The 121,777-nt window shown below is 40.0% G+C and overlaps 5 protein-coding genes across 12 annotated transcripts; 2 read left to right on the top strand and 3 right to left on the bottom strand.

Annotated features, from left to right (window-relative positions):
• Nucleotides 1-810: 810 nt before the first annotated feature.
• On the bottom strand, nt 811-16,198 carry LOC139581041 (membrane-spanning 4-domains subfamily A member 4A-like). Its single transcript, XM_071410367.1, has 8 exons — nt 15,856-16,198; nt 15,645-15,761; nt 15,136-15,192; nt 14,766-14,854; nt 14,509-14,599; nt 14,031-14,153; nt 8,980-9,069; nt 811-1,289 (listed from the first exon to the last, which is right to left on the bottom strand). Exons 1-8 carry the CDS (start codon nt 16,024-16,026, stop codon nt 1,194-1,196), a joined length of 834 nt encoding a protein of 277 aa, XP_071266468.1. The 5' UTR covers nt 16,027-16,198; the 3' UTR covers nt 811-1,193.
• Nucleotides 16,199-17,019: 821 nt separating this feature from the next.
• Nucleotides 17,020-41,352, bottom strand: LOC139581023 (nuclear body protein SP140-like protein). 4 transcript variants are annotated; one of them, XM_071410355.1, is made up of 16 exons: nt 41,007-41,352; nt 39,587-39,634; nt 36,050-36,176; nt 35,596-35,823; nt 34,765-34,905; nt 34,464-34,597; nt 32,472-32,519; nt 25,525-25,573; nt 25,080-25,295; nt 24,268-24,407; nt 24,007-24,075; nt 23,711-23,838; nt 23,433-23,550; nt 23,177-23,251; nt 22,890-23,033; nt 17,020-18,042 (listed from the first exon to the last, which is right to left on the bottom strand). In XM_071410355.1, exons 1-16 carry the CDS (start codon nt 41,148-41,150, stop codon nt 18,025-18,027), a joined length of 1,827 nt encoding a protein of 608 aa, XP_071266456.1. In that variant the 5' UTR covers nt 41,151-41,352; the 3' UTR covers nt 17,020-18,024. The 4 variants fall into 4 exon arrangements, with proteins under 4 accessions (XP_071266456.1, XP_071266427.1, XP_071266447.1 ...); XM_071410326.1 differs by lacking the exon at nt 17,020-18,042 and adding an exon at nt 21,349-22,299; XM_071410346.1 differs by lacking the exons at nt 17,020-18,042; nt 32,472-32,519 and adding an exon at nt 21,349-22,299.
• Nucleotides 41,353-54,827: 13,475 nt separating this feature from the next.
• Nucleotides 54,828-63,526, top strand: LOC139568114 (membrane-spanning 4-domains subfamily A member 12-like). 2 transcript variants are annotated; one of them, XM_071389825.1, is made up of 7 exons: nt 54,828-55,045; nt 55,144-55,260; nt 57,237-57,293; nt 57,605-57,736; nt 58,066-58,188; nt 60,228-60,317; nt 63,077-63,526. In XM_071389825.1, exons 1-7 carry the CDS (start codon nt 54,875-54,877, stop codon nt 63,161-63,163), a joined length of 777 nt encoding a protein of 258 aa, XP_071245926.1. In that variant the 5' UTR covers nt 54,828-54,874; the 3' UTR covers nt 63,164-63,526. The 2 variants fall into 2 exon arrangements, 1 of the variants encoding a protein (XP_071245926.1); XR_011673522.1 differs by lacking the exons at nt 54,828-55,045; nt 55,144-55,260; nt 57,237-57,293; nt 57,605-57,736; nt 58,066-58,188 and adding an exon at nt 59,874-60,013 and having other exon boundaries at nt 63,077-63,125.
• A 1,363-nt stretch (nt 63,527-64,889) lies between these two features.
• Nucleotides 64,890-87,826, top strand: LOC139580996 (membrane-spanning 4-domains subfamily A member 4A-like). 4 transcript variants are annotated; one of them, XM_071410302.1, is made up of 9 exons: nt 64,890-65,168; nt 65,875-65,958; nt 77,312-77,482; nt 77,594-77,710; nt 78,087-78,143; nt 78,455-78,586; nt 78,845-78,967; nt 81,711-81,800; nt 87,392-87,826. In XM_071410302.1, the coding sequence occupies exons 2-9, from the start codon at nt 65,923-65,925 to the stop codon at nt 87,476-87,478; spliced, it is 813 nt and encodes a 270-aa protein (XP_071266403.1). In that variant the 5' UTR covers nt 64,890-65,168; nt 65,875-65,922; the 3' UTR covers nt 87,479-87,826. The 4 variants fall into 4 exon arrangements, with proteins under 4 accessions (XP_071266403.1, XP_071266378.1, XP_071266386.1 ...); XM_071410277.1 differs by lacking the exon at nt 64,890-65,168 and adding an exon at nt 65,262-65,773; XM_071410285.1 differs by lacking the exons at nt 64,890-65,168; nt 81,711-81,800 and adding an exon at nt 65,263-65,773.
• Nucleotides 87,827-96,217: 8,391 nt separating this feature from the next.
• LOC139581015 (membrane-spanning 4-domains subfamily A member 4A-like) lies at nt 96,218-102,251 on the bottom strand. Its single transcript, XM_071410315.1, has 6 exons — nt 102,043-102,251; nt 101,829-101,945; nt 101,396-101,452; nt 100,953-101,084; nt 100,572-100,694; nt 96,218-96,648 (listed from the first exon to the last, which is right to left on the bottom strand). Exons 1-6 carry the CDS (start codon nt 102,211-102,213, stop codon nt 96,562-96,564), a joined length of 687 nt encoding a protein of 228 aa, XP_071266416.1. The 5' UTR covers nt 102,214-102,251; the 3' UTR covers nt 96,218-96,561.
• Between the last annotated feature and the right edge of the window lie 19,526 nt (nt 102,252-121,777).

Genomic DNA, 121,777 nt, shown 5'->3' with positions numbered 1-121,777 from the left:
AGAAAGGTCTGGAACTCACCTTTCTGGTAATTAAAAAATAAATAAATGCTGAGGTGTATTCCCTTTTAAGGGTACAAGCTCAAGTACCCTACCCTTCAAAAGTTTACCTACAAAAGCATCCCGGAGTCACCTCGTCACTGTTGACATTGAGACTGGTGTTTTGCTGCAACTTTTTAATGAAGCTGCCAGTTGAGGACTTGTGAGACGTCCGTTTCTCAAACTAGACACGCTAATGTACTTGTCCTCTTGCTTAGTTGTGCACCGAGGCCTCCCACTCCTCTTTCTGTTCTGGTTAGAGCCAGTTTGCACTGTTCTGTGAAGGGAGTAGTACACAGCGTTGTGTATATTTTGGTGTATATTTTTTTGTGTATATTTTTTGGGTAAACTCAGATTCTCTTTATCTAATAGTTGACTTTGGTTGAAGATCTGATAACATTCGATATAACAATATGCAAAAATAGTGAAAATCAGAAAGGGGGCAAATACTTTTTCACAGCACTGTAGAAGCAACAGTCATTTTTCATACTTTGGTCATCATACTTTGGTTTCTTAAAAGATCATAACATTTCATGAAACACATGGTTTTGACTGTTCATGAACTTTAATGTTGCACAAACTCAAGATAGAAAGGATATAGGCTAATACCCAATGTAAACATCCACGCACCACTCCCTCCTTATAAGGATGTTTTCAGACCCTTCAACCACATTTATTTAGGTCTAGCATTAGTTTAAAGATCAATATTTACCCGAAATATGAATGGCATTAATTACATTGTATAGAAGATAAAAGTGACTCCAAACAAAAAACAAAATTCTGTCAGTTTTATTGTTTCAAGACATTAAGTTAAATATGCATTTGTGTGTTATTAAAAAGGATGCATCATATGTGATATAGCAGTGGTTGATTTTAGTTGATAAATCTATTATACTTTTATATCAGAAATGATGATGAAATTATATCAATTAAAGAAAGATAGAAATGACAAAAACATGAAGTTATAAAATCAACCATATAGTAACCTAAACATTATACTGAAACATTGCATTACAATACACTATCAATATTAAACTGTCAAATTATTCAGATCAGTAATGTGGTGCTAACCGTTGCCTGGCTTGGAGCAGAAAAATAGGCCTAGAGAACACAATTTCAACAAGAAAAAGAACAATGTATTCACGGAGGCCCAATTCTCAAGGGATGAGAGGAGTGTATTGAGGAGGCAGGTGGTTCTGTTGAAACCCTGTACCCATATCGCCTCCCTCAGGACCCTTTGGGTAGTTCACAGTCTGTAGAAACAACACAGTACATATATGACCTTAACTACTGTATAGTTATGTTTCAAATGGCACCCTATTCCCAATATATAGTGCTCTACTTATGACCAAAGCCCGCACCATATACCCTATATAGTATACTGGGCCAAAGTAGTGCACTATATAGGGATTAGGATGCCGTTTGGGTTGCATCCTGATAAAAAAAAGCAACAGTACACATGCTCAGTATCTTTAAATTAAACTGATTACTTACTGGGTTGAGCCTGTAGAGTGCCAATAATGCATGATCATCACATCCTTGCAAGGTTATTATATAGTTTTTACGTTTTAAATTACATGTATTCGTTTTCAATGTTTATTTTGAATTTAGTGTCAGTTAGGTTTTCAGAGCTATATTGTTCGTTTAAATTTAGTTTACGTTGAATTAAAACATTTATATTTCGTTATTATATTATTCATTTTGTATTTTTAGTGTTAGGTACAGAATCAAATCTAATTTGATACATGCTTCGTAAACAACAGGTGTAGACTAACAGTGAAATGCTTATTTACGGGTCCTTCCCAGCAATGCAGAGAGAAAAATAGAAAAGGTTTTGAAAAATAATAAAACAAGGAATAAATACACAATGAGTAATGCTAACATGGCTATATACACGGGGTACCCGTAACCCTGCACAGAGTCGATGTTCAGGGGTACGAGGTAATTGAGGTAGATATGTGCATATAGGTAGGGGTAAAGTGGACCAGGCAACACAATAGATAATAAGCAGTAGCAGCAGCGTAGGTGATTAATCAAAAGAGTTTGTGAAAAAGGGGGTCAATGCAGATAGTTCGGGTAGCTATTTGGTTAACTATCTAGCAGTCTTATAGCTTGGGGGTTGAAGCCGTTCAGGGTCCTGTTGGTTCCAGACATGGTGCATCCGTACCGCTTGCCATGTGGTAACAGAGAGAACAGTTTATGACCTGGGTGGCTGCAGTCTGAATATGTTTAAGGCCTTCTACCACCGCCTGGTATAGAGGTCCTAACAGGTCACTGCTATTCTCCTTATAGGCTGTTTCATCGTTGTCAGTGATCAGGCCTACCACCGTTGTGTCATCAGCAAACTTGATGATGGTGTTGGAGTTGTGCGTGGCCACGCAGTTGTGGGTGAACAGGGAGTACAGGAGGGGACTGTAGCAAAAATCAAAAGAGATCAGACCCCTCCCTCAGTAACCGGTCCAGATCCAAAGCTACACCCGTGGGCTCTAGGACCAACTATTGACTGGGGAATGACTGCCACAACAGAAATCAACCAGCAGAGGGAGCCAAATGGACAGGATCTAAAAGAACTGGACATAAAACAAGAACCAATCGGCATGAAGACTGAGGGAGAGTGGTATGAACAGCTCTACCAAACCGACGCCCCAACGGAAGAAGACTTATGGGCATCAGTGCTGAAAGACTTAACATTGGACTGAGTCCCACCAAAGTTTGAGTATACTGCAAGAGAAGTGGCACAATGTGATAAAATTGATTGCACTCCCAAGTGTCTTCCCCAAACTGAGTATCTAAGAGAGGTATAAAAGAAGGAGAGGTCAGTGCCTAGGGCATGATCCTCGCTATACATGATTTTGATATCATAGAGAATCATCAGACAAGGTAAATTACTTTTCACTATACTCTGCTTGTATTGACTACTTTGACATTAAGGCACGGGCAATATATTGACTGGTATATCTTGAGAATTGTGTTGTATCCTGGAAAATCACTCCATTTATAAAGAGTAAAAGGACGCGGTTGTGTAGGAGAGAAATCTCCTGGAGAGCAACAAGTTCTATCTTTTGGAGTACCAGAGACAATTTCAGTTTGAAGGATTGAAAAAGCCCAGATATAAGTAAGCCTCGTAGAGAGCCAAGGGTCATCAGAAAGGGGTCCATATCTAGGCAGTAGGCAGTGAAAATTGTGACCATAAGAAATTTGGAGACAATAAGAGATTGAAATATTATACACAGCAGAGGCTGCCAATATCACTCTTATAGACACCAGTTTCGGGAAGGACCGAGGGAATAGAGCATTAAGGTAAATATATTGTTATTTGCTTTGTTTAAGAGTTATAAGAAGTGTTTAAGCTGATTATATTTGCAATATTATCTGGCACAGCATAACGCATTAAGGATTGATTGAGCATTATTGATGTATTAGGACTGTATAACCATTTAACTGTAATAACGTGTATAAGACAAAAAACAGAGTGACTTAATAAAAGCTTGAAACTTTGACAACTAGGCCAGAGTAACGTTCTGTAGAGCAAACGCCTCTGACACTCTCACTGAACGGAAAGTGACCCTGGTTATAGGTTAAAGTGATTGCACTAAAGAATATTTCATTGTGTGGACAATAATATATCTTTGGAAAAGTCAAACATATAACAATACTAGTTTCCAAGTGACTACTAGCTGACGAGCATAATAACTAACGGAAGATTAGTTATTAGGTATTGATATATAAGAGAGGAAGACACTAGGTAAGGGAGTAAAGGAAGAATCTATAAACATAAAGTAATAAAGTACTCATCTATCCAAGGCCCCACACTAGACCAGGGAAATAAGGGAGTGACAACGTGAACGAAGGAACAAACCCAACTCACGCGAAGGGCCAGTACGAATAAATAGAAGGGTTGGTAGGGCCGCACGGCTAGGCCCTTGTTACACCGAAGTAACTAAAATCCTAAAGTACTCTGCCTAGCCAGAGGACGGAGGCTTTTGCTGCAGGAGACGGGCAAAAGTCAGCACCGTGACCTACCCTCACCACCTGGGGCGGCAAGTCTGGAAGTCCAGGATCCAGTTGCAGAGGGAGGTGTTCAGTCCCAGGGACCTGAGATTGTAGTGTACTATGGTTTTGAATAGAGATTGCGTCATCTGTGGATCTGTTGGGGTGGTATGCAAATTGGAGTGGGTCCAGGGTGTCTGGGATGATGGTGTTGATTTGAGACATGGCCCGCTTTTCAAAGCATTTCATGGTTACAGATATGAGTGCTAAGGGGCAATAGTCATTTAGACAGGTTAGCTTGGTGTTCTTGGGCACAGGGACTATGGTGGTCTGCTTCAAGGTATGTAGGTATTACAGACGGAGTCAGGGAGAGGTTGAAAATGGAAATTAAGACACTTGCCAGCTGGTCAACACATGCTCTGATTATGCACTCTTTCAATCCGTCTGTGAATCCGTCTTTGAATGTTAACCTGTTTAAAAGGTCTTACTTATAGTCGTCCGGAAAAGCCGGTGCTCTCATGCATGGTTCAGTGTTTCTTGACTTGAAGCGAGCATAGAAGGCATTTAGCTAATTTTGTAGGCTTGTGTCACTGGGCAGTTTGTGGCTGGGTTTCCCTTTGTAGTCCATGATAGTTTGCAAGCCCTGCAGAGCATAATAAGATTCAATCTCAGTCCCGTATTGATGGTTTGCCTGTTTGATGACTTGAGGAGGCTCTAGCCTTTAGCTCAGTATGGATGTTGCCTGTAATCCATGGCTTCTGGTTGGTATATGTACGTACAGTCACTGTGGGGACAACGTTGTCAATGGACTTATTAATGAAGCCGGTAACTGATGTGATTAACATTGAGGAGTTTGATGAATTCCGGAACATATTCCAGTCTGTGCTAGCAAAATCGTCTTGTAGCTTAGCATCCGCTTCATCGGACCACTTTCGTATTAAGCTCTTCACTGGTACTTCCTGTTTGAGTTTTTGCTTGTAAGCAGGAATCAGAAGGATAGAGTTATGGTCAGATATAGAACAGAGGTTAGGGGCGGTTTATTTGCTTGCCAACATAGTCTTGTCAGGATGCCGGCTCGTTTGGCTTCTCTTGTGCCGTCACTTCCTCTTGAGTCCCGGGGCCTGGTCTGGAGTAAGCAGAACGTTCAGAGCTGCCGACCTCTTTGAAGTAGAAATTGCCATCCAATTCGAGGTTAGTGATCTATGATCTGATTTCCAGAAGCTGTTTTTGGTCATAGGAAATGACAGAGACATTATGTACAGCAAAAGTTACCATCAATGTAAAAAAATAAAACACAATAATAGCAGAATTGGTCAGTAGCCCGTAAAATGTTTGCTATCCACTGCAGTGCCATCTGGTACCCAGAAAGCATGGCGTGGGAGGATAGGAGCCATTTGGATTGTATAGTTTTTGAGTGCTTTTTGGGATATCACTTCTTGCAAACGGGCAGAAGTAACACATAATGTGATGGGTCAGGTCATAGGTTTGGTTAGCCCTTTTGGGCTCCCGAGTGGCGCAGCGGTCTAAGGCACTTCATCTCAGTGTTAGACTACAGACACCCTGGTTCGAATCCAGCTGTATCACAACTGGCCGTGATTGGGAGTCCCATAGGGCGGCGCACAATTGGCCCAGCGTTGGCTGGTGTAGGCCGTTCATTGTAAATAAGAATTTGTTCTTAACTGACTTGCCTAGTTAAATAAAGGTTAAATAAATGTAAAAAAAAAATTATCTGTACATTGGAGTCATTCCATGTCCCTTTTGAATAGCTGAGGTGATTTGGTCAAGTGTAAAATGCTCCATCTACAAACAATTGATTCTTGATTGCGATGTGGTTTTGGATACCATGAACACTCAGTTAAATTGTCATCCAAAAATAACCGTAGAAATACAAAAAGATACACTTACTGTTTTCTGTTTTACCACACATTTCCACTGAGGTTTTTTGTGTAACACAAACTGTAAACCCCAATGTGCTGTCATTGCTATTTTATTTTAAGAAACCTGTTGCACTTAATATTCCAGAGTACAGTTACTTGGTGATTTTGTTGTCATTACTCAAATCTGGACCCTGTAGAGCAGGGGTGTCAAACTCAAATACCCAGTGGGCCAAAATGTAAAACCTGAACAAAGTTGCGGGCCAACATTGAACAAATGAACCTTTTAATATGGACCCAAACAAGTTTTGCTTTAACATTGAATATGGAACAAGCATCGCTTATTACCATACAATATATAATTTAATAGTGGAGACATGCAAAATCGAATTTCAAATGAAAAAACACATCAATGGCATTCATTTATTAAATAAATAAAATTTAAATAAAAATCGTATGCCTCTTTTCTATTTGCAGCCTTCTGATTTAAATACCAAAATAAACATTTTCTCCACTGGCTAATAATTTTACAAATAAAATGATAATAAATCAATCAACCATTCAAGCCCATTAAAGGGCCGGGCTGATTTTGCGATCTCTGCTGCCACTATATAACTAGCCTTTACAGCAGCCTCACTTTGTGATGTGGCTTTTTTGAACATATTCTGTTGTGAAACCAAACTTCTTTTCATTTCCTCTACTTTCTGGCTCCTTTGAGTCATGTCCAGGTCCTTGTATTTGTCATGGTGTTTCGTTTCATAGTGTCGTCTAATGTTGTACTCCTTACTTACAGCCACGTTGACTCCACCAACAAGACAAACAGGTTTGTCTTTTACATATGTAAACAGATATTCTGCCTCCCACTTGTCCAGAAAGCTCCTGTTTTCTGCCTTTCTTTTCGCCATTTTTGGGAAGGGATAGCGCGCTGACAGTTGTAGCGTCTATGTTGCTATGACTACTGTCACAGAGGAGAGGGCGTTTCTGGGTCCTGTCCTGATTGGCGCGCGAAAACAACAGCAGAGCATTAAGGGATTCGTAGTATTAGCGGTGAATGCGCTGTATAATACCGGCGGGCCAGCTCTAGTAGTAATTTGGTATTGTCTCGCGGGCCAAATATAATTACCCCGCGGGCCAGATTTGGCCCGCGGGCCAGAGTTTGACACCCATGCTGTAGAGGGACCAGATTTGAGTTATGTCAACTTGAAAATTCTGAGTAACCCCCCCCCCCCCCCCCCACTACCAGTGTGCCTTTTCAAGTGAATTGTAGAGTTACCACCCATAACTGTATTTGTTAGTGACAGAGATGTGGTTGTTACATTTTTCACTTTCACTCTGTGACCTTCACCTGTGAGTTGCAAGGCAAATGTTATCATTATATTTAAACTTCATGAAAACACACGAGGCCTATCTTTACCCTATTTCAGTGGCCTGAAATGCATGGTTACAGACCACATGAGGCCTGCAAGTAAGGTTGCAAATTTCCAGTAACATTCCCAAATTGCAACTGAGATTTCTGAAAAACCTGGGAAATTTACATGAAATTTGCCACCCTACCTCATGCTCTACTGCATGTAGATTTTTGGGGGAGGAATAAAAAAAAAATGCATGTACCTTGATTGATTCATCTTGTGCTACACAAAGATAAATAACATTACACATTTTCTAAACTAATCCAATCATTTAGTTCGATTTTTTGCTTCCATTACTGAAATGGTTGTTCTAGTTTATTAATAAATGGCTTAGGTTGTCTCCTAACCCTGGCAGTAGTTATTCATTCAGGTTGCAGGTGATTAAAATGTTAAACTGTTGAATATTGTAACTCTGTAACATCACATTGCAAGCCAGCATAATCTGATTAGCAGGTAGAGCATGCTGGGGGATAAAATCACAACTTAAAAAAGTAGAGTTGTGTGACTTCTCATTTAGTTGAGTCAGTACCACATTAATATTTTAATAATAATGTAAGGACCGACGCTGGAGTCAAGAAGCAGGTACGGGGTGTCAAACATTTAATGAGGAACAGACAAGGAACAAGACAGGAACAGCGTCAGCACACAGGTAACAAAAACGACATACAAACATTAATGTGAAAACGGGAAACAGAGCTGGGGGACAGACAGATATAGGGAAGGAAATAACAAAGGTGAAAGGTTTCTTTCTTTCCTTCCGAGTTTCCATTAGCTCCGGAAGTGCAATGCAAAACACCTCTATGGGAATCTGTGTTAAAACAGCGCAGAGTAAGTGTGTCTTTTGTATTTGTAAAATCATTTTGGGGTGATATGAAAGTAAAATTTTCCAAAACCGTATTGCACGCAGTGATTATTAACGGTTAGACAGAGCATCGGGAAAGTTTAACACGTTGGCCCTGCTGTGGTCAATTGTTCAAATTAGATCCCTATGGCTGTATCGGCTTGGGTTCTCAAGAGCTAAGGTTAGGTTAAAATTATAAAGTCACAAATGGCAAAAATCACCAGGGGCTAATCGTTTAGTTGAAAATTGTTGTGTTTTAGTAACTTTGATTAGCAGATGGTTCTGTTTGACTGTTTTTAAGGTGATGGAAAAGTGTTCTAATGATGTATATAAACCCTGGATTGTATTAGCCATTGAGAGCTTTGAGGTTTAGCTCACATAATACAATGCGAAAGTATGCATTAAGGTGTCTGTAATAGAATAGACATGTCAAAAACGAATGTAGACATTAATAAATGCATTTCGATAGTTTACAAAATCTTATTTACATTGGAGGAGGAAAGCCAAGATGGCTGTGCGGTGGCTTCAATACAGCAACCCCTGTCAGTCATACAGGGTTTATACACATTGGTTCTATCACATGCAACGACGTCAAGGATTTTAATTGGACGATGCTTAAACTTCAACTCAAACGTTTTCTAATGTTCGCAAGTACGGACCCACAGAATTTCATACAGTGACCAATGCTTTGGTGATTACACAATTTGATATTAAAGTTTTCGGCAGTGGAAATGTAAAAAATTACCCCAGAAACTCAGTAACTACGACTCTGGGGAGATCTTTTTAATTCAAATTTTAGATAACGAGTAGCCTCCAAAAGATGTCATACCTCGTAGTTGTTCTGAGGAGGGTAAGGTGCGTTGCTTGGAGTCATGCTGCCATGAGGTACCGGTATTTGATTCCCAATGATGAACACTTGCTAAAAGACAGACATGTCAATTTTAAGTCCATTTCTAGTAATTCATTATCAAATATACAGGTGTCATGACTGCTCAGTGCTCTTACAGTTGCCAGAACATACACTATATATACAAAAGTATGTGGACACCCCTTCAAATTAGTGGATTCGGCTATTTCAGCCATACCCGTTGCTGTCAGGTGTATAAAATCGAGCACACAGCCATGCAATCTCCATAGACAAACATTGGCAGTAAAATGGCCTTACTGAAGAGCTCAGTGACTTTCAACGTGGCACCGTCATAGGATGCCATCTTTCAACAAGTCTGTTCATCAAATTTCTGCCCTGCTAGAGCTTCCCCGGTCAACTGTAAGTGCTGCTATTGTAAAGAGGAAATGTCTATGAGCAACAACAGCTTGGCCACGAAGTGGTAGGCCACACAAGCCAAGTGCTGTCATCGGTTGCAACACTAACCACGAGTTCCAAACTGCCTCTGGAAGAAATGTCAGCACAAGAACAGGTTAATTAGGAGCTTCATGAAATGGTTTCCATGGACACGCAGCCTCACACAAGCCTAAGATCACCATGCGCAATGCTAAAGATCGGTACCCGCCCGAATGCATTGTGCCAACTGTAAAGTTTGGTGGAGGAGGATTAATGGTCTGGGGCTGTTTACTATGGTTTGGGGCAGGCTAGGCCCCATACTTCCAGTGAGGGGAAATCTTAACACTACAGCATACAATGACATTCTAGAAGATTCTGTGCCTCCGACTTCGTGGGAACAGTTTGGGCAAGGCCCTTTCCTGTTTCAGCAAGACAATGCCCCCGTGCACAAAGCGAAGTCCATACAGAAATGGTTTGTCGAGATCGGTGTGGAAGAACTTGACTGGCCTACACAGAGCCCTGACCTCATCCCCATCGAACACCTTTGGGATGAATTAGTACTCGGACTGTGAGCCAGGCATATTCGCCCAACAGCAGTGCCCAACCTCACTAATGCTCTTGTGGCTGAATGGAAGCAAGTCCCCGCAGCAATGTTCCAGCATCTAGTGGAAAGCCTTCCAGGAATAGTGGAGGCTGTTATAGCAGCAAAGGGGGGACCAACTTCATATTAATGCCCATGATTTTGGAATGAGATGTTCAACTAGAAGTTGTCCACATACTTTTTGTCATGTGCACTTAACTTTGCTTTATTTTTTATAATGTCTTCAATATAGTAAGACTTACAACGGGGTCTGAAATTATCGACACACTTGATATAGATGAGTAAAAATGACTGTATAAAAATACTGAGCTATAATGTATGCTCAAAACAATGGAGAAATTCTATTATTTTATACTAATACAAATGCAAAGTGAAAGAGATACTTTTTTTCTCTCAAAAAGGTAGTGGTTAACATGATTGACACCCCTGTTTCCAATACCTTTCAATATCTCACCTTGCGAGGATAACGACACGGAGGCCTTTTCTAAAATGTCCTGGTACTGGGTGTCATGACAATTTGCTTTGGAAAATCTAAGACTTCTAAGGAGCCAATGTCACCAGGTGAGTGTTTGGTAGCAAATAGACATAGCTCTTTACGCGCCTCAAACTTAGCAATGCTGGTTACCTTGAATGAATGAATGTTGACTGTAGTAATCCTTTGTATCTTCTTTGGCATTCATCGCTTTTTCTTGCATTGGTTTGCATTGATTTGATTGCGGTAGAAACGGTAAGCTCTCTCACCATCCACACACACCATACGTTCAAACACCTGTGTCTTTATCGATCACCTGATGTGTGTTTACCACCATTTGTCTGCCCCTAGTGGTCGGGAGTGTAATTGCCCGAATAATACCATAAGCTTCACCCAAATTGGCTCCAACACTCCGGCCCCTAATGGCGAACAACAATTACCCAATAAAGTGAAATGTGACTGAATCTTCCTTCACTTCTTCTGTGGGTCAAAGTTATTCACAGGTCCCTCTGTACCCTCTTGGGGTAGCAAGATCTTGGTAACAGGTCTGTCCAGTTCTCCTGTTCTGGTTTTAAGTCTCACAGACCGGACCAGACCCTTCTTGTCAGGGTAGGTTTCCAACACCTTTCCCATCAGCCACGACCCTCTCGGTGACCAGCTCAATATACGACCCCTTATGCTTTCTATTACCGTTAATTCTATCTCCAAAACTGTTGCTACAACAGCTGGGAAACGACATACCCCAATCTCTCTCACAGCAATGGCAAGTATGGATGGCGAATTTGGCAAAAGTGGCACAGCTCAAGGTGAAGAGGTGCATCAAGCCCGAAGACTTTGGAAAGCTAGAGCATGCAGAATTGCATCAGATGACATTCAGTATGGTTATGGAACTGTATCTTACTTAATGTTTTTTGTAAAGAAACAAGTACAGTACCAGTCAAAAGTTTGGACACACCTACTCATTCAAGGGTTTTTCTTTATTTTTACTATTTTCTACATTGTAGAATAATAGTGAAGACATCAAAACTATGAAATAACACATATGGAATCACATATGGAATCAACCAAAAAAAGTGTAAAACAAATCAAAAAATGTTTTAGATTTGAGATTCTTCAAAGTAGCCACCATTTGCTTTGATGACAGCATTGCACACTCTTGGCAAACTCTCAACCAGCTTCACCTGGAATGCTTTTCAAACAATCTTGAAGGAGTTCCCACAAGTGCTGAGCACTTGTAGACTGCTTTTCCTTCACTCTGCCATCCAACAACTCCCAAAACATCTCAATTGGGGTGAGGTCGGGTGACTGTGGAGGCCAGGTCATCTGATGCAGCACTCCATCTCTCTCCTTCTTGGTCAAATAGCCCTTACACAGCCTGGAGGTGTGTTGGATCATTTTCCTGTTGAAATCCAAATGATAGTCCCACTAAGCACAAACCAGATGGGATGCTGTATCGCTGCAGAATGCTGTGGTAGCCATGCTGGTTAAGTGTGTCTTGAATTCTAAATAAATCACTGACAGTGTCACCAGAATAGCACCCCCACCTCATCCATGCTTCATGGTGGGAAAACACATACAGAGATCATCCGTTCACCTGCTCTGCGTCTCACAAAGACACAGCGGTTGCAACCAAAATATTTGGACTCATCAGACCAAAGGACAGATTTCCACCTGTCTATGTCCTTTGTCCTTTGCTCGTGTTTCTTGGCCCAAGCAAGTCTCTTCTTCTTATTGGTGTCCTTTAGTAGTGGTTTCTTTGCAGCAATTTGACCATGAAGGCCTGATTCACGCAGTCTCCTCTAAGCAGTTTATGTTGAGATGTGTCTGTTACTTGAACTCTGTGAAGCATTTATTTGGGCTGCAATAGGCTGGTAACTCTAATGAACTAATCCTCTGCAGCAGAGGTAACTCTGGGTCTTCCTTTCCTGTAGCGGTCCTCATGAGAGCCAGTTTCATCATAGCGCTTGATGGTTTTTGTGACTGCACTTGAAGAAACTTTCAAAGTTTTTGAAATGTTCCGCATTGACTGGCCTTCATGTCTTAAAGTAATGATGGACTGTCATTTCTCTTTGCTTATTTGAGCTGTTCTTGCCATAATATGGACTTGGTATTTTACCAAATAGGGTAAACCATCTTCTGTATACCAACCCTACCTTGTCACAACACAACAGATTGGCTCAAATACATTAAGAAGGAAAGAAATTCCACAAATTAACTTTTAACAAGGCACACCTGTTAATTGAAATGCATTCCAGGTGACTACCTCATGAAGCTGGTTGTGAGAATGCCAAGCGTGTGCAAAGCTGTCATCAAGGCAAAGGGTGGCTACTTCGAAGAATCTTAAATATAAAATATATTTTGATTTGTTTAACACTTTTTTGGTTATTACATGATTCCATATGTGTTATTTCATACCATGTAGAAAATAGTGAAAAGAAAACCCTGAAATGAGTCGGTGTGTCCAAGCTTTTGGCTGGTACTGTGCATCTTCCGTTCATGCTGGGAAAAGAGAGAGATGCTCCTATGAATCAGAAACCCTTCCTAGGCTTGAGCTCATGGCTGCTGTGTTGGCGGCAAATTGTCATAACAAAAGCAAGAACCGTGAGCTCTCTCACCATCCACACACACGCCATATGTTCAAACACGTGTGTCTTTATAGAGCAGCTGGTGTGATTACCACCACCATTTGTCTTCCCCTAGTGGTCGGGAGTGTAATTGTCTAAAAAACACCATAATATAAGATACACCCAAATTGGCTCTAACACTGGGTAAAGTTCATGATGCACTTGACCTTAACAAGGGGCCCAGGACCAGTGGAAGAAAATTAGCCCAATAACATCAAAGATCCACCACCATATTTTACAGGTGTTATTTTCTGCTCTTGCGTTCTCATTTCGATGCCAAACTCACCACTGGTGTGTTTGGTCAATAAGCTATTTTCATGTCATCCAACAAATGTAAACGCCTGGAGTTTGTTAAACGGCATTGGCACTTGGATTGAACCCTGTGATTTGGTCAGATGACATGAACAAAGAGCTCTTTCGCCACACACACCAGTGGTGGGTTTGGTGTTGAAATAAGAATACATTAAGCAGAAAAGAACCCCATAAAATAAGTACAGACGAAGGATATCAATGATCTGGAAGTATTCTGTATGGATGAATGGTCTAAGATCCCTCCCAATGGGGTCTCCAAATCATAAAACATTTTAGAAAACGTGTCAGTGCTGTTATCCTTGCACAGTGAGGTATTGAAAACAGGGGTGTCATTAATATTAACCCATACCTGTTTGAAATAAAAAATACTACTTGTTAAGCAAAAACACTTTTTCTCTGAGCAATTGTATTAATACACATTTTTGGGCACATACGATGCATCTCAGTATTGTATTATTTATTTTAAACAGTCATTTTTGCTCATTTTTATCAAGGGTGTCAATAATTTCAGACCACACTGTATATGGAACTAGATTTCTGTCTAAATGTTGGACAACATTTTGACAGAAATCTATGTCCAAAGACTCACCTCAGGGGTGGAACGGCAGCACAGGCAGACAGCTCTGCAGGCGAATGACGAGACACAAATGGACACTATTAACTCCAGCAAGGAGAAAACAGCCAAAACACCTGATATTCCCTGGGACCTGACCTATAGACAGAGAGGAACAGGAAACAGCAGTTAACTAGACTACACCTCCATTTTGGAGCAATTATGTACAATTAAACTTTGACTCCTGTTTCACTGTGGGCTAACAAGAAGTATAAGTAATAGCATCTATATAGCATAGCATAGCATCTATATAGCAACTCAATAGCATCTAATTCACTATTGCTTGCATGTTCGAGATATCACATATCTGCTCCAAATGGAGTATAATTTAAACGAATAAAAAACATTAAACAGTACGTACATTAGTCTAGTAATACGATATTATAGGTGATAAATACCCCTTTACCGATTTACAAATATCTCCTGACCAAAGGAATAAGCATTTGGTATATACCCGATACTGTTGACAGACAGAGGACGTAGGGTAGTAGACATAGGATGGAGGGTAGTATGAAGGATTGCCTGGATAGTCACAGTAGTACACGGTCCCGTGTGGCTCAGTTGGTAGAGCATGGCGCTTGCAACGCCAGGGTTGTGGGTTCATTCCCCACGGGGGGACCAGGATGAATATGTATGAACTTTCCAATTTGTAAGTCGCTCTGGATAAGAGCGTCTGCTAAATGACTTAAATGTAAAATGTAAATGTACAAGAGGATCCCAGCACTGTCTAAAGAATGCAGAATGGTGCCAGTAAGAGCAGTAACTGTGGCGACAACATTCATTCCAAGGGAGCCTTTTACCTAAGGGACAGAGAGCAGAAAGAGAACATGGGAATGAATGATTGGTTGTGAAGAATGAAATGCAATATAAAATACAGTGTGTTGACAATCATTATTGCAAGTCTTTATTAAAGGGGCAATTCACAGTTGCTGAATCGTCAGTGCGGAAAGGAGGCAAACAAACAGATTGAATGAAAACATGAGTGCCTATATGTGAAGTAGATTCTATGTTTTTAAAATAGAGTGGAACTATATAAATCAAAAGCCTAAACTTTATTGAGGCAAAAATAGTTGATACTGACCAGACATTTGTTCAGTTTGTTGTCAGCAGCAACAGTTAGAGAGCCTGCAACTACATACTGAGAAGGAACAAGGAAGAGATTATACAAGCCTACATACCAAATGGCACCCTATTCTCTACATCGTACACTACAAAAGTAGTGCACTGTATAGGGAGTAGGGTACCATGTGGGACAAAAATATTTCTACAGTATGACCAAAGTTCAAAATCAAGTTTAATTACTCCCACATAGAAGTCAACAGAAACTGAAATGCATGAGTGTATGAACGGCACAGGCCTAGCCAAATACATATACATTGATAAAAGTAATTTGTTAAGTCATTCATTATACATTCAAGATTTTATATATTGAAATATTGAATTTTTTTATATAAAAAAAATTCCACATACTGTATTGTTTTTAATGCATTTCTTTTCAAAATATGACGATTCAATTATTAGGATGTTTTGTTTGCATCGCGACAGACAGGAAATGTAAGAAATTATTATTAGACAGAGCAGCTCACTCACAATGATAGATCCCCAGACAAATATTCCACTAAATCCTCCAATATTGTCTACTTGTGGTCCGGCAGTCATCACGATTCCTGTCAACAGCATCATCAAACCAATCATGATCTGTATGGTCTGTGAGAGAAAAACAAAGCAGAAAATTCATTTCTCTCTTCGTTCAAACAAAATGAAAAATCATTTTCAAATGATGTAAAACATAAATTCTTACTCCCAGCGCTTTTGGATGCCCTGCCCGGAAACTTCCCAGCACTGAAGAGACCGTCTGTCCCAGACAGTGAGGAGCAGATGCGACCCCTGCGACCCCAATCCCGTTCCCATAGGGGTAGACATGGGTGAATACCACCGCCCCGTTAGTGGTGGTTGTTTGAGAGCTGGACATCTTCACAGAGGACAGAAGGATGTTTGTAGTACAGTAAGAGGTGATATGGCTGGTCAGCGGTGTTTTGTTTAGCCTCCTGCAAAGTTTGTACTCTACCTGGGACTTCCAGATAATAATTTACCAGGAAATGTAATGCACAATAGGTGTATGCGTCAGCCACTAATCCGACTTTGAACACTCCCCATTAAATATGGGTGGGTGGTAGGCTGTGTGTGTCTGTGCTTACTGTATCATCTGTTTAGTTGACTAACTTCCTCATTGCTGAGCGACCTTTAGTTCCTTCTTTATTGTCATAACTTCCCATCTTGGGCTTGAAGTTCCTTGCCTATAGAACACAGGCTATAAAAGAAACTCATACACTTCCATGAAAGTTGCATAAGTTTCTTTTTCATGCTACATAGCATGGAAGTGTACACATTTATTTTGTTCTGTGCTGTATAGGTAACCATCTTCAAGGTGTAGTATAATAAAGTAATTTAATTTAACCAAATACTTTGCCCCTCTGTGGGGAGACATCCTGAATTAAAGAAGTAGGTGAAAGAACCGGAACTGTTTATTAGTGATTGTTGGTGAATGGACATTAGATAATCATGACAAACAAAAAAGAGCTTAGTAAAGTGGAGTGTATATAAATCCTGAGATATCATGTAAACATAAGCTCATGTCTATTCCTGCACCCCTCTCTTCCTCTTCTCCCCCCTCTCTCCCTCATCTTCCTCTTTTCCTTTTCTTCCCTCTCATCCTCTCCTCCCCTCCTGTCTCTTCCTCTCCTCTTTCTTCCAAGGTTTTTATAGTTTTGTGTTTTAAAAGTTGTAGAAACATCTCAAGGATGATCAATGGAAACAGGATGCACCTGAGCTCAATTTCAAGTCTCATTGAAAAGGGTCTGAGTACTTAAGTAAATAAGGTATATCTGTTTCATATTTGTAATAAATTAGCAAAAATGTGTAAAAAACAGTTTTCAATTTGTCATTATGGGGTATTGTTTGTAGATTGATGAGGAAAAAAATATTTAATCAATTTTAGAATAAGGATGTAACAAAATGTGTAAAAAGTGAAGGAGTCTGAATACTTTCCAAATGCACTGTATCTGGTCTAAAAAGGAAGGAAAATACAATCACGAGTATCAACTTTTGTAGACAATATACTGACGCACAGACAGTGCATTGCGCAAACAAAACAACCCTCACAATTTCAACTGGAATTACTTGGGTCTATTGCTGAACTTTTTGTTGAAAACAAATATTTGATTGCGAAGAGACTGTCACTGGCAAACATGGTTACAGACCCAACAACATTATATGGTATCTCCTCCTCATCAAGAAAAGCACATCAGCTAATTATAATACACAAAGTAAGCAAAACAATGAAATCATTCCAACATTGCCTAAAATGATGAATAAGATATTAATGACATAGACCTATATAAGCTATATAACAATTGAGATGTACAAACTATTGCATAAGGGAACGATGAGCGGATAACAGGCAAGCCGTCATTTTGTTTAAGACGTTAATGAGTGAGTTGTCGATATACTGTAACTATTTGTTCAGCACTTTTTAAATGTACAACGACAGATTTCAGAACATGGGTCGTTCTTACATTATTCTCCCTGTATACCAAGTCAGAACTGTAGGACATATAAGCAGACAATGAAAGCTCTTACAATATTCAATAGATGACATTTCTCGAAAACAGGCTACAGGTTACATGTGCACCACCTAGTCAGAACAGTAGGCTAAGTCCTGAGGGGGAGAGGGACCAAATTCTAAGGGTGAGACACATGGGCTACTAACAGCTTACTACACAACATACACTTACTATTACTTTCTTAGCTACATTATACATATCTTCCCAGCATATTACATCATATTACAATACATTTTTGGACTCATCTTGTTGTGCTGTGCTCACTTGAAAAGGAAGATGACACGGAGGTCCTTCTTGTGGGCAAATGTTGTCATCAAAGTCTGTCATTCTCTGGATTTATGGTGCTTTCAAGACAACTGGGAACTCTGAAAAAAACAAGGTCGAATCATGATGACGTCAGTGATCTTCAGCTCATAGCTCTAGAAAAGGGCCCGAGTTCCGGATTTATAATTCAAATCAAAAATCGAATCAAATCAAATGTATTGGTCACATACACATGGTTAGCAGATGTTATTGTGAGTGTAGCGAAATGCTTGTGCTTCTAGTTCTGACCGTGCAGCAATATCTAACAAGTAATATCTAACAATTCCACAACAAATACCTAAAACACAAATCTAAGAAAAGGAATGGACTAAGAATATATAAATATACAGTATGGATGAGCAATGCCAGAGTGCACAGGCTAAGATGCAATAGACCGTATAGAATACAGTATATACATTTTAGATAAGTAATGTAAGATGTAAACATTTTAAAGCGGCATTACTAAAGTGACTAGTGTTCCATTTATTAAAGTGGCCAATGATTTCAAGTCTGTATGTAGGCAGCAGCCTCTCTGTGCTAGTGATGGCTGATTAACAGTCCTTGCGATAGAAGCTGTTTTTCAGTCTCTCGGTCCCAGCTTTGATGCACCTGTACTGACCTCGCCTTCTGGATGGTACTGGGGTGAACAGGCAGTGGCTCGGATGGTTGTTGTCATTGATAATCTTTTTGGCCTTCTTGTGACATCGGGTGCTGTAGGTGTCCTGGAGGGCTGTTTGTGAGGGTTTTAAATTGACAAGCCAAATTTCTTCAGCCTCCTGAGGTTCCCTCTGCTGTTTCCTGAAGTCTACGATTATCTCCATTGTTTTGTTGACGTTGAGTGAGAAGTTATATTCCTTACACCACAATCAGAGAGCCCTCACCTCCTCCCTGCAGGCTGTCTCGTCATTGTTGGTCTGCAAACTTGATGGCCACGCAGTTATGGGTGAACAGGGAGTACAGGAGTGGGCTGAGCACGCACCCTTGTGGGGCCCTGGTGTAGAGGACGACTGACCACCTGGGGGCGGCCCGTCGGGAAGTCTAGGACCCAATTGCACAGGGCGGGGTTGAGACCCAGGGCCTCAAGCGTAATGATGAGCTTGGGGCGTACTATGGTGTTGAATGCTGAGCTATAGTCAATGAACAGCATGCTTACATAGGTTATCCTCTTGTCCAGATAGGATAGGGCAGTGTGCAGTGTGATGGCGATTACATCGTCTGTGGACCTATTGAGGCAGTAAGCAAATTGAAGTGGGTCTAGGGTGACAGGTAAGGTGGAGGTGAAATGATACTTGACTAGTCTCTCAAAGCAGTGAGTGCTACGGGGCGATAGTCATTTAGTTCAGTTACCATTGCATTCTTGGGTACAGGAACAATGGTGGCCATCTTGAAGCATGTGGGGACAGCAGACTGGGATAGGGAGAGATTGAATATGTCTGTAAACACACCAGTCAGCTGGTCTGCGAATGCTCTGAGGATGCAGCTAGGGATGCCACCTGGGCCGGCAGCCTTGAGAGGGTTAACAAGTTTAAATGTCAGCCATGGAGAAGGAGAGCCCACAGTCCTTGGTTGTGGCGCTGGCGCTGTATTATCTTCAAAGCGGGCAAAGAACATGTTTAGCTTGTCTGGCAGCAAGACGTCGGTGGTTGGTTTTCCTTTTATAGTCCGTGATTGACTCTAAACACTGCCACATACGTCTCATGTCTGAGCCGTTGAATTGTGACTCCATTTTGTCTCGATATTGACGTTTTACCTGTTTGGTTGCCTTGTGGAGGGAACGACTACTCTGTTTCTATTCTGCCATATTCCCAGTCACCTTGCCATGGTTAAATTTGGTGCTTTCAGTTTTGCGTGAATGCTGCCATCTATCCATGTTTTCTGGTTAGGGTAGGTTTTAATAGTCATAGTGTGTACAACATCTCCTATACACTTCTTGATGAAATCAGTAACCATCTCAGTGTACACGTCAATATTATTCTAGGAAGCTATCCGAAACATATCCTAGTCCCCGTGATCGAAACAATCTTGAAGCGTTGATTTCCGATTGGTCTGACCAGCATTGAATAGTCCTTAGCATGGGTGCTTCCTGTTTGAGTTCATGCCTATAGGAAGGGAGGAGCAAAATGGAGTTGTGGTCAGATTTGCCGAAAGGAGGGAGGGGGAGGGCCTTGTATGCATCCCGGAAGTTAGAGTAGCAGTGGTCCAGTGCGAGTGCTACAGTCAATATGCTGTTAGAATTTGCTTTGTGAAAATCCCTAGCTACAATAAACACAGCCTCAGGATATATGGTTTCCAGTTTGCATAAAGTTCAGTGAAGTTCCTTCAAAACTTATTTTTCCAGTCGAAGCCTGTTTTTTCCCCGAGGTTCCAGTTGTCTTGAACTCACTGAAGTCAAGTTTTCGCAGTTCCGAGTGAACTGTTTTTTGAGCGAGACACAAATCATGCTTCATTGACAGCATGGCAAAGTTGAATGTTAATTATTTTAAACTTGGAAAAGAGATACTTAATCCCAGATTTGGTTCCACACAGCCAGTCCACTGAATAGCAGGCTAGAGATTGCTTTGCAATGCTTGCAGTTAGCCACTGACTCCTTCCAAACTACTCATTGTTCAATTTGCGATTTCCAACTTGTTGTGAAATGTTTATATCCAATGGCCGATGAGCACCGATACGTTTAAGATATAATTTCTCTTCATATGACAAGGATTAACACTATTTGCCAGTAGATTGTCGACTTGATTCATGATGATGACTGCTAGCTAAGATTCTGAAAGTATGATTTTGACATGATCAGTCCAATCAATGCTACTGTAGATATAACGTAATTTGACATCCTTTTATCTGTGGCCAATGACCTTGAGACCTTCTTGGATGGGCACTTCTAGTGTAACTCTATGGCAGAACCCAAGGGGCTTGAATTTTTCAAACTCTACCCTTAGACTTGGCAGTCACGTTGTGTCCCCATGAGTGACAGAACACTGAGCTAATCACGGCGCAACTAGAGAACATTACCAACACCTGCGCTCCGTATATTCCCGCTGGCTGTTATAGGCTCAGATTAAATAGAAAATTATGTTGTGCTCCTATTCCACAGCGATACTATACATTTGACATTTTAGTCATTTAGCAGACACTCTTATCCAAAGTAACTTAAGTAACTTGGTGCATTCATCGTAAGATAGCTAGGTGAGACAACCACATATCACAGTCATACATAAACTAATTTAGGGTGTTGATTACTTATTGCTTTCTTCTGTGGAAATGCAGAATTTGTATAAAAATGACAAATATACCAAAAGATAAATCAAGCATAGATGTACGACTGTTTAACCATGTTAATTATTACTGATAGATGATGAATACATGACAACTAGATACAAATATTTTATTAAAAAGAATTCATACAAAAGTCAAGAGTTGACTATAACATGATTACAAACAAAGTGAGTGTGTGTAAATGTTTATGTGCGTGTGTATTAATTTCCCATCATAAAAATTGATCCCCATTCCCCACATTAACTGTGAGATTAGGTTAAATTGCCTAAATATATTGAAATAACTTTTTATTTTAAAGAAAGATGGAGTGTGAAACCAAGGGGGTATTAGTTGCGCAATTTTACATCCTACTAGGGTGTTTGGTGCAGTATTTATCAAGTAAAAAAATGTGTGACTTGTTGTTTTATGTAAACAAAGTCTGAGCTGCTGGGCAGGACTGTCTCACTGTCTGTGCCATTGGATAGATAGTAATAACCGCATTTGCCTGTTAGTGAACAAATTGACATTGTCGAAATCAAAACCTAACCTTCAGCTACATCCTGATGAACTCTTGTCCACAAAACTCCGGTTTGAACTATACCAAGACCAAAATTGACCTAATTGTACTTTTTAGTCAGGCACTTGAATAAATGTTTGACATATCGATGTCACATATGCCATTTTCAAAGAGAGAGGTTGGTTGTTCGATTCAGTCCCACTTTAAAGCTTGAAATGGGCATGGTCTAATTGACTCAACAACCGAAAATACACACATGTATCAAATGTTATTTTTCTTAATGAACCAGAAATTCTGTAGTTATTTCTGGTTGCTCATCAAAGTTAGCTGACTAAATAACTAATTGATCTTGTTTTGAAGCGTATTTCTCATGGCATCTTGGGTATTCCCTGTTGTTTCATAGTAAAATAATGTTGCAGACTTCATGATGAAGGCTCTACTGGACGTTGGATGTAGTTAGATGCTGCAGTTGGATGCTGAATGTACACTTGAACTCCTGCTTAAATAGATCCTTCAAACTTTCCCACATCCCACAGAACTCTGCGTTATCCTTCAGGGGAAAAAAGACAGACACAATTGTATTAAAGTTGCACTACGCAGAAGTCGCTCCTCCATTTCCTGGTTGCTAAAACTAATAGTTTGCCTAATTGTAGTTTATTTGACAAAATAAGCTAGTATAGTGTAGATAATCATTGTACCGTCTAAATCGCTGTGAAATATATTTTCCAAATGCAAAAATATTGTATTTTCAGCTGTTTGAAGCTGGCGTACAAAACCGAAAGTAAAAGACGCAAAAACAAAACGTAATAATGGGAAGCATAGAAATAGCACACATAGAACAGATATACTGCTTCTTACACTTGCTTTCATGTAGAATTATAGATCTTTGACTCACATTTCTATGTGAATTTGGTCAATTTCCCAAAAAGTGACATATTGCCACTTTAATAGAAAACACAATAAAAAAGTTAACACAAAAAATTAACACAACTCATTTAGCTTAACACAGCTTTGTTGTGGTTCAAACAAAAGTACACTTTCAAGTAAAGTTGATGAGCATAACTCCAAGATTTCCTTCAGAATTTGTATCAGATTTTAGCCCTCAGTCTTCACATTCATACTGCAGTAGTGCAGTCTCACCCTGTTAAATGTGGCACAGTTGGTGAAGATAAGCAACACGTCAGACTCAAAGTGTTGCACTGACTGGTAGAGATTCTGCTGCAGCTTCTCCACAACCCTGTCCAGCCACATCGGAGTCTTTATCACACTGGTGTAGTTTCTCACCTGGCATTGAAAGGCAGTTATATACAGACAGTAAAATAAGTTAATGTTGACACACACATACAAACTCAAGACACTAAAAACCTACACAGGCAAGCATGCATGCACAGACGCACACATTTAAACACACAGAACTAAACACATACATTGATGCAAGGATCTTTCACAAAGATGTGGTCCTCATCTGCATGGTAGAGACACAGCAGGAGGTACTGGCATTCCTGTCAGAGTAAACACACAATTATTACACCCGTATGTGTCATATACCACTACTGCTCTAAGCGATTGCTACTTAAATACACAGTTCAAACAGAATTCATTCAGAATGTAATATTTCATGTCATGGATATTGTGACACTCATGATTGAATGATTAACTGATAAATGATTGCTTGATTCTCACCAGTAGGTGGTCAGAGATTCGGCAGGTCAAGGCTTCCTGGTAGGTCATTTGTTTGGGGTAGTGGCACGGCTGACTGGTCCTCAGTACACAATATGTACACATCCACTGAATATTATCCCTGTGTTGATACACCACATACACACAAAGCATGCACGCACGCTCACACAAACAAACAAACATTACAAAAGTGCACTAATAATAAGCTGACAGTTGAGTGTCCCCACACAGAACAAACAGATCTCTATCTCTCTCTCTCCCTCTCCCAGAACTCTTCTCACCCCAGCATAGCATCATCCACATTAGGAAGATGACATCTCTGATGGAAGGAGCGAGGACACTCATCACAGCATATCAAGCTGCCCTGGCTTCTACAGATGAAGCAGTCGTCATCGTTATCCTGATCGTGCTGCCAAGACAGAGAAGAGAGGAAGGTGAGAAGGAATTGGTTAACAATAATCCCTGATACAGTGATGTTAAGAAACATCCTGGAAATCATAATTACTACTGAAACATCTGTTTAAATGAGGTGATTGACTGAGAGTGGGTTCCACCGTATTGCTTGAGGGTAACTTACCACGTCTTTGGTCGTGATGCTGCACAGGTTGCATGGACACTGGACGGAGTGGATTTCCAAAAACCCACTCTGAAAGCGAGAGACAAACAAAGATTGACGATAAATCAATCGACTACGGTTCTACTACAGTTGTTTAGTAAGAACAAAACACATCCCTCTCGCTCTGTTCTGTTTTTTTTTTTCTTTCTCGCTCTCACTTTCTGTTTTCTTTTCTTTCTCTCCATTTTTCTCTCTCTCTGTTCTCTCTCTCTCTGTGTGTACCTTGATGAGGACGCTGAGTGGTTTCCCATCCCAATGGATGTCTTTCTTCCAGGAGGGATCTGCCAGAGCTGACCCCTCCTGCACAAACTCCACCGGGGTCATCCAGCGCTGCTCCGATCGGATGCTCTTCCCACACAACCCTGGCCACAGAGAGACAGAGACAAGTAAAATCTCACTTCATACATTAATAGTGTACTAATTTTGGACCAGAGTGACATAAGGCTTAGCTACAGAATTGTTAACGGGATATGTTACAGATTGGGTAATGGAAAGCCTTGCAATTTTTTTTTTAACTAATCTGTTATTGCCGATACTTTCTTTGCTCTTGATTTGATAAAAAGTGTATCTTATTAATGTCCGTGTCCAGTTTCAGGTGGTTCTCCAAAAAACAGATTAAATTCATGGTTTGCACCGAGTGAGGAGTTCCCTCGCCATTTTAGCTGCCATAAATCTTATATTTCCCAACATCTTTGCAGGGACTAGTTGTTTCTATGTGACCACGTGTAGAGGTAGACGGCAGGGCGTCAAACAGTGCGACCAAAACAAAGATCTACACACATGCAAGACAGACTTATCACTCGATACAAAACGTGGATTTAACATCTTTCTGGTTTTGGAGAACCACCTGCAAATGGACACTGACATTTATAAGACACACTTTTTACCGAATCGAGAACAAAGAAAGTATCGCCAAGAACAGCTTAGCTGAAAGAGACTTTCCATTAAACAATCAGTAACGGGTATGGAGTATCACAATTATGTAGCTACTACATAGGGCTATGTTTATTACACCTCGAAAATCATATATGTACCAGATGCAAACCGATCCTTATGTAGCGTTCCATTGATGGCCACACAGGTGACTTTGAAGACGGACTTTTCCACAACACCATGGCTGCGTCCTGCACTGCTCTCTCCTCCAGCCGTGTTTGCCCGCTTTCCTCCCTGCATCTTCTGTCTTTCCTGCTCAGCTTCCTCTTCTTCATCCTCAAACGCATCATCATCGTCATCTTCCTCAGGTTTTGAGTCTGACATTGAAGTAAAGATTGAAATATAAACTAAGGTTTAGGGAAAGATGGCTTACTATATCAATGGATGAGTTTGAAGAGTCAAGGTTGTGTTATTCATGAAACCTTGTAACAACAAGACAGTTGCATTATCTTTACATTTGATATTTAGAGAGATAACAACATCCCCTTTACCAGAGCGTCATGTCTGAAGGATTCAGAAAGATTCTATTGAGATTGATGTAAATACCTGTGATTGAGTTTGCTGATTGGTTGGGGGGGAACGGTGCTTTCTTGGCCTAAATAGTACCAAAGGGACAGATCAGTTTAACACTGAATAGACCGTTTATTTACTTTGGTAAGAATATGTACAGTACCAGTCAAATGTTTGGACACAACTACTCATTCCAAGGTTTTTCTTTATTTGTACTATTTTCTATGATTTAAGACATCGATAGGCTAAGAGTTTAACCACGTGGTATGTTTAAAAGATTCACGAGTCTGGTCTCAAACCTTGGCCCTCTCGTTATCGAGGTAAGCTGGTCTACTGAGAATTTCTCAAAGTTGGGTTTTATTCGGAATTGCAGAAAAGGGGCTGTCCCAGGATGCCTGACCCTAACTGGGCTCATGGGCGGTCCTCTGATTTAGTTCAACTCAAAAGGGAATTGGAGTTTCCTTCATTAAACAGTCCAAAATCACATTACACAATTTTACAAACAGTATCATACTCACTCATTCATCTTATACAACAATTAGATGTAAACCTCATATCTGAGGCTAATATATAAACAGCGTTATGGTAATGTGGCCGCCCCATCTCCCATGAGCTTCCCCAAGTTGTAACAAACGGACCAGTTCATAGCTGGATTCTTCACCGATCTTTTATACCTTCTCCGGAACGTAAATGTTGTTCGGACCTCAAGTTCTGGGAGGTGGAAGAAATTCCTTTGTTCTCTATGAAAGCTCCCTCTATCTCTATACTGTGTGGCCATAAGGCAGGGTCTTCCCTAGGAATTTACGACCTCACTGACCACAGCAGCCTAGTTGTAGGGGGCAGGGAGAGGCAGGGAGAGGGGGATGGGGCTTGCTGTACCCAAACAGGGCAACGTCATGACACTATTCTGATTTCAGAGCACTCTCGCCCAACGTTGAATATGGCAGTAAACATTGGCCCCCCCAAAAAAGCATAAATCTTCTTAGCGCTAGGGGTCATATTATTATTATTTTTTTCAAATAACGTACCCAACGTAAACAGACATTTTCTCTGGCCCAGATCGTAGAATATGCATATAATTTACAGATTAGGATAGAAAACACTCCAAAGTTTCCAAAACTGTCAAAATATTGTCTGTGAGAAAAACAATACTTATTCTGCAAGCGAAATCCTGAGAAACATTTACCCGGAAGTGTTATAAAAAAATAAAAAAATAAAAACTTAGTTTCCTGGCCTGTCTAACCTCCATTTAAAGGGGTATCAACCAGATTCTTTTTCCAATGGCTTCCTCAGGCTGTGACCAGGCTTTAGACATAGTTTCAGGCTTTTATTTTGAAAAATGAGCGAGATGTTTCAAAAGAGGTCAGGTGTCCTCTGAATACTTCCTGCGCGCGCGGGAGGAGCTCACCATTTTCCCTTTCTCTCTTAATGAATAGGTTATGCTCCGGTTGAAATATTATCGATTATGTTTGTTAAAGACAACCTGAGGTTTGATTATAAAAAAACATTTTAAATGTTTTGACGACCATTTCGGCTACTTTTTGGGATTTGTCGAACGGAACACGGCTTTTGTTTTCTCAATTTTGCGCAACCCAAATGCCGTTTTTTTGTGATAAAAGTAATATTTCTCGAACAAAAAGAACATTTGTTGTGTAACTGGGAGTCTCGTGAGTGGAAACACCCGAAGATTATCAAAGGTAAGCGATTAATTTGATTGCTTTTCTTACTTTCGTGACCAAGCTAACCAAGCTAATATAAGGCTAAGCTGTTATAGCATTGAAAGCTACACTCACAAAAGCTTGGATTTCTTTCGCTGTAAAATATATTTTCAAAATCTGACACGATAGGTGGATTAACAACAAGCTAAGCTGTGTTTTGGTATATTTCACTTGTGATTGCATGATTATAAATATTTTTTGTAATATTTTTTAATCTGATACGTTTGGAAATTTCCATCTTCCTTTCAGGACCGGAACGAGGCTGTAGTTTTTTTTCATCATAACGCGCAACCCAAATGGTTTTTTTTTTTGTGATAAAAGTAATATTTATCGAACAAAAATAAGATTTGTTGTGTAACTGGGAGTCTCGTGAGTGGAAACGTCCGAAGATTATCTAAGATAAGCGATTAATTTTATTGCTTTTCACATTTTCGTGACCATGCTAATTTGGGGCTAGCTGATGTAGCATTGAAAGCTACACTCACAAAAGCTTGGATTTCTTTCGCTGTAAAATATATTTTCAAAATCTGACACGATAGGTGGATTAACAACAAGCTAAGCTGTGTTTTGGTATATTTCACTTGTGATTGCATAATTATAAATAGCGGTTATTTAGGAAAATGATCCCGTACTAGGGATGCGTAGCGCAGAGGTGATAATAAATTGTTGCCAGCAGCACAGTTACAGTCACTAACGCTCTGGAACTTCACTGGACTCTATGTAAAATGGAAACTATATACCCGGAGGCTGCATTTATTGTAGCTGGGGATTTTAACAAAGCAAATTTGAGATCAACGTTACATAACTTTTATCAGCATATTGATTGCACGACACGTAGGGCTAATACTCTCGACCACTGCTACTCTAACTTCCGCGATGCATATAAAGCCCTCCCCCACCCTCCCTTCGGCAAATCCGAAGCCCATGTATCTAGATGCATATCGAATCGTTCATGAAAGGAGAGATGCGCATCCCTAGTTTCTGGTGGTCGCACCATATGACATTGAAAATGATCCCCTGTCATTAGAGATGTTAAATGTGTGAAATTTTTTTGAGATGCAATTATCTTTCTTCTAAACTAGGGAGTTCACTACAGTGTATGCTTTGATGTCGTATCATAACACATGGAGAAAAATTATGTTATGTGGTCAAAAATTGCATTTTAATTTTGGTTGCACCATATGCTTTGTGTTTTTCAAATGTGCAGACAAAAGTATTTTAAAGAATATGATTCCTTCCTCGGTAAATATTTACACAACATTTCATAATATCATCACATACCCTTGTAAATGTATGCCAAAGTTATATAGATATTTACTGCTGTTATGAATTACACCAATTCACAACACTATTGTTGTTCAAATTCAACCTTGGACGGTTACAGCATATTAGATTTTCACTCATTGACATGCCAAACCTGTAAAAATGGATCATGCTTTATGATAAATTGATGTGGTGCCAAACGGAGGAGATTGTGTAGAAATGTGCTGCAAGAAGATGTTTTGTATTCATAGTTAAAAAAAAAAAAAAAAGTCTTATCCTCAGACACAAAAAAACGTCAAGTAAATTGCCCATCTTCCTTTATGTGCACTCATTACCATGTTTATCTCTCAATATCACAAGGATGATGCAAGTGAAGTTTAGTCTACTGCTGTATCTTTAAAAGCAACCCACAGCAGTAACCAGGGTCAAACTCCCCGCCCAAGGGCACAAGTACAGATCCCCTACCCAGTCGAATCGGGGGAACCTAACCAGCGACCTCTCGGCCACCGGCTCAAGCTCCCAACCGCCAAGCCACATTCTCACAGCTGTAATAAGCTGACTGTGCAAGGGGCAGTACTTCCAGGTTTCTAATTTCCCCTAATAAAAATATTTTCACTACGTTCAGACCACATAATAGGGCAAAAATATGTGATTATCAGTGGAGGCTCCTCAAAGGAGGAAGGAGAGGACCATCCTCCTCAGTGATTTTCATAAAAAATTAATATAGTGAAACATTAAAAAAGTGATCCTTTTTAGATAAAACTATACTAAATACATTCACGTCAACAAATAATAGATTAAAATACACTGTTCTGCAATGACGGTCTACAGTGGCCTCAGCAGCACTCTGTAGGGTTGCACCATGGTGTAGCTGGAGGACAGCTAGTTTCTGTACTCCTCTACGTACATTGACTTCAATACAAAACCTAGGAGGTAATTATGACAACTTTTGGAGGATGTCCTCCATCCTACCAGAGCTCTTGCAGCATGAACTGACATGTTGTCCAACCAATAAAAGGATCTGAGAATGAATCTAGTACTGAAAGCATAAGCTACAGCTAGCTAGCACTGCAGTGAACACAATGTGGCGAGTAGATGACTCAGAGAAAGACAATAGTTGAACAGTTTAGATTATTATTTTTTTCTTCCAAAATTAAGGAGAAGAAAGATAGAGCTATATTTGGATGTATGTTTTTTAACTTTCACTTTCACTTAGCTAGCTAGTTTAGCCTACTCAAACAGAGAGGGATGCTATGTTAGCTAGCTGGCTATGGCTATTCAACAATGGGTCTCTTCCAAGTCAACGTATGCTTTTGGTTTTATGATTTTATTACCACCGGGGCCCTCCATTGAAACTGCTACACTGCTTTCTGCTTTCTGACTGTACACTGTACTGCATGATTGTAGCGGGTTTACTAGTTCTAGTTGACTATGACGTGACAACGATGTAGATTGTGTGTAGAGGTTAGCGGTCATGATATGAAGGTTTGGCTTGGAAAAGTTATTTTGCCTGGTCACAGACAGCTGATGTGTTGTGCTCTGAAGTCCCCAAGCGAAGGGAAAAGGTGAGAGGAGGAGAGCGCATAGATAGGTGCGAGAAGGAATTATATATACAACGAGCAAAGTGATCATGCTGTTTTAATATGGCTGCTATGAAAGAGAACTGTGTTTACGCGTGATCAGGGGTGTATTCAACCACTGATTCTGTTGAAAAACGTTTTTTAAACGGAAGCAAACAGAACGAAACGGGGATAAACATACCTGAATTTGTCCAATAGAAACTCTAATTTTCAGCTGTTGGTCTAATGTTTACACCTTAGATCAGCTAGATGGAGGCAAAATGTGCAAGGCGGTATTGAATGACTGTCACCTTGATTACTCAAAATTCTCTCGACCTGTGCACCTAAGTTGTAAACTTTCATTCCTAGGCTAGGTTGTAGCAACCTCATGATGGGTACAGGGAAAATTCTAGTATCATGTAGTAGCATAAACCTATTGATGTTACATTGAACTGGGTGAAGGGAATATGAATGACAGTCATCCAATATCCTGTAATAGAAATAAGGCCATTCTCATAAAAAATACAATAATTCTTCCTCATCTGCCACTGGTGATTATACAGATATACTAATCAGTATATTTCATGTTGTTTGTCTGCATAATTTAAATCTAACACTTGATCAATAGTTATTGCTCTAGTATCCAATGGTGCCACTGGTGCCAATTACATCTATAGTGCCATCAACTGGTCTGGGGCAGCCATCTAAGGTTGCAGTGATTTTATATTAACACAGCTTCTAAGGACATATACAGTTGAAGTCGGAAGTTAACATACACTTAGGTTGGAGTCATTAAAACTCATTTTTCAACCACTCCACAAATTTCTTGTTAACAAACTATAGTTTTGGCAAGTCGGTTAGGACAGCTACTTGTGCATGACACAAGTAATTTTCCCAACAATTGTTTACAGACAGATTATTTCACTTATAATTCACTGTATAACAATTCCAGTGGGTCAGAAGTTTACATACACTAAGTTGACTGTGCATTTAAACAGCTTGGAAAATTCCAGAAAATGATGTCATGGCTTTAGAAGCTTCCAATAGGCTAATTGACATAATTTGAGTCAATTGGAGTTGTACCTGTAGATGTATTTCAAGACCTACCTTCAAACTCAGTTCCACTTTGATTGACTTCAGAAAAAAGACCACAGAAAAAACCTCGGGAAAAAAATATGTAGACTTCCACAAGTCTGGTTCATCCTTGGGAGCAATTTCCAAACGCCTGAAGGTACCACGTTCATCTGTACAAACAATAGTACGCAAGTATAAACACCATGGGACCACGCAGCCGTCATACCGCTCAGGAAGGAGACGCGTTCTGTCTCCTAGAGATGAACGTACTTTGGTGCGAAAAGTACAAATCAATCCCAGAACAACAGCAAAGGACCTTGTGAAGATGCTGGAGGAAACAGGTACAAAAGTATCTATAGCCACAGTAAAACGAGTCCTATATCGACATAACCTGAAAGGTTGCTCAGCAAGGAAGAAGCCACTGCTCCAAAACCGCCATAAAAAAGCCAGACTACGGTTTGCAACTGCACATGGGGACAAAGATCGTACTTTTTGGAGAAATGTCCTCTGGTCTGATGAAACAAAAATAGAACTGTTTGGCCATAATGACCATCGTTATGTTTGGAGGAAAAAGGGGGATGCTTGCAAGCCGAAGAACACCATCTCAACCGTGAAGCACGGGGATGGCAGCATCATGTTGTGGGGGTGCTTTGCTGCAGGAGGGACTGGTGCACTTCACAAAATAGATGGCATCATGAGGGAGGGAAAGTATGTGGATATAGAGGCAACATCTCAAGACATCAGTCAGGAAGTTAAAGCTTGGTCACAAATGGGTCTTCCAAATGGACAATGACCCCAAACATACTTCCAAAGTTGTGGCAAAATGGCTTAAGGACAACAAAGTCAAGGTATTGGAGTGGCCATCACAAAGCCCTGACCTCAACCCTTTAGAAAAGTTGTGAGCAGAATTGAAAAAGCGTGTGCGAACAAGGAGGCCAACAAATCTGACTCAGTTACATCAGTTCTGTCAGGAGGAATGGGCCAAAATTCACCCAACTTATTGTGGGAAGCTTGTGAAAGGCTACCTGAAATGTTTGACCCAAGTTAAACAATTTAAAGGCAATGCTACCAAATACGAATTGAGTGTATGTAAACTTCTGACCCACTGGGAATGTGATGAAAGAAATAAAAGCTGAAATAAATAATTCTCTCTACTATTATTCTGACATTTCACATTCTTAAAATAAAGTGGTGATTCTAACTGACCTAAGACAGGGATTTTTTACTAGGATTAAATGTCAGGAATTGTGAAAAACTGAGTTTAAATGTATTTGGCTAAGGTGTATGTAAACTTCCGATTTCAACTGTCGATAAATTAACTTAAGCGTTAATCCAGAGGATGTGGTATATTGAAAGATCGGTCTCCTACCTGTGCACTCTTTCTTCTTTTAAAGTCTGGTGAAGTTAAATGACCTTCCTGAGTTTGTTGGGATGATAATGGGAGGGGTTAGAGAAAAGGGGGACAGATTGAATGGCATATCAGTGTACAGTTAGTTTCTTAACAGAATTACAAATAGAGTTTAATGTAGCTGTAGTGTGTTGCTCTGTCTGTCCCAATTTGATGGTACATGAAACACCTACATCCTGTTGTAAGAGTAATAAATATTAAAGGGGAAAATCTGCCCATGTTTCTAAACCCCTCTGTCGCGTTATGGACTTTTTGTAAAAGCACTTTTCTCATGGAGAGCGTGGGGAAACGAGAGCGAAAGCTACGTCACATGGTTATGACCTTATTATAAATCAGGCCATCATCACTCTCATTCGTGAATGATGATTCTTCACGTTTTACCGGTGAAACGCCCATAATGCATGCATGTCAACAATTTGATCCTTATCAGTTTCATGGGAATATGCATTTTGATCTTCTTGACTGATGTAAGTAAGGGTGGCTAACCGGCTGAACTAATCACATTTTAGAGCAGATAGTTAAACACAGCCACTGCATGATATAAAAAAGCAACATTTCAGCACAATCATCCTAAATTGTCTTAAGAAATTACATGGTGTTTTTGGTATAACCGTAGCCTGATATTATCATGCTATTAGTCGGGTTGTTATGTAGAATACTAATTCATCATTAAGTGATCTTGTGAGACATATCACCATTCTGAGAAATGGCGCATTCAGTGGCGCATTCAGTTCACCATGTATTTAAAAAAAAAAAAAATTTAACACCATTGCAGCAGGTCCTGGTGACGTCCATGATTTCCCCTGTTAATCAACATTGTTTATCTTCCCTCTCTGACTGTATGTTAGGCCCCCCGGTGAATGGTGTGATCTGATCCTTACGGTAAAACATATCTACTAAAATGAGAGGGAAAGACAAGTGATTGTGTAACATAACGTCCACTTCATAAAATGAAAGGCTAATTTATGTATAAAAAAAATCATTAGATAGTAACTTTCCTATAGTAGCCAGCTGACATCGAACATAACCTTGTAATTTAATTTATGTTGCAAATATAATAGATAGCCTAGGTTCTGATGTGGGTGAGACTTTGCTTCAGTATACATTCCTCGAGCTTGTTATGTGTCTTGTTTTGTGCACGGTACTCGAGCCTGGAAGGACTCACAGCTGGTAAAAACCTTATAGCCTATTGCACAATATAATCCCAAATTCTAACAAAATACACCAGCGACATTATTTAGTAGATAAAGGTTGTGAGCACAGCGTTTCTGATCAGATCAACAATTATCTTCTAATGTATTTGTGTGGCTACGATGCCATCTTCAAAGAGCATCGCTTGGTTTCCAGAGCATTTAAAGAGACCAATTAAATAGGCAACGACCGGGGTCTGATGTTGCTTCTGACAATATAGTAAAAGGCGCGTTGTGTTGGGTCTGGTGATGTGCTAAAGTCTGATGTAGGCCATTTTGATAACTGCCGTTGTGTTTTATTTATGAGGAGCCCCCTCCTGTGTGTGTTGTTGCATGAGCTGGCTGCTTTTTCCTCCTTGCTTGGCAGAGATCTCAGAAAAGATAAAACTGTGAACCCGCTACCCAAATGTATCACAGAAAATGTATATGCCATATCTCAAAATCGATTAGACTTCCCCAATGTAGTGTTTTCGCTGTGACAGAACGTTTACCTTTTCCGTAGATGTGCGTTCTATCCTAGCTCTGTGACGTAGCTCTCGCTCTAGCTCTCCCTTAATGATAGGGGTGTGCACTTTGACAGACATTCCAACAACGAGTCAGAGGGGTTTAGCAACATAGACAAATGTTCTGTTATTGCCCTTTAAGACTGTACAGTAATACAGACCTATGTAGGCCAACATCTAGACCAAGAGTGTAGTATATGGCAACATTGTACAAATCGTATGGGCTTGATAAGAGTATGAAAAGCAGCTATATGCTGTACCTGGATCAGTTTTCCCAGAGTGGTGTCTCTACAGCGGACACTGTACTTCCAGTTCTTCCTGCTCTTCTTCCCCCCAAACTCCTCAAACCTACTGGGGGTTAACCAATGACCCTGGACCAAAATGCAACTTTCCCCTGAGACAGACCAATGAGGAAGTCAGATATCATACACACTAGGGTTTTATATTTTTCCTCAAATATAACATTTATAGTTTTGATTTAAATGAACACTCAGTGACATTACAGAACCCCAGTGTTAGTGTTAAGGTCTTAGGCAAGGTTATTCAGGCCGAACCACCCACCTTTGGCCAGCTTGTCCCTGTTGAGCATGCCCTCTTTGTCCCCACAGGTGACCGGGAGCTCCACTAGGAGCTCAACTGGGATCGGGAGCTCCACCGGGACCACCGAGCGCTGTGACTTATGGGTACTCTTCCGACCCGACACTAGAGCACAGAGAAAGACAGGTCAAAACCCTTTGTGGAAAGGAACATGGACCCCCCCCCCCCCCAATTTTTTTTAATACCTGGAATCCAAAAGGGTTCTTCAAAGAGTTTTCCTATGAGAACAACCAAATAACCCTTTCAGCTTCTAGCTTTTACCATTTTTTAGAAGTGTAGTATATACCCAATTTAGCGCACAACTTTTGAGCAGAGTCACATAGTGTATAAGGTATTATTTTAAATGCAGACAGAGTGTTCCCAGTACCTCCAATCGTTTCTGACACATGGTAAAAGCTATAGGATTTTATGATGTTTATCACATGTACAGTAGTTGAGAAAATTAACATATAAGAAAAGCAATGCCAGTAATACTATTCCTGCAATAATGAATACAGAGAATAAGTTCATTACTGGTGCCGATCGGTCCAGCGGTTCTGGAGAAGAAGACATTTAAAGTAGTCAACATGATTAAAAATAGTCCAAAATACATCGAAAGCATTTTGCATAATCAGTTGGATTTTGAGTTTTGATATTAGGCAAGCGTGTCCTCTTTGTCCTGTTGGTGGCACATTGGGCCCACAGCTAAACCCCGGCATTGCTGCTTGCAGCTGTAGTGTATGTTTGAAGTTACAGAGGGACTTTAGACTTTCTAACTCAAGGCCTCATCTCCCCCCCAACCAGCCTGGGACTCACCGTAGGTCGGCTTCTGGACCATCCTCTTCTGACTGGGGGTGGACTGGGTGGATGTGCTGGGCTGTTCCTCCTTCTTAGCACTCTCGCTTATCTTCTGTTTCCTCTTTTTCCGTCCTGTCTTCTTTTCCTCCTCCTTCTCTTCCCCCTCCACCTTCCTCCCCTTCTCCTCTTTCTCCTCCTCTTCTTTCTTCAAGTTCTCTGGCAGTTTTGTGTTGAAGGTGAACGACCCTGGGATTGGATGCCGAATGAAACAAACATCTTCATATTCGAGTTATAGGCTGGGACAATCATATGGACCTCATAAATGGAAAGCATTTAAAGTATTCAAGTAACCTCAAACCATAATAGTAGTAGTAGTAACAAACACAGTGATATCCCTTGTGACTTGTACGACAAATCAAAATACTACCAGAGAAATAATAATAATACTAACAGAGAGAAAATACCCACTGACCATCCAGCAGGCTGTTTCGTAGCGTGGGGTACTGCTGAAGGAGGTGGTCCCTGAATACACAGCTCCAGAACAACTTAATGCTGTGAGGTCTCTCTGTCTCCAGCCAGTCCAGCACCTTGTACACGCCCTTCCCAGTGAGCAAAATTCAATTGAAAAGACGTCTATCAGCAAACCACATCATATGTTATAGCATTCTGGTGCCCGACATTACAGTGGACGATGTGGCATGCAAAAATTGGTTGATGCATGCAACGTCTGAGCAGGGGAACACAACCCAGACTGGGTCGGTCCGGACTGGACAAAGTCCGAACTAATCATAGACATCTACTGTACACTACAGGTCAAAAGTTTTAGACCACCTACTCATTCAAGGCTTTTTCTTTATTTTTACTATTTTCTACATTGTAGAATAATAGTGAAGATGTTAAAACAATGAAATAACACATAGAATCATGTAGTAAACAAAAAAGTGTTAAACAAATCAAAAATATATTTCATCTTTGAGATTCTTTCAATAGCCACCCTTTGCCTTGATGACAGCTTTGCACACTCTAGGCATTCACTCAACCAGCTTCATGAGGAAGGCACCTGGAATGCATTTCAATTAACAGTTGTGCCTTCTTAAAAGTTAATTTGTGGAATTCATTTCCTTCTTAATGCGTTTGAGCCAATCAGTTGTGTTGTGACAAGGTAGGGGTAGGTCATACAGAAGATAGCTCTATTTGGTAAAATACCAAGTCCATATTATGGCATGAACAGCTCAAATAAGCAAAGAGAAACGACAGTCCATCATTACTTTAAGACATGAAGGTCAGTCAATACGGAATATTTCAAGAACTTTTAAAGTTTATTCAAGTGCACTTTCAAAAACCACCAAGCACTATGATGAAACTGGCTCTCATGAGGACCGCCACAGGAATGGAAGACCCAGAGTTACCTCTGCTGCAGAGGACAAGTTCATTAGAGTTACCAGCCTCAGAAATTGCAGCCCAAATAAATGCTTCACAGAGTTCAGGTAAGATACACATCTCAACATAAACCGTTCAGAAGACTGTGTGAATCAGGCCTTCATGGTCAAATTGCTGCAAAAAAACACTACTAAAGGACACCAACAAGAAGAAGAGACTTGCTTGGGCCAAGAAACACGAGCAATGGACATTAGACCGGTGGAAATTTGTCCTTTGGTCTGGAGTCAAAACTTTTAGATTTTTGGTTCAAACCGCTGTGTCTTTGTGAGACGCGGTGTGGGGAATGGACGATCTCCGCATGTGTATTTCCCACTGTAAAGCATGGAGGAGGAGGCATTATGGTGTGGGGGTGCTTTGCTGGTGACACTGTCTGTGATTTACTTAGAATTCAAGGCACAGGCCTCCCGGGTGGCGCAGTGGTCTAGGGCACTGCATCGCAGCGCTAGCTGTGCCACCAGAGACTCTGGGTTCGCGCCCAGGCTCTGTCGCAGCCAGCCGTGACCGGGAGGTCCGTGGGGCGACGCGCAATTGGCCTAGCGTCGTCCGGGTTAGGGAGGGTTTGGCCAGTAGGGATATCCTTGTCTCATCGCGCACCAGCGACTCCTGTGGTGGGCCGGGCGCAGTGCGCGCTAACCAAGGTCGCCAGGTGCACGGTGTTTCCTCCGACACATTGGTGCGGCTGGCTTCCGGGTTGGATGCGCGCTGTGTTAAGAAGCAGTGTGGCTTGGTTGGGTTGTGTTTCGGAGGACGCAAGGCTTTCGGCCTTCGTCTCTCCCGAGCCCGTACGGGAGTTGTAGCGATGAGACAAGATAGTAACTACTAACAATTGGATACCATGAAATTGGGGGTAAAATAATACTTTTTTTTTTAAAGAATTCAAGGCACAGCATTCTGCAGCGATACACCATTACATCTGGTTTGGGCTTAGTGGGACTATCATTTGTTTTTCAACAGGACAATGACCCAACACCGCCAGGCTGTGTAAGGGCTATTTGACCAAGAAGGAGAGTGATGGAGTGCTGCATCAGATGACCTGGCCTCCACAATCCCCCGACCTCAACCCTATTGAGATGATTTGGGATGAGTCGGACCGCAGAGTGAAGGAAAAGCAGCCAACAAGTGCTCAGCATATGTGGGAACTCCTTCAAGACTGTTGGAAAAGCATTCCAGGTGAAGCTGGTTGCCAAGAGTGTGCAAAGCTGTCATCAAGGCAAAGGGTGGCTATTTGAAGAATCTCAAATATAAGATTGATTACTACATGATTCCATATGTGTTATTTCATAGTTTTGATGTCTTCACTATTATTCTACAATGTAGAATATAGTAAAATAAAGAAAAACTCTTGAATGAGTAGGTGTTCTAAAACTTTGAGCAGTATAATAGAGTGCAGTACAGAGCAGTTTAGTTCAGTACAGTAGAGTACAGTAAAGTATAGTAGAGTACAGTACAGTAGGGTATGGACATTTTTGGTATAGGGACACGTCATCTCCACTTTTCGAGTCTGTCCGACCAGGGCCGGCGTCATGGGCAGTCCCGTTATGGGTGGCGCGCGTCTCGTCATTTATTTGACCGAGACGCGCGCCGACAGAAAGACGCATAAATCTCAAATAAAGCATCCGAGCGAGTGAAACAGTGTCCCTCTGGTTAGTAGACCATGTATCTTGTGCTGTCTGGACAAAAGGAGTATGGCATGTCATACTTTTTCTGGCCAGACAGCATCAGACACACAGGCTACATAGTAAGATAGAGGGGCGCTGTTTCGCTTGCTAGTTTCAGCAGAGAGAAAGAGGCGATGCGAGAGGGCTCACTCTCTACAAAATCTGATCTGAATAAGTCCAATGCATTTCTATGGGCATAAGCAGACCTAAGCTTGTCACCTGCATTCCCGCCTTTGGGACAACGACAGGGCGGGGATATGAGCATCTCATAATTATATACAGAGCCACTTGTGTCATTATATTTCAGCCACTTGCGAATTAGAAAGGAAAGTTGGCGAGTGCACAGTTCGTATGCTGGCTTCCCCTAAATTAAAATAATGTTTTGACAAAATTATATAATTACTCCTGTCTAAATAAAATCATTCAAAATACTTTACCAGAGAGTTTGACTTAGCCACAGAGGATCATTAGCTTATTTTTTTAATTTTTTTAAATAGCTGTGGATAGACCTGTCTATTTGGGAAACCAGCAATTGGAGCAGCACGCATGGCAATAGGCCTAGTTGATTATTGAGTTGAGGCTGTCAGTGAAAAGCATCTAATATGTGTGAAGATAATGTGTCTTGAGTATAATTTAAAATGTTAAGACAAGAAGAAGGGGAGGGGTGTGTGGCGAAGATATGAGCGTCTCTCTCTCAAAATGCATGCACTCAGCTCTCCAGAATGTGCTCCGCTGTCTACCACCAATTCTTGCACATTCATGGTTTCATTGTGTGAGTTGTTTGCCCTTTGATTGTTTATTTTGATCAATTCCCCGTTACATATGTCACCAGTAGGCCTAGTAAATGTACCGTTAATCCCTGTAATTTGGTTACATAAATTTCTGTTAACACATGTATTACAGTCATTTACCTTTATCATTCTCAGAGCGGAAACGTTGTTTGCAGAGTTCACAGCCTGCTACACTTGTGAGAAACAAGTTTTGGTTAATTTCATAACCATCATTTAGGAGTTTTATCATTTTTTTCATTGTCTTTTGTTTGGAGTGCTCCATGTGAGTAATGAGCATGTGTGTGGTTTCTCTGTCCTGATAACTTTGAGAGATTGTATGAGCCTGAGCACGCCAACCTGCTGAGTTGATACAATGTTGCATGATAGCTCAAGTCAAGACAAAGAGAAAGGGAGGCAGACAGGCTGAGTATAGTGATTCATGCGATTGAAAGAACCTGCATTTTCATCAGGATATTTTTCGACTGTTTTTATTTGTCGGCTTTAGGCCTATGTATTTTACTTAGTTGACAATAGAAGTTATAGGCCTACTGCTGCATTAGCCTATCGCCTAGGCTATATCTCTGAGTTCCATGTGCTAATTTCTTTAGCCGCAAATGGACCTGTCACACCCTGATCTGTTTCACCTGTCTTTGTGCTTATCTCCACCCCCTTCCAGGTGTCTATTGCCTGCCTCTTGTATTTAATAAATATTAGAGACTCAAACCACCTGCCTCCTGTGTCTCCATCTGTGTCTCGCCCTGTGTCGTTATATGATCAAGGTGTATCAATGTGTCCATATGGCAATGGCGGGTGCTCTTGCATTAGTTTAATTTGAACTTCTCGAACTTTAAACTTCTCGATTTTAATTCAGATTTTTTTGATTAACCAGGTGACAATAATTTTGATAAATGAAAACGTGCATATAAAAATGATCCTAACTGGCAAACAGATACTGTAGGTAGAAATGGTAGGCTAAATTGTAAGCTACCCCAAACTTGAAACTCGAGCTGCCTATGGTCTTTATTATTATAACACCCATTAACTAAATTCGTGCACAAAAATCGGGCCGCCCATAGAAATCAAATGCCCATCCAACTGATTCGTTCTGGCCCTGGCCCTTTGTATGACTCCCATTGAGAAAGCGGAAATCACGGATACTTTTAAAATCAACGTGCCAGTTTTGCCGCGCCCTTGCTCCTCATCCGAATCAGTTTCTGCTGGAGGGGTCAAATACAAAACTATGGTCCAATTTGTGTTTTTTTAGGGTGGAGTGGAGTGATAAGACTATATTCTCTAGAAGAAACTACCATCTCAATCATCAGTTCACGTGACAGACATGAATATATAGACACACGATAATCATTAATAAGTGATGCCTGACAACTCCAATTTCTACTTTTAGAACATTCAGAGAACTGTTATATCTAAATAGGAGAATGAATGTTACCAAAGATTTTCTCTACAATTTGTTATGTTACCGTTGAATGTCATAGCGCTGCTTGGTTAAACGTTGAGTTAGCGGCTTTGTCTATAGAAGCTTGGGGGCCTCTACTGCTCTCACCTTATACATTTCCTCCGGAATGAGGTGGTGGTCTCGGACCTGATTAAGGAAGGTGAGTGGTTGCTCCATGCATAACATCTCTGCTCTACTACAGCGGAAAAACCGCAGTAACTGCTCATCCGTTAAAAAATAAAAAATGTCCATTGTAGTTTACCTCATCAATTCAGATTTGTTGTTGTTGAAAACTTAGTTATGGACTATGGCAATATTTACCAAGTCACTTCGTTAACAATCAAACCGGAAATAGACAATATCCCGTTTGGACAAGAGGCTGTAGTCAAAAAGTTTAAGCTGTTACGTGTTGTTATTATTTTCGAGGGTAAAATAGATCTCCCGTCTACATGGAAGTCCGCCCACAATGACGTTAAGAAAGTGTGTTCATTGTACGGAACACATATTAGGAACATCACAATTCCTCCACATGAGACACCCCTCTATAGTTACGTATCAACCCTGCACTAGTCAAGTGTCACCCCTCCTCAGAAATGGGCAGGATTTATGTTACATGTAATTGAAGTACGTATTTAATAACTTCTGTACTACAATCCAATGTATTTTGTAGCAAGATACTTCGAGAACTGTAATTTGTATTTTCGTCAGGTAGCGTTGGTTTGAATCCCCAAGCTGACTAAGTGAAAAATCTGTCGATGTACCCTTGAGCAAGAAATTGAAACCTAACTGATACTGTAAATCGCTCTGGATAAGATTATCTATTAAAATGCTTTTCTATACCATTTTTCATAGCAATTCGTAATGTTGTGCCCCGCTTTTACCCTGCATTGGTATCAGAAGTCTGATGGTACTATGGTGTGATAAATGTGTCCGCTAAATTACCTAAATGGAAAAATAACACTTGCAAGCATGCTGGGTATTATTCTCATGAAGCAAGGACAGTAATAACCCCTATTATTTTTTGCAATTGTTTATTTTTTACATTTAGTTCATTTAGCAGAGCAACTTAGTCAGTGAATTCAACTAAGGTAGATAAACAACCACATATCATAGTCATAGCAAGTACAACTTTTTTTTTTAAACCATTCATGAGAATGTTGCTGTAGTGAAGGTGTGTACTTGCAAATGTTTTGTATTTGAACACTTATGAAAAGACAAAATACAATTTTGTATATTTATTTTTAGAGTATCTGTATTTGTAACAAGATATATATATTTTGCCCATCTCTGCCCCTCTTCCTTAACCCTCACCCACCCCCTAGTCAAGTATCAACCCTGCAGTAGTGGAGCGTCACCCCTCCTTCTCAACCCTCACCCCTGCATTGGTCAGGTATCACCCCTCTGCCTCACCTCTCTCACCCTTTCTTTTTAAATCACAATGAGCATGTTTATTGGCTAAAATACATGTCAATTCAAAGAGCCAGCTAGCAATTATAATTTATCATCATGGTGAATAAATTCATTTCAAAGATACCTGCAACAACAGCTTAGGGAAATTACATGTCTACATACACAAACTAGAGAACTTCACTTGCTTGCTAGAGATGTTATTTTATTTACAGGCTAGCTAGCACACAAACTATACTGAAACAAAAATGTAAACATAACATGCAACAATTGAGTTACAGTTCGTATGTGACCGGCCTGCTCGATTCGGTCTGATGTAGCAAAATTGTTATTTCTTCTTACATTGAATAAAAGTAGAGACTCAGAGCTATAAAATGGTATATCATACACTACAGTTGAGGAACAATGGGAAAGTAACTTTGCTTTGAAAGTTGATAAACTTGGCCCTTGATTATTTTGGTAAACCTACTGGAGAGCTCTTCTTTGTCTACACCCATTCAGCATCGTTCACAAAGTCTTAACTTCTTATGGCTGAAGGGGCACTATTGAGTAGCTTGGATGAAAGGTGCCCAGAGTAAACGGCCTGCTCCTCAGTCTCAGTTGCTAATATATGCATATTATTATTAGAATTGGATAGGAAACACTCTGACGTTTCTAAAACTGTTTGAATGATGTCTGTGAGTGTAACATAACTCATATGGCAGGCAAAACCCTGAGAAGGAATCCAAACAAGAAGTGAGAAATCTCAGGTTGGTATATTTTCAAACCATTCCCTATTGAGATATGAATGAAGATTCACTTCCTAGGGCTTCCACTAGATGTCAACCATCTATAGAAACTTGAATGAGGCTTATACTGTGTTGTGGGACTGAATAAGAGTGGAATGAGTCAGACTACTGGCATTTCCCGGTCATGCGCATACCACATGATATCTTCCTGCGTTCCGTTCCTCAAGAAAACAAAGGAATTCTCCAGTTGGAACTTTATTGAAGATTTATGATAAAAACATCCTAATGATTGATTCTGTACTTAGTTTGAAATGTTTCTTCGACCTGTAATATAACTTCTTGAAGTTTTTGTCCGAAGATATGGTTGACCAGCACCAGCGTTTGGATAGGTGTACCAAACGCACTAACAAAAGTAGCTAATTGGACATAAATAACAGACATTATCGAACAAATCAAGCATTTATTGTGGACCTGGGATTCCTGGGAGTGCATTCTGATGAAGATCCTCAAAGGTAAGGGAATATTTATCATGTAATTTCTGGTTTCTGTTGACTCCAACATGGCGGCTAATTTGACTATTGTTCTGAGTGCCGTCTCAGATTATTGCATGGTTTGCTTTTTCCATAAAGTTTTTTTGAAATCTGACACAGCGGTTGCATTAAGGAGAGGTATATCTATACTTTCATGTGTATAACTTGTATTATCATCAACATTTATGATGAGTATTTCTGTTGAATCGATGTGGCTATGCAAAATCACTGGATGTTTTTGGAACTAGTGAACGTAACACGCCAATGTAAACTCAGATTTTTTTATATAAATATGAACTTTATCAAACAAAACATACATGTATTGTGTAATATGAAGTCCTATGAGTGTCATCTGATGAAGATCAAAGGTTAGTGATTCATTTTATCTCTATTTGTGCTTTTTGTGACTCCTGTCTTTGGCTGGAAAAATGGCTGTGTTTTTTCTGTGGCTTGGTGGTGACCTAACATAATAATTTGTGGTGCTTTCGCTGAAAATCCTATTTGAAATCGGACACTTTGGTGGGATTAACAACAAGATTACGTTTAAAATGGTATAAGATACATGTATGTATAAGGAATTTTAATTATGACATTTCTGTTGTTTGAATTTGGCGCCCTGCACTTTCACTGGCTGTTGTCATATCGATCCCGTTAGCGGGATCTCACCCATAAGAAGTTTTTAAGCCTTAGCCCCAACCATCTCTTTAAGGATTCACATGTGAGGCCATGTACTAAACAACCAAAGATTAAGACTAAAGGCTGGTTTATATTACGTCTATCGACAGTTGTTGCAGTGACATCATGGACATTTTATTGTCGTCCGACATCAAACTTGTCGTTATTATTATGAAAAAGTATAAACACAAAAACTACAGGCTGCATGACATCAGCAGCCTGGTTGTCCAAAATAGTATAACTAGTTTATTTTAACACCAATAAATCCACCCGTTTAAAAATAAATGTTGTATATGTCAATCTAGCGAACCAGGCAACTAAAAGCAACTTGCTTAACAATGTTTTGGTTAGTTTCTGGCTTGTTAGCTGGCTAGCCAGTTCAAATAATGACCATGTCATATAGCTTACAACGTCTCCACTTTAGCTCATTTGTCTTCATTATTACAGGAAAATAAACTCACAAAAATGTCATTATTTGCAAGTTAATGCTGAGCCAATTGCAGAAAATAGCTTACGGTTGTGAAAGTGATGAAATAAAAGCAAGACATTCTACCAGATCATTTTTTAATTTGGACACTATCTTGCTGGCCTAACGTTGTATCTTAATTTGACTTTGGTGCAGGTCATGTTCTTCACATTATCATCTCTGGTAAACACATACTTTATCAAATAAAATCTAAGTTTGTCACATGCACAGGATACGACGGTTTAGTGAAATGGTTACTTGCATAGTGGAGTCTTTTGTTTAGACATGTAGCTAGCCAGCTAGCTAGCTAAACAATGAACCATAACCCCAAATCATAACTTTACTACCTGGCATGAATCTGCAGGTAGCTAACCAACCAGGTTCAATGTTAGCTAGGTAACATTAGGCTATAACTAGCAAAGCAAATGGCTCTGAGATACGAATAATATTACTACACAGATCATGCACGTAATGTTAGCTAGCGAGCCAACCAGCTAACGTTAGCTAGCTAACAATACGCTTTTATTTGAAATGAAAACAACTTTCTGACAAAATTAAGAATGTATACTATCTGAAAATGTAGCTAGCTGAACTATCTTACCTGTATACTTGGATGGACGCTTTTCCCCATCTGTCACATATGGCATGGTTGCCCTTAGTTTGAAGATGTAATCCAGAGACAGGTGTTTTATACAACCGTCTTCTGTGTGTTCTCTTTTCGACTCCTTCTGCATACTTAAAATCAAACACCAGAATTTTCATACATATAAAAAGCTTGGTCCTCCAGAAGGTGGATAGCAAACCTTTTGCAGTTCTACTACGTGATATCCTTTTTTTTTTAAAGCAGCTTTAGAAAGGATTACCTACACATACTGACCAGCTCAATCAATCAAACAAATGTATTTATAAAGACCTTCTTACATCAGCTGATGTCACAAAGTGCTGTACAGAAACCAAGACTAAAACCCAAAACAGCAAGCAATGCAGGTGTAGAAGCACAGTGGCTAGGAATAACTCCCTAGAAAGGCCAGAACCTAGGAAGAAACCTAGAGAGGAACCAAGCTATGAGGTGTGGCCAGTCTCTTCTGGCTGTGCCGGGTGGAGATTATAACAGAACATGGCCAAGATGTTCAAATGTTCATAGATGACCAGCATCTGGTCAGTGGTTTTTGATGGTGCAACAGGTCAGCACCTCAGGAGTAAATGTCAGTTGGCTTTTCATAGCCGATCATTCAGAGTATCTCTACTGCTTCTGTTGTCTCTAGAGAGTTGAAAACACCAGGTCTGGGACAGGTAGCGCGTCCGGTGAACAGCTCAGGGTTCCATAACCGCAGGCAGAACAGTTGAAACTGGAGCAGCAGCACGGCCAGGTGGACTGGGGACAACAATGAGTCATCAGGCCAGGTAGTCCTGAGGCATGGTCCTAGGTCTCAGGTCCTCTGAGATATATTTAAGACGGAGAATAGTATGTTCAATAGTGAAGATAAATAACCTCATTCACGTGCCAACAAGACTACTTTTCTAATGAGAGACACCTTCTAGTTTTTCTAACTACTTGCTCATTTTTCCCCAAAGAAGCCTGAAACCCTTTCTAAAGACTGTTGACATCTAGTGGAAGCCATAGGAACTGCAATCTGGGTCTATTTGTATTTCCCATAGGCTAGCACTGAAATGGCCAGTGACCTCAAAAATAATAATTCCGGATGGTTTTTCCTCTGGTTTTTGCCTGCCATATCAGTTATGTTATACTCACAGGCATTATTTTAACAGTTTTAGAAACGTCAGAGTGTTTCTATCCAATGCTACCAAGTATATGCATATCCTAGCTTCTGGGCCTGAGTAACAGGCAGTTTACATTGGGCACATCAGTCATCCGAAATTCCGAACAATAACTAGGGCGCTAACGGAACCCCTCGACAACATTCCGCGAAATTCAAAAAATATTTATTTGAAATATGTAACTTTCATACATTCACAAGTGCAATACACCAAATTAAAGCTTAACTTCTTATTAACCTGTTTGGGATAGGGGGCAGCATTTTCACATTTGGATGAAAAGTGTGCCCAGAGTAAACTGCCTGCTACTCAGGCCCAGTTGCTAATATATGCATATTATTGGTAGATTTGGATAGAAGTTTCTTAAACTGTTTGAATTTTGTCTGTGGGTAAAACACAACTCATTTGGCAGCACACTTTCTGACCAGGAAGTGGAAAGTCTGAAATCGATGCTGTGTTCAAGTGGCTGCCTATAAATGGGCATGATACGTATGACTATACGTGCATGTCATACACCTTCCCCTGGATGTCAAGAGGAAGTGAGAGGAAAAATGAGTTGATTATCTCGGTCTGAGGTTGAATAAACCATCTTGGAACAACGTGTCCCCCATTTTCTGTTTTCTGCAAGGCGCGTGTTGGGACCTGTTATTGCCTACTGGAAAGCTGTCGTTATGGGCGAACTCTCTCCGGCTTTGATTTTATTTGATACATGTCACAATATCATCGTAAAGTATGTTTTTTTCAATATAGTTTTATTAGACTATTGAAATTTTTTCGGGACATTAGGCGTGTTGCGTCGTTTGCGTTTGTCACGAAGGAGCGGTTAGCACCACCTGGCCAGTGTGCTTGCTAATTCAAGAGGGAAAGAGTTCGTTCTGAATCCAAGCAACGACGGTTCTGGACAAAGGACCCCTTGTACAACATTCTGATGGAAGATCAGCAAAGGTAGGAACCATTTTGTGATGCTATTTCATATATATCTGTCGAACTGTGTACTAGTAGCTTTGCGCTCAGGTTTCGGTTATTCCCTTACCATAACTAAGTCTTATGTCGTAAAGAAGATATTTTTTGAATTCTAACACTGCGATTGCATTAAGAACTAATGGATCTATCGTTTCCTATACAACATGTATTTTTTTGTAATGTTTATGAATAGCTATTTGGTCAGAATAGGTGAGAGTCTAATAGAAATATCCGCACATTCTGGGAAAAATATGCTACGTTCGCACGTTATGCTACGTTATGCTACGTTGTATAACCACGGATTTCAGCTCTAAATATGCACATTTTCGAACAAAACATAAGTGTATGTATAACCTGATGTTATAGGACTGTCATCTGAGGAAGGTTTATGAAGGTTAGTGAAATGTAATATCTTTTGCTGGTTTATTCGCTAACGCTAACGTGCCTATTGCTATCGCTAACGTGCCTTGATGAATGAATGCGGTAGTGTGGTAGGCTATTGTAGTAAGCTAATATAATGCTATATTGTGTTTTCGCTGTAAAACACTTTTAAAAAATCGGAAATATTGGCTGTATTCACAAGATCTTTGTCTTTCATTTGCTATACACCATGTATTTTTCAGAAATGTTTTATGATGAGTATTTCGGTATGTCACGTTGGTGTCTGTAATTATTCTGTCTGCTTTCGGTGCAATTTCTGATTGTAGCCGCAATGTAAACGATGATTTATACCTGAAATATGCACATTTTTCGAACAAAACATAGATTTATTGTATAACATGTTATAAGACTGTCATCTGATGAAGTTGTTTCTTGGTTTCTTTGGTTTGTTCTAGGTTAGTTTGGTTGATTTTGTGCATGCTACCTGTGCTGTGAAAAATGGCTGTGCTTTTTTCTATTTGTTGGTGAGCTAACATAAATATATATTGTGTTTTCCCTGTAAAACATTTAAAAAATCCGACATGTTGGCTGGATTCACAAGATGTGTATCTTTAATTAGCTGTATTGGACTTGTTAATGTGTGAAAGTTAAATATTTCTAAAAAATATTTTTTGAATTTCGCGCTCTGCCTTTTCAGTGGAATGTGGGAGGAGTTCCGCTAGCGGAACGCCGGGGCTAGAATTAACTGTTGTTAGATCCACATTTGGATCGATCCTCCACTAAACCTATCACCTTATCAACCTCAGCGAGAGTTATCCGAACCTGTATGTCTGAATTAGCAGTCTCAGATCCTTGGAGAATGTTTAATCCATCTGGAAAAGAATACAATTTTTTTCTCATCGGTTCACCACACTTTTACGTGCATAGACTACTTCCTTGTAGATGACAGACTTCTCCATTCCATATCTTCATATAATCCAATTGTTGTATCTGACCATGCCCCTGTTACTATGGAAGCAGTCTTTCAATCTGTTAATCTGCGACCGCCTTGGCGGCTAAATACTCAACTGCTCAGTAATGAACACTGTCAATTTTGTTTTGAGTCAAATCGACTTTTTCATGATTACAAATAGAACCCCAAACATCTCTGCGTCTAGTCTTTGGGAAACTTTGAAAGCTTATATCAGAGGTGAAATTATTTCCTACACCGCACAGTAGAACAAACTGAAAAGGTATAGGCTATCTATGTTAACACGCTGTATTGCCCAATTAGATGACATTGATGCCTTTTCACCATCTCCGGCTATTTATAAGGAACGTATAAACTTGCAAGCAGAATTTGACACATTATTAACAGACCAGCTTACTGAACTGCTTGTCAAGTCTAGGAGCACTTACTCTGGACAAGGAGATAAAGCCAGTAAATTATTAGCTCACAAGTTACGTCAATTATCATCATCATTTCAGATTCCTAAAATTCATACATCGTCTGGGATATCATTAGACCCTAGGGGCATCAATGATGAGTTCAAGATATTTTACCAATCTCTGTATACTTCTGAAAGTAAAGCAGTTACATTGGAATTGGATGATTTCTTCCACTCACTTGCTGTGCCTTCGGTCAGCCGGGATTTGGTAAAAAAAATTAGAGCAGCCGATCACTGTTGAAGAATTGTCTAATGCTGTCAAATCCCTTCAATCTGGGAGAAGCTCAGGGCCTGATAGCTACTCAGCAGAGTTTTATAAAAAGTTGATCTCCAATAGCCCCTATTCTAATTGAAATGTACAATGAAGCATTTGCAAATGGTGCTTTCCCACAGACTCTCACTCAGAGAGTGATATATATGAGATGTATTTATTTGACCTTTATTTGACCAGGTTAGTCTCATTGAGATTAAAAATCTATTTTGTCCGAAAAAGCAGCACACAAAGTTTCAACATTTACAACATAAAACACAAAGCCCTACAGTTTAAAAACATCAGTTATCACATTTAACAGGCACATTGGTTTTAGGAGGAGTGTTTCAACTAGGGGTCAAAATATTGCCATCCCCTAACTCATTTTCCACCATAGTTTTTACCCTAGCTTTAAAATCACTCAAGGAGACGAGCTCCTGTAGTTTCAAGTCGTTTTGTAGCTCATTCCAAGTAGAGGGGACAGAGTCCTGGACTGCTTTTATACCTACTGTAGTTCTCCACAGGCAATAGGCACCATCAAGGAGATACTGTCCTGTGAGCATAGGCGATAATTGTCATTAATCTGTTGGACAATTTAGGTACACAGGTCAAATGGGAGCTGTCTTAAAAAAAAAACTTGGTAGACGATGGCACTCGCGTCGCCAGGGTTGTGGATTCAATTCCCACGGCAGACTAGTGTGAAAATGTGTGTACTCACTACTTACTGTAAGTCGCTCTGGATAGGAGTTTCTGAGAAATGATAAAAAAGTACAACATTTCAGGGATGAGTGAGGGATTTGAAGTTCGTAACAAACCTCAGCAGTGTCCAGCATACGTAATGATGCCACAGGGGCAAACATGTACAAGGTATCGCCATAGTCGATCACAGGCAAGAACGTGACGGAAACAAGTCTCTTTCTCGCGTCAAAAAGAAAACATGACTTATTTTGAAAATAAAACCTTGACTTGGGCTTGAGCTTTTTCACAAGACCCTCTATGTGGGGATTAAATGTGAGACACTCATCGAACAGGAAACAAGTACTTGTAAGTTGATACTGTTACAAATCCCTTTGGCCCGACAATCTAGGGGGGGGATGGTAATGGGACCCGTAACACAACGCAAATTATAAGTGACAAATAACGGTGAGAACGAAATAACACAGAACACTTAATTACCGTCAAACACTCAGGGTTTATTTCTAAACACACGGTAAAAGGGGGCAGGAAAAAGGATCTGAGCTGGACCCAAGGAAATAAATATTCAAAAATACCCCTAAGTTAGACTAGTGTATTTCACCAACAGCTAACTAACCAAAAATACAGTGGGTGGTCCACCCAGTTCTAACTAGTGTTTTTAACAAAGTTTACCTACAGGTAGTGTATGCCCATGGGCGAACTGTCTGGTTACCCCCTTTTTCCCACCATCAAAAAAACACTCAAACACCATAACCAAAAACAATACCCACAGGTGGTGACATGTAGATGCAACACCACACAATGGATCTACAGACATATGGCATTTACAGAGATATTGAGCTGTAGAGAACACAACTGACAGGGTTTTTAAACCAAGGGAAAAGGACTGTGATTGGGTAAGGGAAAAAGAGCAGGTGTCTTCTGATTAGCGACTAATTGATGACTGATTGGGGAATGATGATTGTCACCTGTGAGTAGGGGAGAAGGAGAGCAAAGAAATACACACAGGATACACACAGAATACCTGTATCTGTAACAGATACCTTTTTAATCGAAGAAAGAGTGCACAGGCAGGAGACCGATCTTTCAATATACCACATCCTCTGGATTAACGCTTATGTTAATTTATCTACAGTTGAAGTCGGAAGTTTACATACACCATAGCCAAATACATTTAAACTCAGTTTATCACATTTCCTGACATTTAATCCTAGTAAAAATTCCCTGTCTTAGGTCAGTTAGGATCACCACTTTATTTTAAGAATGTGAAATGTCAGAATAATAGTAGAGAGAATGATTTATTCCTGCTTTTGTTTCTTTCATCACATTCCCAGTGGGTCAGAAGTTTACATACACTCAATTAGTATTTGGTAGCATTGCCTTTAAATTGTTTAACTTGGGTCAAACGTTTCGGGTAGCCTTCCACAAGCTTCCCACAATAAGTTTTGGCCCATCCCTCTTGACAGAGGTGGTGTAACTGGGTCAGGTTTGTAGGCCTCCTTGCTCGCACACGCTTTTTCAGTTCTGCCCACACTTTTCTAAAGGATTGAGATCAGAGCTTTGTGATGGCCACTCCAATAACTTGACTTTGTTGTCTTTAAGCCATTTTGCCACAACTTTGGAAGTATGCTTGGGGTCATTGTCCATTTGGAAGACCCATTTGTGACCAAGCTTTAACTTCCTGACTGATGTCTTGAGATGTTGCCTCAATATATCCACATAAATTTCCTCCCTCATGATGTCCAGGTCACAATGGGCAATCACACAGATTTTGCTCTCTTGTCTCTCACTCTTCATACCTCTCTTGTCTCACTCTTCATACCTCCATTGTCTCTCACTCTTCATACCTCTCTTGTCTCACTCTTCATACCTCTCTTCTCATTCACTCTTCATACCTCTCTTCTCACTCACTCTACATACCGCTCTTCTCACTCACTCTTCATTCCTCTCTTCTCATTCACTCGTCATACCTCTCTTCTCATTCACTCTTCCTACCTCTCTTCTCATTCACTCTTCATACCTCTTCTCACTCACTCTTCATACCTCCCTTGTCTCTAACTCTTCATATCTCTCTTCTCTCTCACTCTTCATACCTCTCTTCTCTCTCACTCTTCATAACTCTCTTCTCACTCACTCTTCATACCTCCCTTGTCTCTCACTCTTCATATCTCTCTTCTCTCTCACTCTTCATTACTCTCTTCTCATTCACTCTTCATTCCTCTCTTCTCACTCACTCTTCATTCCTCTCTTGTCTCTCACTCTTCATACCTCCATTGTCTCTCACTCTTCATTCCTCTCTTCTCACTCACTCTTCATACCTCTCCTCTCACTCACTCTTCATTCCTCTCTTGTCTCTCACTCTTCATACCTCCATTGTCTCTCACTCTTCACACCTCTCTTGTCTCACTCTTCATACCTCTCTTCTCACTCACTCTTCATTCCTCTCTTCTCACTCACTCTTCATACCTCTCTTCTCTCTCACTCTTCATACCTCTCTTCTCACTCACTCTTCATACCTCTCTTCTCATTCACTCTTCAAACCTCCCTTCTCTCTCACTCTTCATACCTCTCTTCTCACTCACTCTTCATACCTCCCTTGTCTCTCACTCTTCATATCTCTCTTCTTTCTCACTCTTCATACCTCTCTTTTCACTCACTCACTCACTCACTCACTCACTCACTCACTCACTCACTCACTCACTCACTCACTCACTCACTCACTCACTCACTCACTCACTCACTCTTGTCTCTCACCTCCTCTGCCCCTTTGTTCAGGCTGCTTCCTCATTAATCCCCAAGCACTCCCTGGCTTAACGACCACAGCCTTTCCTCTTTGGGGCAGGAAGTCCATATAACGCTTGGGGTTGGAGCCAGCTACCTGCAAGATCTCTCCTCAATTAACGTAAACTCGTACAATTGACCTTATTTTAGCGCCCAAAAAATGTAATACTTCCAGATCAACTGTAATATCAATATCAATGTAAAGCACAATTTCTACGCTTTCCAACAAAATCAATGACGAGGCCTTCATGATGCCCATCTCTGCATAATTCAAGAAGGCAATGAGCTCCGTCGGGTCTTTTTAAAAATGGCGGCTGGGGAAGCTTAACCTATTGCGTGATAGTGAGAAGAAGAGATGTCGTGTGGGGAAACTGCTTTTTTCACTCGATTTGTCCAACTTATCACCTTATCGCCTCTAAAATGTAAACAAAACACTATAAAGAGTTTATATAATGTGTCATTACATACCTATTTGAAGGTTTGTGTCGAATTTGAATCGGGTTTTTAGGGCGGTGCTAAAGTGATCTTCAGAAGTAAACAGCGGCTTTTGAGAGTCATGATAGCTTGCAGTGATGACGCAAAAAATTACTAGGTATCCCACCTTACCCTGTCCCTGTCCCTTTCTTGTTTTTAAACGGTGAGATAAGTGCTACACCTGGTGGAGAGAGGCTGTAAGACAGAATTTGTTGCTTTCTGCATGCTGTACGTTACGCCATGACACGTCACAATGTAACGTACAGCGTCAGAAGGGTCCGTTTTTTAAACTTTTCTCCAATATTATAGAGCCATTACCATATCAATCAAAGCTTGAATTTTGGGGTCAACACAGTCACTACAGTCCCATTAGTTTTCTTTGCAGCCTCGTTTGAATGTCGCGGTTGCGCACATTTGTATGGAATGGGGTTAGCCTACATTACCGCTCCTTTCACCTCTCCCTGCCGTCTGCCACAATATTGATATAAGCTGTACAGGGCTCTGTAGCATCAAAAAGATGTTAGACATTCAGATATATCCAAATAATGTTTATCTGTCAACAAAAATACAAGTGCGTGTACAATATATGATGCTAACTAAAAGGAGAACTGGGTATTCAACAAGAATAGTATATGGTAAAAGTAAAATACAGAACCAAAAAATACACAATGAACAGTGTAGTACAGTTCAATGTGTCTCGGGTGTAGTAAAAGGCAGAGAACTGGTAGCTACGCATTGTTACTACAGATAATGTGATTTAACCAAATCATTTTGGTATCCAATATTGGGAGTTGCAGAATAGGTACTATTTGGTATAGCACAGAGAATGTTCGACCAACCTTAGCGATGCCGTCTTCGTCCTCAATTGGTGGAAACAGGAGTCTCAAAATGTCTGTGTCCAGTTGCAGGGGATGAGTTTGAATTTAGAAAATGCTCCGTTATTAAAATAATTTTTTTTTGCTCCATGAAGTAATCCAACAGTGTACGCCAACATCTTATCTATTTCTAGTCGTCTCTAATTGATCGAGACAGGTGAGTGTCCACCCCAAAGCGCCGCATGTCATTGTGACACACACACAGCCAGCCGCACGCACGCACGCACACACACACACACGCACACACACACACACACACGTACACACACACACGTACACACACACACACACACACACACACACACACACACACACACACACACACACACACACACACACACACACACACACACACACACACACACACACACACACACAGCCTATATTCAATGGAGAGAGTTCAAAGTTTCATGACTGGCTAACACTTGCTATTCATGTCAGTGACATGTAACTTATTATCAGGAAGTCCCAGGTAAAGTATAAAGCATGACACACAACAACCAGTCAGATCCCCTCTTACACAAACATCCTTGCCTCCTCTGTGAAGATGTCCAGCTCTCAAACAACCACCACTAATGGGGTGGTGGTCATCACCCATGTCTACCCCTATGGGAACGGGATGGGGATCGCGGGGGTCGCTTCTACCCCTCACTGTCTGGGACAGACGGTTTTCTCAGTGCTGGGAAGTTTCCGGGCAGGGCATCCAAAAGCGCTTGGGGTAAGAATTTTCTAATTAAAATAACAATTTTGGTTGAATGTAAATGGAAGAACAGATAAAATAAATTTCCTGCTTTGCTCTTTGTTTTTCTCTTTCAGACCGTACAGATCATGATTGGTTTGATGATGCTGTTAACAGGAATTGTGATGTTTCCAGCCCCGTGGTTTGATAATATTGGAGTAGTCAGTGGAATATTTGTCTGGAGATCGATCATTGTGAGTGAGCTGATTTGTCTAAAAATCCTCCCTTAAGTTTCCTGTCTGCCTGGATGCAAAACAAAACGTCCTCATAGTTAAATCATGTCACTTTAAAAATATATTTATTTCATTTGAAGTAATGCTTTATAAATAATGACTTGTCTTAACTAACAATTTGTCTTAACCAAGGACTTTTATCCACATATACAGTGGGGAGAAGAAGTATTTTATACACTGCCGATTTTGCAGGTTTTCCTACTTACAAAGCATGTAGAGGTCTGTAATTTTTATCATAGGTACACTTCAACTGTGAGAGACGGAATCTAAAACAAAAATCCAGAAAATCACATTGTATGATTTTTAAGTAATTAATTTGCATTTTATTGCATGACATAAGTATTTGATACATCAGAAAAGCAGAACTTAATATTTGGTACAGAAACCTTTGTTTGCAATTACAGATATCATACGTTTCCTGTAGTTCTTGACCAGGTTTGCACACACTGCAGCAGGGATTTTGGCCCACTCCTCCATACAGACCTTCTCCAGATCCTTCAGGTTTCGGGGCTGTTGCTGTGCAATACGGACTTTCAGCTCCCTCCAAAGATTTTCTATTGGGTTCAGGTCTGGAGACTGGCTAGGCCACTCCAGGACCTTGAGATGCTTCTTACGGAGCCACTCCTTAGTTACCATGGCTGTGTGTTTCGGGTCGTTGTCATGCTGGAAGACCCAGCCACGACCCATCTTCAATGCTCTTACTGAGGGAAGGAGGTTGTTGGCCAAGATCTCGCGATACATGGCCCCATCCATCCTCCCCTCAATAAGGTGCAGTCGTCCTGTCCCCTTTGCAGAAAAGCATCCCCAAAGAATGATGTTTCCACCTCCATGCTTCACGGTTGGGATGGTGTTCTTGGGGTTGTACTCATCCTTCTTCTTCCTCCAAACACGGCGAGTGGAGTTTAGACCAAAAAGCTCTATTTTTGTCTCATCAGACCACATGACCTTCTCCCATTCCTCCTCTGGATCATCCAGATGGTCATTGGCAAACTTCAGACGGGCCTGGACATGCGCTGGCTTGAGCAGGGGGACCTTGCGTGCGCTGCAGGATTTTAATCCATGACGGCGTAATGTGTTACTAATGGTTTTCTTTGAGACTGTGGTCCCAGCTCTCTTCAGGTCATTGACCAGGTCCTGCCGTGTAGTTCTGGGCTGATCCCTCACCTTCCTCATGATCATTGATGCCCCACGAGATGAGATCTTGCATGGAGCCCCAGACCGAGGGTGATTGACCGTCATCTTGAACTTCTTCCATTTTCTAATAATTGCGCCAACACTTGTTGCCTTCTCACCAAGCTGCTTGCCTATTGTCCTGTAGCCCATCCCAGCCTTGTGCAGGTCTACAATTTTATCCCTGATGTCCTTACACAGCTCTCTGGTCTTGGCCATTGTGGAGAGGTTGGAGTCTGTTTGATTGAGTGTGTGGACAGGTGTCTTTTATACAGGTAACGAGTTCAAACAGGTGCAGTTAATACAGGTAATGAGTGGAGAACAGGAGGGCTTCTTAAAGAAAAACTAACAGGTCTGTGAGAGCCGGAATTCTTATTGGTTGGTAGGTGATCAAATACTTATGTCATGCAATAAAATGCAAATTAATTACTTAAAAATCATACAATGTGATTTTCTGGATTTTTGTTTTAGATTCCGTCTCTCACAGTTGAAGTGTACCTATGATAAAAATGACAGACCTCTACATGCTTTGTAAGTAGGAAAACCTGCAAAATCGGCAGTGTATCAAATACTTGTTCTCCCCACTGTATGTATTTGGCTAACTTTGGTCATACTGTAGAAATATGTGTGTCCCAAATGGCACAGTATTCGCTATATAATGCACTATGTAGGAAATAGGGATACAGTATAAATATGGTGCACTATGTAGGGAATAGGGAGCCATTTAGGATGCATCCTTGAAAAATCTCTTTCTTGTTCCTTCTCAGTATGTAGTTGCAGGCTCTCTCACTGTTGCCGCTGACAACAAACTGAACAAATGTCTGGTCAGTATCAATATTTTTCCCCCAATAAAGTTTAGGCTTTTGATTTATAAAGTTCCTCTCTATTTGAAGACATAGAATCTACTGTACGATAGGCCCTCATGTTTTCGTTCATCTGCTGGTTTTCCTCCCAAAACACAAGCAGTGGGGGGGCCACTGGTGTTAACTGTGGATTGCCCGTTTAAAGAATCGTAATAACAATGATAAGGAATAACAACAAACTGAATTCGGTATTGCGTTTAATTCTTCTGAAATTTCCTTCCACAACCAGCCATTCCCATGTCCTCTTTCTGCTCTCTCTCGCTGTCCCTTAGGTGAAAGGCTCCCTGGGAATGAATGTTGTCGCCACGGTTACTGCTCTTACTGGCATCATCCTCCATTCTTTAGACAGTGCTGGGATCATGTTGTACTGTGACTCTCCATACGATTTCTGTCAACAGTACTGGGTATATACCAAATGCTTATTAATTTTTAACATTCATTGGCCTGGAGGTATTTGTAAATTGATAAAGGCTAATTTAAATTATGCCTACATGTGACATTGGCAACATGGAAGCAATAGTAAGGTAGATAACTGCTATAAAGTTAGTTTATAGTTCATTTTAGTCCACATTGAAACTAAAAGTTCACGAAGTGGTCATAATTGCTACAAGATGGCGGTGTAGTTTATTTAAGTCCACATTGAAACTGGGAGAGTTCACAAAGTGTTCAAAATTGCTACAAAATGGCGGTGTAGTCTAGTTAACTGCTGTTTCCTGTTCCTCTCTGTCTATAGGACAAGTCCCAGGGAATATCAGGTGTTTTGGCTGTTTTCTCCTTGCTGGAGTTCATAGTGTCCATTTGTGTCTCGTCATTCGCCAGCAGAGCTGTCTGCCTGTGCTGCCGTTCCACCCCTGAGGTGAGTCTATAGACTTAGATTTCTGTCCATTTTTTTTTTTACAAAATGTTGTAAATCTCAAGGTTATCTACATTACCCAAGTTCTCTGATATTATGAGTTAAGTACATATTTCACAAGTGGAATTTCATTCCAAAAGTCTCACTTTGGGGTCACTAACCATTCCAGCCCGTGGGGCTACCGTGCATAAGAGCGCAGTCGAAAGTGTGACGTAGCGCGTCAGGCATTGTTGCAAAAGGCTCATGAAGAAACTGAGGGCCAAACTTCTTAATCCAGTGCCAATAGGACAGCTATGAGACAGGTATGTCTTGTTCCTACTCTGTGTAGAGTATGGTGTGCTGTACTGGCTATACCTGAAGCTCCGAGAGGATGTTCCCGAGTTCTCCGAAACGAGCTAAGTAAACTACACCATGTGGAGTGAAGGCCGCCCAAAGCCAGAAAGGGCTGAGGGGCATTCACTGTGAACCCTATAAACCTTATCCTGTATAAAGGGGAGTTAGGGTTTAGAATCCCTTTACTAGAACATGTGGGAAGACAGCACCGTTAAAGGCAAAGGCAGTAAAGCGATCCATCTTACCAGGGAGTGTGGCGTCGGTAGTGGAACGTACACGGCACAAGGCGTAGATGTGGTTGGCCAGAGATGGATCCACCTTGAGAGGGCTGCAAAATCAGATTCCTCCATGTTGTGCATGTCCAAGTTCGGGGCGTCCTTAATTGGCATCTTGCCAGTAAGGGGCTTATCCCACAAACGTTTTTCGGAGACAAGCTGGGACAACAGGAAGCAGTTGCATCGCGGTGGTTGTACTAGTGGGAAGTGTCCTCCCATCGTACAGATCCGTTTCTCGGTTTCCGTTCCTCAGGGGAGCCGGCCACTTGATCTCATGTCTGGTGGCGGCTCGCTTAAGCTGTATGCGACATATTGGCACAACCCCATTACACCTTTTTGTTCATCCATGACCTAGCCCCAGCTGGGCTTGGTCTTGGGACGGAAGAGCCACAGCGTCCGCTGGTGGCTGGGAGGCGAACAAGGCTTGAGCCTCTTTTTCATGACTCAAATTCCAGAGTGCAACACCCTGGCACGCACCCTTCCCAAGCAGATAATGCATAGAAGGAGTATATTCTTCTTAACAATCTTTGAACCACAAGCACAAGAACGTTGGGATTTGAGTGTTAGCCTCATCTTGGGTAGGGGTAGCGGTAGCAATTGTGAAGTCCAGAATGGAGGATTGTCCTTGTAGGAAGGGTCCAGTTGTGAGTTGTGTTGAGGTGGTGCAGAGTTCTTCTGACCTGTTGTCTCTCTGCACCCTTGTGTCCAAGTAAAGCGCAGACAGTGTTGGAGGGCTGCCTTAATCGACATCCACGTCTTCGGCGCCCGGGGAACAGTGGGTTAACTGCCTTGCTCAGGGGCAGAACGACAGATTTTTACCTTGTCAGCTCTGGTAACATATCATACGTTTTGCAAATTCGTAACATATTGTACAAATTGAAATTCGTAATATATTGCACAAATTGCAATTCGTAACATATCATATTAATTGTAATTCATAACATATCATACGAAATGGACGATGGACATCCACAAATCAATACAAACCATATGAAACATAATATATCATACTAAATGGGGTGTCAGGATTTACGTACAGAATAATTTGATCTCTTTGGTCATGTGGAGAAAATCAAGAACCAGTCGCGTAGAGCTCTTCAATGAGGAAGCGAACATGGACAGTGAGCTGGAGAGTATCGCTTTTATACAGGGTAAAGTTTTGAGACTTTCGGAAACAAAATCTCACAGAAAAAGTCATTGAAACAGATCTACATATGCATGTAAGTCTTACTATACTGTAAAACATAAATATTAAACTAAGTCAAGTATGTTCTGGCAACTGTAAGAGCACTGAGTGTCCATGGCACCTCAAATAGCAGGAGGAGAACAATCAAGCTGAATGAAACTGTTACTATCATGTTTACATGAATACACTGTATTTTTGTTTAAGCAAAGACTTGAAATGGACTTAAAATGGACATGTCTGTCTTTTAGCAAGTGTCCTCCATTGGGTATCAAATACCGGTACCTCATGGCAGCATGACTCCAAGCAACGCACCTTACCCTCCTCAGAACAACTACGAGGTATGACATCTTGGCCGGTTGAATTTCAGGGTTACCATGTGAAATAGGTGGCTCGACATGAATATCATTTAAAAAATATATAAAAATAAGATCTCACCGGTGTCCTAGTAACTGAGTTTCTTGAGTCATTTAAAACATTCACGGTGTGTCCCAAGTGGCACCCTATTCCTGATTTAGTGCACTCCTTTTGACCAGGGCGTATGTAGTGAATCGGGTGTCATTTGGGATGCCAAGAAAGAGATTCTGCAATGATTAAATATTATGTACTACAATTTTGACTCACCCTGTAGGCTAAACCCAGTAATCAGTTTAAATTGTAGATACTGTAGCATGTATAATGTAGCTTAATTGTACACAGCAAAATCAATGGTATACATTTAACTTTGAAAGTCTGAAAGTGTAAAATGTACACTATTTTCAGTCAACATATGAGTCCGACTGAACCATGTATATTCCCCCTCGAGCCGATACCACTACGGCCCTCAAGGAACTACACTGGACTTCGTGCAAACTGGAAATCACATATCCCGAGGCCACATTTATTGTAGTTTGGGACTTTAACAAAGCAAATATGAGGGAAACGCTATGGAAATTATATCAGCACATTTGAAATAACACGTTTGAAAGTGTTAAAGATTTAACTCTGTTGCATTGTTCCCCATTTAACTCTGAACGTTTCAAATATACACTATTTTCAAAGTACAAAGTATCTATAACTGGGCTAAAATGTAGCCACGTTTGCACATTTGTTCATATCCTTTGCTAGTTAGTGAATTATTAGCCCAGTTATAGATACTTTGTACTGTAGTCAGCAATGGGGAAGTGAATGCTTCCTAGAAGAGAACAAAACATGTGGATTTCAAGCCATCTTTGAAAAGCGAGTCTTAAAGGGGCAGTGTTGTATTTAGAGACAGGCTTGAATAAGCTAAGGAGCCAATAGGAAGGGAGTAGAATATTTTGTCTGATTCTCTGTAATAATGGTATGGGGGGAAAAAATGAATTGTATTTTTGTAAAGTGGTTTCTTGCATCAAACAACAACAAAATGTTCAGTCACCTCCTTGTCTGAAGGACAAATGGATAAACAGGTTCATGTCAAGCTCTGCATGTTTTTTCAAAAGTCTTCTGGAATGTAGACCTACACTGAACACCACACATTGGCTGCTACTGTAGGCTGAATGATAGAACAGCTATTTCCATGGTAAAATGTTATGGGATGCATTTTCTCCATTGTTCTTTATGTTAGGCCACTCTGGTAGCCTCCATTATGATCAAATAGCCACACTAGCCTACTTGACCACTGTTAGAACTGTAACTTAAAGCAGGTACAGCCTCAGTGTTCACAATAAACATGCGCCAGAACTTTCAGAAGTTCTGTGCAGCAGACCTGAAATTTGTCATTGCTGATTTGAGGGAGCATTGCTGGACATTGTACTTGCAAATATAGTTCAGATGTTGTACTTGTAGTTTCATCTGACTGGTAGCTTAGCAGGTAGAGTACGGGACTATAGAACTTTCAGGGACATGAGGGCATGAGGTTGAATTCTGGTAAAGGCACACTTTTTTAAAATGTGAAACCACACTTTCTGCAAATTTTTGTTAACAAAAAGTGTTTATTTAGTATACAGTAGTATAAGCTTCTGTCTTAAGCATCCTAAATAATGCCATAGATTCAGTTTTTTTTTAAAGATCAACTGTAAGGCAAAAAATGGAAGCATGATGTGAATCTGGTTTCCAACTGATTTGTAAGCTACTAAAGCCAACCATTTACTGCTGCGCCACAGAGTTTTGCTGAACATTGTGGGGAAAAACATCTGTTTATCAAACGCTGCTATTTATTGTTGACCAGCAGATGTCACTAATGTGCATTGTGAACCGATAATGAATCTCTGAGTAATGAACCGTTTTTCTGCACAATTTGGTGAAAGCCTTCAGAAATCCTTGATTTCCCATCACTATTAATTATTGGCCTAGTAAGTGGCCTAGATTTACCCTAATTCAGTGGTGTTAGGAAACTCCTAGTTTACAGGCCACGTCAGGCCTGCAAGTCGCATTATACTGATTATGTGTAATTCCTATTGGAATCGAGCCAGAGTTAGGATATCCACATTTTTTTATTCACCCTCAACCTACATTCAGAATGACTGTCAGGATTAGGAAACCTGATTTAAAAAAATCACTACCTAAATAAATTAAACCAGAACAACCATTTCAGTAATGGTCCAATAAATCTAAGTAACTGATTGGATTAGTTCTGAAAAATGTATGTTATTTATCTTTGTGTAGCATAAGATTAATCAAACAATCAATCAATGTACATGCAAAAACACATATGAAAATGAATCCTAAAAAAAACATCCTGCAGTAGAGCATGCTTGGAATATGATAATGATGCGTGTGGTTTTGATGGGACTATTTTACTCTCCACAGTGTAAAACAATAACTCTGGTTATTAACTCCAACACTGGGGGTTATTTTACACCACTGAGTGTTAATATCACTCTTACAGAGTGATTGTAAACACTACAAATGTTACACTGAAAAATCAACACTGGCCAATTTGCTGTGTAGTATGTCTATCATTTGATGCATCTCAAATGGCATCCTATTCCCTATACTGCACTATATTTTTGATCAGTGCAGTATAGGGGAAAGGGTGCAGGCTCTGGTCAAAAGTTGTGCACTTTATAGAGGAGGGGGTGCAATTTGGGACATAACAATAGTCAAGGTCATATGATGTCCTGTGTTGTTTTCTCTACAGACTGGGAACTACCCGGAGGTTCCTGAGGGAGACGGTATGGATACAGGGTTTGAACAGAACCACGTGCCTCATCAATACACTGCCTGAGAAACGGGCCTGTGAATCCATTGCTATTTTTCTTGTTGAAATCATGTTCTTATGTAGACCTATGTTTCCGGTGCAAGCCAGCCAATGGTTAGCAGCACCACATCACTGATCTGAATAATTTGACAGTTAAATACTGTTAGTGTATTGTAATGTTATATATGATCTTTTGGCTACTATATGGTTAATATTTTAATGTTTTTTCTGTCTCTCATAATTTTCTATAGAAAATAGTAGCCTTCAGTAATCAACTAAAATTAACCACAGTGCATCCTTTGTCAATGTTTGTAAATGACATGGGCCTATAATGATGACATTTATTGCAAATACATATCACTGAATAAACGGGGGAAAAATGACAAAGAATCGAGTTTGGAGTCACTTTTGTCTTCTGTAGGGTACAATGTAAGTAATGACAAAGTAAGAAAGTAAATACATTGATATTTTCGGAAGAGTGGTTGAAGGGTCTGAAAACATCTTGATAAGGAGGGAGCGTTGGATGTTTGCATTGGGCATTAAATCCTTTCTGTATTGAGTTTGTGCAATATTAAGCCTGGAGCCGAGGCTAGTGCAATAGGCCTATTGGGTAAATCTATTTAAATTCAATCACTTTTTGACAGCACTTTTTGATTTGAACGAAAGCTTCCATACATTGAAAGAAGTGCTCAGAAAGTGACTTTTTGGACCTGAATGCCAAAACATTCAAGAGATAAAGGTGCTCAAAGTTGATCCATTTTGCATACCCCACCATACCATGAGAAATGCATGTCTTCATCACTGGAAAAGTTAAATGTTTGAGATTGATATCATTTAAAATCTTGTTAACAGGGTTATCAAACAAAAAAAATCCCAATTATGTAGAAAATAAATGTTATCCTCCATTATATAAAAAGGCATAAACTCAGATCATTTTTTCACATACTGTTTGTTGTGGCTTAGACCCTATTCTACACCATCTAAGATTTTTGTGTTGTGCACACCATCAGTTGAGACACATCTGACTCTTGAATACAGGGTGGGTGTCATGTTTTGGCTGATAAATGTATACTAAAATGGGAATAACGTAGACATTTCAACATTCAAATGGTACCACAAAGATTGTTGGAGGTCTACACATCAGAGCATGTTGACTTGAATGGGAATATCTGTTTTAAATTATACTGTCAATCCTCCATAGACAAGCTATTGAAATCATAGAAATATAGATATTAGAATAGACATGACCATTTAAGTTGACATTCGATGGTGAGTGAACCGGCAGTCATCTTTGTAGTAGTTACCCAAACGTAAAATGTAAATTAAAATTCAATTTCAATGGTGTACCAGCTAGGTCTATTCTATGGATTATATTTCTATGATTGAAATGACACCAACCCTGTATTAAGGATCATGGTGTGTCCCAACCAATAGCGGGCATAATACAAAAACCTCTGATTTTTTTTTAAACAAACAAAGCTACTGTACAACATATGCGAATATTTAAAAAATCGGAGTTTACGAGTTTTTAGATAATTTACCTTAAAGATGCATTATGCAGAAATCGCTCCGCCATGTCCTGGTTGCTAAAATTTTTATAGTTTGCCTAGTTTCAGTTTATGTGACGAAACAAGCAAATATAGTATATAGAATCATTGTACCATGTAAACCGCTGCGAAATATTATTTTTCCTTAGACAAAAATAATGCACTTTTCCGCTGACCATAGGCGGAAATCCCAGGGGGGACGGGGGGGACACGACCCCCCCATCCTGGGGAAAATATGATTTGTCCCCCCCAATATATCACTGTAAACATAACTATGTAATTTCAATAATATTAATAATACGCAATGAAAGCACTTGTGCTGATTATAGACACTTAATAGCGCGTTTTTAAATTTCACAAGATTGCGACCCCCCCGCCCTTTGCCTCACAATGGTTTGATCCACTGCCAGTTCTTTAGCTGGCAAGGTAATAGAGGGCTCGTATCTACTGTCCGAAAGGCACTCAATGTACGTAACTGACGTGAGGTTAATCCAGTCAATCGCGCTTTAGCAATGTATATATTTTTTTAATGTTGCAGGGTTCACACACAGCTGAATTTGCAGAGCTAGCGCGCAAACTAAAGCAAACATTAACTAGCAAGCTAGCTAGTACCTATTCCATTTATGTGGCGTCGTCAAAGATGGAATATTTGCTATCGTCAGTTTATTCCAAGATTAGCATGCAGCTGTAGTGCTTCAAAGTCCCTGTGATAAGGTTAGCGATAAACTGAAGTCCAAACTGAACAGAACTACACTCTTATACCATTGTCTTAAATATATTTAATGGTCTCGTTGCAAAAGCTAAATTGTCGCTAGTGAATTATTTATTTTTTTCACCTTTAACCAGGTAGCAAAGATTATAGCAAACACCACAGAAACGGAATTGGTGCTCGCTAGCTTTGCAAATTCAGCTATTGTTGGAAGCCTGCCAATATGAAACAAACTATGTTAAAATTTCAAAACGTTGCAGCATGTTTTGTGTAAATGTGTGTGTGCAGCTAGACCGGTCAGCCAGCCAGCCAGGTAGAAAAATGTCAGAAAAAGGTAAAAAGACGGACATCAGAGTATTTTTCAGTACACCAAAACGCAAAGTAAGAACTCTAGTAGCCTAATATCTCAAAGACCAGTTGATAAAATGTTCATAAGAAAGAAGTGAAATGCTAATGGAAATATTTCACAATGATGTCATTAGGCAGAGCAGGCAACAGATGGCACACAGACAGCAGAGCTGGGGACAGATATGCAGGGACAGACTGGCAGAGACAGGGAGTCTCAGGTAAGTTTGTTGAGTCTTTGTTTGGCAACATTATGAAAGGTTCTCAATTTTTTTGATTTGTAAAATAGGGACATAATTGGAAAATGCCATGAATACCCCCACTCTCAATTTAAACTGGTGACTGAACCAAGATTTGTTTAAGGCAATGGTATTGCTGTTGTGATTAATTGTGTAGTTTTGGGTACCGGTAGTTAGGAGTACAGCAAACACCTTATTTCTTTTCTAGGAGACAGATTGTGAGTCAGTGAGGGTGGTGAAAGGGAAAGAGCCAAGGAGAGAGACTTCAGAGGACAGTGTCACAGCCACGGCAGGACCAGGTGTCACCCTTGTTGCCAGCAGCACCAGTATAGGGGACAGTGGCACAGCATCGTCCAGTTACCTCAGTGATGACACAAAACCATATCAGCCACACCCACAATTTATAGAACCGCAAACTCTTGCAAACAGAGTGTTGACGTTTCAAGAGAGAGGAACACTGCACTGATAAGGAACATTGCTATAACTATTATTATTAGTAGTATTATAATGATTTAAACAAGTTGGGACAACCCTTCAGTTAACTACTGTACCTAACAATTATCCAGTAGTAGTGATTATGGTCCCTCAATATACATTTAACATATTACAACATAGTCTATGTGTTACAGCACTACTTTTGGTGTCCTCCTCAGGAATTGCTCCTGAGAAAATTTCATGTAATTGTCCCCTCCAAGGTTGATGTCAGATTTTCGCCCCTGCCGCTGACTGAAGCAAAAATGAATCTTGAGAATGGGAAGTATAGAATAGTCCACATAGATCAGATCTACCAGTTCTTAGATTTGCTTTCAATGAGAATGACAGATCTATAACACACATTTCTATGTGAATTTGGTCCAGGTTAAGGTTTAAAATATTATTTTTTTCAAGAAATAATTAAATAGTTAGACAACACTGTTTGTAAGCTTTTAAATTATATCAAACTCAAACTCCAGTAATAACGACATTGATGTCTCATGGTATGGTGGGGTATGCAAAATGGCTCAATTTTGAGCACCATTATCTCATGAATGTTATGGCATTCAGGACCACTTATTCCATGGGAAAACATGTATGGAAAGTTGTGTTTAAATCAAAAGGGATGCTGTCAAAAGGTGATTGCAGTAGGGTAAATTCCCTTGAATTCAAACAAGGCAACAATAAACATGTCGTCCCCCATGAATGATGCGTTCTCCCTTGGGCCAATTGAGATATTGCGTGTGACTAACAAATGTCAGTTATCGTGTGTGACCACAGATTATGCATAATATTGACCAGATACTCAAGTGACCCCCCTAACAATGAAAATAAACGTCTTCAAAAATGGATAACCCTAAAATTAAAGAGTACACTTTCTATGCAAAGAGGCACAAAATATTCTCCCGAATTGATTTTGTATGATTATCTACTCTATTTTCCTGATTAAATTCAATACATGAGCCTATCTGATCATCATAATTATTACTGCCAGATAAATATTTCAGAATCTTCTGAAAGAGCAAGAAGATGGCGCTTTAATGTTTCCTTTCTACAAAATCCTACTTTCTGTGAACGATTTGAAACTGAATTGAATGAATTTAGAATGATGAACAAAAATTCAGTCGATGATCCTTGCATTTTATGGGATGCTATTAAAGGTTATATTTAAAACAATCAGTGGCGACCCGTAATTCAGGGCAGATGGGGCCTGTTTTGAGCCCCACATTTTTTGCTATTTATTTTTAGAAAAAATGTATATATATATATATATGTATATATAAACATTTTTCTAAAAAGGAATTTTCCCATTTTTTATATATACATACAGTTGAAGTCGAAAGTTTACATACACCTTAGCCAAATACATTTAAACTCAGTTTATCACAATTCCTGACATTTAATCAGAGTAAAAATTCCCTGTCTTGGGTCAATTAGGATCACCACTTTATTTTAAGAATGTGAAATGTCAGAATAATAGTAGAGAGAATGATGTATTTCTGCTTTTATTTCTTTCATCACATTCCCAGTGGGTCAGAAGTTTACATACACTCAATTAGTATTTGGTAGCATTGCCTTTAAATTGTTTAACTTGGGTCAAACGTTTCGGGTAGCCTTCCACAAGCTTCCCACAATTGGTTGGGTGAATTTTGGCCCATTCCTCTTCACAGAGCTGGTGTAACTGCGTCAGGTTTGTAGGCCTCCTTGCACGCACACGCTTTTTCAGTTCTGCCCACAAATTTTCTATAGGATTGAGGTCAGGGCTTTGTGATGGCCACTCCAATACCTTGACTTTGTTGTCCTTATGCCATTTTGCCACAACTTTGGAAGTATGCTTGGGGTTATTGTCCATTTGGAAGACCCATTTGTGACCAAGCTTTAACTTCCTGACTGATGTCTTGAGATGTTGCCTCAATATATCCACATCATTTTCCTCCCTCATGATGTCCAGGTCACAATGGGAAATCACACAGATTTTGCTCTCTTGTCTCTCACTCTTCATACCTCTCTTGTCTCACTTTTCATACCTCTCTTATCTCTCACTCTTCATACCTCTCTTCTCTCTCACTCTTCGTACCTCTCTTCTCACTCACTCTTCATACCTCTCTTCTCACTTACTCTTCATGCCTCTCTTTTCACTCACTCACTCACTCACTCACTCACTCGTCATACCTCTCTTGTCTCTCACCTCCTCTGCCCCTTTGTTCAGGCTGCTTCCTCATTAATCCCCAAGCACTCCCTGGTTTAACGACCACAGCCTTTCCTCGTTGGGGCAGGAAGTCCATATAACGCTTGGGGTTGGAGCCATCTAACCTGCAAGATCGCTCCTCAATTAAAACTTATTTGGGACAGGGAGGCAGTATTGAGTAGCTTGGATAAAAAGGTGCCCAGAGTAAATTGCCTGCTACTCAGTCCTACAAGCTAGAATATGCATATAATATATTATAATATATATATAATATATTCTAATATATATATATATATATATATAATATTTATATAATAATATAACATATTCTTAGTAGATTTGGATAGGAAACACTCTGAAGTTTCTAAAACTGTTTGAATGATGTCTGTGAGTATAACAGAACTCATATTTTGAGTTTCGTCTGAACTTTTGCCTGGACTTGCCCGCGAGTTTGGATTGTGTACTAAACGCGCGAACAAAAAGGAGGTATTTGGACATAAATTATGGACTTTATCGAACAGGTCAAACATTTATTGTGGAACTGGGATTCCTGGGAGTGCATTCTGATGAAGATCATCAAAGGTAAGTAAATATTTATAATGCTATTTCTGACTTCTGTTGACTCCACAACATGGCGGATATCTGTATGGCTTGTTTTGTTGTCTGGATTCTCTCTTTGGCTGGATAAATGGCTGTGTTTTTCTGTGACTAGGTACTGACCTAACATAATCGTTTGGTGTGCATTCGTCGTAAAGCCTTTTTGAAATCGGACACTGTGGCTGGATTTACAACAAGTTTATCTTTAAAATGGTGTAAAATACTTGTATGTTTGAGGAATTTTATATATGGGATTTCTGTTGTTTTGAATTTGGCACCCTGCAATTTCACTGGCTGTTGTTGAGGTGGGACGCTAGCGTCCCGAATATCCCAGAGAGGTTAACTTAAACTCACTCACTTTTGTACATCGCGCTGGTCCGTACAATTGAGCTTATTTTTGCGCCCAAAAAACGTAATACTTCCAGATCAACTGTAATATCAATACCAATGTAAAGCACAATTTCTCCCCTTTCCAACAAAATCAATGACGGGACCTTCATGATGCCCATCTCTGCATAATTCAAGAAATTTTTTATTTTAAATAAATAAAATTGATTGATATGGCAGGCAAAAACCTGAGAAGAAATCCAACCAGGAAGTGGGAAATCTGAGGTTTGTAGTTTTTCAACTCTTTGCCTATCCAAGATACAGTGTAAATTTGGTTGCACTTCCTAAGGCTTCCACTAGATGTCAACAGTCTTTAGAACCTTGTTTGATGCTTCTACTGTGAAGGAGGGGGGAATTGGAGCTGATTGAGTAGGGTGTCTGGAATGAGCTGATCACGCGCGCTCACGTGAGAGTTAGCTGCGTTCCATCGCATTTCTAAAGACAAAGGGATTCTCCGGTTGAAACATTATTGAAGATTTATGTTAAAAACATCCTAAAGATTGATTCTATACTTCGTTTGACATGTTTCTACAAACTGTAATATGACTTTTCGTCTGAACTTTTGTCTGGACTTGCCCGCGAGTTTGGATTGTGTACTAAACGCGCAAACAAAAAGGAGGTATTTGGACATAAATTATGGACTTTATCGAACAGGTCAAACATTTATTGTGGAACTGGGATTCCTGGGAGTGCATTCTGATGAAGATCACAAAGGTAAGTAAATATTTATAATGCTATTTCTGACTTCTGTTGACTCCACAACATGGCGGATATCTGTATGGCTTGTTTTGTTGTCTGAGCGCTGTACTCAGATTATTGCATGGTGTGCTTTTTCGGTAAAGCTTTTTTGAAATCTGACACAGCGGTTGCATTAAGGAGAAGTGGATCTAAAATTCCATGCATAACACTTGGATCTTTTACCAATGTTTATTATGAGTATTTCTGTAAATTGATGTGGCTCTCTGCAAAATCACCGGAGGTTTTGTTGGAACTACTGAACATAACGCGCCAATGTAAACTGAGATTTTTTTTATATAAATATGAACTTTATCGAACAAAACATACATGTATTGTGTAACATGAAGTCCTATGAGTGTCATCTGATGAAGATCATCAAAGGTTAGTGATTCATTTTATCTCTATTTATGCTTTTTGTGACTCCTCTCTTTGGCTGGATAAATGGCTGTGTTTTTCTGTGACTAGGTACTGACCTAACATAATCGTTTGGTGTGCATTCGTCGTAAAGCCTTTTTGAAATCGGACACTGTGGCTGGATTTACAACAAGTTTATCTTTAAAATGGTGTAAAATACTTGTATGTTTGAGGAATTTTATATATGGGATTTCTGTTGTTTTGAATTTGGCACCCTGCAATTTCACTGGCTGTTGTTGAGGTGGGACGCTAGCGTCCCGAATATCCCAGAGAGGTTAACTTAAACTCACTCACTTTTGTACATCGCGCTGGTCCGTACAATTGAGCTTATTTTTGCGCCCAAAAAACATAATACTTCCAGATCAACTGTAATATCAATACCAATGTAAAGCACAATTTCTCCCCTTTCCAACAAAATCAATGACGGGACCTTCATGATGCCCATCTCTGCATAATTCAAGAAATTTTTAATTTTAAATAAATAAAATTGATTGATATGGCAGGCAAAAACCTGAGAAGAAATCCAACCAGGAAGTGGGAAATCTGAGGTTTGTAGTTTTTCAACTCTTTGCCTATCCAAGATACAGTGTAAATTTGGTTGCACTTCCTAAGGCTTCCACTAGATGTCAACAGTCTTTAGAACCTTGTTTGATGCTTCTACTGTGAAGGAGGGGGGAATTGGAGCTGATTGAGTAGGGTGTCTGGAATGAGCTGATCACGCGCGCTCACGTGAGAGTTAGCTGCGTTCCATCGCATTTCTAAAGACAAAGGGATTCTCCGGTTGAAACATTATTGAAGATTTATGTTAAAAACATCCTAAAGATTGATTCTATACTTCGTTTGACATGTTTCTACAAACTGTAATATGACTTTTCGTCTGAACTTTTGCCTGGACTTGCCCGCGAGTTTGGATTGTGTACTAAACGTGCAAACAAAAAGGAGGTATTTGGACATAAATTATGGACTTTATCGAACAGGTCAAACATTTATTGTGGAACTGGGATTCCTGGGAGTGCATTCTGATGAAGATCATCAAAGGTAAGTAAATATTTATAATGCTATTTCTGACTTCTGTTGACTCCACAACATGGCGGATATCTGTATGGCTTGTTTTGTTGTCTGAGCGCTGTACTCAGATTATTGCATGGTGTGCTTTTTCGGTAAAGCTTTTTTGAAATCTGACACAGCGGTTGCATTAAGGAGAAGTGGATCTAAAATTCCATGCATAACACTTGGATCTTTTACCAATGTTTATTATGAGTATTTCTGTAAATTGATGTGGCTCTCTGCAAAATCACCGGAGGTTTTGTTGGAACTACTGAACATAACGCGCCAATGTAAACTGAGATTTTTTTATATAAATATGAACTTTATCGAACAAAACATACATGTATTGTGTAACATGAAGTCCTATGAGTGTCATCTGATGAAGATCATCAAAGGTTAGTGATTCATTTTATCTCTATTTATGCTTTTTGTGACTCCTCTCTTTGGCTGGATAAATGGCTGTGTTTTTCTGTGACTAGGTACTGACCTAACATAATCGTTTGGTGTGCATTCGTCGTAAAGCCTTTTTGAAATCGGACACTGTGGCTGGATTTACAACAAGTTTATCTTTAAAATGGTGTAAAATACTTGTATGTTTGAGGAATTTTATATATGGGATTTCTGTTGTTTTGAATTTGGCACCCTGCAATTTCACTGGCTGTTGTTGAGGTGGGACGCTAGCGTCCCGAATATCCCAGAGAGGTTAACTTAAACTCACTCACTTTTGTACATCGCGCTGGTCCGTACAATTGAGCTTATTTTTGCGCCCAAAAAACGTAATACTTCCAGATCAACTGTAATATCAATACCAATGTAAAGCACAATTTCTCCCCTTTCCAACAAAATCAATGACGGGACCTTCATGATGCCCATCTCTGCATAATTCAAGAAATTTTTAATTTTAAATAAATAAAATTGATTGATATGGCAGGCAAAAACCTGAGAAGAAATCCAACCAGGAAGTGGGAAATCTGAGGTTTGTAGTTTTTCAACTCTTTGCCTATCCAAGATACAGTGTAAATTTGGTTGCACTTCCTAAGGCTTCCACTAGATGTCAACAGTCTTTAGAACCTTGTTTGATGCTTCTACTGTGAAGGAGGGGGGAATTGGAGCTGATTGAGTAGGGTGTCTGGAATGAGCTGATCACGCGCGCTCACGTGAGAGTTAGCTGCGTTCCATCGCATTTCTAAAGACAAAGGGATTCTCCGGTTGAAACATTATTGAAGATTTATGTTAAAAACATCCTAAAGATTGATTCTATACTTCGTTTGACATGTTTCTACAAACTGTAATATGACTTTTCGTCTGAACTTTTGTCTGGACTTGCCCGCGAGTTTGGATTGTGTACTAAACGCGCAAACAAAAAGGAGGTATTTGGACATAAATTATGGACTTTATCGAACAGGTCAAACATTTATTGTGGAACTGGGATTCCTGGGAGTGCATTCTGATGAAGATCATCAAAGGTAAGTAAATATTTATAATGCTATTTCTGACTTCTGTTGACTCCACAACATGGCGGATATCTGTATGGCTTGTTTTGTTGTCTGAGCGCTGTACTCAGATTATTGCATGGTGTGCTTTTTCGGTAAAGCTTTTTTGAAATCTGACACAGCGGTTGCATTAAGGAGAAGTGGATCTAAAATTCCATGCATAACACTTGGATCTTTTACCAATGTTTATTATGAGTATTTCTGTAAATTGATGTGGCTCTCTGCAAAATCACCGGAGGTTTTGTTGGAACTACTGAACATAACGCGCCAATGTAAACTGAGATTTTTTTATATAAATATGAACTTTATCGAACAAAACATACATGTATTGTGTAACATGAAGTCCTATGAGTGTCATCTGATGAAGATCATCAAAGGTTAGTGATTCATTTTATCTCTATTTATGCTTTTTGTGACTCCTCTCTTTGGCTGGATAAATGGCTGTGTTTTTCTGTGACTAGGTACTGACCTAACATAATCGTTTGGTGTGCATTCGTCGTAAAGCCTTTTTGAAATCGGACACTGTGGCTGGATTTACAACAAGTTTATCTTTAAAATGGTGTAAAATACTTGTATGTTTGAGGAATTTTATATATGGGATTTCTGTTGTTTTGAATTTGGCACCCTGCAATTTCACTGGCTGTTGTTGAGGTGGGACGCTAGCGTCCCGAATATCCCAGAGAGGTTAACTTAAACTCACTCACTTTTGTACATCGCGCTGGTCCGTACAATTGAGCTTATTTTTGCGCCCAAAAAACGTAATACTTCCAGATCAACTGTAATATCAATACCAATGTAAAGCACAATTTCTCCCCTTTCCAACAAAATCAATGACGGGACCTTCATGATGCCCATCTCTGCATAATTCAAGAAATTTTTAATTTTAAATAAATAAAATTGATTGATATGGCAGGCAAAAACCTGAGAAGAAATCCAACCAGGAAGTGGGAAATCTGAGGTTTGTAGTTTTTCAACTCTTTGCCTATCCAAGATACAGTGTAAATTTGGTTGCACTTCCTAAGGCTTCCACTAGATGTCAACAGTCTTTAGAACCTTGTTTGATGCTTCTACTGTGAAGGAGGGGGGAATTGGAGCTGATTGAGTAGGGTGTCTGGAATGAGCTGATCACGCGCGCTCACGTGAGAGTTAGCTGCGTTCCATCGCATTTCTAAAGACAAAGGGATTCTCCGGTTGAAACATTATTGAAGATTTATGTTAAAAACATCCTAAAGATTGATTCTATACTTCGTTTGACATGTTTCTACAAACTGTAATATGACTTTTCGTCTGAACTTTTGCCTGGACTTGCCCGCGAGTTTGGATTGTGTACTAAACGCGCAAACAAAAAGGAGGTATTTGGACATAAATTATGGACTTTATCGAACAGGTCAAACATTTATTGTGGAACTGGGATTCCTGGGAGTGCATTCTGATGAAGATCATCAAAGGTAAGTAAATATTTATAATGCTATTTCTGACTTCTGTTGACTCCACAACATGGCGGATATCTGTATGGCTTGTTTTGTTGTCTGAGCGCTGTACTCAGATTATTGCATGGTGTGCTTTTTCGGTAAAGCTTTTTTGAAATCTGACACAGCGGTTGCATTAAGGAGAAGTGGATCTAAAATTCCATGCATAACACTTGGATCTTTTACCAATGTTTATTATGAGTATTTCTGTAAATTGATGTGGCTCTCTGCAAAATCACCGGAGGTTTTGTTGGAACTACTGAACATAACGCGCCAATGTAAACTGAGATTTTTTTATATAAATATGAACTTTATCGAACAAAACATACATGTATTGTGTAACATGAAGTCCTATGAGTGTCATCTGATGAAGATCATCAAAGGTTAGTGATTCATTTTATCTCTATTTATGCTTTTTGTGACTCCTCTCTTTGGCTGGATAAATGGCTGTGTTTTTCTGTGACTAGGTACTGACCTAACATAATCGTTTGGTGTGCATTCGTCGTAAAGCCTTTTTGAAATCGGACACTGTGGCTGGATTTACAACAAGTTTATCTTTAAAATGGTGTAAAATACTTGTATGTTTGAGGAATTTTATATATGGGATTTCTGTTGTTTTGAATTTGGCACCCTGCAATTTCACTGGCTGTTGTTGAGGTGGGACGCTAGCGTCCCGAATATCCCAGAGAGGTTAACTTAAACTCACTCACTTTTGTACATCGCGCTGGTCCGTACAATTGAGCTTATTTTTGCGCCCAAAAAACGTAATACTTCCAGATCAACTGTAATATCAATACCAATGTAAAGCACAATTTCTCCCCTTTCCAACAAAATCAATGACGGGACCTTCATGATGCCCATCTCTGCATAATTCAAGAAGGCAATGAGCTCCGTCGGGTCTTTTTAAAAATGGCGGGTGGGGAAGCTAAACCTATAGTGAGAAGGAGAGATGTCGTGTGGGGAAACTGCTTTTTTTCACTCGATCTGTCCAACTTATCACCTTATTGCCTCTAAAATGTAAATAAAACACTATAAAGAGTTTATATAATGTGTCATTACATACCTATTTCAAGGTTTGTGTCGAATTTGAATCAGGTTTTTTAGGCGGTGCTAAAGTGATCTTCAGAAGTAAACAGCAGCTTTTGAGAGTCATGATAGCTTGCAGTGATGACGCAAAAATGACAAGGTATCCCCCTTACCCTGTCCCTGTCCCTTTCTTGTTTTTAAACGGTGAGATAAGTGCTACACCTGGTGGAGAGAGGCTGTAAGACAGAATTAGTTGCTTTCTGCGTGCTGTACGTTACGCCATGACACTTCACGATGTAACGTACAGCGTCAGAGGGGTCAGTTTTTTTAAACTTTTCTCCAATACTATAGAGCCATTACCATGTCAATCAACGCTTGAATAGAAACATAGTTCACATCCCAGATTTTGGGGTCAACACAGTCGCTACAGTCCCATTAGTTTTCTTTGCAGCCTCGTTTGAATGTCGCGGTTGCGATGGAATGGGGTTAGCCTACATTACCACTCCTTTCACCTCTCCCTGCCGTCTGCCACAATATTGATATAAGCTGTACAGGGCTCTGTAGCATCAAAAAGATGTTAGACATTCAGATATATCCAAATAATGTTTATTTGTCAAAATCAAAAATACAACGGCATGTACAATATATGATGCTAACTAAAAAGGAGAACTGGGTATTCAACAAGAATGGTACTGTATATGGTAAAAGTAACATACAGTAGAAAAAAATACACAATGAACAGTGTAGTACAGTTCAATGTGTCTCGGGTGTAGTAAAAGGCAGAGAACTGGTAGCTACGCATTGTTACTACAGATAATGTGATTTAACCAAATCATTTTGGTATGCAATATTGGGAGTTGCAGAATAGGTACTATTTGGTATAGCACAGAGAATGTTCGACCAACCTTAGTGATGCCGTCTTCGTCCTCAATTGGTGGAAACAGGAGTCTCAAAATGTCTGTGTCCAGTTGCAGGTGATGCGTTTGAATTTAGAAAATGCTCCGTTATTAAAATAAAACATTTTTGCTCCATGAAGTAATCCAACAGTGTACGCCAACATCTTATCTATTTCTAGTCTTCTCTCATTGAGCGAGACAGGTGAGTGTCCACCCCAAAGCGCCGCATGTCATTATGACACACACAGCCAGCCAGCCAGCGGCACGCACACACACACACACACACACACACACACACACACACACACACACAGACAGACAGACAGACAGACAGACAGACAGACAGACAGACAGACAGACAGACAGACAGACAGACAGACAGACAGACACACACACAGACGCACACACAGACGCGCACACACACACACACACACAGACTATATTCAATGGAGAGAGTTCAAAGTTTCATGACTGGCTGACACACTTGCTATTCATGACAGTGACATGTAACTTATTATAAGGAAGTCCCAGGTAAAGTATAAAGCATGATACACAACAACCAGTCAGTTCCCCTCTTACACAAACATCATTGCCTCCTCTGTGAAGATGTCCAGCTCTCAAACAACCACCACTAATGGGGTGGTGGTCATCACCCATGTCTACCCCTATGGGAACGGGATGGGGGTCGCGGGGGTCACTTCTACCCCTCACTGTCTGGGACAGACGGTTTTCTCAGTGCTGGGAAGTTTCCGGGCAGGGCATCCAAAAGCGCTTGGGGTAAGAATTTTTTAATTAAAATGACAATTTTGGTTGAATGTAATGGGTTGAATGTAATGGAAGAACAGAAAAAAGAAATTTCCTGCTTTGCTCTTTGTTTTTCTCTCACAGACCGTACAGATCATGATTGGTTTGATGATGCTGTTAACAGGAATTGTGATGGCTACAGCCCCGTGGTTGGATAATATTGGAGTAGTCAGTGGAATATTTGTCTGGGGATCGATCATTGTGAGTGAGCTGCTTGAGCTGCTCTGTCTAACAATCCTCCCTTACGTTTCCTGTCTGCCTGGATACAAAACAAAACGTCCTCCTAGTTAAATCATGTCACTTTAAAAATATATTTATTTAATTTGAAGTAATGCTTTATAAATAATGACTTGTCTTAACTAACAATTTGTCTTAACCAAGGACTTTTATCAACATATATGTATTTGGCTAACTTTGGTCATACTGTAGAAATATGTGTGTCCCAAATGGCACAGTATTCCCTATATAATGCACTATGTAGGAAATAGGGATACAGTATAAATATTGTGCACTATGTAGGGAATAGGGAACCATTTAGGATCCAGTCTTGTATAATCTCTTTCTTGTTCCTTCTCAGTATGTAGTTGCAGGCTCTCTCACTGTTGCCGCTGACAACAAACTGAACAAATGTCTGGTCAGTATCAATATTTTTTCCCCAATAAAGTTTAGGCTTTTGATTTATAAAGTTCCTCTCTATTTGAAGACATAGAATCTACTGTACGATAGGCCCTCATGTTTTCGTTTATCTGCTGGTTTTCCTCCCAAAACACAAGCAGTGGGGGGGCCACTGGCGTTAACTGTGGATTGCCCGTTTAAAGAATCGTAATAACAATGATAAGGAATAACAACATACTGAATTCGGTATTGCGTTTAATTCTTCTGAAATTTCCTTCCACAACCAGCCATTCCCATGTCCTCTCTCTGCTCTCTCTCACTGTCCCTTAGGTGAACGGCTCCCTGGTAATGAATGTTGTCGCCACGGTTACTGCTCTTACTGGCATCATCCTCCATTCTTTAGACAGTGCTGGGATCATGTTGTACTGTGACTCTACATACGATTTCTGTCAACAGTACTGGGTATATACCAAATGCTTTTAATCATCTATAATATTTTATATTGTACTGTTGAATATTTTTTATTAGGCTAATTTAAATTATGCCTACATGTGACATTGGCAACATGGAAGCAATAGTAAGGTAGATAACTGCTATAAAGTTAGTTAATAGTTAATTTTAGTCCACATTGAAACTGAAAGTTCACGAAGTGTTCATAATTGCTCCAAAATGGCGGTGTAGTCTAGTTAACTGCTGTTTCTTGTTCCTCTCTGTCTATAGGTCAGGTCCCAGGGAATATCAGGTGTTTTGGCTGTTTTCTCCTTGCTGGAGTTCATAGTGTCCATTTGTGTCTCGTCATTCGCCTGCAGAGCTGTCTGCCTGTGCTGCCATTCCACCCCTGAGGTGAGTCTATAGACTTAGATTTCTGTCCATTTGTTTTTTACAAAATGTTGTAAATCTCAAGGTTATCTACATTTCCCAAGTTCTCTGATATTATGAGTTAAGTACATATTTCACAAGTGGAATTTCATTCCAAAACTCTCACTTTGGGGTCACTAACCATTACAGCCCGTGGGGCTACCGTGTATAAGAGCGCAGTCGAAAGTGTGACGTAGCGCGTCAGGCATTGTTGCAAAAGGCTCATGAAGAAACTGAGGGCCAGACTTCTTAATCCACTGCCAATAGGACAGCTATGAGACAGGTATGTCTTGTTCCTGCTCTGTGTAGAGTATGGTGTGTTGTACTGGCTATACCTGAAGCTCCGAGAGGATGTTCCCGAGTTCTCCGAAACGAGCTAAGTAAACTACACCATGTGGAGTGAAGGCCGCCCAAAGCCAGAAAGGGCTGAGGGGCATTCACTGTGAACCCTATAAACCTTATCCTGTATAAAGGGGAGTTAGGGTTTAGGATCCCTTTACTAGAACATGTGGGAAGACAGCACCGTTACAGGCAAAGGCAGAAAAGCGATCCATCTTACCAGGGAGTGTGGCGTCGGTAGTGGAACGTACACGGCACAAGGCGTAGATGTGGTTGGCCAGAGATGGATCCACCTTGAGAGGGCTGCAAAATCAGATTCCTCCATGTTGTGCATGTCCAAGTTCGGGGCGTCCTTAATTGGCATCTTGCCAGTAAGGGGCTTATCCCACAAACGTTTTTCGGAGACAAGCTGGGACAACAGGAAGCAGTTGCTTCACGGTGGCTGTACTAGTGGGAAGTGTCCTCCCATCGTACAGATCCGTTTCTCGGTTTCCGTTCCTCAGGGGAGCCGGCCACTTGATCTCATGTCTGGTGGCGGCTCGCTTAAGCTGTATGCGACATATTGGCACAACCCCATTACACCTTTTTGTTCATCCATGACCTAGCCCCAGCTGGGCTTGGTCGTGGGACGAAAGAGCCACAGCGTCCGCTGGTGGCTGGGAGGCGAACAAGGCTTGAGCCTCTTTTTCATGACTCAAATTCCAGAGTGCAACACCCTGGCACGCACCCTTCCCAAGCAGATAATGCATAGAAGGAGTGGATCCTTCTTAACAATCTTTGAACCACAAGCACAAGAACGTTGGGATTTGAGTGTTAGCCTCATCTTGGGTAGGGGTAGCGGTAGCCCTTGTGAAGAAAGAAGCACAGCGGCTGATGGCTAATAATGGTTAGCACAGTAGAGAACGCTATAGCCACGAGGGCTGAGACGTGTTAGCTAGCTAGCAGCTACCCTAGCTGTAGCTAGCTCAGTGCTTAGCTAGAGGGGTTGGTCTAGGATAGTGTTAACCCCTTAAGTTAGGTTACTCCCACGACCGCAGAGCCATGTGACTGGGTCGACGGTCTAGTAAGTGCCTGCAACTGAACACAGGTTAACTAGGTGAGGGGGAAAGCTACCAAAGCTACCATGTTGCAGGAAGAATTGTGTGTTCAGTTAGCCTGAGCCTAGCGGAGTGTGCTACTCGAGTCCCACTAGCTACAGTAGCTAGCCGGAGGTGACCGAGAGGTAGAAAGAGGGTTTCTTTCTACACAAGCAATACTACCGTTTTGCAGGCAGAATTGCGAAGCTAGTTTGCTTTGCAGCGAGTTATCCAAGTTAGCTTGTAAAAAAGAGCACAACCAAGTGGTTGTCTCCAATAGAGGTGCCGGTTTCGGTTATAGGGCCAACTGTCCCAGAGTCACGGAAAGAGGACTGATAACGACCAGCAGGAGACAGGGATACAACTTATACTTTATTGCCACACCTAACAGACAGGCACACACAGCAAACAAGAAGAGGGGACTAGTTATTTATAGTGATTGTATGGTCAGTAATGCACATGGTCGGGATGTCCAGAGTGGAGGATTGTCCTTGTAGGAAGGGTCCAGTGGTGAGTTGTGTTGATGTGGTGCAGAGTTCTTCTGACCTGTTGTCTCTCTGCACCCTTGTGTCCAACTAAAGCGCAGACAGTGTTGGAGGGCTGCCTTAATCGACATCCACGTCTTCGGTGCCCGGGGAACAGTGGGTTAACTGCCTTGCTCAGGGGCAGAATGACAGATTTTTACCTTGTCAGCTCTGGTAACATATCATACGTTTTGCAAATTCGTATTATATTGTACAAATTGAAATTCGTAATATATTGCACAAATTGCAATTCGTAACATATCATGTGAATTGTAATTCATAACATATCATACGAAATGGACGATGGACATCCAGAAATCAATACAAACCATATGAAACATAATATATCATACTAAATGGAGTGTCTAGGATTTACGTACAGAATAACTTGAAATGCTCTCTGATCACTTTGGTCATGTGGAGAAAATCAAGAACCAGTCGCGTAGAGCTCTTCAATGAGGAAGCGAACATGGACAGTGAGCGGGAGAGTATCGCTTTTATACAGGGTAAAGTTTTGAGACTTTCGGAAACAAAATCTCACAGAATAAGTCATTGAATCAGATCTACATATACATGTAAGTCTTACTATACTGTAAAACATAAATATTAAACTAAGTCAAGTATGTTCTGGCAACTGTAAGAGCACTGAGTGTCCATGGCACCTCAAATAGCAGGAGGAGAACAATCAAGCTGAATGAAACTGTTACTATCATGTTTACATGAATACACTGTATTTTTGTTTAAGCAAAGACTTGAAATGGACTTAAAATGGACATGTCTGTCTTTTAGCAAGTGTCCTCCATTGGGTATCAAATACCGGTACCTCATGGCAGCATGACTCCAAGCAATGCACCTTACCCTTCTCAGAACAACTACGAGGTATGACATCTTGGCCGGTTGAATTTCAGGGTTACCATGTGAAATAGGTGGCTCGACATGAATATAATAAAAAAATATATATAAATAATATCTCACCGGTGTCCTAGTATCTGAGTTTCTTGAGTCATTTAAAACATCCACAGTGTGTCCCAAGTGGCCCCCTATTCCTGATTTAGTGCACTCCTTTTGACCAGGGCCTATGTAGTGAATCGGGTGTCATTTGGGATGCCAAGAAAGAGATTCTGCAATGATTAAATATTATGTACTACAATTTTGACTCACCCTGTAGGCTAAACTCAGAATTCAGTTTAAATTGTAGATACTGTAGCATGTATAATGTAGCTTTATTGTACACAGCAAAATCAATGGTATACATTTAACTTGAAAAGTCTGAAAGTGTAACATGTACACTATTTTCAGTCAACATATGAGTCCCACTGAACCATGTATATTCCCCCTCGAGCCGATACCACTACGGCCCTCAATGAACTACACTGGACTTCGTGCAAACTGGAAATCACATATCCCGAGGCCACATTTATTGTAGCTGGGGACTTTAACAAAGCAAATATGAGGGAAACGCTATGGAAATTACATCAGCACATTTGAAATAACACGTTTGAAAGTGTTAAAGATTTAACTCTGTTGCAGTGTTCCCCATTTAACTCTGAACGTGTCAAATATACACTATTTTCAGAAAACATGAGTCCCACCGTACTTGTGTTAAAATACATTTTTTTAAAGATTGAACTATGTTAAGTGTTCAAAGGAACTTGATTGTGATGTTTGCATAGCTCTACTGTAGAGTAATATGCAACACGTACAGTGTAAAACATAACACTTGATTTACAGTAAACTGGACTCCATTTCCTTATTGCTGAAGCTGTTACACTTTCTCAGTTCAAGAAATTAACACCTGTAATGTTACAGTCAATTATTTTGGGGTGTTGTTTTAGCACTATATGGTGTTATGCTTCATTTTCATATTTTCCAGGGGGCCCTTTCCTTTTTGAGTAAAATGTATTTGTTAGTGACAGTGACATTTCTGCAGCATTGAAGGTTCCCAAGAACAGACACACACACACATATATATACAGTGCATTCGGAAAGTATTCAAACCCCTTCCCTTTTTCCACATTGTTACGTAAAAGCCTTATAATGAAATGGATTGCATACATTTATTTCCTCATCGATCTACACACAATACCCCATAATAACAAAGCAAAAACAGTTTTTTTTTATTAAAAAAAGTATTCCGATGCATCCTGTATCCATTGATAATTCCTTGAGAGGTTTCTACAACTTGATTGGAGTCCACCTGTGGTAAATTCAATTGATTGGACATGATTTGGAAAGGCACACACCCGTCCCACAGTTGACAGTGCATGTCAGAGCAAAAACCAAGCCACGAGGTGGAAGGAATTGTCCGTAGAGCTCCAAGACAGGATTATGTCATGGCACAGATCTGGAGAAGGGTACCAAAAAAATCCTGCAGAATTGAAGGTCCCCAAGACCACAGTGTCCTTCATATTTCTTAAATGGGGAAATTTGGAACCACCAAGACTCTTCCTAGAGCTGGCCGCCTGGCCAAACTGAGCAATCGGGGGAGAAGGGCCTTGGTCAGGGAGGTGACCAAGAACCCAATGGTCACTCTGACAGAGCTCCAGAGTTCCTCTGTGGAGATGGGAGAACTTTCCAGAAGGACAACCATCTCTGCAGCATGCCATCATCCTGGCCTTTATGGCCAGACGGAAGCCACTCCTCAGTAAAAGGCACCTGACAGCCCGCTTGGAGTTTGCCAAAAGGCACCTAAAGGACTCTGACCATGAGAAACAAGATTCTCTGGTCTGATGAAACCAAGATTGAACTCTTTGGCCTGAATGCCAAGCATCACGTCTGGAGGAAACCTGGCATCATCCCTACGGTGAAGCATGGTGGTGGCAGCATCATGCTGTAGGGATGTTTTTCAACTTCAGGGACTGGGAGACTAGTCAGGATCGAGGGAAAGATGAACGGAGCGAAGCACTTGAACCCAATCGAATATCTCTGGAGAGACCTGAAAATAGCTGTGCAGCGACACTACCAATTCAACCTGACAGAGCTTGAGAGGATCTGCAGAGAAGAATGGGAGAAACTCCCCAAATACAGGTGTGCCCAGAGTTTATAGAAATTATATAGTAGATATAATAGCAAAAAACCAGTGTTAAATAATTGTGTGGAAATACAGGTGCAGTTGGGTAGAAGGGAAATTAAAACATTGGGTTAGATTGCTAGCAGAGACAGTGGGATGAAAGTAGTAAGGGCAGACATTTTTATAGTACAAGGAAATCTGTATGGGAGATAGTGTCATATAATGGGAACAGAAGGGAGGAGGTTATGTTGTGTAGGATGAGATTCGGGCATTCGGGATTTAATTCCTCTTTGAAATTGATAGGCAAACATGGTACTGGAATGTGTAATGCTGTATGGTGATTATTATTTTGTGAAATGTATGATGTAGAACGTGAGAGGTTGTTTGACAGGGTCAGAGAGGTTGGACAGGAAGGGGTGGTATTTTGGGGGTGGGGGGGGGGTGGGAGAAGTGAGGTTTGTAGGGAATTATTTTATTTGATTAGAAATTCGAGAATATAGTGGTACTCACACTCCAGTACAGTAGGTGGTATGCACCTGTCAGTTGATTGCGATCCACTAATCAAAACTTAAAGAAGAAGAAGCACAAGATTGAACTTTCTAGAGTTTTCTCCACTAGTTAACACTATCAACGTTTCCCTTTACTGTGGGAATTGTGATCGAATCAACGCAATATTAGCCACTTTCAGTGCAACATACTGAAACAAAACAAACTAGACAGTATGCAAAACTAACTATGCAAGAGATTTTGTTGTAGGCAGAATGCATCAGAGTAGGATTCTATTGCATAGAGCCCCACAGTGGAGGTGTCATAATACCAATAAAACCTAGCAGTCAAACAGGGAAACGGTTCCAATCGTTTTACCACCATTCATTTTTCCCATAGGGGATTTTAGAAACTTCAAATAAGGGCTGTGTTTCGTGTAGGCTGGATTAACTATCTAATGTTAGCTAAATGTAGTAATTAATACATTGGCAACATTTCTTTAAAATATTGGACAATTCTGTGAACTGTCTTGTGCAAGTTTTAAATTGACACAATACCTGTTAGCAAAGGTGTCAGCTAGAGATGATGTGCAGGAGCTTGCAGGGATTTGTAGTTTTGCACGATGTCTACTTTGATGGTTAATAGCATTTCCGAATCTGACTAATTAGAGCCGAATATATTTATAAAAGTCACCTTGGCCTTGAGAGATTTACACAGTTATCAAAATGTCACGCCATGGTAAGTCTACACGAAACACAGACCTTATTTGAAGTCTTTCTAAAATCCCCTATGTGAAAAACGAATGGTGGAAAAACAATTGGAACCATTTCCCTGTTTGACCTCTAGGTCTTATGGGTATTATGACTCATACTGTGGTAAACTATTGACAGGCACAACTCAGGCCTGTACTCTACACCAGTGTGACATAACCAACCAGAGCTGCAATAGGGCTATACCAAATAAACCATTGCCATATATGGATCTGTGCCACACACTTTGAACTGGACTGTAGCTGCATCTGTTTTGAAAGTGAATGCTTCCTAGAAGAGAACAAAACATGTGCATTTCAAGCCATCTTTGAAAAGCGAGTCTTAAAGGGGCAGTGTTGTATTTAGAGACAGGCTTGAATAAGCTAAGGAGACAATAGGCAGGGAGTAGAATATTTTGTCTGATTCTCTGTAATAATGGTATGGGGGGAAAAAAAATGAATTTTATTTTGTAAAGTGGTTTCTTGCATCAAACAACAACAAAATGTTCAGTCACCTCCTTGTCTGAAGGACAAATGGATAAACAGGTTCATGTCAAGCTCTGCATGTTTTTTTCAAAAGTCTTATGGAATGTAGGCCTACACTGAACACCACACATTGGCTGCTACTATAAGCTGAATGATAGAACAGCTATTTCCATGGTAAAATGTTATGGGTTGCATTTTCTCCATTGTTCTTTATGTTAGGCCACTCTGGTAGCCTCCATTATGATCAAATAGCCACACTAGCCTACTTGACCACTGTTAGAACTGTAACTTAAAGCAGGTACAGCCTCAGTGTTCGCAATAAACATGCGCCAGAACTTTCAGAAGTTCTGTGCAGCAGACCTGAAATTTGTCATTGCCGATTTGAGGGAGCATTGCTGGACATTGTACTTGCAAATATAGTTCAGATGTTGTACTTGTAGTTTCATCTGACTGGTAGCTTAGCAGGTAGAGTACGGGACTATAGAACTTTCAGGGACATGAATTCGAATTCAAATTCTTCGAATTCTTTTAAAGGCACACTTTTTTTTAAATGTGAAACCACACTTTCTGCAAATTTTTGTTAAAAAAAGTGTTTATTTAGTATACAGTAGTATAAGCTTCTGTCTTAAGCATCCTAAATAATGCCATAGATTCTGTTTTTTTTAAATGATCAACTGTAAGGCAAAAAATGGAAGCATGATGTCAATCTGGTTTCCAACTGATTTGTAAGCTACTAAAGCCAACCATTTACTGCTGCGCCACAGAGTTTTGCTGGAAATAGTGGGGGGAAAACATCTGTGGCGCAGCAGTAAATGCTGCTATTTATTGTTGACCAGCAGATGTCACTAAAGTGCATTGTGAACCGATAATGAATCTCTGAGTAATGAACCGTTTTTCTGCACAATTTGGTGAAAGCCTTCAGAAATCCTTGATTATTATTAATTATTGGCCTAGTAAGTGGCCTAGATTTACCCTAATGCAGTGGTGTTAGGAAACTCCTGGTTTATACAGGCCACATCAGGCCTGCAAGTCGCATTATACTGATTATGTGTAATTCCTATTGGAATCCAGCCAGAGTTAGGATATCCACATTTTTTTATTCACCCTCAACCTACATTCAGAATGACTGTCAGGATTAGGAAACCTGATTTAAAAAAATCACTACCTAAATAAATTAAACCAGAACAACCATTTCAGTAATGGTCCAATAAATCTAAGTAACTGATTGGATTAGTTCATAAAAATTTATGTTATTTATCTTTGTGTAGCATAAGATTAATCAATCAATCAATGTACATGCAAAAACACATATGAAAATTAATCCTAAAAAAAACTTCCTGCAGTAGAGCATGCTTGGAAATATGATAATGATGGGTGTGGTTTTGATGGGACTATTTTACTCTCCACAGTGTAAAACAATAACTCTGGTTATTAACTCCAACACTGGGGGTTATTTTACACCACTGAGTGTTAATATCACTCTTACAGAGTGATTGTAAACACTACAAATGTTACACTGACAAATCAACACTGGCCAATTTGCTGTGTATTATGTCTATCATTTGATGCATCTCAAATGGCATCCTATTCCCTATACTGCACTATACTTTTGACCAGTGCAGTATAGGGGATAGGGTGCAGGCTCTGGTCAAAAGTTGTGCACTATATAGAGGAGGGGGTGCAATTTGGGACATAACAATAGTCAAGGTCATATGATGTCCTGTGTTGTTTTCTCTACAGACTGGGAACTACCCGAAGGGTCCTGAGGGAGACGGTATGGATACAGGGTTTCAACAGAACCACGTGCCTCATCAATACACTGCCTGAGAAACGGGCCTGTGAATCCAATGCTATTTTTCTTGCTGAAATCATGTTCTTATGTAGACCTATGTTTCCGGTGCAAGCCAGCCAATGGTTAGCTGCACCACATCACTGATCTGAATAATTTGACAGTTAAATACTGTTAGTGTATTGTAATGTTATGTATGATATTTTGGCTACTATATGGTTAATATTTTTATGTTTTTTCTGTCTCTCATAATTTTCTATAGAAAAATAGTAGCCTTCATTTATCAACAAAAATCAACCACAGTGTATCCTTTGTCAATGTTTGTAAATGACATGGGCCTATAATGATGACATTTATTGCAAATACATATCACTGAATAAACTGGGAAAAAAATGACAAAAAATCGAGTTTGGAGTCACTTTTGTCTTCTGTGGGGTACAATGTAAGTAATGACAAAGTAAGAAAGTAAATACATTGATATTTTCGGAAGAGTGGTTGAAGGGTCTGAAAACATCTTGATAAGGAGGGAGCGTTGGATGTTTGCATTGGGCATTAAATCCTTTCTGTATTGAGTTTGTGCAATATTAAGCCTGGAGCCGAGGCTAGTGCAATACGCCTATTGGGTAAATCTATTTATATTCAATCACTTTTTGACAACACTTTTTGATTTGAACGAAAGCTTCCATACATTGTAAGAAGTGCTCAGAAAGTGACTTTTTGGACCTGAATGCCAAAACATTCAAGAGATAAAGGTGCTCAAAGTTGATCCATTTTGCATACCCCACCATACCATGAGAAATGCATGTCTTCATCACTGGAAAAGTTAAATGTTTGAGATTGATATCATTTAAAATCTTGTTAACAGGGTTATCAAACAAAAAAAATCCCAATTATGTAAAAAAGAAATGTTATCCTCAATTATCTAAAAAGGCATAAATTCAGATACGTTTTTCACATACTGTTTGTTGTGGCTTAGACCCGATTTGACATCATCTAAGATTTTTGTGTTGTGCACGCCATCAGTTGAGACACATCCGACTCTTGAATACAGGGTGGGTGTCATGTTTTGGCTGATCAATGTATACTAAATGGGAATAACGTAGACATTTCAACTTTCAAATGGTACCACAAAGATTGTTGGAGGTCTACACATCAGAGCATGTTGACTTGAATGGAAATGTATGTTTTAAATTATACTGTCAATCCTCCATAGACAAGCTATTGAAATCATAGAAATATAGATATTAGAATAGACATGACCATTTAAGTTGACATTCGATGGTGGGTGGACCGGCAGTCATCTTTGTAGTAGTTACCCAAACTTAAAATGTCAATTAAAATTCAATTTCAATGGTGTACCAGCTAGGTCTATTCTATGGATTATATTTCTATGATTGAAATGACACCAACCCTGTCTTAAGGATCATGGGGTGTCCCAACCAATAGCGGGCATAATACAAAAACCTCTGATTTTTTTTAAAGCAAACAAAGCTACTGTACAACATATGCGAATATTAATCAAATCGGAGTTTACAAGTTTTTAGATAATTTACCTTAAAGATGCATTATGCAGAAATCGCTCCGCCATGTCCTGGTTGCGAAAAATTCTAATAGTTTGCCTAATTTCACTTTATGTGACGAAACAAGCAAATATAGTGTATAGAATCATTGTACCATGTAAACCGCTGTGAAATATATTTTCCATAGACAAAAATAATGTACTTTCAGCTGACTGAAGCTGATGTACAAAAGACGCAAAAATGAAACTTGAGAATGGAAGCATAGAATAGTCCACATAGAACAGATCTACCAGTTCTTAGATTTGCTTTCAATGAGAATGACAGATCTATAACACACATTTCTATGTGAATTTGGTCCAGTTACCCAAAATGTTACATATTGCAGCTTTAAAGGTTTAAAATATTATTTTTTTCAAGAAATAATTAAATAGTTTGACAACACTGTTTGTAAGCTTTTAAATTATATCAAACTCAAACTCCAGTAATAACGACATTGATGTCTCATGGTATGGTGGGGTATGCAAAATGGCTCAATTTTGAGCACCATTATCTCATGAATGTTATGGCATTCAGGACCACTTATTCCATGGGAAAACATGTATGGAAAGTTGTGTTTAAATCAAAAGGGATGCTGTCAAAAGGTGATTGCAGTAGGGTAAATCCCTCTGAATTCATACAAGGCAACAATAAACATGTCGTCCCCCATGAATGATGCGTTCTCCCTTGGGCCAATTGAGATATTGCGTGTGACTAACAAATGTCAGTTATCGTGTGTGACCACAGATTATGCATAATATTGACCAGATACTCAAGTGACCACCCTAACAATGAAAATAAACGTCTTCAAAAATGGATAACCCTAAAATTAAAGAGTACACTTTCTATCCAAACAGGCACAACATATTCTCCCGAATCGATTTTGTATGGTTATCTACTCTATTTTCCTGATTAAATTCAATACATGAGCCTATCTGATCATCATAATTATTACTGCCAGATAAATATTTCAGAATCTTCTAAAAGAGCAAGAAGATGGCGCTTTAATGTTTCCTTTCTACAAAATCCTACTTTCTGTGAACAATTTGAAATTGAATTGAATGAATTTATAATGATGAACAAAAATTCAGTCGATGATCCTTGCATTTTATGGGATGCCATTAAAGGTTATATTTAAAACAATCAGTAGCGACCCGTAATTCAGGGCAGAACCCCACATTTTTTGCAATTTATTTTTAGAAAAAAAAAATATATATATATATATACACATTTTTTGCAATTTCTTTTTAGATTTTTTTTTTATATATATACAGTTGAAGTCGGAAGTTTACATACACCTTAGCCAAATACATTTAAACTCAGTTTTTCACAATTCCTGACATTTAATCCTAGTAAAAATTCCCTGTATTAGGTCAGTTAGGATCACCACTTTAATTTAAGAATGTGAAATGTCAGAATAATAGTAGAGAGAATTATTTATTTCAGCTTTTATTTCTTTCATCACATTCCCAGTGGGTCAGAAGTTTACATACAGTCAATTAGTATTTGGTAGCATTGCCTTTCAATTGTTTAACTTGGGTCAAACATTTCAGGTAGCCTCCCACAAGCTTCCCACAATAAGTTGGGTGAATATTGGCCCATTCCTCTTGACAGAGCTGGTGTAACTGAGTCAGGTTTGTAGGCCTCCTTGCTCGCACACGCTTTTTCAGTTCTACCTACAAATGAGATTATAGATTATGGTGGAATGGAAATACCTTTTACACTCTAAATAAATTTGGCTTTGGCTCCAACTTCATGACTTGGATAAGACTTCTGTACTCATCCCCTCAAGCCTCTGTCAGGACTAATAACACTCAGTCAGATTGCTTCCCTTTGCAACGATCGACACGCCAGGGTTTCCCTTTAAGTCTCTTACTGTTTGCGCTTGACATAGAACCACTTGCAATAGCACTTCGCTCCAAGCCCCCATCAAAGGTATAGTCAGATACGGACACGAACACAAACTGTCTTTATATGCAGATTTATTATTATACACATCCAATCATTCTGTCTCTGTTCCTGCTGCCCTTGCCACCTTCGCATCCTTTGGTCACTTATCAGGGTATAAACTGAATCTCAGTAAAAGCGAATTGATGCCGCTTAATATGGACGCAAAAAATTCCCCTTTACATAACTTGCCATTTAAAATTGCTCACAATATTTTGATTTATTTTGGGGTACATGTCACAATCAGATTTGAAAACCTTTTCACCTCTTTTAACCCGTACGTACCTAGGACGATTTGGAACTCTGGTCTTTGCTACACCTCTCCTTAGTCGCAATAATTAATTCTATTAAAATGAATACTCTCCCTAAATTCTTATACAGTATCTCTCAGTGCCTTCCAATTTTTCTTCCCAATACATTTTTCAGAAAGATCGACGGCGTAATAATACCCTTTTATATGAGACAAAAAGCCCCCAGGATACAAAAACAGCTTTTGCAGAGGCCCAAACTAGACAGTGGTCTAGCTCTACCGGATTTCAGATTCTATTATTGGGCCGCTAACCTTAGGATCATTCAGTACTGGTTTCAGAGTAGAGATATTCCCACCCCCAATTTGGCTAGAGATGGAGGCCGCCTCATCTATACCGGCATCATTGTCTTCCCTCACTCACTCCTCCGTTACAGACTCTCACGCCTCCTTCACCCCAAAAATATGTGTCAAAACAACATTGAAGATCTGGAATCAATTTAGGCGCCACTTTGGGTTTCAGACAACCTCTTATTTGGCTCCGGTAGCCTCAAACCCAGCTTTTCCCCCATCTATGGTTGACGGTGCTTTCTCAACATGGTCTAGTCTCGGTATTAAAAGATTCAGGGATCTGTATATTAACAATACATTTAGTACGTTTGAACAATTCTCAGCTAAATTTGGTCTCCCCAGACATCATTGCTTTAGCTTCTTACAAGTCCGGAGTTATGTCCACAGCATAGATCCAGGATTCCCCACCCTTCCTGGTGAAACACAGTTCGACACATTTCTTATCCGACCTTCTACTCTGAAAGGCAACTTGTCAATAATCTATAGTCAAATTGGCTCACTACAAACCATCTCACAAACCATCTCAAACCATCTCATACAAACCATACACACCTGTTTGTATGCAGATTTATTAACTCAATGATATATATATATTTTTTACATTGATCGCAAAGTGATATGTGACACATATTAATGGCAAAATAACATGCAAAACAGGCAAGCCCCCCCCCCCCCCTATTTAAAAAATATATATAATATAAACTTGTTTTTCAACCACTCCACAAATGTATTTTTAACAAACTATAGTTTTGGCAAGTCGGTTAGGACATCTACTTTACGCATGACACAGGTAATTTTTCCAACAATTGTTTACAGACAGATTATTTCACTTAAAATTCACTGTATCACAATTCCAGTGGGTCAGAAGTTTACATAAACTAAGTTGACTGTGCCTTTAAACAACTTAGAAAATTCCAGAAAAGTATGTCATGGCTTTAGAAGCTTCTGATATGCTAATTGACATCATTTGAGTCAATTGGAGGTGTACCTGTGGATGTATTTAAGGCCTTCCTTCCAACTCAGTGCCTCTTTGCTTGACATCATGGGAAAATCAAAAGAAATCAGCCAAGACCTCAGAAAACAAATTGTAGACCTCCACAAGTCTTGTTAATCATTGGGAGCAATTTCCAAATGCCTGAAGGTACCACGTTCATCTGTACAAACAATTGTACGCAAGTATAAACACCATGGAACGACGCAGCCTTCATAGCGCTCAGGAAGGAGACGCATTCTGTCTCCTAGAGATGAACGTACGTTGGTGCAAAAAGTGCAAATCAATCCCAGAACAACAGCAAAGGACCGTGTGAAGATGCTGGAGGAAACAGGTAGAAAATTATCTATATCCACAGTAAAACTAGTCCTATATCGACATAACCTGAATGTCCGCTTAGCAAGGAAGAAGTCACTGCTCCAAAACCGCCATAAAATAGCCAGACTACGGTTTGCAACTGCACATGGGGACAAAGATGGTACTTTTTGGAGAAATATCCTCTGGTCTGATGAAACAAAAATAGAACTGTTTGGCCATAATGACCATCGTTATGTTTGGAGGAAAAAGGGGGAGGCTTGCAAGCCGAAGAACACCATCCCAACTGTGAAGCACGGGGGTGGCAGCATCATGTTGTGGGGGTGCTTGCTGCAGGAGGGACTAGTGCACTTCACAAAATAGATGGCATCCTGAGGGAGTAAAATTATGTGGATATATTGAGGCAACATCTCAAGACATCAGTCAGGAAGTTAAAACTAGGTCGCAAATGGACAATGACCACAAGCACACTTCCAAAGTTGTGGCAAAATGGCTTAAGGACAACAAAGTCAAGGTATTGCAGTGGCCATCACAAAGCTCTGATCTCAATCCTATAGACAATTTGTAGGTAGAACTGAAAAAGTGTGTGCGAGCAAGGAGGCCTACAAACCTGACTCAGTTACACCAGCTCTGTCAAGAGGAATGGGCCAATATTCACCCAACTTATTGTGGGAAGCTTGCGGGAGGCTACCTGAAATGTTTGACCCAAGTTAAACAATTGAAAGGCAATGCTACCAAATACTAATTGACTGTATGTAAACTTCTGACCCACTGGGAATGTGATGAAAAAAATAAAAGCTGAAATAAATTATTCTCTCTACTATTATTCTGACATTTCACATTCTTAAAATAAAGTGGTGATCCTAACTGACCTAATACAGGGAATTTTTACTAGGATTAAATGTCAGGAATTGTGAAAAACTGAGTTTAAATGTATTTGGCTAAGGTGTATGTAAACTTCCGACTTCAACTGTATATATATATTTATTTTCTTTTTTTCTAAAAAGAAATTGCAAAAAATGTGGGGCTCAAAACAGGTCCCATCTGCCCTGAATTACGGGTCGCCACTGATTGTTTTAAATATAACCTTTAATGGCATCCCATAAAATGCAAGGATCATCGACTGAATTTTTGTTCATCATTATAAATTCATTCAATTCAGTTTCAAATCGTTCACAGAAAGTAGGATTTTGTAGAAAGGAAACATTAAAGCGCCATCTTTTTGCTCTTTTAGAAGATTCTGAAATATTTATCTGGCAGTAATAATTATGATGATCAGATAGGCTCATCTATTGAATTTAATCAGGAAAATAGAGTAGATAATCATACAAAATCGATTCGGGAGAATATTTTGCATAGAAAGTGTACTCTTTAATTTTAGTGTTATCCATTTTGAAGACGTTTATTTTCATTGTTAGGGTGGTCACTTGAGTATCTGGTCAATATTATGCATAATCTGTGGTCACACACGATAACTGACATTTGTTAGTCACACGCAATATCTCAATTGGCCCAAGGGAGAACGCATCATTCATGGGGGACGACATGTTTATTGTTGCCTTGTTTGAATTCAAAGGAATTTACCCTACTGCAATCACCTTTTGACAGCATCCCCTTTGATTTAAACACAACTTTCCATACATGTTTTCCCATGGAATAAGTGGTCCTGAATGCCATAACATTCATGAAATAATGGTGCTCAAAATTGAGCCATTTTGCATACCCCACCATACCATGAGACATCAATGTCGTTATTACTGGAGTTTGAGTTTGATATAATTTAAAAGCTTACAAACAGTGTTGTCAAACTATTTAATTATTTCTTGAAAAAAAAAATATTTTAAACCTTTAAAGCTGCAATATGTAACATTTTGGGTAACTGGACCAAATTCACATAGAAATGTGTGTTATAGATCTGTCATTCTCATTGAAAGCAAATCTAAGAACTGGTAGATCTGTTCTATGTGGACTATTCTATGCTTCCCATTCTCAAGTTTCATTTTTGCATATTTTTTACAGTCAGCTGAAAGTACATTATTTTTGTCTATGGAAAATATATTTCACAGCGATTTACATGGTACAATGATTCTATACACTATATTTGCTTGTTTCGTCACATAAAGTGAAATTAGGCAAACTATTAGAATTTTAGTAACCAGGACATGGCGGAACGATTTCTGCATAATGCATCTTTAAGGTAAATTATCTAAAAACTTGTAAACTCCGATTTGATTAATATTCGCATATGTTGTACAGTAGCTTTGTTTGCTTTAAAAAAAATCAGAGGTTTTTGTATTATGCCCGCTATTGGTTGGGACACCCCATGATCCTTAAGACAGGGTTGGTGTCATTTCAATCATAGAAATATAATCCATAGAATAGACCTAGCTGGTACACCATTGAAATTGAATTTTAATTGACATTTTAAGTTTGGGTAACTACTACAAAGATGACTGCCGGTCCACCCACCATCGAATGTCAACTTAAATGGTCATGTCTATTCTAATATCTATATTTCTATGATTTCAATAGCTTGTCTATGGAGGATTGACAGTATAATTTAAAACAGATATTCCCATTCAAGTCAACATGCTCTGATGTGTAGACCTCCAACAATCTTTGTGGTACCATTTGAAAGTTGAAATGTCTACGTTATTCCCATTTAGTATACATTGATCAGCCAAAACATGACACCCACCCTGTATTCAAGAGTCGGATGTGTCTCAACTGATGGCGTGCACAACACAAAAATCTTAGATGATGTCAAATCGGGTCTAAGCCACAACAAACAGTATGTGAAAAACCTATCTGAGTTTATGCCTTTTTAGATAATTGAGGATAACATTTTTTTTTATACATAATTGGGATTTTTTTTGTTTGATAACCCTGTTAACAAGATTTTAAATTATATCAATCTCAAACATTTAACTTTTCCAGTGATGAAGACATGCATTTCTCATGGTATGGTGGGGTATGCAAAATGGATCAACTTTGAGCACCTTTATCTCTTGAATGTTTTGGCATTCAGGTCCAAAAAGTCACTTTCTGAGCACTTCTTACAATGTATGGAAGCTTTCTTTCAAATCAAAAAGTGCTGTCAAAAAGTGATTGAATTTAAATAGATTTATCCAATAGACCTATTGAACTAGCCTCGGCTCCAGGCTTAATATTGCACAAACTCAATACAGAAAGGATTTAATGCCCAATGCAAACATCCAACGCTCCCTCCTTATCAAGATGTTTTCAGACCCTTCAACCACTCTTCCGAAAATATAAATGTATTTACTTTCTTACTTTGTCATTACTTACATTGTACCCTACAGAAGACAAAAGTGACTCCAAACTCGATTTTTTTTGTCATTTTTTTCCAGTTTATTCAGTGATATGTATTTGCAATAAATGTCATCATTATAGGCCCATGTCATTTACAAACATTGACAAAGGATACACTGTTTTTGATTTTTGTTGATAACTGAAGGCTACTATTTTTCTATAGAAAATTATGAGAGACAGAAAAAACATAAAAATATTAACCATATAGTAGCCAAAATATCATACATAACATTACAATACACTAACAGTATTTAACTGTCAAATTATTCAGATCAGTGATGTGGTGCTGCTAACCATTGGCTGGCTTGCATCGGAAACATAGGTCTACATAAGAACATGATTTCAGCAAGAAAAATAGCATTGGATTCACAGGCCCGTTTCTCAGGCAGTGTATTGATGAGGCACGTGGTTCTGTTGAAACCCTGTATCCATACCGTCTCCCTCAGGAACCTTCGGGTAGTTCCCAGTCTGTAGAGAAAACAACACAGGACATCATATGACCTTGACTATTGTTATGTCCCAAATTGCACCCCCTCCTCTATATAGTGCACTACTTTTGACCAGAGCCTGCACCCTATCCCCTATACGGCACTGGTCAAAAATATATTGCAGTATAGGGAATAGGATGCCATTTGAGATGCATCAAATGATAATAAATGAGCAAATTGGCCAGTGTTGATTTTTCAGTGTAACATTTGTAGTGTTTACAATCACTCTGTAAGAGTGATATTAACACCCAGTGGTGTAAAATAACCCCCAGTGTTGGAGTTAATAACCAGAGTTATTGTTTTACACTGTGGAGAGTAAAATAGTCCCATCAAAACCACACCCATCATTATCATATTTCCAAGCATGCTCTACTGCAGGAAGTTTTTGTTAGGATTAATTTTCATATGTGTTTTTGCATGTACATTGATTGATTGATTGATTAATCTTATGCTACACAAAGATAAATAACATACATTTTTCAGAACTAATCCAATCAGTTACTTAGATTTATTGGACCATTACTAAAATGGTTGTTCTGGTTTAATTTATTTAGGTAGTGTTTAAAAAAAATCAGGTTTCCTAATCCTGACAGTCATTCTGAATGTAGGTTGGGGGTGAATAATTTTTTTGGGGATATCCTAACTCTGGCTGGATTCCAATAGGAATTACACATATTCAGTATAATGAAACTTGCAGGCCTGATGTGGCCTGTAAACCAGGAGTTTCCTAACACCACTGCATTAGGGTAAATCTAGGCCACTTACTAGGCCAATAATTAATAGTGATGGGAAATCTAGGATTTCTGAAGGCTTTCACCAAATTGTGCAGAAAAACGCTTCATTACTCAGAGATTCATTATCGGTTCACAATGCACATTAGTGACATCTGCTGGTCAACAATAAATAGCAGCGTTTGATGAACAGATGTTTTCCCCCCACTATTTTCAGCAAAACTCTGTGGCGCAGCAGTAAATGGTTGTCTTTAGTAGCTTACAAATCAGTTGGAAACCAGATTCACATCATGCTTCCATTTTTTGCCTTCCAGTTGACCATTTAAAAAACTGAATCTATGGCATTATTTAGGATGCTTAAGACAGAAGCTTATACTACTGTATACTAAATAAACACTTTTTTAAACAAAAATTTGCAGAAAGTGTGGTTTCACATTAAAAAAAAGTGTGCCTTTACCAGAATTCGACCTCATGCCCTCATGTCCCTGAATGTTCTATAGTCCCGTACTCTACATGCTAAGCTACCAGTCAGATGAAACTACAAGTACAACATCTGAACTATATTTGCAAGTACAATGTCCAGCAATGCTCCCTCAAATCGGCAATGACAAATTTCAGGTCTGCTGCACAGAACTTCTGAAAGTTCTGGCGCATGTTTATTGTGAACACTGAGGCTGTACCTGCTTTAAGTTACAGTTCTAACAGTGGTCAAGTAGGCTAGTGTGGCTATTTGATCATAATGGAGGCTACCAGAGTGGCCTAACATAAAGAACAATGGAGAAAATGCATCCCATAACATTTTACCATGGAAATAGCTGTTCTATCATTCAGCCTACAGTAGCAGCCAATGTGTGGTGTTCAGTGTAGGTCTACATTCCATAAGACTTTTGAAAAAAACATGCAGAGCTTGACATGAACCTGTTTATCCATTTGTCCTTCAGACAAGGAGGTGACTGAACATTTTGTTGTTGTTTGATGTAAGAAACCACTTTACAAAATAAAATTCATTTTTCCCCCCATACCATTATTACAGAGAATCAGACAAAATATTCTACTCCCTGCCTATTGTCTCCTTAGCTTATTCAAGCCTGTCTCTAAATACAACACTGCCCTTTTAAGACTCGCTTTTCAAAGATGGCTTGAAATGCACATGTTTTGTTCTCTTCTAGGAAGCATTCACTTCCCCATTGCTGACTACTGTACAAAGTATCTATAACTGGGCTAAAAATTCACTAACTAGCAAAGGTTATGAACAAATGTGCACACGTGGCTACATTTTAGCCCAGTTATAGATACTTTGTACTTTGACACGTTCAGAGTTAAATGGGGAACACTGCAACAGAGTTAAATCTTGGTGTGGCAATAAAGTATAAGTTGTATCCCTGTCTCCTGCTGGTCGTTATCAGTCCTCTTTCCGTGACTCTGGGACAGTTGGCCCTATAACCGAAACCGGCACCTCTATTGGAGACCACCACTTGGTTGTGCTCTTTTTTACAAGCTAACTTGGATAACTCGCTGCAAAGCAAACTAGCTTCGCAATTCTGCCTGCAAAACGGAAGTATTGCTTGTGTAGAAAGAAACCCTCTTTCTACCTCTCGGTCACCTCCGGCTAGCTACTGTAGCTAGCTAGCTAGTGGGACTCGAGTAGCCCACGCCGCTAGGCTCAGGCTAACTGAACACACAATTCTTCCTGCAACATGGTAGCTTTGGTAGCTTTCCCCCTCACCTAGTTAACCTGTGTTCAGTCGCAGGCACTTACTAGACCATCGACCCAGTCACATGGCTCTGCGGTCGCGGGTGTAACCTAACTTAAGGGATTAACACTATCCTAGACCAACCCCTCTAGCTAAGCACTGAGCTAGCTACAGCACACCTTCGGGTATCTGCTAGCTAGCTAACACGTCTCAGCCCTCGTGGCTATAGCGTTCTCTACTGTGCTAACCATTATTAGCCATCAGCCGCTGGGCTTCTTTCTTCACAAGGGCTACCGCTACCCCTACCCAAAATGAGGCTAACACTCAAATCCCAACGTTCTTGTGCTTGTGGTTCAAAGATTGTTAAGAAGGATCCACTCCTTCTATGCATTATCTGCTGGGGAAGGGTGCGTGCCAGGGTGTTGCACTCTGGAATTTGAGTCCTGAAAAAGAGGCTCAAGACTTGTTCGCCTCCCAGCCACCAGCGGACGCTGTGGCTCTTCCCTCCTACGACCAAGCCCAGCTGGGGCTAGAACAAAAAGGTGTAATGGGTTTGTGCTAATATGTCGCATACAGCTTAAGCGAGCCGCCACCGGACATGAGATCAAGTGGCCGGCTCCCCTGAGGAACGGAAACCGAGAAACGGATCTGTACGATGGGAGGACACTTCCCACTAGTACAGCCACCGCGAAGCAACTGCTTCCTGTTGTCCCAGCTTGTCTCCGAAAAACGTTTGTGGGATAAGCCCCTTACTGGCAAGATGCCAATTAAGGATGCCCCGAACTTGGACATGCACAACATGGAGGAATCTGATTTTGCAGCCCTCTCAAGGTGGATCCATCTCTGGCCAACCACATCTACGCCTTGTGCCGTGTACGTTCCACTACCGACGCCACACTCCCTGGTAAGATGGATCGCTTTACTGCCTTTGCCTTTAACGGTGCTGTCTTCCCACATGTTCTAGTAAAGGGATCCTAAACCCTAACTCCCCTTTATACAGGATAAGGTTTATAGGGTTCACAGTGAATGCCCCTCAGCCCTTTCTGGCTTTGGGCGGCCTTCACTCCACATGGTGTAGTTTAGTTAGCTCGTTTCGGAGAACTCGGGAACATCCTCTCGGAGCTTCAGGTATAGCCAGTACAACACACCATACTCTACACAGAGCAGGAACAAGACATACCTGTCTCATAGCTGTCCTATTGGCAGTGGATTAAGAAGTCTGGCCCTCAGTTTCTTCATGAGCCTTTTGCAACAATGCCTGACGTGCTACGTCACACTTTCGACTGCGCTCTTATGCACGGTAGTCCCACGGGCTGGAATGGTTAGTGACCCCAAAGTGAGACTTTTGGAATGAAATTCCACTTGTGAAATATGTACTTAACTCATAATATCAGAGAACTTGGGTAATGTAGATAACCTTGAGATTTACAACATTTTGTTAAAAAAATATGGACAGAAATCTAAGTCTATAGACTCACCTCAGGGGTGGAATGGCAGCACAGGCAGACAGCTCTGCAGGCGAATGACGAGACACAAATGGACACTATGAACTCCAGCAAGGAGAAAACAGCCAAAACACCTGATATTCCCTGGGACCTGACCTATAGACAGAGAGGAACAGGAAACAGCAGTTAACTAGACTACACCGCCATTTTGGAGCAATTATGAACACTTTGTGAACTTTCAGTTTCAATGTGGACTAAAATTAACTATTAACTAACTTTATAGCAGTTATCTACCTTACTATTGCTTCCATGTTGCCAATGTCACATGTAGGCATAATTTAAATTAGCCTAATAAAAAATATTCAACAGTACAATATAAAATATTATAGATGATTAAAAGCATTTGGTATATACCCAGTACTGTTGACAGAAATCGTATGTAGAGTCACAGTACAACATGATCCCAGCACTGTCTAAAGAATGGAGGATGATGCCAGTAAGAGCAGTAACCGTGGCGACAACATTCATTCCCAGGGAGCCGTTCACCTAAGGGACAGTGAGAGAGAGCAGAAAGAGGACATGAGAATGGCTGGTTGTGGAAGGAAATTTCAGAAGAATTAAACGCAATACCGAATTCAGTATGTTGTTATTCCTTATCATTGTTATTACGATTCTTTAAACGGGCAATCCACAGTTAACGCCAGTGGCCCCCCCACTGCTTGTGTTTTGGGAGGAAAACCAGCAGATGAACGAAAACATGAGGGCCTATCATATAGTAGATTCTATGTCTTCAGATAGAGAGTAACTTTATAAATCAAAAGCCTAAACTTTATTGGGGAAAAAATATTGATACTGACCAGACATTTGTTCAGTTTGTTGTCAGCGGCAACAGTGAGAGAGCCTGCAACTACATACTGAGAAGGAACAAGAAAGAGATTATTCAAGCCTGCATCCTAAATGGCTCCCTATTCGCTACATAGTGCACCATATTTATACTGTATCCCTATTTCCTACATAGTGCATTATATAGGGAATACTGTGCCATTTGGGACACACATATTTCTACAGTATGACCAAAGTTAGCCAAATACATATATGTTGATAAAAGTCCTTGGTTAAGACAAATTGTTAGTTAAGACAAGTCATTATTTATAAAGCATTACTTCAAATGAAAGAAATATATTTTTAAAGTGACATGATTTAACTATGAGGACGTTTTGTTTTGCATCCAGGCAGACAGGAAACTTAAGGGAGGATTGTTAGACAGAGCAGCTCAAGCAGCTCACTCACAATGATCGATCTCCAGACAAATATTCCACTGACTACTCCAATATTATCCAACCACGGGGCTGTAGCCATCACAATCCCTGTTAACAGCATCATCAAACCAATCATGATCTGTACGGTCTGTAAGAGAAAAACGAAGCGCAAAGCAGGACATTTATTTTTTCTGTTCTTCCATTACATTCAACCAAAATTGTCATTTTAATAAAAAAATTCTTACCCCAAGCGCTTTTGGATGCCCTGCCCGGAAACTTCCCAGCACTGAGAAAACCGTCTGTCCCAGACAGTGAGGGGTAGAAGCGACCCCCGCGACCCCCATCCCGTTCCCATAGGGGTAGACATGGGTGATGACCACCACCCCATTAGTGGTGGTTGTTTGAGAGCTGGACATCTTCACAGAGGAGGCAAGGATGTTTGTGTAAGAGGGGATCTGACTGGTTGTTGTGTGTCATGCTTTATACTTTACCTGGGACTTCCTGATAATAAGTTACATGTCACTGACATGAATAGCAAGTGTGTCAGCCAGTCATGAAACTTTGAACTCTCTCCATTGAATATAGGCTGTGTGTGTGTGTGTGCGTGTGTGTGTGTGCGTGCGTGTGGCTGGCTGTGTGTGTGTCATAATGACATGCGGCACTTTGGGGTGGACACACACCTGTCGCGATCAATTTTGAGAAGACTAGAAATAGATAAGATGTTGGTGTACACTGTTGGATTACTTGATGGAGCAAAAATGTTTTTATTTTAATAACGGAGCATTTTCTAAATTCAAACGCACCCCCTGCAACTGGACACAGACATTTTGAGACTCCTGTTTCCACCAATTGAGGACGAAGACGGCATCGCTGAGGTTGGTGGAACATTCTCTGTGCTATACCAAATAGTACCTATTCTGCAACTCCCAATATTGGATACGGAAATGATTTGGTTAAATCACATTATCTGTAGTAACAATGCGTAGCTACCAGTTCTCTGCCTTTTACTACACCCGAGACACATTGAACTGTACTACACTGTTCATTGTGTATTTTTTTGTACTGTATGTTACTTTTACCATATACAGTACCATTCTTGTTGAATACCCAGTTCTCCTTTTTAGTTAGCATCATATATTGTACACGCCGTTGTATTTTTGTCTTTGACAAATAAACATTATTTGGATATATCTGAATGTCTAACATCTTTTTGATGCTACAGAGCCCTGTACAGCTTATATCAATATTGTGGCAGACGGCAGGGAGAGGTGAAAGGAGCGGTAATGTAGGCTAACCCCATTCCATCGCAACCGCGACATTCAAAGGAGGCTGCAAAGAAAACTAATGGAACTGTAGTGACTGTGTTGACCCCAAAATCTGGGGTGTGAACTATGTTTCTATTCAAGCGTTGATTGACATGGTAATGGCTCTATAGTATTGGAGAAAAGTTTAAAAAACTGACCCCTCTGACGCTGTACGTTACATCGTGACGTGTCATGGCGTAACGTACAGCACGCAGAAAGCAACTAATTCTGTCTTACAGCCTCTCTCCACCAGGTGTAGCACTTATCTCACCATTTAAAAACAAGAAAGGGACAGGGACAGGGTAAGGTGGGATACCTAGTCATTTTTGCGTCATCACTGCAAGCTCTCATGACTCTCAAAAGCCGCTGTTTACTTCTGAAGATCACTTTAGCACCGCCCAAAAAACCTGATTCAAATTCGACACAAACCTTCAAATAGGTATGTAATGACACATTATATAAACTCTTTATAGTGTTTTATTTACATTTTAGAGGCAATAAGGTGATAAGTTGGACAGATCGAGTGAAAAAAAGCAGTTTCCCCACACGACATCTCTCCTTCTCACTATCACGCAATAGGTTTAGCTTCCCCACCCGCCAAGACCCGACGGAGGTCATTGCCTTCTTGAATTATGCAGAGATGGGCATCATGAAGGTCTCGTCATTGATTTTGTTGGAAAGGGGAGAAATTGTGCTTTACATTGGTATTGATATTACAGTTGATCTGGAAGTATTATTTTTTTGGGCGCAAAAATAAGCTCAATTGTACAGACCAGCGCGATGTACAAAAGTGAGTGAGTTTAAGTTAACCTCTCTGGGATATTCGGGACGCTAGCGTCCCACCTCAACAACAGCCAGTGAAATTGCAGGGCGCCAAATTCAAAACAAAAGAAATCCCATAATTAAAATTCCTCAAACATACAAGTATTTTACACCATTTTAAAGATAAACTTGTTGTAAATCCAGCCACCGTGTCCGATTTCAAAAAGGCTTTACGACGAATGCACACCAAACGATTATGTTAGGTCAGTACCTAGTCACAGAAAAACACAGCCATTTATCCAGCCAAAGAGAGGAGTCACAAAAAGCATAAATAGAGATAAAATGAATCACTAACCTTTGATGATCTTCATCAGATGACACTCATAGGACTTCATGTTACCCAATACATGTATGTTTTGTTCGATAAAGTTCATATTTATATCCAAAAATCTCAGTTTACATTGGCGCGTTATGTTCAGTAGTTCCATCAAAACCTCCGGTGATTTTGCAGAGAGCCACATCAATTTACAGAAATACTCATAATAAACATTGGTAAAAGATCCAAGTGTTATGCATGGAATTTTAGATCCACTTCTCCTTAATGCAACCGCTGTGTCAGATTTCAAAAAAGGTTTACCGAAAAAGCACACCATGCAATAATCTGAGTACAGCGCTCAGACAACAAAACAAGCCATACAGATATCCGCCATGTTGTGGAGTCAACAGAAGTCAGAAATAGCATTATAAATATTTACTTACCTTTTTTTTTTTTTTTTTTTTTTTTACCGTTATTTTACCAGGTAAGTTGACTGAGAACACGTTCTCATTTGCAGCAACGACCTGGGGAATAGTTACAGGGGAGAGGAGGGGGATGAATGAGCCAATTGTAAACTTTGCCTGTGCGAGCAAGGAAACCTACAAACCTGACCCAGTTACACCAGCTCTGTCAAGATGAATGGGCCAAAATTTACCCAACTTATTGTGGGAAGCTTGTGGAAGGCTACCTGAAACGTTTGACCAAAGTTAAACAATTTAAAGGCAATGCTACCAAATACCAATTGGGTGTATGTAAACTTCTGACCCACTGGGAATGTGATGAAAGAAATAAAAGCAGAAATAAATCATTCTCTCTACTATTATTCTGACATTTCACATTCTTAAAATAAAGTGGTGATCCTAACTGACCTAAGACTGGGAATTTTTACTATGATTAAATGTCAGGAATTGTGATAAACTGAGTTTAAATGTATTTGGCTATGGTGTATGTAAACATCCGACTTCAACTGTAGATAAATGAACATAAGCGTTAATCCAGAGGATGTGGTATATTGAAAGATCGGTCTCCTGCCTGTGCACTCTTTCTTCGATTAAAAGGGTATCAACTTAGTACAAGGGTATCAGGGTATCAACAAGTACAAGTACTTGTTTCTTGTTCGATGAGTGTCTCACATTTAATCCCCACGTAGAGGGTCTTGTGAAAAAGCTCAAGCCCAAGTCTGGGTTTAATTTTCAAAATAAGTCATGTTTTTTTTTTTGAAGCGAGAAAGAGACTTGTTTCCGCCACGTTCTTGCCTGTGATCGACTATGGCGATACCTTGTACATGTTTGCCCCTGTGGCATCATTACGTATGCTGGACACTGCTGAGGTTTGTTACGAACTTCAAATCCCTCACTCATCCCTGAAATGTTGTACTGTTTTGTCATTTCTCAGAAACTCTTATCCAGAGCGACTTACAGTAAGTAGTGAGTACATACATGTTCACACTAGTCTGCCGTGGGAATTGAATCCACAACCCTGGCGATGCGAGCGCCATCGTCTACCAACGGAGCTGCACGGACTGCTCCGTCCTTAGCTCTTCAGAGACTAAGTCATTGGTAAGTTTTTTTTGTCAAGGAGACAGCTCCCATTTGACCTGTGTACCTAAATTGTCCAACAGATTAATGACAATTAATGCTCCTATGCGCCTATGCTCACAGGACAGTATCTCCTTGACGGTGCCTATTGCCTGTGAAGAGCTACAATAGGTATAAAAGCAGTCCAGGACTCTGTCCCCTCTACTTGGAATGAGCTACAAAACGTCTTGAAACTACAGGAGCTCGTAAAAGCTATGGTGGAAAATGATTTAGGGAGATGTCAATATTTATACCCCTAGTTGAAACACTCCTCCTAAAACCAATGTGCCTGTTAAATGTGATAACTGATGTTTTTAAACTGTAGTGCTTTGTGTTTTATGTTGTAAATGTTGAAACTTGCTTTTTCGGCCAGGTCTCTCTTGCAAAATAGAGTTTTCATCTCAATGAGACTAACCTGGTCAAATAAAGGTCAAATAAATACATCTCATATATCATCGTATCGTGGATTTTCACCTCATGGCTTGTCCGTAGGTGGGGAATGACATGATCAGCTTGAGCTGGGTGCCCCCACTCTGCACTGAAACACACATAACAGACAACGCACCAACATCACCATAATAATCACACACCAGCATGCAGACCCTCAGAACGCACAGACATAACACATACATTAAAACGCAGGAAAGTCACAGGGTCTCCACAACGTTCAAGGGAAAATACACCATAATTACTTGTCATTGACTGCACTGATGGTGTTATTTTGGTAATAGTGTAGTATTTCCTGTGGATTATTAAATAAATGCAGTTACACCAGCTCTCCACAGGGGGTCATCATTATGTAAAGTACAGAATGTGGCTGAACATCAAAAACTGTCTGGTATCAGTGGTGGTGATTCTAGAATCTAGGGGACTTTATAGAGGAGGAGGAGTAAGAAGAAGAGGAAGATGAGGAGGAGTATATGAAACGTGGCTATGGGCTAGCCCACACACAAGCTGATTATTGCGTAAACTTTTATGCTCAACACAATCTCCATACAGTATTCAAAGTGTGTGTGTGTGTGTATGCGTGTGTTTGTGTGTGAGCATATGTTCGTGTGTGTGTGTGTATACGCGTGGGTGTGTGAGTGGGATTTTTGTTATGATCAGTGCAGGATTATACTGACTGACCTCAGAACAAAAGATCAGAGGAGCTGGAGATTTATTTATGACGTTCGATTATCTGGCTTTCACGTTTCTACTCAGATTGTTTCTTCCCTCTCATTCATTTGCTGGCGTTCTGGTTTGGTATAATCACTTTGTGGATTTTAAAGTTTAAGACTTGGAATCTTTTTGAGTGGTTTTAGATTTTATCCTAACAGTCTATGGTTGATTGGTTAGTGTTTAAGAATTGCTTTTGGCTTTTGTTTGTTTCTTCAGATTGTGTGTTTAATTATTATACACACACGCACGCACGCACACACACACACACACACACACACACACACACACACACACACACACACACACACACACACACACACACACACACACACACACACACACACACACACACACTCCCGCTCCCCATTCCCCTTCCCCACACACTCAAACCCATACACAGTGGCCTGGCACACAAAAAAATGCTGGGTTAAAAACAACTCAATTTGGGTTATTTGGTAAACCAGCACTGGGTAAATATTGGACAGAAAACACACTGGGTTATTTTGAACCAGTTGGGTTGGGTTGTGTGAATATGGATTATACAAACATGGGTTTATTTTACCATCAATTGTTTGTTTTTTACCATTAGTTGGAATGACATAGCAGCTCCATAAGTTATTTTCAGGAGGTGTGGCCTATAGAGATGTGGGTTTCAGACAATTATTTTTGGCCACCTGTAACAGTAAATGTATCTGAAAGCCACGCCCCTGCTAAGCCACGCCTCTTGTCTTCTGAGCTCACCTACTGAGTCATATCTCTAACTCAGCATCAATAACTCATCACCCAGCATCAATAACCCAGCAGTTTTTAAAGAAAACAACCCAACTAAGTGACCCAACGCCTGCAACACAGCACTTAGTTCAACCAAACAACCTAGCATTTTTTTGAGTGCATGCTACTTCCCTGTTTACATGTGAAAGATAAACAAATGGATCCCAACTAAGGCTTCTGAACATTCTCATAACAGACAGGATTTGAGGGCCATCAGAAAATGTTTTACAGCCTCCCAGGGTAATCTCTTCATTCACTGTAATGCCAACTATTTTGTGTATCTTGTGTATGTGTGTGCGTGTGCGTGTGACGTCTCGCTAGTGCTCCTCATGGAAGTTAGCACTCCTGAAGGAAGTTAGAGGTAGTTTCGCGAGCCAATGCTAACTAGTGTTAGGGTTGAATGGGCCCGTGGACACGAAGCTAGGTTTAGGATTGGTGTTATGGCTAGGCTTAGGGTTGAGCCGGGGTGTGGACATGAAGCTATGGTTAGGGTTATGGCTAGGGGTCTGTATAATTCAGGAACGGCATTGTACATTGAACAAAAATATAAATGCAACATGTAAAGTGTTGGTCCCATGTTTCATGAGCTGAAATAAAAGATCCCAGAAATGTTACATACACAAAAAAAGCTTGTTTATCTCAAATGTTATGCACTAATTTGTTTACATCCCTGTTAGTGAGCATTTCAAATTTTCCAAGATAATCCATCCATCTAAAAGGTGTGGCATATCAAGAAGCTGATTAAACAGCATGATCATTACACAGCTGGACCTTGTGCTGGGGACAATATAAGGCCATTCTAAATTGTGCAGTTTTGTCACACAACGTAATGCCACAGATGTCTCAAACTTTGAGGGAGCATGCAATCTGCTGACTGCAGGAATGTCCAACAGAGCTGGTGTTCATTTTCATTTCTCTACCATAAGCCAACTCCAACGTAATTTTAGAGAATTTGGCAGTACGTCCAACTGGCCTCACAACCGCAGACCACGTGTAACCACACCAGCCCAGGACATCCACATCCGGCTTCTTCACCTGCGGGATCGTCTGGGACCAGCCACCCGGACAGCTGATGAAACTGTGGGTTTGCACAACTGAATAATTTCTGCACAAATTGTCAGAAACTGTCTCACGGATCTGCGTGCTCGTTGTCTTAACCAGGGTCTTGACCTGACTGCAGTTCGGCGTCGTAACCAACTTAATTGGGCAAATGCTGACCTTCAATGGCCACTGGCACGCTGGACAAGTGTGCTCTTCACAGATTAATCCCGGTTTCAACTGTACCGGGCAGATGGCAGCGTGTATGGCATTGTGTGGGTGAGTAGTTTGCTGATGTCAACGTGGTGAACAGAGTGCCCTGTGGTGGTGGTGGTGGGGTTATGGTATCGGCAGGCATAAGCTATGGACAACAAAAACAATAGGATTTTTATTGATGGCAATTTGAATGCACAGACATACCGTGACAAGTTCCTGAGGCCCATTGTCATGCCATTCATCCGCCACCATCACCTCATGTTTCAGCATGATACTGCACAGCTCCATGTCAGACGTTTTCTGATCCAAGCCCCTACCTTTTTTTTAACAAATGCATATCTGTACTCCCAGTCATATGAAATCCATAGATTAGGGCCAAATGTATTTATTTAATACATGTTGCGTTTATATTTTTGTTCAGTGTAGGTTACGTCATGTCCAGTTCATGTTGATCGATACAGAGTTGATCTCAACTCTGCTTAGTAACACAGTCATCTTGTTTATGGATTTAGGCCTTCCCCTTGGGTTGAAAGATAAAAGAGTACCACCACCATTTTAAGGCTCATTAATTTAACCCAACTGACTTGGAATAGCTACAGTAGTTTGTTTAAAAACAAGCTACAGTGGTGCCACAGGCTACTGTACTGCAGACAGTCGTGTTTGAATTACAATATTCGTGACTTAGTTGACTCAAAAAAGCAGTATAAATGAAAGGGATACTTCGGGATTTTGGTAATGAGTTCCTTTATGTACTTTCCCAGAGTCAGGTGAACTCCTGGATACCATTGTTTAAGTCCTTGTGTTCAAATGAACGAAGTTAGAGGTAATTTTATGAGCTAATACTAACTAGCCTGCTAGTATCCTAGCAGATACCCATAGACTTCCAGTCATTGCGCTAACGCTAGCCTCAACGCTAGCCCCTAGCTTCCTGTCCACACCCCAGCTCAACATTAACCCTAGCCATAACCCGAAACCTAACCTTCGCTTCACCACACCCCGGCTCAACCCTAACTTTAGTCTTAATCCTAATCTTAGCTACATGTTCACACCCCTGCTCAACCCTTTCACCTGCGCTGAGGATGTGTTGTGTGGCCATCTGTTGAGTCACCTCGGCAACACTAGGATCATTCCTGTCATACAGCTCCCAGCGAGAGATCCCAAGGTGGTACCTCAGCCAGGCGGGTTGGGTCTCCGCACTTCACGTCCAATTAGCTCGGTCATAGCCATCCTCCTCGCTGTCACTCTGCCTATCAGGAAAGAGCAGGGGAAGATGGATGGGAAAACTGGCCAATTAAGCAATGAGTATCACAAATGTATGAGAAAAGTAATATGTTATGACAGAATTAAATACTTTGTTGTTATCAGTGAGCCACGCCTCTGAGCCACGCCTCAGTCTTCCACTCCTCTTTCTCTCACTTACCACTCACTATCTTCACTACTTTTGTCACTGTCCTCCTCATCTTCCTCCTCACTGTCCTCCCCCTTTGGCTTCAACTTCAGCAGCCAATCGTCTTCCAGCAGATGTGGGTGTGGCAGGTTGTACAACGGGTGGCCATTTTGGTTCCAATCAGCTTTTTGTCCTTCTCCTTCTCCTTGACCATGTTGAATGAGGCCTCCGCCTTGTGGTCTATGTGGGCGGCCATTTTGGTAAAGTCTCCATTCATGAGACTTGTTGGTAATTTGTGTGGGCTGCTTTGTGAGGAAAGGGAGTGAGATCTCCCCTGTTGTCCAAGGGGACTAGTTCCAGGAAAAGAGAAAGAAGAGGAGGAGGAACAGGACGAGGTGGAGAGCCAGGGACAGACATGCCAATACCAGACAGACGGAATTAGAGAGACGTCCCACGCCCTGCCTCGCCATGCTGAGAGAGAGTGAAAACTTCCATTCACATTACCTCCAAATATAATGTGCTTTATAATATTAAAAACTCTGAAGGAGGCAGTTGTTGAGTCAAGAGTCATGACAGGTTAACAGGCATAAAGGAAACAAGAGGAAATATAACAGAGACATAGCCTAGCAAGCAGGTGGACAGACAGACAGAAAAGACAGCCAGCCAGCTATCAAGCCAACCAGCCAGTATTCCTGGTGCTTCAGAAAGAGACAGACAAGGCCTCCCAGGTGGCGCAGTGGTCTAAGGCACTGCACCTGTAGGAGTAAAATGAGATGTATAGGACAGCACATAGATGTATAAGCTAGCTGAACATTAAAAATAGACTTCTAAGACAATTGCACACACTAAGGATAGGGGAGAGCAGAACAAAGGGCAACTGGACACACTAATGCTAGAACAGACACATAGTCTGACAAATTCCACTCAGGACACATACCAGAGACACGTAGGCGCCTAGGGCAATTGGACACCTAGATATATAGTCTGCTGATTCCCTTGAGTGCATGAGACCAGACATGTAGGCGCCTAAGAGAATTGGACACACTAAGATAGGGGGTCCAGCCACCATTATAAACTAATTGAAAGCAGATGGCGTTATAGGGCGTGAACAAGTAGGAAGCTTGAACTAAAGGATGATGGTGGGGAATGACTTCAGAAAGGAAACTTCATTTGCATAGGGGATGGACATAATACTATGTGTGTATAAATATAGGAAATGAAATTCTAGGAGGGGGTGTTCCGCGGGGACATGCCAGTTGGCTATATAATTGTAATAAAAAAGCATGTTTGATTTTACAAGTTCTGATAAGCGTTGTATTTGAAATGATTTTCCACGACATATTTGGCGAGCTGAGCCAGGAGGGACAGGGACTGAGGAATGGCGTTCAGGGCTGGAGATAGTTTCTTTGGACAATCTGACAAACAAGGGTGGCCGCCCAACTATAAGAAGGTAAGCAAGTTCTTACAATAGTTGAAATGTTTGTGTAAGATTGCTTCAGAGATACTGTCTCAGCGAGAGGGGCGCCACGTAAGTCTCTCTTTCAAATTTCCTAAAATGAAACCAGTAAATACTAAAGAACTTTTAAATTCAATGAATTTGCATGTATGTGTAATTTGGGGAATTGTATTAAATATAAATGTATGCGCATGTATAGAGACTGAGTGAATAGGTGCTGTGAACTTTGCTTGTGTTAGATGTAGAGTGGGCATGCATGCGCTCGTTCTGATCAGACCGTTCGAATGTGTAGCTTAAATGATGCGGTTGTTTGCGCATCTGGCTGAGATGGCTGGTTATAATAAGGGACAGCTCATACGGTCAAAACAGATAATGTAGGTAGAAAATCCTGTGATACCTCTTCAATAAAATTAGTAGAAGGAATGCTTGAACGGCTCTAAAGATAACAGAGAACTGCATAAATAAGTAGTTAGGAAGCCACGATACCGCTCTTTAAAAAAGGAACATTTTTAAAGAGGTCTGCTTGGGTGGGATATTCACGTCACGGCAGAAGGGTCTGTTGGTGAATATTTAGTAGTTAAATAAATATTTCATGGTTACCGCCCCAGAACGGGGGACTGAACGGATGAATATTTAGAAGGCAGGAAGAACGGCGTTCAAATGCAAAAGAAATCCTGCGAATAAAAAACCGCTCTGTCTAGCTAACAGGGTTTTGTAATTCAGTAGGTCACGCCACAATACTACTCTAATAATAGAAGAAAAGATCAGTATTGGGGGGGGTGAATAGGATATGAAGACAAGCTGATCCGATTAGACAGTAGTCTCGTCATATTGTAGAAATCTTAGCAGTCTAGGCTTATGTAGGAGGAAGTGAATTAAGTCAATAAAGAAAGACTAAGTTGTTTTGAGGTAAAAACAAAGGGATTGAATGAACAGATGAAAAATAAAAAGGATGAATGAGAATGTTGTAAGAAATGAGTGGATCTGTGTAAAAATAGTACATTAGGAAGGAAAGACAAGTTGTGTGTGTGTAGGCAGAACGTCCAGAAAAGGGAGCGCGCAGCTTTCCTGTGACAGAGTAGAGTTGATGAAGGGTGCCGTTAACTGCTATTAGGCAGAGGGAAAGAAGTTAAGAAACATCGAAGTAAAATAAGTTATAAGCAAGGATAAAAACACTGATGTGATAAAATGGTAAGAGACCGCGGTAAGAATAACAAAAAGGTGTCAAAACAAATAATAAATAAAAATACTTAAAAAGGCGTTAACCGAATAGTATAATACGAATAGGAAGTGGGTAACAAAAGAGAAAACAGAATCGCCAATAAACTGAAATTGTACTATAACGTTAAAACGAATCTAAGTTAGCTAAGATAAAGAGTGATAAATAGGTAAAATCCAGGACACATTAAGAATTCATAAACAGTGTAAACGGAGTAAGGGGAAAAAACAGGTGCTAGTCACTCTGTGGTCACAGAAATTACGGTCTAGGAATAGTCTGAAGGGCAGAGAGGGGTATAAAAAATACTGAGGCTTGACTCACTAGTAAATTGACCATAGGATCAAACAATGAGAATATAGAGAAGAGGTAAGAAAGTAGAGACAAAATAAATAAATAAAGGTAAAAGTAAGACGTTAGATAGAGATCTTAACAGAGCGGGCAGTGGACCTGTGTGGCTCAGTTGGTAGAGCGTGGTGCTTGCAACGCCTGGGTTGAGGGTTCAATTCTCACGGGGGGACCAGGATGAATGTATATGAGCTTTCCAATTTGTGAGTCGCTCTGGATAAGAGAGTCTGCTAAATGACTTAAATGTAATGTAAATGTAATCATAAAATTGATTAGAGCTATAAGAATAGAATAAACCAAACGGATAAAATGAATTAATAATGATATCTGTAAAGGGAAAAACACAGTGATATTTGAAGTACTGTACTAGAATAAGACATTAAGTCATCTGTAGTATTCAGAAATAATGTCTGTACTATAAAGAGTAGGCTTTGATAAGAGAAATTAAGTGATGTGACAAATGAATTATTAATTGGAAAGGAGATTAGCTCTACCTCGGAAAAATAATAAATAAAAGGTGTATAATACATGGGAGTATTTAGGAAAAATAAATAAATTAATAGTGGCATGAAAACAAAAATGATTGTTTCTCCCTAGCATAGAGGGATTTAAAAAAGCCATGGAGTCACTGAAAGACGCGCACATTAGTTCTACCGAATTCGGATTGAATATGAAAAAACTGGATAATGGGGGACGCCATTACCCGGTAACATTCTATTATCAGAAAATACATTACTATAAAAGACAAATGTGGTTCCACTCGTCCTCGCAGACGTGCGGGTGATTAGTAGAACTATTGACAATATCTAAAAACAAATAAGAAAATAGCTCCCTGTTTTGAATATGGATATAGCGGGTTATGGGGAAAATTAGTGTAAGGTGACACTAGAACTTAGTGTGGTAGCAGGAAATGCCGATATACGAGAGTTTATTTCCTTGTCAAAATAACAAACAACTAATCGGTTTGAGGTTAGTGAGAATGGAATTTTTTACTTGGCGGTGTATAGTCTCTGAGCGAACGATGAGTGTTTCATAGAGATTACAGTTTATATGTGGTCAAGAAGAAGTATTAGATCACGTTTGACTTGACATATAGTAGAGTACAGATGGAATTTTAATTGTTAGACATTCTATACCGTCATTCTCTGAAAAATGTTAAGACGTTTATGGAATAAAAACTATTTGCAGATTAAAAGCTGACGTTGTGAAATTAACGATATGTATACTTTCTTTTCCAGAAAAAAAAAAAGGGTTTAATCTTCTCTGGTCAAAATATCATTGGAGACTGTATTACTGTGGAAAGCAGTTAATTAAAGTCAGCTGCTATAAAAATATCTGGATAAGGCTACAACATTGGAGTTCTGGATAAGTGAGTCCAGTCCCTGTGTGCTATTGGCTATGGTTTACTAGTAAGTGCACCATGTACTGGGAATGAATATACATTAGTAGATTTATTGGAAGGGCTTTTTCCACTTCAGTTTCAATTTGGGTATGCAGAATGATGGAATTGTTTTTTGAAAAATGTATTTAAGTTGTTCCTAAAGAAAGGGGAGTGGAAACATTTTAATGGTGTCAAAATGCCCTGATTCCTAAGAATTTCCTGTGAAAGACTGATCACCTTTTACTAGAAATTGTTGGAACAGGTGGGATTTAATTTTAAAATGATTAAAAGACACAAGACTCTATTCAAAATGTATAATTACTTTGAAAATCTATTATGTCCCTGGGAAAATTATGAAGAGTTGTACCCTTAAATTGAATAAGTTATTCAGATAGGTTTATTTTTTATTTTTGTTTTTTGATATAACATGTGTTCATAGGTAAAATTATCAGTTCCCTGGGGTTATGGTCTTTGGGTAAATACACAAATGTGCTTTGTTCATTCTGCATATAAAAAGTGATGTAAGTTACTCCAAAGGGTTTATTGGAGTGTGGGTTTCTGTGAGGGTTTTGTTGATAAATACATCATCTGTAATTCATCTGAGAGATCACCAGTAGAATAAGGGAGTTATCATAAAAGGTGACGTTAGAATGCTTTACGGCATGGGAGAGAATATCACCACAAGTGGGTGTGGAGCTCAAACCCACACTAATCGACTGAATAGTGAGGGACAACTGTGTCTGATGACCTGTGAACTGTATCAAAAAATAGACATGCTGAAATGATATGGGCCAGGGTGAATTATGTATTAAAGGAATTGGGGTATTGAACTTTTATTACCAGGCCACTCATGAGAGAAAAACTGAGATGGAAGGGCTATTGTAAAATAGATAATACTGGTATTTAAAGTGTTTAGTATAAATGTTAATTATTAAAGGGATGTTGTGTATTGAATAGATAAGGTCAAATTTGAGTTACAGTAAACACTAAGGACTGTTATCCTGAATATTGGATTGGTAAAAGTATTTAAAAAAGAACTGTTTAGTTATTTGGATATAGAACTGTTTAAATGTAATAGGCTTAGGGAAGCTCTGGAAAATACTCCTGAGACAAGGAGGTTGACAACTTACAGAAGTTTAGATAAGGTTTTTTGTTTATTTTGTTTTATAATATCATTGGAATTGTAATGATAAAAATTTTATAATATAATGGAATAAAAAGGTATTCTGTTGTGCGATGATTCCCAATGATGAAGAAGAAAGAGACCAACAATAACATTGGCATAGAATTACATGGATGGACATTATCCCCAGGTTTCATTTCATTACAAATAGTGATAATATTGCACGTGTGCAATTATTTTATATATTTTTTCTCTTTTTCTCGTTTGGTCAATTTATTTTTGTTTTGAGGAACATAAGGTTGTGTATATGTTCCTGAGGAGGGACTGATACTGATATAAATGATATATAAATTGACTTAAGGATGTTTTAAGTATGTATCAAACAATGGCAGTTATGGGTTAGGGGACTCATAAAAGAAGGTAATGGTAGTGAAGGGGTGTTATTTCTAGAAACTATGTATAAAAATAGAGATAATTCACAGAAAAGGAAAGACAGCTGGCTGTGTAAAATATAGGGACAATTCTAAAAGTAAATAGAACAATTCACATATCTAAAGATATGGTAAAAATAATAAGTGGTGGCATTTTGAGCATTAGAGCAAATGTTTAAGAAACTTATAACTTAGTTTTGTTAGGATTGGATATTAATCCAACTGGAAGACGCTTGAATGATTATATGTTATTTTACAGCAGTTGCTGTAGGGACAATCATTTGACTATCATTATGAATATTTCTGTGGCAGGAGGCCAGGTATTTGAGGCAGAATGGTTACATAGGGCTGTTATTAAAAATTAAGATTTAGTGATCTTGCTATAAGAAGGAAGTCTGTTGTCAGGGAATAACCCATGTGTTAGTGTGTATGTCCTCAGGAAAAAAAAACAGCCAGAAATGGAAGGGCTTGGGCTGCATTCTGGAGACTGAGTGTACATCAAGATACACCAGGCTGGTGGTATACTTCTTACAACACTGCAGTGGTAAAGTTCTTCATGTTTCTCTTTAGTGGGTACATAAGTCTCACGAGAAGTGAGGTCCAGCTGAATAAAGGGTGAGCTTGAAAACACCATGACAGAGGACGTGGAATCAGAGAGAGAGAGAGAGAGACTAGATTCCACTATAGACATACTGGGTTGAGTTTGGGGGCTACTTGTTTCATTTTTTAATGCATCATGTGAAAAAGAATAGATGATAGGATATTATACTCTAAACAAACATGTTAAAGGAATTGATGTGAAAGCATATATAGTGTTGAATTACGTCAAGAAGAGATCATGTTGATTAAGGTTATGCACATGATTATCAGTTAAAATGGAGCAGATGGGAAACTAAGTAAAAAATGACATGATTTGGGAACACCTCTCAGAACCTGGGGCCGAAAGGGGAAGACTGGGTGGAAGCATGAGGAAGCTTTTTAGGGCTTTTATTTTTGTGGAGTCCAGCAGAAAAGTATCCTGGAGGCATAGAGTCAGGTAAAGAGAGAGTGGGAATTGTCATGGTCTCAGATTTCAGTTTGCATGAATATATTTATGCATAACACATAACATTGTCAATTCTGTTATGTTTTGTCTGTTGTTTTCCAAGTCTTATGTTTAGGAAAACAGAAGGAGAGGGGTTCGCCAGCTTCAGCTGGAATGTCTGTTTGTTGTGTGATGAGTGATGGAAGTAAGAGGATGTATGGTGTAATCATAGAACAGAGGCCATATGTCTCTAAGTATGAATGCCTCACAGAAAGAAGGCAGAAACCTGAACCAGGACGAGAGGTTCCGTGTCTGATGATCCAAGGGGACCAGAAGGACCTCTTCCAGTGATACCAGGAGATCTAGTCCACGTTCGAGTGTTCCGGAGGAAGTGGGATCAACCAAGAAGAGAAGGACCCTATGAGGTGGCCAAAGCAACAAGAACGGCCGTCAAAGTGAAAGGAAGCCAGACGTGGTACCATCTGAACCACTGCAGCTGAGTCCCAACAGAGAGAAGGATACAACCACATAGAGATGAGGACACAGAGGATGCTGATTCACCAGGAGGGAGCCCGGAGGGAGCAGGAGCAGCGGAAACGATTGAGACGCCAGGGAGGAGCCAAGAAAACAGCAAATGAAGTGAAAGCCAAAATACGACAAGTGCACTGACTAATGCACCCATAAGAGGAGGAGAGGCCTCACAAGGAACAGAATGAGAAGATCTTTTCCCTAAAAATTGAAACCTTCCAGATGGAAGTTAAGTCCGGCCTGAGGAGGGAGCCTCAGGTGAAGAAAGAGGAGGAAAAGTCCCGCAAGCTGAAGAAAATGGGGATTTCCCCACAATTGACTTTTAAACTTTTGAATGGTCTCCTTTACAGACAATTGAAGTTAGAACAACAAAAGAATAATGACATTGACATAACAGAAGTAACAGTGAATGCTAGTATAGAAACAACAGACTAATGCACAATCAAGATGTATGGTGGAAGCAGGAAGAGAAGAAAGGAATCAGCCGAACAATCCAAAAAGACTGACAAGGTTAGAATCTCTGTTCCACCTCAACTTATAACAGAGGCAGGAGAACTGAAGTCTGTCTCAATCATAAGGATCAAACCCTTACCGGAGATGGCACTCTGTGGATGGACACATCACCAAACAAAGGGACAAGTTGTTTGGGATCCGAAAGGATGTGACCTGACATTAATCAAAGAAAAAGACGAGAGGGTGCTCATCATGTATCAGATTGAACCAGTTGAAGGTGAAGAATTAATAGTTGAAATAGCAAGAACAACAGTGACCGAAGGGAGTAGCACCACGGTCATTAAGATTGATCCTACCCCTGCATCTGAACAGGAAGAACCTGTGACAACAACAAGGGTGGCGGCTGCTGTGACGACCACAGTAGCTACCGCTAAGATGACATCGACCTCCCTTACCAAGCAGATCACTGTACCCACAAAGCAACCTGAGACATCAGAGTCAGGAGAGTTTTTTACTGACATTTGGAACTTTCTGATAAACTCTAATGATCTACCTCAAGATAAGAACATTGAAAAAGCGACAGAATTAGATATATTAGAACCACTCAAGGACAGCACACGAGAAGAAGTAGTGAAGAACGAGTGGTACAAATGGGCTAAGTATATGGCAAACAAACACAGAATGGACAATTGTATTTTGTGTAGAAAATCACATTTGTCTGATCTTTTAATAGTTTCTGAACTGTCATCATTTAAAAACTGTGTAAGTTGGAAAAAGGACCATTGTACCAATAGAAAGTATTCTATTCCCTTGTGTGACATAGAATATAGGATTGCTCTGGGTAAGCACTAGGGGTAAAACTATGTTGAATAAGATCATGTTGGGAGACAATGATTGTGATGCCTATAACATTAGAACTGAATTAACTGTACCTCAATTAGACAGAGGTACCGTGGTTGAAGGAAAATATGAATGTTTTTACAGACACCACACCGAAGGAATTGATGTAGGAAACACCACAGTAGAAGTGATACTATTTGGGTGTTAGAGAATGTGGGAGTTTGTAAAAGAAATGGTAAAGGGTTGATTATGAATAGAAAAGGGTTGTGTGGTCACATAACTCAGGTTGCACCGTCTCTCACTATGCTAAAGAATCAAGACAGAGGTATTGCGGATAATTTCTGGATGTGTGGAAAAAACAAATTGTTGAATGTATTGCCTAATGAATGGATTGGTCTTTGTGTCTTAGTAAGAGCAATTCAACAGGTTACCATTATTAAATCACCCCACGATGACTATGTTAATTCTAGAGTTAAAAGGAAGTATGAGGAAGACCCTGAGGTATACCTTGATGCAATTGGCCAGCCTAGAGGTGTACCTCGAGAGTTCAAGGCAAGAGATGAAGTTAAATCAGGATTTGAATCTATGTTTTTGTGGATAACACCAAATAAAAATTTAGAGTGGATTAATTATATATATTATAACCAACAGATGTTCATTAACTATACTGATTCGGCTCCAACGGCGTTGGGGGAACAGGTACAGGCTACCAGTAAAATGACTTGGCGAAATAGACAGGCTCTCCATTGGCTCTTAGCGGAGAAGGGTGGAGTTTGTGTCATGTTTGGGGATGACTGTTGCACCTTTATTCCCAATATTGCTATGGACAAACTCAAAGGATTATGAGCAGAAGTAAAGGCTAATGCTGGTTTAGACTCCCATGTATGGGATTGGTTAGACCTAGCGTTAGGAAAGTGGGGAGCCATGTTTGCTAGGATGGCCATCGTGTTGGAAGGAGGGTTATTGGCTCTGGGTATTGCAGTTTGTTGTGTTATACCCCTGGTAAAGTTAATTATGGTTAAGACAACAGTTAAACAGATGTTTGTAATGAGAGATGACTCTCCTGTGGTGATTGATCCTGTACCGGGAAGCCCAGGCAATTATACCAATAAGTATGGAAAGCCTTGCAATGCAGTTGGAGGACCTCTTGACTGCCCCTTTGGTAACCCTAACTGTCTCTATGAAGTGATTGGGGGGGGTGGTCATGCGTGTCACGATTTTCGTAAGGATGGTTTCCATGTATATGTTAAATTACCCAGTTCAGATGAATGTTTACTTATACATGTCCACAAAAAGTGTCATTTGCGTCACAATTGCAAGTGGTGTACAAAAATTCATGAGGATGGTCATAACCATCACCCGGAACCTTTTTTCTGTGCCAAGTGTCAAAGAGGAGATTGTTTTATTTGTAAGGATGAGGACTGTGCTCCTAGATAATGGGGTTTAGCATTTTTATTTTGCCTAATGCTTTGTGTTCTTTGTATGTTTCTTTGAATTTTTATATATATATCGATGAACATATATATTTTCTTTTAATTAAAGTTAGTTTTGCCTTCTAAAAATAGGATCATTTTACAAAAACATGTTAGGTGACAGAGGGTATTCCGGTTACAAGTGTCTATGGACCATGTATTAAATCATCTAACAAAGGTTGGTAGGTGTCTGCACGGGGGGATAATGTTGAAATGTTTTGTCTAGTTAGGTTTTATTGAATGTTTCTAATTGGATCTTTTACTCCTATTTTAGTATTAATCATTTGGAGATGTTTGGTCCAGTTGGTTTCTATGCTTTACTCTGTTTTTTATGTTTTCTTGTCCATCATAGGTATTCTCATTTACTATCCCAAAGTCATGTTTGTATAATTTATGTGGCTAATAAGCCCCAGAGGAGGGTTTGTAGGAGTAAAATGAGATGTATAGGACAGCACATAGATGTATAAGCTAGCTGAACATTAAAAATAGACTTCTAAGACAATTGCACACACTAAGGATAGGGGAGAGCAGAACAAAGGGCAACTGGACACACTAATGCTAGAACAGACACATAGTCTGACAAATTCCACTCAGGACACATACCAGAGACACGTAGGCGCCTAGGGAAATTGGACACCTAGATATATAGTCTGCTGATTCCCTTGAGTGCATGAGACCAGACATGTAGGCGCCTAAGAGAATTGGACACACTAAGATAGGGGGTCCAGCCACCATTATAAACTAATTGAAAGCAGATGGCGTTATAGGGCGTGAACAAGTAGGAAGCTTGAACTAAAGGATGATGGTGGGGAATGACTTCAGAAAGGAAACTTCATTTGCATAGGGGATGGACATAATACTATGTGTGTATAAATATAGGAAATGAAATTCTAGGAGGGGGTGTTCCGCGGGGACATGCCAGTTGGCTATATAATTGTAATAAAAAAGCATGTTTGATTTTACAAGTTCTGATAAGCGTTGTATTTGAAATGATTTTCCACGACACACCGCAGTGGAAGCTGTGCCACCAGAGATTCTGGGTTCGAGCCCAGATTCGGGCCGGGAGGTCCATGGGGCGACGTACAATTGGCCCAGCGTCGTCTGGGTTAGGGAGGGTTTGGCCGGTAGGGATATCCTTGTCTCATTGCGCGCTAGTGACTCCTGTGGCGGGCCGGG

The sequence above is a fragment of the Salvelinus alpinus genome, chromosome 1, assembly GCF_045679555.1.
Source record: "Salvelinus alpinus chromosome 1, SLU_Salpinus.1, whole genome shotgun sequence".
Lineage (NCBI taxonomy): Eukaryota > Metazoa > Chordata > Actinopteri > Salmoniformes > Salmonidae > Salvelinus > Salvelinus alpinus.
This window is presented reverse-complemented; position numbering and strand designations above follow the sequence as displayed.

What these genes read in the sequence shown, in the direction of transcription:
- LOC139581041 (XM_071410367.1), bottom strand. Translation starts at nt 16,026, where the DNA reads ATGTCCAGCTCTCAAACAACCACCACTAACGGGGCGGTGGTATTCACC. An exon ending in ACAAACTGAACAAATGTCTG is followed by an intron (nt 14,855 to 15,135) that starts GTCAGTATCAAC and finishes TCTGTCCCTTAG; the next exon opens with GTAAAAGGCTCCCTTGGAAT. An exon ending in TTAGACAGTGCTGGGATCCT is followed by an intron (nt 14,600 to 14,765) that starts CTTGTACATTTA and finishes GCCACACGGGAC; the next exon opens with CGTGTACTACTGTGACTATC.
- LOC139581023 (XM_071410326.1), bottom strand. Translation starts at nt 41,150, where the DNA reads ATGGACATTTTTTATTTTTTAACGGATGAGCAGTTACTGCGGTTTTTC. An exon ending in TTCCGGAGGAAATGTATAAG is followed by an intron (nt 39,635 to 41,006) that starts GTGAGAGCAGTA and finishes TCACAAGTGTAG; the next exon opens with CAGGCTGTGAACTCTGCAAA. An exon ending in GTGGATGATGCTATGCTGGG is followed by an intron (nt 23,551 to 23,710) that starts GTGAGAAGAGTT and finishes GTATCAACACAG; the next exon opens with GGATAATATTCAGTGGATGT.
- LOC139568114 (XM_071389825.1), top strand. Translation starts at nt 54,875, where the DNA reads ATGTCCAGCTCTCAAACAACCACCACTAATGGGGTGGTGGTCATCACC. An exon ending in GGCATCCAAAAGCGCTTGGG is followed by an intron (nt 55,046 to 55,143) that starts GTAAGAATTTTC and finishes TTTCTCTTTCAG; the next exon opens with ACCGTACAGATCATGATTGG. An exon ending in TTGTCTGGAGATCGATCATT is followed by an intron (nt 55,261 to 57,236) that starts GTGAGTGAGCTG and finishes GTTCCTTCTCAG; the next exon opens with TATGTAGTTGCAGGCTCTCT.
- LOC139580996 (XM_071410277.1), top strand. Translation starts at nt 65,654, where the DNA reads ATGTTTTGTGTAAATGTGTGTGTGCAGCTAGACCGGTCAGCCAGCCAG. An exon ending in GGCATCCAAAAGCGCTTGGG is followed by an intron (nt 77,483 to 77,593) that starts GTAAGAATTTTT and finishes TTTCTCTCACAG; the next exon opens with ACCGTACAGATCATGATTGG. An exon ending in ACAAACTGAACAAATGTCTG is followed by an intron (nt 78,144 to 78,454) that starts GTCAGTATCAAT and finishes ACTGTCCCTTAG; the next exon opens with GTGAACGGCTCCCTGGTAAT.
- LOC139581015 (XM_071410315.1), bottom strand. Translation starts at nt 102,213, where the DNA reads ATGTCCAGCTCTCAAACAACCACCACTAATGGGGTGGTGGTCATCACC. An exon ending in TTGTCTGGAGATCGATCATT is followed by an intron (nt 101,453 to 101,828) that starts GTGAGTGAGCTG and finishes GTTCCTTCTCAG; the next exon opens with TATGTAGTTGCAGGCTCTCT. An exon ending in ATTTCTGTCAACAGTACTGG is followed by an intron (nt 100,695 to 100,952) that starts GTATATACCAAA and finishes CTCTGTCTATAG; the next exon opens with GTCAGGTCCCAGGGAATATC.